At 40.0% G+C, this 144,179-nt stretch overlaps 4 protein-coding genes across 10 annotated transcripts in view; 1 reads left to right on the forward strand and 3 right to left on the reverse strand.

Annotated features, from left to right (window-relative positions):
* Nucleotides 1-6,967: 6,967 nt before the first annotated feature.
* LOC146647661 (rho GTPase-activating protein 12-like) lies at nucleotides 6,968-68,570 on the reverse strand. 7 transcript variants are annotated; one of them, XM_085388281.1, is made up of 19 exons: nucleotides 68,225-68,570; nucleotides 55,910-56,678; nucleotides 21,479-21,745; nucleotides 19,563-19,778; nucleotides 19,108-19,188; nucleotides 18,693-18,821; nucleotides 18,478-18,540; nucleotides 17,978-18,052; nucleotides 17,312-17,373; nucleotides 14,758-14,839; nucleotides 12,587-12,688; nucleotides 11,630-11,728; nucleotides 11,038-11,140; nucleotides 10,568-10,687; nucleotides 10,045-10,143; nucleotides 9,775-9,852; nucleotides 9,082-9,216; nucleotides 8,598-8,703; nucleotides 6,968-8,319 (listed from the first exon to the last, which is right to left on the reverse strand). In XM_085388281.1, exons 2-19 carry the CDS (start codon nucleotides 56,603-56,605, stop codon nucleotides 8,145-8,147), a joined length of 2,688 nt encoding a protein of 895 aa, XP_085244407.1. In that variant the 5' UTR covers nucleotides 56,606-56,678; nucleotides 68,225-68,570; the 3' UTR covers nucleotides 6,968-8,144. The 7 variants fall into 7 exon arrangements, with proteins under 7 accessions (XP_085244407.1, XP_085244408.1, XP_085244409.1 ...); XM_085388282.1 differs by having other exon boundaries at nucleotides 68,235-68,569; XM_085388283.1 differs by lacking the exon at nucleotides 18,478-18,540 and having other exon boundaries at nucleotides 68,225-68,567.
* A 3,153-nt stretch (nucleotides 68,571-71,723) lies between these two features.
* Nucleotides 71,724-94,551, reverse strand: LOC146647662 (kinesin-1 heavy chain). The gene is made up of 26 exons (XM_085387961.1): nucleotides 94,178-94,551; nucleotides 86,339-86,426; nucleotides 86,145-86,218; nucleotides 85,957-86,061; nucleotides 85,368-85,416; nucleotides 83,890-83,945; nucleotides 83,705-83,792; nucleotides 83,488-83,612; nucleotides 83,192-83,296; nucleotides 80,958-81,103; nucleotides 80,523-80,671; nucleotides 80,233-80,420; nucleotides 79,851-79,919; nucleotides 79,430-79,636; nucleotides 77,994-78,137; nucleotides 77,683-77,874; nucleotides 77,475-77,592; nucleotides 76,911-76,966; nucleotides 76,326-76,435; nucleotides 76,008-76,109; nucleotides 75,796-75,856; nucleotides 75,064-75,135; nucleotides 74,766-74,870; nucleotides 74,392-74,608; nucleotides 73,720-73,855; nucleotides 71,724-73,458 (listed from the first exon to the last, which is right to left on the reverse strand). The coding sequence occupies exons 1-26, from the start codon at nucleotides 94,301-94,303 to the stop codon at nucleotides 73,455-73,457; spliced, it is 2,892 nt and encodes a 963-aa protein (XP_085244087.1). The 5' UTR covers nucleotides 94,304-94,551; the 3' UTR covers nucleotides 71,724-73,454.
* A 23,783-nt stretch (nucleotides 94,552-118,334) lies between these two features.
* On the forward strand, nucleotides 118,335-128,710 carry LOC146647663 (sodium- and chloride-dependent GABA transporter 3-like). The gene is made up of 15 exons (XM_085389361.1): nucleotides 118,335-118,488; nucleotides 118,572-118,674; nucleotides 121,371-121,402; nucleotides 121,533-121,670; nucleotides 124,711-124,789; nucleotides 124,959-125,091; nucleotides 125,178-125,312; nucleotides 125,544-125,647; nucleotides 125,765-125,889; nucleotides 126,068-126,180; nucleotides 126,269-126,406; nucleotides 126,494-126,596; nucleotides 127,094-127,194; nucleotides 127,445-127,615; nucleotides 128,564-128,710. The coding sequence occupies exons 1-15, from the start codon at nucleotides 118,335-118,337 to the stop codon at nucleotides 128,696-128,698; spliced, it is 1,764 nt and encodes a 587-aa protein (XP_085245487.1). The 3' UTR covers nucleotides 128,699-128,710.
* A 12,367-nt stretch (nucleotides 128,711-141,077) lies between these two features.
* The window catches only part of pold3 (polymerase (DNA-directed), delta 3, accessory subunit), a 5,621-nt gene continuing 2,519 nt past the window's right edge, over nucleotides 141,078-144,179 (reverse strand). The window contains exons 8-12 of the mRNA XM_085390060.1: nucleotides 143,439-143,586; nucleotides 143,105-143,208; nucleotides 142,717-142,805; nucleotides 142,517-142,598; nucleotides 141,078-141,605 (exon numbers count right to left, since the gene is read on the reverse strand). Coding sequence (XP_085246186.1) covers nucleotides 141,403-141,605; nucleotides 142,517-142,598; nucleotides 142,717-142,805; nucleotides 143,105-143,208; nucleotides 143,439-143,586 — 626 coding nt within the window. The 3' untranslated portion in view covers nucleotides 141,078-141,402. The remainder of the gene's footprint in view (nucleotides 141,606-142,516; nucleotides 142,599-142,716; nucleotides 142,806-143,104; nucleotides 143,209-143,438; nucleotides 143,587-144,179) is intronic.

Raw genomic sequence — 144,179 nt, forward strand, 5'->3', positions numbered from 1 at the left:
GTTTTATCTCTCACAGCCTTCTCCCAGCTCTCTGCTGACGAGACTAGCGCCACATATGGAGTTGTTTATTTTATTTGTTTTGTATTTTCTTATCCTGTTCTCACTGTCTTTCCTATAAAAATTACCAAGCCACTGTGCATGGTGTGAGTTGTTCTTAGCAGCTCACCCGTGTACACGTTTGATAAAGACAGTAACTTTGTCTCATTGTGTCTTTATTTCTCCTGGGTTTTTTACAGAGTTTTCCCTCAACACAGAGAAATCTTCTTACTCTGTAAGGCTGGAGTTAAGAGTATTGATGTTAACTTTCTAATTTTAGCTGATTATAATTGAGAGGACAGACTGCAAGGTCAGTGTTAAAATCCTCAGAGGGGCCACAAAAGTCCAACTGAAGAGCACGAAACTCTCCGCTTCCACATCAGGACAAAGTCAACTACAATAATCCACCAATACTCAAAGAAACCTGTCCTCGATCGTTCAGTCTCAGTCAAATATATGTGGCTTAAATACCTGATGAAGATGTGTTTGCAGTTACAGCCTTTATATTATACTCCAACCAGACTGGGAGTCAGCCTTGTGAGATTATTTTATATCATATTTTTGCCTTAAAAGCAGATCAATTATTTACCGCACACAACCAAAAATCATAAGATTGCTTTAAACTATTTTACTCTCTGTACAAGAGATAAGGAGGAGGAAACTGCTAAATTTGGAAAACCCTGTTGTCACGGTACTGGGTCGTGTGACCCAGTGTTTGAGTTTTATGTATTTTTGTATTCATTTTCAATCTAGTTAATTTCTAGGTTGCTGTTCAGACCTTATTTCTTAGTTATTACTGTCATCTGCCCTTGTCCCCAGTCTCCCTGGTTCCTGCGTCTATGTTTCATGTCTATGTGGTTATGTTAAGTTCATGTCATGTTTTATCTCCATGTCTATGTCTCCGTGTTTCCTGTTTTACTATGTAAGAGTCTGGTGTTCTTTGTTCATTGTAGTTAGTGTTACTCTCCCCTGTATTGTCATTATGTTTCATTTGAGTCAGCTGTGTTCTCATGTGTCTCCACTTCCTCTGATCACCTCATGTGTGTATTTAAGTCCTCTGTTTTCTGAATGTCGTTGTCAGGTCGTCTGTTATCTCCACCATTGTCTTAGTTATTGTCATTGTTATAGTCATAGAACTTCATAGTATTTGTTTCTTAGTGTTTTTTAGTTTGCTTAGGGTTCCATGTTTAACTACTGCTATCATCCAAATAAAGGATCGCTTTCTGTTTAAACCTGCAACTCCTCGTCCACATCTGCTTTCGGGTCCTGTTTCAAAAAACACACCGGCGCACCCCGCCGTGACACCTATATATCTTGACTGTGGTACTTTAAGTTCGACCCTTATTTGACCACAGTGGATGGATCTGCATGTTGATTTGACATATTTTTTACACGGGATGCCCTTCCTGACGCAAACCCTCCAATGTACTGCAAGGCTGCATTAAATACACCAGCTTTGTGACCCCTGAGGTTGATTTTGTGTCTTCTGGTCTCAAACCAGTGGATTTTCACAGCTAAGATGGACATGGGCGATTTTTTTTTTTAAATCTGTGACATAATTTGAGTCAATGTCATCTTTTAAAAAAGCTGTTTTTATTGAATTGGTGAATACAGCTTTAACCTCATCTCATGGGTATGAATGTGTAACTGAAGCAATTTAAAGTAGGACAGTCTTTAGAAAGAGAAAGAATGCAAGCTCAGCTAAACTGTTTTCCTGGAAGAATGAAGGTGTATTAATGTGGGGCTTGAGATAAGAGCAGTTATAGAGAATTCAAAATTCTGAAGAACTATGTGCATACACAAGGGCGTAGATTTGGCATGGACGGAAGGGACATGTCCCCACCAATATCCAACGATTATTGAATTGTCCCCACCAATAATTTGATCTCTTCGAGTAAAGAAAAACAAACCCGATAGAAAGAAAAAAAACGATCTGTCAACGTCTCATTCACCCAGCGGTGCAGAAAGAGTTAAATTACGTTCTCTACTGGAGTCCTACCTCATGTGACCTACCTCTGTTTAGTTTTAGCAGCGGCAAGCCTGCGATGCAAGGACATGCAAGGAGGAGAGGAGGATGGCAGCAACAAGGAAGAACCTGGATATAAGAAAGTATTTTTCAAAGAAACCTGTAAGTCACTTAAAACCAAGTTCACTCATAAAATGTGTCCGTCTTAATAACGTAACAGGCTTTGGCCCACATCAGTCTAAAACTGTATGCAACCATGAATAACGTGTTTTGTAAACTAACTGCACAACATGCAGCACTATTAGTTCTCTCAGTCCCAGAGTAGCATTTCTAATTTTGATTGAAGCTGTCAGAGAAAACGGCAGCCTCGAGCAAGCCAGGATATTAGTTTACAGAGGCTGTTAAAATTATATGTCTAACGTTAAAATGTTGGTGACACAATAATTTCATCCTAATGGCACTGACATATTCATAGGGTTGATTTTTGAGACAAAATATAATGAGGTAGTCATGATTTTGCAAATATCCACCTTGTAGTGCAGTTTGCACAAATTGTTTTAAAAATGCACTCACCCTACAAACATTACTGATGAGTCAAGATCTGCACAAATTGACAGAAACACTGAAGCAGCTGCACATTTTATTCTTATTGTCATGTATGTCCTATTTGTCAGGCGACAGAGGCAGCTCTGCCATGTTGTAGCTCAGAGGTGAGGAGGCAAGGTCACAGGTGACTGGCTGATGATTTGGTGCTATAGATTAACTAGTATTTATCATCATAACAATTGTTAGGCTGCTGGTGTAAATTGATTCATTAGTGTATATTTGACAAAGAATCTGAATTGACATGTCTCACTTTTTATATGGCACGAATCAATGTGTTATTTTATCAGGTAGCAATATGTCCTAGTGCAGTCGGAGGGGAAGAGCCAGGGTCAAAGGTGAGGCACATCAGGCACATAATAATAATTTTAATCTGAGGATAAAATGCATGTACTGAGGCTGAAAGAAGCTTCAGTGTTCTCAGAAGACTAAAAAGATGGGTAAGGTTAACAATGACTCAAATGAGATTAAACAATGCTGCTGTATGTCCACCAGAAGAGCTGGACAGTATAGATGTAAAACAAATGTGCCAGCAGTTTATCTCAGTTAACGAGAGGAGCAGGCATGTGTTTGGCTCCTTCACATAGTGGACATTGAGTTGTTGTGTGGGTCAGCAGTAGTCCGTGTCTGTTGCTGTAACAGTAGTTCATGTTTAGAATAGAAAATCTCAGCTCACTGATTTGATCGGGGCAATAGTGCCTAAAATGTTGCAGAGATCTTTTACTTTGTGGTAATCTTAGACGAGTAGTTTTATGGACAAAAACCACCAGATCATTCAGTGTTCTCTTAGTGCTAATGTATCAGAGATGTTGGTGTAGTATAACTGAAGTAATGTTGTTAAGTCCTTAAAGTCATATTCATGAAGCTATTTTTATTTTTGTATGATACCTGATTTATATGGAATATGGTTGAAGTAAATTAAGCCTAAAATACTTTAGTCAGTCATTTGTTTAATAGTAATTTAACATTATATAATTCACATATAAAACTATGAATTGTAATTTTAAATGGTTTAAAAGCATGCAGAATAGCATATGTAGGCAAGTGTCTGCATCTGTGTGCATGTTGATCATTTTTTAAACACTGATTAGTGCGAACACAAATCATCCAATGTGTGACTACAAAGCAGAGGTGTCAGCCTCGATGACCTTGATATATTTCTAATTAAAACTTCTTATGTTTATTTCCCTGCTGAGTAGCACACAGACTGTACATGACCTACTCCTGGAATCATTTCTCTTGACAGTAAAGTAGCATATCGTTAGCTTCATAGCATAAGTGCCTAAGTCATTGACTTAGTCAAATGACTTAGGCAATTATGCTATGAAGCTAACGATATATAAAAATATCCGCTCACTTTCTGTGGAAAACGTCTTATCAAGCGTTCTGTCTGAGCACTGGAGTTTCTGACATGAAATGCTCTCACAGGTCGTGAGCTGGATGTCTGTACAAGCCTGCACATCATATCGGCAGAGTCACAGTTTCTGAGCTGCATGGATCTGTCTGATCTCCACGTTATTTCACACGTGTCTGCTTCCGTGAGTCCTGCGATGGGAGGTGTGACTACACCTCTGGCTTCTGGTAGATAACTTCCCCTCAGGGTTGCTGTCATTCAGAGGTTTTGAATTATAAAACTAATCAGCATGAAATCCTGAAGCCTGCAGAAGTGCAAAAAAAAAAAAGACAACCTAAACTATTTGAAATAAAAAGGAAAATAAAGCAGGTCTGTGGCTCTTCACTACTCTCCACCAGGTGTGTCTCATTAGCAGGAAATTCACGGGGGGGGATTCATGACCTTAATTAAGGCTTTGTTGCAGTACAGTGCTCCGCTTCTATAACCCCACTGTGCACACTGCCTGCTGGCTCCATGATCAAAAAGCAGCCATTGTTGAACTCATTAGTTACCTATTGTTTTGCTGCAACAGAAAGTCAAAATCTCTCCTGTAAACAGCCCTGCCCTGGCCTATTTATGGGCTCAAATTGTGGTCATAAATATTTTGTACTTGTAAATCAGTTTTGTATTTGTAAATCAGTTTTGTATGTGTAAAAAGAATTTGTCTGTGCGTAAAAAAGATTTGTGTGTGGACTTAGCCAAAAAATATGTGTGAAACTCTGCACTCAAGTTTCAAGTTACAAGTACGGATTTTGACCCTATTTTTCTTCCTTTCATCTGATTGGCCAATGTCATGTCAATCACAAATTTAACAATCCAATCACATACACATTACACATACAAATCTTTTTCATGCACACACAAATTCTTTTTACACATACAAAACTGATTTGGAAGTACAAAATATTTATGACCACAATTTGAGCCCATACCTATTCTGACGTTTTTATACGCAGAAAATGTGAGTTTAAATGTCACATTCTTGACACTGTGGATGAATTAAAATCTATGATAAATAAAATATATGACCTTCTGAGAACAAAACTAATTTCACAGAAAATTAGATTGAATCAAATATAAAGAATAAATACAGACTGTTCATAAAAGATGATCAACTTTCTGGGTCTGAGAACTGACTCTGATGTGGAAGTGTCTTAACCCTGCAGTTTTTCTAATGGCCTGCAGGGGGCAGAGCCAAAAGGCTGATCGGATAGAAGCCTACTGGGAAAACAACCCTTTGACTTCATTGGTCTGAGTGCTCAGGAAACAATTTCCTGATGAGTGTATGGCTTTTATTCAAATTTCTAAGTCTTATTTAATGCAACATGTGATTTATTTTGCAAATTCTAGTCTACATTAGAGTAAAAAAGGACAATAAAGCCGGGTATTTGTGCCTCATGACAGGCTTAACTGGTACAACCCCAATTCCAAAAAGAAAAAAGGATCTTGTGTGAAATGTAAATAAGAGCTGAATGCAATGACTTGTAATGTTTAAACTTTGAACATTTCCAATTTTAAGACTAAAGAAAATGTTAACGCATTTTAAATTCGATTGCAGCAACGTCTCAAAAAAGTTGGAATGGTGTTAACAAAGGTAATCAGAACCAAAAAGGAAACAGCTGGAAGAATATTCACAAGGTTAATTGGCAACAAGTCCCTAACATGATTGGGCTTAAAAAGAGCAAGAAAGTTTCTCAAAAGTACAGATGGGCAGACACCCATCATTCCACCGAAAATGGATCTACAAATTATGGAAAAGCTTCAGAATAATGCTCAACAAAAAAAAGTGGCGAGTTTGAACATCTCATCATCTATACGACATATCATCCAAAGATTCAGAGAATCTGGGGAAATCTCTGTGAGCAAGGAGATGCAAAATGGATCTTTGGGCCCTCGAGCCCCAGTACATAAAAACAAGCATGAGTGTGTCATGGAAATCGGTGCGTTTCAGGAAATCCTCCAGAAACTATGAGGGAAGTGGGAGGACAGGGGTAAAGACAGTTCATTGTGCCACCAAAAAAGAAGTTTCGAGCTTTACCGTGAAGAAAAAGAAGCCATATGTGAATATGATCCCACCGCTATCTTCCGTGGACTGTTCCTCATTTGAAATGGATGTGTGACAAAGTATAAAACTGTTCTGTGGTCAGAAAAACAAAACAAAACCCCCAAACAAGCCAAAATGTCAAATTCTTACAATTCATGGATGCTGCACCTTCTTGAGTGAAGATGAGGGACGAGGGTTCTCAGCTCTTGGTCCAAGAGAGGATGGGGTGCATATATTAGTGTCTATGGAATTGGCAGCTTACACATCTTGCGAGACACAAACACTGCTGTACATTTTACAGAAACATATGCTCTCATCTAGGTGTCTTTTTCAGGGAGAGGCTTTTATACTTCATGAAGTTAATGATAAACCACATACTGCACCTTTATTACAACAGCATGACTTCACATAGAGGAGTCTGGGTATCTGCAGTCCAGACCTTTCATCAGCTGAACAAAATCTGAAACCATCATGAAACCAAATATTTGACGCAGCGACCGAGGACTGTCAGACAAGAATAGGACACCATTCCTCTCCCAAAGGTCAGCTGGTCTCCACAGTTCCCAGATGTTTGCCGATCACTAAAAGAAGCTAGGATGCTACACAGTTATAAACATGTGACCTGTTGTTATTCCCATTTTAAAGAGCATTCCAGCCTTTCTGGATCGGGGTTGTAATCGACAGGTAGATGATTATGAGCATGCACCGTTTTCAGTTTCTCACTCACAGATCCAAACAGCAAAATAGCAATACTGAAAATCCTCAGCTAGAGTATTTAATAACCAGCTGATGATGTCACAATTGCCATGTCCATCTGCTGCTGAGTTTTAAAAAAATGGTCCTACCCAGCCCTCTGTGTTGTGATGCGGTGACTAAAATGCATGAACAAGTGCAAAATCAACAAAGAACGAAGATTTAGAGTATCTCTTATTTGAGGTCTTTAATTCAGTTAGACGCCAACAGTACTGACTCAAAGGTAAACCTCCACATCCCAGTTCATAATTTTATTTCTCAGGTCTGTTGGTTACACAATGATCACACAATAGTGATTTCTCCCTTGCATCATATATATTTTTAACACTCCAGGCGTACTTATATTTACTATTTTTACAATATATTGCTATTTAATTCATTCATTCATGAATCCATCCACCCTCCCCATTCACATGCACACGCACAAACACTGTACAATATCGTTAATTTGTTTTGTCCCCCCCAAGATGATGTTCTGCCCACTGTTAGATGATTTATTCTAAAAACTAAGAAGGTGGCGTGCAGATGCAATACCGGAGGCGATAACCTTTATGTGTTCAGAGGACCTTGGTCCTGTTTCTCAGCAAGAAAATACAGAGAAGCAGATTCAAAGAGAGGGGGAATGATCCACTTAAACTAAATGTAAAAAAAGAAAAACTAAACAAACAAAATAAAAAAAACAACAACAAAAAATATTCTTCCCTCCTCTTCTTGTTACAGCGTCAGCATGTTTCACCTTTTCTGTCCGAGGGTAAAGAGTCCACAGTTTGGTTTCCTTCTGTTGGTTCCTCAGTGTGGTTCATACAGGAGTGACTATACAAGTAATGAGATTTACAGTACAGTACATACAAGCTGCATCCAGCATCATAAACCCCCAATACTGCTGCCTCATCTGTAAATACAGCCTACTGGACCTGCTGCTGCTGCTTTGGCCTCAGTCAGTCTGTGCAGTAGTTCAGGCTTGCTTGGCCTAGTAAGTAATAATAGTTTTAGGAATCCAGTGATAGGACAGAAGGACGCCACCTTTGCAGTAAAGTGGCACAAATACAGCTGCGGGAGAAAACGAGACTGAAAAGTGCAAAGAGTCCAAACTTTTTGGTCGATAGTTATGGATGTTTTCATTGTATATTTTCGGTTGGCTTTGTTGGTCTAAGATTTTGAAGATCGGAGAAGTCAGCAACCAGAGAAGCCAGGTTGGTAAGAGTTCAGGATAAGCTGGCCCAGACCGGGGCAGGGCGAGGCTGGGCCGGGTTGACCCGAGGCCTGCCACACTAGGTTAGGAAGAGCTCTGCACTGGGAGAGGAAAAGAAGAAAAAAAAAAAAAGAGAGAGAAGCTCATCCTGTGGCATCTACCTTCCAAAAATGCTCTCATACTCTAGCAGTATAAGCTCTACAATCTGGTTCTGATACACCATGTGGACCGCCATGTTCAGCGTCTCCGTTTCAGGCCGCAGCAGCGTGGGGCCGAATACGATGGCGACGCTCTGGGTCGTCATACGGTTCTCCTCGCCGTAGTCAATCACTCTGGAAAAAATAGATAAACCCATTGTCAGTTATTTACCGTGCAAGGTAATATGGAAGCCAAAGAGTGCTCAGTACTCATTTGTTAATTAACTGAGCAGTCATCAAGTAGATCAATCTTTTTTATTTTCTTCCATTATTTAACACCTTTGAGTTTGCTCATGTTGAGAATGAAGCCCTCTTATGATTGAATATGATTTTTTTTAATATTTAACTTTTGTTTTCCTAGGAGGGGAAAAATCAATCAGGGAAAAATCAATAACATGGTGTGCTGCTCTTACTTCCTGAGGTGTTTGAAGAGAGCCTGCATGGTGTCGTGGTTGGGTTTGGGCAGCTGTCTGACCAGCTCTTTGATCGACTGAACTCGATGCTTGTGGTCAGATATTTCTGCAGAACAAAAGACAAAATCCATCAAAGTCTGGATCCATCACAAAGTTACACCAGCTCACCAGTACAAAATCCAACATATCTTTACTTTCAGTGAGACAATGATGAGAAAAAGTGCACTTCGTTTCACTGACACTCATTTTTAAAGCGTTTTCAGAGAGAGGTTTGGTGACTGCAGCTGACCCTGCCTGTCTTTACAGACCCTTACAGTAAATACAGATGAGTCCCTGGATAAAAACCCAGGAGCTGTAGTCCTTGACTGAGTTTGGGTCTTTGCTGTTTGGGTGCTGTGAACCAGCTGTTTAAAAAGTTAACAGGATTCCACTTAAGGGATACTACAGTGACACTGCATTTATTTACAGATACAGAGACACATACTGATGGCGCTGACAAAGTCGTGGAAGAGACTGTAGGTGAAGAGGGGCTCCGGCAGCTCTCTGAAGAACATCTTCAGGGCTCCTGTGGTCACGTGGATGTCCTCCCACTTCCCGTCTGACAGATTCACCTTCTCATCTGGTGACAAACACATGTGAACACCACTTAAGTATCTTATTGAGAATAAAAGAAAGGAATTCAAGTCAAAATATCTTGTATAACACTGTATGTAAAATATTATGCTCATCTATGACCTGAATGAAGCAGTTTTAGCTTTCTCTTCCTTTCTGTTTAGCTTTTGTCTGGTTGGTTTGAGCAAAAGGTCAATGGAGCTTCTAGAGAGCTGTGTGCTTAGAACATCAACACCATAAAAATCATAGGGTTGAAAAAAAATGTGAAAATGAGCTCCGTTTGGCTCATAGGGATTACCAGATTACCTGTACTCCTAATGTAGAACTTTGACAATATTTAACATGACTTTAAAGAAATATTTACATTAAAAAGTGAGAATATTTAATGCTTTGTAAAGTGTTGTGCCATAAATAGGTGATGTATCACACATCAAATTGTGTTTTTAAAATCGTGTTAAAAGTACGTTTTGAATATTTTTCGTCTTTACTTTTCATTTTTACTCCATTATTCACTTCAGTGGTATCTCTGCAATTAAAGGCAGAGGCAGTTTCAAAGGGCACTTACCGTGATTGACAGCAAAGCGGAGTTTCTGTATGACTGCCAGGTTCCCGCTAACTCTGTACAGCCCGTCTACCGACAGACCTGCAGGGATCAACACCAGGTTATCAGTATCTGTAAATTAACCTTAAAGTCTGAGTAGCAGAAAAGCACAATCAGCTAAAAGGAGACCACAGTCGCACCTTATTTCAGTAGGCAGCAAACCTCACCTTTCTTTTATGACAGGGAAGAAAACAGAGAGTAGAATGATTTTCTCTTAACAGCAAAGTTACTCACCGTTATTCTCCACATTGTCAATGCACATTTTGACAAAGTTCGGCACCGTGGTGTTCTCCCTTTGACACAAACTGGAAAGAGCACAGCCAAACACCTGATCTGGAGACAGAAAATAAAGAACGGTCATAAAACAGACCAAACACACTAGTTTGCTTTCAGATCTCAACATTAGACCTCTGGTACTTCAGTGCTTTTAGTTTTTATTAGAGTTTAAGGTACAGAAGGCGAAAACGAATCATAAATTCCTGATTTATGTGTGAAAACTGGACTCTGATGTCTTAAGCCAAAAGTCTTAAAAGTAAAATAAATAACAAGAAACACACCAAAGCTCACGTGATGCATCCAAATGTACGGCTCTAACCTTAAACGGCAAGCGGTGGTTAAAAAAAAAAAGCACTGATGTGTGCTTCTTTACTGCTGTCATCACATTTCCAAACCTTTGCTGCTTGTAACATCTTTTCAACTTTCCACAGAAGAAATGAAACCGAAAACATTTCGAGTGTTGCTGTTGTTTCTTTGGCACCTTTAATGTATCCCTTGTCCTTGACGGTCTGAAGGGTGGGACGGCCGGTCAGGAGCTTCTTCAGCTTGTGCCTGGTCTTCTTGTGCTCGGCGGAGTCCATGCTGGTTGAGGGCTTCATGGCTGTGGAGGAGACACGAGACAGGACGGTGTTATCCACCATTCGTCTCAGCACGCTGATCGCCATGATGTTTTGGAGGAGTGAAACTGATAAGCTATTGTTTTATAGGGTAAGGAGGGCAGATGAGGTTGCTGAGGCCTTTGACCAAATAGGCTTGTTGTTGTACTTTGTGCTTTCACTCATGTATCCCTTCTGCTCTTTGTTAGAGGAGTCATGCACGTTAGTCATTTACTGCTACTGTAAATATTTGGCATGTGATGATTTGTGGCTACTTTCAGTCATTTTTAGTCACGTTTTATTTCTCGAATCACACCCTGAATGAATGAATCCCACCATTTAACAGCATGCACACCTTTGGCTTTCTTGGAGTCTCTGCGGTCTTTCTCTTTGTCATGTTTCTCCGCACCAGGCGACTCGGGCATGTCCGCCTCTATGGGGTCATCAGACTCACTGGCCTAATACACACAGGAAAAAAAATACACGCACAAGGAAATAAGATACAACCGCTTGTAAAAGTCTCAAAAGGTGCTCTTTGGCCTCTGGAAAGAAAACAATAAACTCTCTATCTTCTCGGTTTAATTTTCATGCTACTCTGCTTTTATGTAGCTTTGAAGTGTTTATTTCCCTTACAGTTGCTGGTTGTAGGTTTTCCATAAATGTGAAATTGCGTTTCATTCAGACCATAAAGCCTATTGTTGGTTAACGTTTTCCCTCAGTGGGTAAAAATGAGCAGCTGCTGTTTAGTTTGTGCTCAGAGCAAAAAGGTAACTGCGACACAGCAGTCCTCTTTGTTTCTCTTATCAGTCACCCACACAATGTCAAACCCGGACGTATTCCTTCATGCTGAACCACAAATCTTCTCACTGCAGATGATTTAAAATGGACTTTATTCTGTTTGAAACAGATGGAAACTATATTGACAGAGTGAAGGTGTTGCTGCTCACATGGTTGCTGATGGTGTCCTGCAGCGCCTTGAACCAATCGTTGACGACGCTGTCGTTTTCTGACTGGATCAGCAGGTCTGTTCCCTGACGAGTCTTCAGCTGCAGAGAGGCACAAATCGTTTTTCTCATAAACATTTTGAGTTTGTGAGTGCAGCACTGACTACTGATTAAAATCACAAAACATCCGAATCCACCAGAGCGATAGTTTATTCTCTAAACATTTTACAATAACTGCTGGATGTCCTGCATATAAGAAATTGTGAGACCCACCAGAGAAGCTTAAACCAGGAAAAACCTGTTATACTTCATAACTGAGAAATATTAACATCACTCAATGCTTTCTCCACCTGAATATGAAACATTTACTTCAATCAAGCAAGCCGTCATAATCTGCAGTAACATACATGTTACTGTTTCAGTAACTGGCTGTGTTTGTTTTGTCATTTATGTATTTAGATGCTTTAGCAACTCACTGGGGACAGCAGAGGAAAATCATAAAACAAATTATAGCCAAATCTTGCACATTTACATGGCACACCCAAGCACTAATGTTAAACAACATGCACAATCGCTTTTTGATACAATAAACAGAAATAAAAGCTCAGGAGTAAGTGCTGGATTTTTTTGTTTGTGATGGCTTTTTGTTCCTTTCTCATGTTTTCAACGTTTGTTCATAAAGTAAAAAATGTGTTTATTTCATCTGTAAATAACGCTACTAACTTTCTCATGTTTAAAAGAAATTACAATTTCGATTTCAACGCTGTAGCTTTTTCAATAGTTGAAGTTCTTTAAAATGTTTGCACAGATGTATAATATGACAGAGGCGAACAAGAGATTTTGGTCTACAGTTAATAGATTTTATTTTGATTCTGAATAAAAAATGATATGTAAAAACAGTGACGCCTCATAAAAAGCGATAAAAGCAAAAGACTGGATGTTATTTAAGATCTCCCTCACCTCTATAACGTGCTTCTTGCTGGACTTGTCTTTGGAAGCCCAGTCCACTGAGCCGCCCTTCAGATCCACTGTGAACTCTGGTTTCGACTGACCGCCTCCAAACTGGACAGAGACAGAAAAACAATCATATTAACAAACAGAGGGCCTGCTTATATACAGGGGTCTCCTTTTTCTTTGATTGTTGAACCATGCAACAGCTCACATCAAAGAAAATAAAAAGTCAAATGATAACGGTGCGCACGTCAGTCAAGTTTCTGCCCAACTGTAAAATTTTCTTAGCTTTTAAAGTGTGAGGAAGAAAACAGAAGAATAGTTTCAGTCGAGGCCAAACACTTAATGGTGAATATGAATGGAGAGTTGTACTACTTGTATTTTCAGCTTTTTCCTTGCAAGTGTATTAGATGTGGTCGTCCTAGTTGCCTACTCAGTGCTCTGCTGCCTAATTTACTGCTGAAAACAAAGGCTTAAATATGCACTTCCCTTCAAAGGAAGACAAGAAATAACATTTAAAATGTCCAACTGCCTTTACGATAGAGTAAAGTGCCCATCACCACCTAAATCAGTACTAGGGACTCAATGTAATTGCACACACTTTGCTTCAGTATTTCCTTTTCTTGGCACACCAGGTGTCTTCACCCTTCAGCCAATTGGCTGACGAGACTGATGACTTTTTGATAGTAGAGTTTAAAAAAAAAAAAAAAAAAAAAAATCTAAACAATAAGAAAAACAAACAAACAAAAAAAACATGCATTTGATCCAAATTCACATGCATATAAAACGTAACTCCAGTGATTGATCTGTAGTCTTCCTGTGTGCTAAACAAAAACAAAAAAAAATGACAAAATCCACCTGTAGCACTCGTTTCACATCAGGAGCTCATAAACCAAAGGCAGTCCAGAAAAGATTGGTTTGCACAAGTACATCTAAAACTCAAGGTAATCCTGCTTGTGTGAGAAATCAATAATTGTGATGCCCTGCAGATCTCCATCCCAGTTTTCCATTTCTAACCAAACAACTCTATGATTAAATTAAATCTACATCCTGTTTGTCAACCCAGAGATTAGCAAGTAATGACAGCAATATTGTCCCTTTTTTTGAGTCATGCCAGTGAATATTAGTCAGAGCATGACAGACAGCAGGAAGATGGCATGCAGAGAAGTAGGAAGAGTTGGAAGCACGCATAAGGAAGGAGGAAGAACATACAGAGGAGGCTCGGTTGAGTCTTGAGCAGCCAAAGGAGACATCAGGTTGTTTCTTAGCTGACGGCCTCCAGTTACTCAACAGTGACAGGAGCAATTCAGGGAAGTAGCCGCTCTGATAGTATGGCTGAACAGAGGGATGGAGGGAGGAATGAAAGAAAAGGATGATGGGAGGATGAGGCCAAAGGTAAAGAGATGGAGGCATGGAAAGAAAAGGACACATACAGAAGAGAGAATATTCAACTCCCCCTCAGTGACCTAACAAACAGCCTGAAAAATGTTGTGCAAATTTTGAAGAGATGGGGTTTATATAATAACCCCAGATGCAGGGGAATAAGTACAGAATACAGAGGCATGCTTAATTAATTCAGAAGTTTAACCTGTCACCGAGTTTCTTAACCACCAGCTAACTATATCCAACAGGTAAAGGAACAGTTAGCAGCCAGGCTGCCCTTGAGACTGAGATAACAGAAACCAGATAGTCATCCAATTCAAAAGCTTAAATGCACACAGTGTTTCTTAACACTCCTACATCTGCCCTTCAGATCAAAGGAACTGACCTGCACTATAAATAAGCAGAACGACCTTTCCACTGAGACTGACCTTTTTCAGGCCTCACTGAGTTAATGAGACTTCACCAAAAGGAGAGGTTACCTCCAAAATATTCCCTAATGTATGAAGTTATGGACTGTGTTAACAAAGCTGCAATCAAAATTGAACTGTACATAATGAAAAGGATACTGCTGGGCATACATCTAATCATGAAAGTCGGTGTTCGATACAGGCTGTGTCAGAAGCGTAAGAAAGTGAACTCAGATGAAAAAGTCCCTGAAGGAGGTCTTTCAATACAACAGAGCAGCAGAGCCACATTAGTAACTCTTTTCAATGGCCTTTAATGTTCACAAAACAGTGTGTGGCTCTGTTTTGATACGAAACGACAGCTTTTAATGGCAGCAAGTTTCTATCACTCACCCAGCTAGTTCCACCTCCCTGTCCTTTGGCAAACAGGAGCGTTGAACCTTGGAGGACGGTCCAGGAAGAAGTCCAGTTCTTCCTGTAATGGATGTAAATAATAATAATAATAGTAACAAAAAAAACATACTTCATGTACTTAAAACAAGTGCTGAGATTAGAGACAACTACATCATGTACATGCAAGACAGAAAAGAATTGGAGAAACATTCACGGGATCGTTTCTATTGTTAATTTACTGAGAGTACTTAACTGCCTCCTTTTTTGTTTTTCAATCTTTTTGTCCTCCACTCATCCGACAGGGTAAAAGACGGACATAGTCACTTTAACATCACCCACAAGTTTATGAAGTCTAGTTTTAAAGTCTTAAGATAAGCATCGTTGCCATCAGCATCGCCGTCTTGCTTTTGAAGCGAATGTGATGAACAAGGGGTGGGTCTAACTGTGAAGCTCTGGCCAGTGACTTGCCCATCAGAAACCAAATAGTATAACCTGGATACATCCTTTCTGACCCTTAGAATGACCAGCATGTACCAAACAGACTTCAGTATGACCTGAGAGGAGTGACTGAGGACATTAACTCATCTGGAAAATGTTTACTGAGGTGAAATGTATGAGCCGATTTCTCGTATACTTCGATAGGATCTTAAGTCTTTTTGCAGCCTTTTATTAGCTATCCTCCTTGTGGCTAATAAAAAGAATGCAAGTTCAGGTTCTTCTACATTTGCTTCACTTTTCATAGAAAGAAGCTACGTCCATTTAATTTATTTTTTTTTCTAATGGCGTCTATAGCCTGTATTTCAACTGGTGTAACAAAATAATTTCCAAAATATTGGAAAAACAGTATCGTGTGTCATGCTGCATTGTTTGGAATTTATAAAGAAAAAAGTAATGACAGCATGCATCAATCTTTAAGTTTATCATTACAAAGAAACCCTAATGTGGTAAATAAAAGAAAAAAACAAAACATCTGCATGGGCTAAACACATTACATCAGCGTCACATAGCAGGCTGTGATACTCATACTCATATGGGAAGAAGTTCAAAAAAGCTTCTAAGATAGACTACCATGCCCTGGATGACTCAGAACCTACACAGACAGGCTGTGAAATATTTGACAGTAAAGAGATGTCCTAGCAGCAGCATGGTGTCCAGAGACTACAGAACGTCAAACATTCAATAATGATGGGCAAAATACCTCTGCTGAGCAGGTAGGTCCTTTATTCAACTTCCTCTCACAAAAAGTGAGAGCAAAGGATACCGCTGACTGACATTACAGGGTTGGTAAATACTTTCAAGGGTTACCTAGGCAACTGGAGTCTGACCAACCATCAGCCACAAAGTACTACATAAGTTAATTGTTTCCAGTGTGGACCCTCTTTGAGAAAGCAGATTAATTTGGACAAATTGTGGCCTATTTTTTAACAACACAATGATTCCTGGTGCAACTTACAGGGAAATGTGCAAAAAAGCTTTTATTATTATTTTTTAAATCATGAGGGGACTAGCCTAATAAGAGAGACCCTCTGCTGTGCTGATAATAATACTGAGACAGTATTACTCACTGGGGTTGGATTTTCTCTATAGTTCGATTGTCCTATCATCCCCCTGCGGCACTGCTGCCATGGCGGCAGAGAAGGTTAACCTTCACCTAATAAGAGTAGTGATATCCAACCTCCATAATGCACAACGTGTAAGCGACAAACAGGAGCACCGGGTGTTATGAAACATTTACACACTGACAATGTACAATGTTGACTGATTTGGCTGACCACGATTATTTGATGTAGTGGCAGAGATATCAGCTGAAGAGCTAAAATGGTGTTAAGTCACAACATTAGCTGATTCTGTAGTTTAGTTCTACTAAATAATTCAGTTTTTTTCACTGTGTAAAATATTTCACTTGTCTCTCCTACAGTCTTCATTGCACCATTATCACACACAGCAAAGTCGTTCACCAACAAAAATAAAGAAGACGAGTTAAACGAGTACCTCTGCAAATACATTGTCGCCTGAAGCTCCATTTAAAAAGCAAATAAATAAATCCAATAGTCATAAATAGGCATCGGCTTTTTCACACACACTAAAGGACTGAAAAGTCCAGGTACGAACCTGTAAGCCCACCTGAGCTACAGGGGTGGCTGTAGCTCAGGTGGGTCAGATCAGCCACTAACCAGAAGGTCGGTGGTTTGATCCCAGGCTGCTCCTTGCCTGCATGCTAAATATCCTTGGGCAAGATACTAACCCCATGTTGCAATCCATCGGAGTGTGAATGTGTATGAATGTTACTTAGAAAGCACCTAGAAAAATGTGCTGGTGTGAATGCACAAGTTGTGTAAAGCGCTTTGAGTAGAAAAGCACTATACAAGAACCATTTGTGTCACAAATGTTGGTTATATGTGGAGACATGACCTGAAACTATGGCGAGGCAGCTTCAGTTTATTTTTAATCTCATATATTGAAATTCTTTTATGGGTAATGGAGAAATTGACTGGCAAACTCATCAATCCCTTTAACCATAATATTAATCATCATGCTACTTACTACTACTTACCGCACTTTCTTGCCATTTTCAGTGATCTTTGTCACATTCAGAATTCCACATTTTTCAGATGGCTGCAGAGGGGGAAAAAAATTAATACACAGTTTTAACATTGATTAATTTTGATAATTCCCACAAAAAGAGACAGAGAGAGATGCTGTTTAATCTTGGTTGCTACTGCTGTATAAAAACACCACCGCCACCACCAAACATCCCACCACCAGAATAATAACAGCCTTTAGCTTGTAGGCAAAAAATCCAAAAATCTACTATACCACTTTTCTGAAAGGCAGAATTGAATGAATGAAAATGTATTAGAATAAACTAACGTTAAAACTACTTGTGCAACATTCAGACAAACACGGTGATTTTTGGTGAATTAACCAACTCAGGGAAACAATTTCTGACAATATAAAAACTTCTGTGTGCTTAACCAAGGCCAAGAAATGCTTTTATAATCCACAGTGCTGCTTATTAACAGGATTTCCTACACAGGTTTAAGGTATTTGTTCAATTGGACTTTAGTTTTCCTTCAGGATGTTGAGCTTCTTTTATTTAACTGGGACAAAGACCTGTGCAGGAAACCTGCCATACAACATGTGTCACCATCCAACAATCTGAGACCACGTTAAATCCCTGCAGGAGGTGAAGAAGGTGAGGTTAGTGGTGAGTACTAACAGAGGCGGGGGGCTTGGGAGACGAAGGGCAGGAGTCAGAGTCAGGAGAGGGGGGCTTGAGACCCAAAGGAGCGTCCTAGTCAGGAGACAGGGATGAAAAAAAGAAACAATGTCAAATGGGCTAACAAAAGAAGGTTAATGAGAATATGATGCAAGGTTAAGGAGACACGGACAACTGAAAGAGGGTGATGGTAATTAGCAGTGAGATTATAATGTGTGTCTAGTACCTGTGTGTTTTCCAGGAGACACAAAAGGATTATTAATTAAGATGTGGATGCAACTACAGTTTCTATGAGGTTTCATGCAGCTATAACTACTTCATGTTCAGGCTAATCAGTACATTTTAAAGACAATCATCCAACATTGCTGCAAAAGTCCAGTTTGTGATTAATGCAAATTATTTAAATTAAAAATAAAATCAACTGAGAGTTAGAAAGGAGGTTTAATAATCACTCCGGTTGTGCGATTACGGTCATGCAGGCTGAAGGAACAGACACTGACTTGGTGTTTGTATGGATGTGGGCGTGCAGAGCCTGTTCGGAAACGCCTGGTTTTTAACAGCCGCTGCAAAGCAATCAGTCTACAACTGAAAATCTTAACTCAACAAATATCTCGGTCTATTTTTAAATCCAGGTGCAGCAGGAAACCTTAAGGATAAGTAAGGTGCATGAGGCTAATAGTACAATTTGACAATTTGTTGTATAGGGGTGTCAGACCTTGTCAGCTGGGTCCTGGACGTGGGCGCTATGTCTCCACTTGGTCAGGACGATGGGCTCCACATTTCTTCTGTCTAGACTGCGGGTCTTTGGAGCATCCCCAGAGGGTTGGGGAGGGGAGTGGTTGTACTTCATTGAAGAAACAAAGAATTGCATGACTTCAGTATACCCATAAAACCATTTTTTCCTTAACAAAAAAAAAAAAAGCCCTTGCAATAATATATTAAATTATTAGGTGCAGTAGAGATGTCGCAAGTATTCTCTAGTTATCGCTTGTCGCATTGAAGTATGAAGCTTTACCGCCCCATCACATGTGGTCCATCCTGTGCGGTTGTGCAGCACGTACACTGTGCTCACCTGTACGACAGGTCAGTACGCCATTAATTCTCATCGCTCGACTGTTTTAGCGTCTCACCTTCGGCAGCTCCCATTCTGACCTGGAGCCGTCTGCACTGTAGTAATAAGGTCTTCCCTGGTCATCAACGTGCTTTAACCACTGAGCAGACACACCGGAGAAAAATCATTCAGTGGTTTGAATCCTAAAAATGTATTTTATTTATATATTAATTTTCAGCCTTCTTTTATATTGTCTTGATTAAGATTTTATTAATTTATTTTCTGAGTAGATTTGACCTAATTGGGTTTCCTTTTAGTTACACATAAAAGCCATTAAAACAAATTATGACAATAAGAAAATAATAGGTAAAAGTGTGTATAGTTTGGTATCATCATAGTTTCCTTGTTAACAGGAAACATTTGTGCTGTGCCCCCCAAGCAGAACTTTCCAGCAAATCAAATCAAAACCTGCTCCCACGTGCAGTCCCAGAAACCCCCAGCAGTAAAGACAGATTGGAGCGGAGCAGCCGGTACCTTCTCGTTAGTATAGTCACTGACGTACAGCGTGTGACCGTACTCGTCCATCTCCTCCGACCAACCACGTGGCGGTGAGCCATATTGGCTGTCTGACTGGCTAGAGTAGGTAGAGTAGGTACTGAAGCAGGTGTCCTCCGATGACAGAGGCTGCAGTCGACCAATAGAAAGCGAGAGAAAGGGGAGGAAAGACGGCGAGAGCGAGAGAGGGGTGGTCTGCCATTTGTTTAAAAAGAGAAAGAGACAGGAGAGGGCAAATTTCACCACAGCGTTGGAGAGAAAAAAAGACAGTCATGCACCCAGAAACAATAAATCATCAGTAAAACACCCAACACCAGTTTGATTCAGTATAGAGACCCAGAAACGTCAACAGAGTGCTAAAAATGTTCTTGCTTGATTTTGGCCAGTGATGAAGGCAGCTCCCGCACTGTGGCACAGAACAGATGAGGGGACAGTGCCTGCTTTGGGCCTGAAGGTGGCAGTGTGGTGCAGTCATTTAATGAAACAGAGGCTGACTCAGTATTAGAGATGACTCAGGGGTATGTGGTAAGTCACTAGCGCGTGTGTGTATGTGTGTGAGCTGATTATAAAAATAGTCATTCACTGTTGATCAGCTGTAGTCATCTCATTTGAACTGAAATACAGCATTGTGGACTTTTACTCATAGCTTTTTGAGGACAAATCATTCTGTTGTTGCGTCAGAAAGAAAACAAGAACTTTCATTATCTCCGAGATATATTCTGTCTGATAATCCAAATCTCCCAAAACAATCTGGCGGGGCTGAAAGAGCAATTCTGCAGTTGCCTCCGTCTGTCTACGCGTATAGCAATGTGAGTGAGAAGACAGCCACAATATGTGATGAAGTACTGCCACGGCATATTTGTTTTCAGTTTAATATTTGTCTCTGACTCATGCTTTGACGCTGGGTGAGTATATATGAACAACTTCTGTGTACAAGCGGGTTTATGTAACTGTGTGCTTGTGAGAACCAGTTTGACTTTGTCAACATTTTTGCAACATCAGGTGATTAATGGCTCACCTGTTCGAAGGTTTAACAGTAACATTTCCGAGTTCATGTTGTTATAAAAATTGATGCGATAACAATTGGGACTTAATTTAGATTAAAGGATTTAATAAAATATAAACTTTGTCAGAAGAGCTGTATAAAGGCTGGCTGCACCTGCTTTATTTTAATGCTTATTTAAAAGGGACAGTACATATTAATTATGCAGTGATTGATCAGAGGCTGACATGTATGGCAAAAAAAGGAAAAGGACCAGACCCTTTATGATCTCTACTTCTCAGATTCTTACAGCTGCATTTTTACCTGACTTGTAGACTGCTGTCTACTATGTTTCTGCTGATTTTCAAGATAAAAATACCTAAAATGAAAAAAGTATTTGATTTCTGTAATGTTTGTAACAGCTATCTAAAGCATTTTTACAGTACCAATGATGTGATGGGCAGTTTCACGTCACTTTATGTGCTCTTGCTGGGTGTTAAACAATTTGAACTTGCTCCAAACATTTTGATCATCTTACAGGCTTACTCATAGTCCAAGCAGCTGCTTATATTTCTATTTGTTACTGTTTACAAAAATATCTATGGTTACCAAAGTGTCATATATTGCATTTGCAAATCAGACTGGATTCAATGAAACTGCTGCACATTTCACAGCAACACAACTCATTATTAAAATGTATTGTTATCCATCATTTCACATATTAAGCATCTAAAATGATATATCAGTCTAATGTTATGTTTTCATATTTATTCACGAGGCTATGTCACTGCTTGTTAAAACTCAAAGTAATGCATCTTGATACTAGGGCACATGGCTCAGGAAAAGGCAACCCAAAAGTGTTGCCAATGCTCGCGATACTTCACTAACCTCCACTACGGTAAATTGCGTTTACCTCTGAGCTCTCTCCGGTGCTGTGGCTCTCTCCTTGCAAGTTTCTGGTGCTATTGTCCCTGGTTCGAGGTGGCTTCCAGGTCCTCTCCTGGGTGGCGCGATTGTAGTAGAAGTGCCTACCATTCTGGTCCTTATGGGTCTCCCAGTCTCCAACCACATGGAGCGGGGAGGCTGAGGGCAGAGGGGGCTGGGTAGACTGGGTGATCTTCAGTTCCTGGAGGTTGCTGTAGACGGGTGACTCGGGGCGGCCCTGGCCAGAAGACACAGTCTAAGGAAGGGAAAAAAGAAAGAGGGAACTGTGATTCATCTGTGACCGGATGTAAGTCTGTTACATAAAAGTTCCTGGACAGTAAGTGAAGGGGCATGATGTAAAATATTCACAGCTTTCAGGCTGTAAATCACCAGCTGCACGCACAAGCTGGTAGACATTTTCATTTGAAACATTTTAGAACGGCACATACATCAAACAGCTCACCCCCACACTCCATTCCTACAGAGTTTCAAATGAAGTCAATCATTTAATCTTCACAGTAGGTTTGAGGTTTACTCTACTCTCTCAGCTGCACTGGAGCATTGAGTAACTGACTAAAGTCAGAGAGAAATTACAAGCTCTACTTCAAGGCTTTGTGAGCCATGGAGGAGCAGATCATTGAATGAACTTGGAGAAGGACAAGGGAAGGAAGTTGCTGCTGTTATACAACCGGGAGTGGCAATAACCCATGTCAGGTAGAAAAGAGGAAGTTAAACTAGCTCAAGATGCATCCTAAACACTGGGATGAGAGTTTGTCCAACCTCATCTGAACAACTCTGAACACAGAAAAGGACTGTTACTGGTTACTGGCAAACCCTAATGTGTTGATTGACATTTTTACTTAAAAACTAACAGGATAACTGCTAACGATAAGAATTCCTTTTTAACTTGCATTGTCCCCCCGTACACATCATTCAGAAGAAGAACTTTCTGCAGACAGTGAAAAATGATACTGGCTGGACTGAGCCATTCAAGTTCACAAGGAAAATATGAGTTACGTTTCAGATCCTGTTTTAATTTCAACATGCAGCAATCTGGTCTTGATACTTAAACACTTACAAAAATGTTCCTGTATAACAAGCTGGAAAACCTGACCAACCATGACTCAAATGTTTTTAAGTGTGAGTCTGTAACCGTCACTTTAACCAGTGGCAAACATGATTACAACTCTAACCTCCTAAGAACGTAAAATATGGTGATATTCAAGTGCCATGTGAACAAGAGAGCTCCTGTTCAGTCAAAGAAGAACATTTCTATTGCTGTGTAGTACAGCTCTGCTCTAATGACAGAGCATCCTTTAAAACCCAGATGAACCAGTGATCCAGTCAATGGGCTTCTTGTCATGATTATTTCATGTTGGCATTACAAAGAAGGAGCGCGGCTGCAGAGCGACAGGGCAGAGAGAGGCATGAATAATGCCAGTGCCCTGAGGCCTCCCAACATTGGCTCTGTGATGTTTTTATTGCATGGGAATCAATGGGGATGAAATATGCAGGAGCCAAGCAAACAGCTGGAGGTACCAAGGAGAACTTGATATTCCGTAGAAGTGCTAGCTGTTCAATACAGTATCACAGGACCACAATATACATACTGTATCTTATTATATAATTAAAACAGTTTCATCCCTCTATTTGTGAAAACATTTCACAGAAGTCCAAACTTTCTTTAAAAGTTTCTGACCACGCGGGTTATCAAGCAAAGCTCTAGATTTCAAAGTTACAGCCAGCATTCAGTAGAAAGCTTCTGCAATGCTGAGCAAATTTCCACCCATTAATTAAAATGCACGACAAATTACCTCCAGTGGTTGACAAATAGTAAATACGTCATCCTCTTCATGGACTGAAATGGCTCGCGAAAAACGTTTCATCAAACGGATCACTGCCATCGTCCCTGTTTAGTATTTTGAGTGATTTGATTGAAGCTGTCAGTCTGCTTTACTGCATGCAGCGTGCAACACTGGTGACTGTTCTGTGGTCTTCCTGCATAATGCTGCACAAACATGTGATTTAGTGCATGGATCTGTCAAAGGGGAAGTCCTGGTAGTCAATCGACCGTTAAAAAGCCACAGAGGTGGTCGCCCACTTCAGTTTTGGCCACGAAAAACACAGTTTCCTCAAGGCTGCTCGGAAATTTAAGCTTAAGTGGAAAAAAAGACAACTCTGCGAATTCAACAAAGCAGTGTTGTTTTGTTTTTTTCTACTAGCAGTACAGCAACAAGCCACATGCGATCCATGCATGTAATGTAGGTAAAAAAAGGCTATTTTCCTTGATACACAGCAACTATCATGTCTCAGTGCCTTAAGTGCATTTACTTTGTTTCATTTGTTTAATTGAAGCTGGATCAAACGTTAGCTTCACTGCACTTTGGCAGGCCAGAGTCTTCTTTGTTGTTATAAGCTTTTGCAATCGAACGAAGGAGGATATTTAGATGATGGTGATTTTTGTCATTTCTGATTATATGTGATATACATCCACATCCTTTTACTGCTATTACCTTCATGTAAAGACTGCGGCACCCACGGTGTGGGACGGAGAGATTTCGCAGGTCTTTCCTCCCCACTGCTGTCAGACTCCATAATAAAGACTTTAACTGATCAAGCACACACATCCATACATATGCAATAATACTAAGTGCAATAATCCTTTCTGTCATCGTTGTATTTTTACTCAGTTGTATATAGTATTTGTATTTGTATTCTATTTTTATCTTATTGTATATTTATTTTATTTTATTCTACTGTATATAGTATTTTATTTTATTCTATTCTGTACAGTTGTGTACTGTATTTATTCTTATTGTATTCTAATTTTTGCCTCATAACTTTTGCACTGTCCACTTCCTGCTGTGACAAAACAAATTTCCCACGTGTGGGACTAATAAAGGTTATCTTATCTTATCTTATGTAAATGACAATATGCGTGTAACACTCTACATACTCCATCAAATCTGTGCAGGACAAGTAGACACTTTGTGTATTACTGCCAGACCAAAGGGTTGTATTTTTAAAAGAGATGAGAAGTTCTAATGAAACAGAAAACAAGAGTTTGTTTTTGTATCAATTCTGTAAAAACACAAGAATAAAAATCCCCTTCATGCCTGTACCAATCTGAGCATCTCAGGAGTACAGAAAAGAACAACATGCTTATCACCAAAGCTGTATATGCTCTATCAAATAGACCCCTATTATGTAACTAAAGTCTTTACTGCCAGGTTGGCTCATTAAAAATGCACAGGGAGTCTCTTAACTCTGTTAAAGCAGCAGTATATCCCTGAGCAGCTGGTGCTGGACATCTGGTGTTATCAGACTGACCAGCTAATCAATACGGAGCTCTGAAGCCACTGAACATTAAGAGGTTGACCTCTCAGTATGAGGAAGCTGCTCTCTTTGTCAGTACACTGTGTTTTAAGTACAGGTTGCAATGGAGTCAGGTGTCAGCACCTACGCACATTTTCTGCACAGGGATTCCTGCAGTGAAATATCCGAAATAAAGCACTCGCTGTGACATTTTTATGAAGCATAAAATTAGGTATTTATGAGTAACCCTAGTGTTTAAAGTGCCATCTTATAATACAGACAATAAGAGGAGAGCTTGTATAATGCATCCGATGCAGCTCAGTGGGTGAACAGCTGATTAAGTTTGCTTTGCCACAATAAATCTGAGCCACTTGCGAGTCAATGCCAGGAACACAGAAACCCTCTACAGTTTACAAGCTGGTAAAAGTGGAAACAAGTGTGGCCTTTGTAGTTATTGTAGGTGGGCTGTGAGAAGTATTTTAGAACAAATGATAAACATTTTTAATGTTTAATTCTTTAATTCTGTCTGAAATGACCATGAACATTTAGGATTAAATAAATTAAAGTAAAACAAAAATAAGGAATCATGGGAAATCAAGCAGGCAAATTAAATTAAGAAGAAAGAACCCATTTTAGTGTGCAGCACTAAAGTTTGGAAATGCTACACTATCAGAAACATTTAACGATGTTTTATGTTCTTCCTTGTGGAGGAAAATCAAATATTTCCCAAAACAAATATTTCCAAATATGACAGTGGTCATTTTCAGAGACGGCACGAACAGAAATCATTAAGAAACCAAACTGTGAGAAGAAAGAGGGCGATCGTGGCTCAAGAGTTGGGAGTTCGCCTTGTAATCGGAAGGTTGCTGGTTCGAGTCCCGGCTTGGACAGTCTCGGTCGTTGTGTCCACCAGTAGGCAATGGGTAAAGTGCCTACTGGTGGTGGTCAGAGGGCCCGGTGGCGCCAGTGTCCGGCAGCCTCGCCTCTGTCAGTGCGCCCCAGGGTGGCTGTGGCTACAATGTAGCTTGCCATCACCAGTGTGTGAATGTGTGTGTGAATGGGTGAATGACTGGATGTGTAAAGGGACTAGTTGTTAGGGATGTTAGGGACTAGTAAAGCGCTATACAAATACAGGCCATTTACCATTTTACACAGAGCTAATAATTACACAGGCTGACCAAACCACAGTTCCACCAGAAATTAAGTACAACCACAGCACCCGGTGTACAGGCCACAGTCTGAGCCTGAGGGTTCACTACACAGCAGCAGCAGCAGCCAATTAACAGTTCTGATTGCAGCTCAGCATCTTAATTTCCTATTATAGGCCAGAGCACCGCTTAATGGGTGGGGAAACGAAAGGGACTGAGTGATGCTGCCAGTTCTAAATTTACAGTCTTATCAGCACAGCCTGCAGTCTGAATAATAACCACCCGGCCCAGTGTTATTCAGCTCAGAGATAAACCGCATCAGGACCAGGAAAAACAGAAGAACCTAAGACTCCGCTTCAGGCAGTGAATCCATCAGCGCTAACACTGGAGAGAACTGGCTGCAGATGCTGTTTATATTTAGACTCGTCTGCTGAGAGATTCAGAGCAGTGTGTTCATTTTATGCAAAGTTATCCTGGTTCTCGTAAATATGGGGTCAACTGTAAAACTGCTCAGCTGCTTTTCAAAAACAAATGTCTGGTTTCTAGTCAAATCATTTCAGCAACACTCTGAAAACAGATCAATGTGCAACATTGTGATCATGACTACAAACTGATGATTACAGAGATTATATATATATTAGGCCTGCACAATAAATCGAAAATTTATTGTCATCGCGATATCAGCCTGTGCGATGGGCCCATCGCAAAAGACGGCGTAAACTGCGATAATTGGGTACCTTAAAATGTTTACACACGTGCTTTAAAGAATTTACCAATCAAAGAGACAAAGGTTAAGGTCGCACCGTCCTTTAGGTGGCAGCCTGACAACAAAGTTAAACCTAAAGAGACGTAGCAGTATTGCAGGAGGAATAGGAGGCAGAGGTGTGTCTGTCCACGTTTACCTCTTCTATTTGACACAGATGAACCTGCTCTACCACATACCTGCAGGGATATGGGCCATGCAAACACAAACACACACACAGGTACTTTGATGTGAATCAAGTGTGCGCGCTTGACTAGTGTGCACACATACAAGTGTGCACATGCACAATCATGCCCACAAAAACAAAAATAGACAGGCCGGCCCTTTCCCTCTTCTACTTCCTTGTCCATTCAGTTTTTTAGTTTCACTGGAGGGGTTTTTCACTGCAGTGCTTTACATGGTCATGTTCGGTGGTTACAGTTTATTGCATAATGTAGTTGGAAGGGTTTTATAACATTTCTTTTTGCACTAATGTAGCTGACGGAAGCAGAAAAACTCCCCATTTTTCTTCACATGTGGGATACAGGTTTCATGTTACAATGGAAAGTTCATGTTTTAATCATTTTTTTGATCCAAACAAAATTACCCAATTACTTTGGGATCAGTGTAGTTACTGGTATACTGGTAAACTTTAATTCATAGCTACATGTGACAAGTGAAACCAGCTAGGAAGCATGACAACACCTGATCGAAACAGGAAGAAAGGAGGCTATGTTAGAGCTGAGCTGATTACATCACAGATACTGCAACGCAGTGAGAACTTTACAGCACGAGCAGTGAACTAAACTTGACATTTTTTCTTCTGTAGGAAGAACACAGAGGGAAAGGGAAACAATAAAAAACACAGAGGGAAGGAGCTTGCAATCAAAAATAACATTTAATGTGTCTGGAAAAGTTACAAAGACACCCGGACAAACCCCATGATTGTAAAACACATGCTCATTGCAGCTTGATGCCTATTTCAGTGTAGTCTGAGGTAATCTCACCAAATATGACCCAACTGAATAATAAAGAACAGCAAACCATGGACAAACACACAGAAAGGCCTTGAAACACAGGCCCCACCCAAGATAGTTGCGCAACCCAAGAGAAGTGACATTCAACAGGAGAAAAGAGCAGACAATGCAGGGACAAAAAGAGAACAGCCTGAGGTGGGTTCAAGACCTGGGTGAACTCAAAATGCCTTCAGTATGTGGTACAGTTACAATGTTGTTTTTAATCACATGCCAAAAAAACAAAACAAAAAGAAAGTATAAATCTGTACTTTTCCAAGCATGCTACAGGATGTTCATTAATATTATTAAAGTCACTGATTTACAGTTATAACTTCAGATACGTGTTCAGTTCCTACAAATGGTCAATCTTATCCTTTTCAACAATACTATCCTACACCTTATAAATATCACATTTACAAATCCATCTTTAACTTAAAAAGGCTTCTTGGTATTTTATTGCAGATAACTGAGCCGTCATCTATATGTCACATTGGTATAAGCAAGGATTGACAAACTTTTATGTACAGTCTCCAAACTCTTCTACCTAAGCTCAGTCTCCTGTCTTTTTCTCAGTGCCACCATCTCCAAGTACACATCATGGCTGGTCTCACCATCAGCTACATTAATAATGTAGGCTTAAAAAAATTAACAAGTGAAAAATGCTTACTGCAGATTCTTTTATCTTGAGGTAACGTCTCCAAATGACTCATTTCAATTAATTTAACATGATAATAAGAGGGGGGGGGGGGGGGGGGGGGGAAAGCTAATACTCACATTTACATAACTGAAACCAGTGAACCTGTGTAGTTTTAAGCATTTTTCCCCAGTGATGTGATTAATTACTAAAACAATGTCAACATTCTGAATCAATTAATTATTTTAAATTATTTATTTATTTTTAAATATGAGTCCCCACTGGGTTAGGTGCTGGATTTAAAAAAATATTACAGGGAAATAAGTGGAAAAAATACCTTGTATAATTAATCAGTCAATTAAGGAAGGCCAACTACTTAAACACAGTCCAATGGATAAGGCTGAACGTTATCCAAATATTGATGCCAATCTTTTCCATAGGGAACTAGGGAAATCTCTACAAGCTGATAAACCAGAGAAATTGTGAACATGTTATTTATTTATTTTTTTTCCATCCAATGCAGTAAAGTTCTCACACACATTAATGAGATTCATAAACAGAGGAACAAGTGAGCAGAAACAGGCTTGGTGTTACTCAGGGTCATCTATTCACTCCATGGGCTTGCAGCTGTGCCCACATTAACACATGTGTTCTTCTAATAAAGTCTAAAAATACAATGGGTAATATTTGAAGAGGTGCCTTAGGATAAAGGATGTGGATAGTGTTGTTTTTAAGACTCTGCAGATGCCGATTAATCTTCTAATTTCATGTACCTGACTGGTCACAGCTGATGATGCTAATACTCCAGCACAGCGGTTGGCTGAGAGCTGGAGGGGTCCATTAAGGACAGCTGGCATGTATAAATATTATATATAAAGGTGTGTGTGTGTGTGTGTGTGTGTGTGTGTGTGTGTGTGTGTGTGTGTGTGTGTGTTTATGTAAGAGGGTAGCAGGCAAGGGGGCAGGTGTGGTCACTGCTCAGGACACATAATACAAATGGATGTGACTTCCGAAGATGTAGATGTAGCTTTCTCCTCCAATCCGGGCTCCAGCAGAGGATTTAATGTTGTTATCTAACACACAGACATCAAGCCAACCATCCTGTTGCCAGGTAGGAAACATTAGATATTTAAAGAGGGATTTTAAGAACAGCTAAGAGAAGTAGTGTTTGTTTAGCCTGGAAAGTGCATTTGTTATCTTGGTTTTGAAAATGTATCAAAAAAAGAAATCCTTTAGACAAAAAGCATAAAAGGGAAAAACCAGATTGAAAAGATGATGTTTTCACTTTCACCACAGAAAAGCAAGCCGTGGTTGAGATTATCCTATTCTGGGCCGCTTCATTGTATCTTAAATAGATAAATGGAGGACTGCATCATAGCAGGCTATCTAAATCACAACTGACTGATGCTGACATCTTGACGCCTGTTATCTCAATCCAGCTCTGTCAATCCAGCCAACACAGATGAGGAGGATGAAGATATGAAGCAAAGATACACTCTTCCTTATCTGTGCCGTCCTACTGCTCAGCTAATCCCAGTCACAATATCATTCCACAGGCTTAGAGACCAGTTCACTGAATCTGATTCTCAGCCACAATAAACAGAGCACGTTATGAACCTGAGTAGGTTTCCTAAGAACACTAAGCTTGTCCAGAGTCTTTACAAAGTTTTGACTTTTTCCATAAGATTTTGGATTACTGCAAAAAAATAAGGTTTGAGGTAAATAAAACTTTTTGATACATGTGCTGTACTGCAAGATAATCGCACACTGACGCCACTTTTATAACATGATAACATCAGGCTATCACAACTACTAACCGCCTGTGTTTTCTGTAAAGCCAAATATGCCCAACAACATCTTTAGCCTTAGCATTTTTTTTCAAACAATATTTGAAAATCTCTAAAACTTGAATCAACTGCAAATCTTACTCATATTACCACAGTAGGCAAACTAAAAGAGCCCAGATTGAGATGTGGGAACTCAAATCCAGGTGTTCACACTCAGGTCTGCGCCACTCTATTTAAACTACCCATTTAACTTAAGACGCTACAGCACAGTGGACTGGATCTACTTTTATCAATCTGTTTTGCATTTATAAATGAACACACTCTCAGGCCTGAAGCAACAGTTTCCTACTGTTTGGTGCTTTTAAAAAAACTTTATTAGCACAGCTGGGCATTAAATGCTTTGCTTAAAGACTCATTTAAGTGGTGATGCATGGTTCACGAAAGAGAGAGAGTTTCTGGCCTATTTTCAATAATTTTTTTAACCTCATTCTGGTTACAAGACCACTACTATTCCAGCTGGCCTTAAAAAGCTTCAGCCACAGAGTTGCCTTAAAAAGCAAACAAAGCAGTTATTATGAGTCATTTTTTAAGGAAAGATTCTTAATTAATTCAACAAATTTCTGCACTGTTCTCTATTATGTATGATTTACGTGTGAAATTCTGGTGACTTTATCTCAATAAGGTGGTTTCACACAGTGTGTCCCAGTGCCAACCCTTTCCTTCGAATAGCTTGTGTGATGCACAGCAGCAGGCTGCTGCTATGCTGAACAAATCACTCATGCGCCTTTAAATTAACCAAATTTCAACCCTGACAGTGAACTGTGAAAACTGCCCATGCAGACACTCTGAATGAGTCATGTCATCAGCATATATCAGTCAACTATAAATTGCAAATTTGAGCTTGTTTTGGGAATGTGTCCTTCCATGTAGATATGTGAGGTGTGGGTTTTAACTGGTTTTCACATAGCTTGTTGTTGGCAGTCAGTGTGTTTAAATGAACTTTAAACCTGCATTCCTGTTAATTGCTGCCAGGGGCTGACTCCCGTGATTGTGAAAAGACCACAGAAGGTCAATGGGAAAATGGCCCCAGCCCAGACTTCTGTTCCTGATGAACTTATGGGCTTAGTCACTCCTTTAGGGTCATAATGAATAAAACATTTTCCAAACGTATTGTTTAGGTAATTGTTTATGTTAGAAAGGAGGTTAATCAGGGGTATTTTCATTGGCTAATGACCTGTATGACATGACCATGAAACAAAGCAAACAGAGAATGTAACATCACATTTGCAGGGGGGAGATGAAATGAAAATCAAAAGAATCTATAGTATTTTTTTTTAGTTAACATAGATAAAAAAAAACAAAACAAAAAAAACAAAAACATAACATCCCCCTCCCCCCAAAAAGAAACATATACATCTGCTGTATATTCCTCGCTCACCAAATCACAACTATTCATACAAGCACTTTTTTCTACAGTTTTCTCTATCTATAATTTACATTTATTCGTACTCCAATGACCACATGAGCTACAGCCCAGCCATTATTGAGGAAATAGGACATACATATACACATACAAAGGCTACGATCATTACAGTAAGATGATGTAAACACGGCTTAGCTTTACTATGGGTTTCTTACACAAGCTGTACAGAACTATTAAAGATTCTTAGTTAAGCTCATTTGAGAGAAAAGTGCAGTTTTTCCTGCAGAAAATTAAACCCCTGAAAATTCTGCCTTTGTTGGTGCTTTAATGGATCGCAAGTCAAAACCTTTATAATTTATTTCAGTGGTTTTCTGCCAAGATAGACTTTTTGTGGTTAACGTAACAAATGCAGAAATGTCAGGGACAAAGCAAGCGGAGGTGGAGACAGCTACACTGACGAAAACATTTACTCGTCAATGCCAGCAGCAGAAAATGTCAACAGAGCTGCCCATACAGCATGCCAAACATTTCCTGCTGAACTGAAAATAGGAAAATGTGGTTTAAAGGGTTAGGGAGACAGTACAAGAGGACACCTGCAGCTTTGTGCACCTGTCTGATCCTTTCTCTCAGCTTTTTAGGCCTTTTTTGTAGAACCGTTTATCACCTGTGCAATAACTCAATTTATGGACCCCTCAGTCTTTTATCAAGCAAAAACTGACAAGCACATGCAGAATCAAGCTTCACTGTGTGTGTGTGTGTGTGTGTGTGTGTGTGTGTGTGTGTGTGTGTGTGTGTGTGTGTGTGATTTACACCATTATAAATGAGTGTTCCGCAGACGGAGATTATCATTTTCTCGTAGTCAAGATAAACGTCTGACGTGCCATCAGGCTGTTGAAAGCAAACGAAGTCTTTAATTCACTGTCAGATACTGTTTAACCTCAGTGTGGCTGCAGCAGAACTCTGAATTGATTTGTGAGTGATGAGGCAGATGGCTGTGCATGTGTGTGCGCACTGTTGTTGTAGTAATCCCTCGGCGACAGGCAGGACACGTTCGGTTTATTTCCCATTCAGCAGCAGAACATCAGAGAACATTAACGGGACACAGCCTGTTCTTCAACTAGAGTCCACTAAAACAACAATCACAACACATCTATCACAATTTGATCACATAAAACAACCAGTATGTAAACTATATAAACATATAATTCCCTTAAAATGCTCACAGTTAACCATGAATCAGACACGTTTCCAGCCTGGTACACTGTTCTAGTCGACATGGGTAATTCTCTGCTTTATGAAACTATGTGGGGTTAACACAGCCCAAAAGCCCATCCAAGAAATGTGTGCTTAGATCTTCTCAGCAGATTAAATTCTAGCACTATTTTATTTTTATGTTAGCAGTAATCAACAGGTATCTCTGTCCATGTGATATACAAATACCATCTATGGTTGCCTTTCACAAGCCAAGTCACCTAAGCTAGCTTTGTTTATAGCATTCCACCTTCTTATGCCAACACTGTAACATCTGGCTTTGTAAAACAAAGATAGTAAACGCCACACTTTCACTTGAAAGGTAAATATACCATCTGTAAACACAGGTGAAAGGTCAGTCTGAAAAACCTTACATTTTTCATTTCCAACTAACATAAATCACTTTAACTTTTTTTTGAACACCAAAACTTATTACAACCTTAAAAAAAGCTAAAAATAAAGAGACATAAAATTTGATAAACCACTGAATACTGTACAGCCACGCTGTACACATTTTGTCTGATCTTATTATTAGACAGACACAGCTTCACTGTTGTGCACTCTGACCCAGCTGGGCACACTAAAACATTAAAAAACAAATCCAGACAGGACTGGGTATTATTTCTTCAAACACTGACTGGGGTCCTTCAAGCAGTCCAAATGTGTTGGGTGTCCATTCACTGACATTGAATGAAGCTATGCATCCATTAACCCAGACAACAGTGACAGACCACAGCCATGAAGCACTTGATTCAGCAAGAGTGAAGATAAAGAGGCTTGGAGGGGAGCTGCAATTATCTAAGTAGACTTTATTCAGTCAAAGCTAAATGGCTGACAATAAACAGAAAACAGAAACAATACTGAATACTTACAAAGCTAACTGAAATAAAAGAAAAACATGCATGAAACAGTTAAAATGTCAGTTAAATTTACCAACACAGGAAGCCTGAGAACGCATCAATACATACATTTCTTTGAGACTATTATACTGATCCGTCAGTCAGTGGCCTTAAGCGTTGTTTGTCTTGTAATACAGAGTTGGAGTAATTTATTTTATTTATTTATTTTTTTTAAATACGACACTTCCATATAAATATTCACATATCCATCCATACTGTTCATCCATACTAGGCTGCCTTCATTTACCACGCACATCCAGAGACACTTCACTGAATAACTCAGTGATCGAATCCTCTGATTAGTAAATGACCCACTCTACCTCCCGAGTCAAAGTTTTCCCAGAGGGCAGGAAGTCCTTCAACAATCTCACTGGGAATTCCTTGTTTCATGGGTAATGACTGCAATCCCTGTCACACATGGACTTCAATAGTTATCTACAGTTCACCAAATACTCAGTATTACATCATATCTATTATGAACTTCTTAAATTTTGTCCCAATGAATATTAAAAAAAACTGACCGTTAAACAAAAATAACAAATAACAATTAACTTAAAAAAACCCAAAAAAACCCAATATATAATCCACTCACAAATGGGGTCCCCGGTTTTCTTATATTTCACAATGTTAATACAGCCTTATACGGCTTTAGCCTTCTATAACATACGTGTGATGCTAGACACTCTATGAAACCAAAATGTACATTAATAAAACCAGGCCATCTGAGATAGAAACAACACGGAGCTTTAAAATGTATAAGATTTTTAAAAAGAATAAAAGTGAACATTAAATAGTTCTATTTAGCTGATTGCAGGAAAGAGCCAAAAGTATTTGGATCTTTTTTTTTTACTATTGGTTTTATCATCTGATGGCAATCTATAGACTAAATGATACATGAAAACAGTCATCATGAGAATCAGCCACAATTAAAATAGCAGCCTCTCTACTAGAATACAAAGGTTGAATCAGAACAGTTCTCTCATACTAAAAATATAAAAATCCGTCATTGGTCATAAACCTAAAGACTTCCTGGAACAACTGCAGAGGTCAGAAGAGCCTCTAGAATCACAAACACAATGCTAACACTGATATAAAAACCTTGAGGTCATTACAAACAACTGTTTTCTATCTCAGGAGTCATAAAAAACAAAAACTACTTTCTTCCGTTATACATCGACAACGTCTCTAAAGTCAAACATGTGGGTGAGAAATCAATTGGAGATAGGGCTGATTAAAGAGGCGGTGTCCAGACTAAAGCTACATCAAAGACTACCTACATACTGTAAGATGACTCAATATTGCCACTAAAGTACAATATTAAAGTCACATAAAAGGACATCTATGGGCAAACATGAGATGAAAGTAATAACTAACCAGATGCAAACATTTCAGGGCTGAGACAAAAGATAGAGGACAAAATAGTAGGAGGAAGACGATGATTCACAAAGAAAAACAAACATGAAACATTAATATCTTAAATAAACTGGAGATTCAATGCATAAAAAACATTAAAGAAATCTAAAAGAGCTACAGATGTAATGGGCACTAAATGCAGTGGACCTCAATAATGAGTGGGCACCGGAAAAAGAGTGAGTCATGTCTGAGACGTGACAAATGTGGCCTTTTCACTGGCAGCACACCCCCCAGAAAACAACAAGGCAGCACACAGAAGTTTAAGGATTACTGTAAATCAGAGGAAAATACTGCAGAGGTGCGGGGGCTTATGTTATAGCAGCACCATATAATACCATTTGTTCCTTTCCTCTTCCGCACAGACTTTATTTCAGTGACACATTTGCGCAAAACAAATCTGTCATCACCATCTGATTACCAGAACGCCCGTCAGCGTGGACTAAAAATAGGTTCAGAAGCTGATAAAAATTATCTGTGATATTTTTTCAGATGTCCAGACAACAGGCACAGAGGGTAGACATTCGATAGGGCACAGTGCTCCATGACTAAAACATCTGGAACAAAACACACCAAATCAAGTATAAACCAAATCATATCAGGTCAGTTTCATCTTCACTTTCCATTTCTCAGACAGATCTGCAGTGGTTAAATGTAATAAACAGCCTGCATTTAAGAGGTCATTACATCTTTGGCCTGATTAGGTTAACTAGGTTACTGGACTGCCATGTAAATAGGACATTCTTATGGAAAAACCTAAACTGGCTTTATTTAGAAAGCCAAGAGTCACACACATCTCTCTGACTCTAACTTGGACTGAACATATAGAACAGCATCCACTCTTCGTCTACTGTTAATGTAGACACAGTAGTTCGGCGCTAGCTTTTAAGTAGTATTGACCTTTCCAGATTATGTAGCGAATCATCAAATCAATACTTGCTTAAACTTTTATTTTTTTTTGTTATTTTATTTATATATATATATGGTTTAAACGGGTGGGTTTATGTTTTCGAACCTTCAAGTTTAAATGTGCAGTGTAAACAAACTGACCTCAATTTACTTGGAAATGTCTTGAAAACAATCTGTTCTTCATACTCAACACAAAAATAAAATACATGGTCAAGAAAAAATGTCCACTCACAACACAAACATGAGGTCATGATGTCAAAGAGAGAGGATGACTATTATATATTATCATCAGGGTCAAAAAGCTTCAGCTGTTTGAGTATCTAAATCCCAGCCATGTGCTTCTCAAACCTTCGGTTTACGAGATGTAGCCAACCAGAAGAGAGCTGACTTAAAGAAAGTGGAGTGAAAAACAGAGAGAGAAAGAACTAAGGAGCTGAACCAAGGCCATTATAAGGTGAATAGAGTGAACTGTGAACCCTGCAAAGCTACTTTAGCAGAGCCTTAAATAAAACCATGAAGCTAGAAACTATGTTCAGCTTAAACTCACTGTGCTTTTAAAAGCAAATATAAATTAAGTGCATTTCCTGATATACATTTATATACATATTTATACATATACATCATTAGCCATAAATATTATAATATAGGGCAATGACCTTATTATGTTTCTGAGATGGTTTGATAGTTTGTGCCATTTACACAAAATGAAGCTGGAATGACCTGAAGTGAAGTGAAATTAATGATCTATAACTGATAGGAATTCACCATGAGACCACTCCATGCCTTTAGGTCCAGTGAGCCAGTTAAACACTGCATTATAGCTAGCGAAGGGGCCAATAATTGTGTGGCAGAAAAGTTAAGCAGCAGCATCCAACGACAAAATGACAGAGCAATTAGGAAACCTCGGTGTAATTAAGCTCAACAATGCGCCCAAATGCTCCCTCCGAAGTCTTTTTACAAGGTCAACGACAGTGCAGAGTAATTGGTGGAGTGTAATGAGAAAATAAATGTACAACTAGAGCAATCAGTCCAAGGATACAACACATACTCCCCAAATCAGATGCAGAGGCAGAAATAGAAACAACCTGATAACTGCTGGGAAGACACAATGAAACTGCAGTTTAGTTTAAATGCTGTTTTTTTTTTACTGAGATTGAGTCCATATAGGTTGGCCTGCCACAGTTCCTGCTGAAGCCTCACTAATCATCATCGTCATGTATCCCAGATAAGAAACCACTGAACTTTGGTGGCTGTAGCTCAGGTGGCAGAGCAGGTCAGCCACTAATCAGAAGGTCGGTGGTTCGATCCCAGGCTGCATGCCAAATATCCTTGGGCAAGATACTAACCCCGTGTTTGCCTACTGGTGGTGGTCAGAGGGCCCGGTGGCGCCAGTGTCCGGCCGCCTCGCCTCTGTCAGTGCGCCCCAGGGCAGCTGTGGCTACAATGTAGCTTGCCATCACCAGTGTGTGAATGTGTGTGTGAATGGGTGAATGACTGAATGTAGTGTGAAGCGCTTTGGGGTCCTTAGGGACTAGAAAAGCGCTATACAAATGCAGGCCATTTACCATTTACCATTTTTTTCTTTGGAAAACAGGCCAACGTAACAGATTTGCTCTTAAAAAGGAAACTGCAACAGTTTTTAAAAAATGTTCTCTTTTTATGTTTCCTTTACTATTAACGGGAGAAAGCTGTCGTTTTTCAGTAAAGTAATAAATCATTTTCTCATCTGATGAGGTGGTTTCACAAGTTGATGTGGTCAAGGATTTTGAATATCAGCACAAAAACATCTTCTGTTTTGTAATCCTTCCATCACTCTGTGCATTTTTCCTAGCTCATTTTTCACACTCTGTTCACCACAGAGCTGTGTATCGACCTGCTTTTACACACATTCAAGAGGTGTGGTGAAGAGCGAGAAAGGGAAAAAAAAATATATATATACCCTCAGATTCTTCTCCCCTCCTCCAGGCTACAGAGATGAGGCCACGAGTCCCAGTTTCCTCACAGAATCATGCCTCAACAGCACACCTCTTTATGGAGGAGGAGGAGAGTAAAGGCCAGGTATGAAGAAGAAAGAGTCAGGAAGAAAGATCCCTCTGGCTAAGCACAATCCTGTAGTCAGCCCGTAGCATGCCAAAACTCCTTTTAAAAATGACTTTGTGGGAGAAACTTGTGGAGAAAAACTAGACAGAAGGTGATTGTAGTGATTTGCTAAAGTAATTAAAACTTCTATAGAATAGTAATTAAGGTGAAATAGGCCTTCAGAATGTTATAATGTTAAAAAAAACAAAAACAAACAAAGATATCTTTGGTTTCTCTGACCGAACATGATGTAATAACAATGATCATGGAAGTAAATGAGGCTCTATCCTCAATTATCATTTATTGACACCGACTATTATACAATGATCATCTCATTATAAAAGAATACACTTTGCAAGCTTGGGTCCTTTTATGTACGTTGCTGTTAACAACCATCTAAACACTGATGCAAACAAAGCACCCTTGCCTAAAAAAGGCCGCATTAGCGGAGGACCCCACTACAGGTCAATGGCCCAACTAAACAACAGAAACTGCTCAGGAACAACTCAAGGAACATTATAAAGAGACCACACGACTGAGCTCGGCTTCAAAGTCCAGAGATCCAGTCTAAATTAACATTCAACCCATCTTGAAATTCAGAGGACTCAAAGGATCTGCTGGTTCAGGGCTAGGCTGGCTGCATGAGGGGGCCAAACGTAAACATTACTTTTAATGTTGCAGGTGACCAGTGTAGCACACATCTAGAGCATCCCCATAACAATATTTGTGCTGTTAGAAAACTAAAATATCGAGAAATCCTTTTATACATTGACCTCTTTGATTCCTAACAGGTAACTTTTTACTCACCTGTTAAAAACTAGGTTGAGCAAGGTGGCAAAACCCGGCAGTGACAGCTAACAAGCAAATAAGTCCACCAGATGCCATGTTGTGAAACTAGAGTTTGGGAATGCAAAGCAGGCTAAAGAAAAATAATATTTGATATTCAGAAAAGCTGCCCTGCTAGAATAACCGTAGGTATTATAGTGAAGTTGTGGTAGGAAATGACAAAAAAGGAGTGGAAAATTGCATTGCACAGGTGCTGTAAACCACTGTAGCTTGTCTTCAAAATCACTCCTGGCAGTTTTCCATCTACTCCGGGGAAGGAGTGAAGCAACGTGGAGAGAGAGAGGAGCAGCCTGCTGGCTGTGATTATTTCAATGACCATGCAAATTCTGCAAGGTCACTGTGATAGGCAAGCAGGGAGGCAGAGACATAAAAGGAGAGGGGGAAAAACATCTACAATTTTATAAGGAGCTTGTAGAAAACTGCACACTGGTATAAGTCAAACATGTTATAACACAACAAAAGTAAAGACGTGGTAATGAGCTAAGAAAAAAAGATTTTGTAAAGGAAAGCTATAGCAAGCTCCAAATCTATTACAAACTACCAAAGAATACTTTTTCTCCCCATATGAGAGATACTACAAATCTTAACATTTGTGGACAGTTTGTTTTGTTCTTAACATTAACAATGAATGAAATTCTAAGAACACTGCGGTGTAAGTTAGTTTTGTCCATGAACAATAAACGGTGGAATATCAGCTTCCTGCAATTGTGACTTCCTTTTGACAAACTTAAAAACATCTGACTGTGTTCTAGAAATCTGCACAATAAAGCAGTCGAAAGACAAAGTTTAACAACGAACTTCTTAGGTAGATGTTCAGCAGCATTGACCCTAATGTTTTGCAAGTCATGTCAAATTTTGGTCGTTTTGACTACCCCTCATCCTTTATGATTATAATGTAAAGTTACTGATAAGCTTGGGAAATATGCAAAATTTCAACAAAGCCAGATGGGGCAAAGAACATTTACTTGCAGATACTGCGTGTGAAACCTCTATGATAGGCTCTCAGTACAATCGAAAGGTGTTTGTATACAGCTACAGTAAGCAGAAAAGGGTTAGCTAATTTACAGCTGAGAGTTTGCTTACGCTTTGCCACATCAGTAGTTCACAATTCTTTGCTTTAAGAATGCACTGACATTTAAAAGGAGCAGTGGCAACAACGACAAGAACAACAGCTTAACTTTAATGTTTATTTTAGCAATCAGGCCATTTACTTCTTTGATTTCAGCTTGGTGTGAAAGTCTTTGCAGCTTGCAGCTATTGTTCATGGCCTTACTAATTTCCTATTCCCTGCCCTGAACCTCATTGTGAGCTTACCTCCTCACATGTGTGACAGCTATGATGCAGATGAAGATGATGATAACCGAGCTGATGGCAACTTGTTGAATGACACATTTTTTTTCATGCCTGAACACAATTTTTAATCCGTCTGTTTTCTCTCGTGTGTGGTTATTTGTCTTCATGTACAGGAGATGAACAATTTCCACAAGTAGGGATGGGTATCGAAACCCGGTTCTTGTTGAGAACCGGTTCCCACCGTTTCCATTCCTTGGAATTGTTTGCCATTTTGCAAACGATTCCCTTATCGATTCCAGTCGCCCCGAATTTAAAAAGAAGAATCGATAAAGAATCGAATCGTTAAACAGAATCGAAAATGGAATCGGAATCGTGAAAATCTTATCAATTCCCATCCCCAGTCACAAGAAAGTTGGAGGCTGGAGAGGTTGATGGTGAAGAAGTTAATCAGTCTGCCTTTCACACCCAAGACCCAAGTTTGAGTCATATGCATCATACAGTGGGGCAAAAAAAGTATTTAGTCAGCCACCGATTGTGCAAGTTCCCCCACCTAAAATGATGACAGAGGTCAGTAATTTGCACCAGAGGTACACTTCAACTGTGAGAGACAGAATGTGAAAAAAAAAAAAAAAATCCATGAATCCACATGGTAGGATTTGTAAAGAATTGATTCGTAAATCAGGGTGGAAAATAAGTATTTGGTCAATAACAAAAATACAACTCAATACTTTGTAACATAACCTTTGTTGGCAATAACAGAGGTCAAACGTTTACTATAGGTCTTTACCAGGTTTGCACACACAGTAGCTGGTATTTTGGCCCATTCCTCCATGCAGATCTTCTCGAGAGCAGTGATGTTTTGGGGCTGTCGCCGAGCAACACGGACTTTCAACTCCCGCCACAGATTTTCTATGGGGTTGAGGTCTGGAGACTGGCTAGGCCACTCCAGGACTTTCAAATGCTTCTTACGGAGCCACTCCTTTGTTGCCCGGGCGGTGTGTTTTGGATCATTGTCATGTTGGAAGACCCAGCCTCGTTTCATCTTCAAAGTTCTCACTGATGGAAGGAGGTTTTGGCTCAAAATCTCACGATACATGGCCCCATTCATTCTGTCCTTAACACGGATCAGTCGTCCTGTCCCCTTGGCAGAAAAACAGCCCCATAGCATGATGTTTCCACCCCCATGCTTCACAGTAGGTATGGTGTTCTTGGGATGCAACTCAGTATTCTTCTTCCTCCAAACACGACGAGTTGAGTTTATACCAAAAAGTTCTACTTTGGTTTCATCTGACCACATGACATTCTCCCAATCCTCTGCTGTATCATCCATGTGCTCTCTGGCAAACTTCAGACGGGCCTGGACATGCACTGGCTTCAGCAGCGGAACACGTCTGGCACTGCGGGATTTGATTCCCTGCCGTTGTAGTGTGTTACTGATGGTGACCTTTGTTACTTTGGTCCCAGCTCTCTGCAGGTCATTCACCAGGTCCCCCCGTGTGGTTCTGGGATCTTTGCTCACCGTTCTCATGATCATTTTGACCCCACGGGATGAGATCTTGCGTGGAGCCCCAGATCGAGGGAGATTATCAGTGGTCTTGTATGTCTTCCATTTTCTGATAATTGCTCCCACAGTTGATTTTTTCACACCAAGCTGCTTGCCTATTGTAGATTCACTCTTCCCAGTCTGGTGCAGGTCTACAATACTTTTCCTGGTGTCCTTCGAAAGCTCTTTGGTCTTGGCCATGGCGGAGTTTGGAGTCTGACTGTTTGAGGCTGTGGACAGGTGTCTTTTATACAGATGATGAGTTCAAACAGGTGCCATTCATACAGGTAACGAGTGGGGGACAGAAAAGCTTCTTACAGAAGACGTTACAGGTCTGTGAGAGCCAGAGATTTTCCTTGTTTGAGGTGACCAAATACTTATTTTCCACCCTAATTTACGAATAAATTCTTTACAAATCCTACCATGTGGATTCATGGATTTTTTTTTTCACATTCTGTCTCTCACAGTTGAAGTGTACCTCTGGTGCAAATTACTGACCTCTGTCATCATTTTAGGTGGGGGAACTTGCACAATCGGTGGCTGACTAAATACTTTTTTGCCCCACTGTATTTTCACACATAATTTACTTTTAATACATTATCATTCTAAAATATGTTACACAGTTAGTTAGTGCCTAACCCCAATCACAGACCACGTCGGGTTCTTTAAAGCTCAGTTTTCTGGATTACCATGATGAATTGTCTCCACTTTGCAACAACTATCTAGTTGTCAATGTGGTGAGTAAAAACTACCTCATAACTGAATAGCCTTTGCTATTAGCCAGCCTTCAGCTACTGGTGCACTGCTACTGCCAAGTGTCATAGTAAACGTAGAACAACTAACCTGAAATTAACTGTCATGAAATCCTTATCCAGCTTTTTAAGTCAGGATTGGACTAATATCTGATGGAAATATCAGTGCGTCCTCAGTCTGAATCTCTTTCTCACATGTTTTGGGGATTTCTTCTGGGGGGGAAAGAAATATGTCTTTGTTGTGCCCCTCAACTACAAGTCTGGGTAAAAATGAATCATATTTTTAGTAACATTTTTCTGTCTGCACACATTTTATCTCCAACCATGCAGGTAGTCAAAGCTGCAGAGATTTGCACAGTGGAAAGATTTAAGTGTCCCGCTCGACACTTCCCTGATGCACTTACTCTAATACAATGTGAAGTAGAGCTACAAGAATCAGATTAAGCTTGCATTTTAATAACCACCTGAATACAGTGAGCCAAACCGTCGACAAAGACAAGCTTCTGTGAAGTCACAGATAAAAGGTTTGTGTATAGGAAAATCCAGTTGTCCTTGGCGAAAAACTCCTCCTCCTTATTCTACTCAGAATACCAGCACTGGTGCTGAACCTGTATTACAGGTCTTGAATGCAAATGAACAAAACTGTGGATCACGTCTCTGACTTCTCAAACAGTTAACCTGAGCAAGGCACAAAAACCTGCTGGCAAAACCAGTTTGACAAAAACAAAGGGGGTTCACTGGTTTTTCTCTGAGGGACACAACATTATACATACAATGGGTGCTTTGGTGTATTACATCTGCTTTGTACTTATTATTGAAGACAGGAAGAGCAAAAGCAGGAGGGAAGCGCATACAGGTCTCCCAGAATAATCTACTAATCTAATCTGAAATGGAATTACTGCAGGAGCCCAGTATAAACAGGAAGTTAAGGAGCTTTTATCCTGCAGGAGAAGAGCTGACAGTGTGCAGCCAGTTCCCCAGAATGACCCTAGTCATTCTGTGTGTGTTCATTTATGTTTTATTAAGCAAAATTAAACAGGACATCCCACATATAAAGCAAATTTCTTTACAAATTGTTTATTTAGAAATGTGCAAGCCGACATTCATGAAATTCAAGTTCAGAGCATATGTATAAAACTGTATACAACTTGTGTATAAACTGTGACTGCTGGAAGAGTTACCAACACACACCTAGCACAGTCATCTGAGCAGTCAGCCAGTCATGCAGTTGCCCTTCGTAGTTCTAACTTGTTCCTAGCTTCGAAGTGCAAGATAAAATCATTCAGGATTAATTAATCAATCTTTGGACTGCACTTTAATAATGAAACTTGCTGATGACAGCAGATAAGCCTGATTTCAAGAAAAGATCTCTGAATTTCAATTACTAATTCTGCAACTCTCAGACAACTATGCCTACGCTACAAGCTGCTAACTCAGCTACGCCGAGGCATTTCAGCAAATACTTGCCTAAACCTGTCATAGGTACATCAGGTAAATAAGGAGGCCTTGAGCTATGAAGAGTTGTTCGAACCTGTCGAAATTCAAGTACATGATAACCAGGAAGAGGCACAGAGTATTTTTCTTTACCGGCAGTCTGGCTATTATGATGAACTGATAAGCTAAAAGATGTCTGGCTATTATTAAGCTGCTATTCTTTAAACCACCCTTTCTTTGTCAACCTCAAACAGCCAAATTTTTAAATTTCTCCAAAAAACTATTCATCTTTTGGCAGATTTATTTTTATTTTAAGGTTTGAATGATCAGGTTTCATTTTAGTCAGACAGCATTTTTTCCATCAAACCTTCATACTGACGTGGTTAAACAGAGCATCGTCAGGCTGTGTTTCAGTTGACTGCCTAAAAAAGCATTCCCATCCTCAAGAAACATGCAGGCATGCTCTTTTTCCTTTTGCGGGGAAGAAATTATACTAGGTGCATGTCCCAACTTGTTTCATGAATTTGTCAAAGGTTTATATAACTACAAAATACAAAATAAGAACCCGATGCCACCAGCAATTTGCCATTTAAGTTCAAGCCAGGGTGACTGTAAGAAGACGGTTAACAATCAGCAGGGGCTCAACTGTGGAGCTTTGTGTAAGAGTTGAAAAAGAAACTCATTTGCCGAGAATACAGTGTCCCACTGACACATTAGAAACCCACTGTAGACTCTGAAGAGAAAGTACGTCTTTGTTGGTAAAGACTAAAGTCTGACTCCATTATCCGCATCTAAGCTTTAGCTGAAGAAACGCACTGTATATACAGCTACTGTATATGTGTGTTCTGTGAATAAGGAAATCTGGCAAAAAGTTATTATAAAAATTGCAATAAAGACATGAAATCTGGAAAAAAAAGAAGCCACAACTTCAAAAAAAACTGATAAATTGCAGAGGATGAAAAGGCCCTTAAACACATCTTATTGACAACTCCTGCACCTAGAGGCTTTCTTTCAGGGGGGTTTAAAAACAGGACAACGGCAGACGTTACCTAGTTATAGACCTGTGAATCGGCAACTAAATGCGTGTTGTTTAAGATTATAGGCAGGGATGTTGATTCTTTTGCCATTCTGGGCTATGAAATGATGCTGTGGTGAACTACAAACTCGATGTTATTAAAATAAATAAAATCATAAAACTTTATATTTCTGTATCAGTCTAATTGGTTTATCTTTAAAAAAAAAAATTAACATTTCTTACAGTCACTTTATTTCTAGGACTTCTCCTAAATATAGCATGCAAGGGCTACATTTCCTCATAGACCCACGCTATATTAACCAGACTGAAGCTGGATGTATAGAACTATAAAATCATGTTCCCATGCTGCCAAGTTAATCATCTCTGACTCTGAGCTTTGCAGAGGGCAAAGTGCACACACAGGTGGTTCACTCTACTGGAAAGTCAGAAATTAATAGTGCAAGCAGTCCTCAGCCAAACAAGTACACATGGGTAGGGCCAAAAGCAAACCTTTATTTATATTGGACCAAGAGATTACATACCGTAGCGGCTCATTGTGGTTCGGTGGCTGCTCGGGTATACATGGTGGTTAGGAAATGACTGATCATCACATAAAGGAAAGGAAGTTTTAAAAGAACTGTCAAAGGTGTGTTCTGTCTTACTGTACACTTTGCTTTACTGAAGCCTCCCCTCACAGAGATAGAGAATCATTTATGTATAGTTTCAATAAATACTATTATGATGCCAACGTGAGAAGGCACGAAAGTTTAATCATCCTTTTGCTTAGTTGGGTATATCCCTAATTAGGAACTGTGCCATGTTAACATAATAATCTGATGTTGCAGTTGTGGAAGAGGTATACAGTTTCATGTGGCCAGGCAACCAGAACCCACCCACTGGCAAGTCCACTGGATAGATCTGCAGAGTGTGAAAGCTGCAGTGCAAGCTTTTAGTTTCTCATTTATTCTTCATAAAATACACTGCTATTCTAGGTGCAATGATGCCAGCATGACTACACGTGAGTGAAAACGTGAAAGTAGAAAAATAGTGTGGATCACAAATATTACTGCTTGTCAAAACTCTACATGTGAAAATGTGAATGTTAAAGATTTTTTTCTCACCTCAGGCTCTCCATCATCTTTGTTTTTTTTGTTTTTAAATGGATGTTGCATTAAATGTGAAAATTGTAAAATTTTCTGAAAGTCCATCTTTAAACCTAGTAAAGGAGACATTTTAGAGAGGTATTTATTTTCATATAGGTAAATATGTTGTAGTATTTGTGGTCTGAGAATTCATTTAATGCATGTTACAGTTACAAGGGGAAAAAATAAATAAATCTTAGCTGCTGATTGTAGCGTCTTGCATGCATGTTGTATTAAAGGTTTAGGGCAAAAAAACCAAAAACAACCCAAATCACCCACTACTCATGACAATCAATAAATGGCCAAAAATTATTATTTAAAAACATAAGATTAATAACTTTCTTACTAAGCATTGTTTGTTAAACTATCATTCTAAAATACAGCGCATCTATAATTGAATTACATGTCACAGGATACTCTGCCCTGTCTGCCACCCTCCTCCCTGTCCTCTCTGCCATCATCACTGCTGCCCCGAGCTCGTCTCACAAGCCAGCTGTCCAAACAAATGTTACGTAGCTGGCGCTTATGTAATGAAGCATACCAAGTGCTTAGTGCATCCTCTTAGCTATCCTGTCCCATGGCACCATCAGTTCCAACATCTCAGGATAAGACTGAACCTCCCCTGTGTCCCTTCTGGCTACTGAGTTTACTGGATCAGTGGGAGTAAAAAGCAGCTAGATTTTCACTAATCAATGGTATGGATTACTGTGAACACTCACACTGAGAGAATGGATAATAAACACAAATCTGCCCAAAGCTTGTGAGCTAAAGCTGCAAGATCACCTGCTTTGTGAATGGAAAGAAAAACAGAGCTGTGAATGAGAATGTATGATTATGCATATAACTGTAAGAAAATAAATCCTTGCATAAACAAGATAAAACTAAATAAATAACTAAATCACTATATACAGCAGCATGACTGATGACATTCAAAACAGGCAGCACTTCGCTTAAAGACAATTTACTCTTTGCAACAGACTCTGTAAATGCAGCAGTGCCTGCTGGCATGTGTGCTTCCTGCAACCCAAACAGCTTGATGCTTTATCAAGAGTTTCATTGCGCTAGTAATATGTGCGAGCATTAATCACTGCGCAACACATTACTTTGGTACAACAGAGTATAACACACTGCAGGCTATGCTGACTAGGCAAAAAATGTGCATGTAGTTTTACAAAAATTCTCTATTCAAGAGCATCCCCCTGCCAGTGTATGCACACATAAAGCGGCTGTCTTACCCTCTCATTCTCATCTGGGTACATACTGTCCTGTAGCTGAGTTGCCGCTGCAGAAGAATAAGTGTTGTAGCCGGCGTTGCTGATGAGAACAGTGATGGTGCAGAGAAAAGCAGCCGCCCCTGCCTATTCACCAACTCTCTGACTGACATGTCACTGTGGCAAACCAGATAATGTCACTCTGTGAGCACATACACAAACTCCAATTCACTCACACATCCTTACATAAAAAGACAGGGAGGGAGGGACAGAGAGAGAGAGAGAGCACACACACACACACACACAGCTTAGTGATGCTCGCTCTCCCTGCGCTTCCACGACACACGCCGCTTGACCTGCCCTCCCATAATGCCGCTCTGCACAACACAGGACATCGCAGCTGACATAATAACCAAACACACAAAGAAACACATACATATCCAAATGAAGCTCCCAGAGGGATTAAGAAAAGCTCCATGAAGTGCGTGCACACAAACACACACACACACACACACACACACTCTCTCTCTCTCTGTCTTCTGTTTCATCTGTCTCTCTAATCAAAGAAATACAGAGAATAGCAATGGTTTACATTGGATTATCCCTGAAAGTCAGTATCAAGGAGAGTATTTATACTTCGGGAGAGTTGCATTTCTACAGTGTCTAACTTCAGTCATTCATTGCTCATCAGTCTACAGTATGATGTGGCAGAGAGCAGCTCTTGTACTAAGAAAAGCCTGATTTTGCATCAATGTGGAAGCTGCAAATACTCGCATCTTGGCTGTGAAATGTAACACAACTCCTACAATTTTGATCAAATTCTTGTTACACAACTTTCCTAAACTAGACATCTGACTTTGTGAGAACTGTGGATGCACCAGTCTTTAATGCTGAGGTGACATGTCACCAGTATCGACTCCGGCTATGACTCTACACAATCACAGTATCATTTTTCAATGAAAAGGGACTTATGTTATCATCCATAAAACTTTAGAATAGGTGAAGGTTTTTAGTGCATCAGATTGGATACTGATGAGGCTTAAAATTAGGAACACAGCTTCTTTGACTGATAGGGGCTAACACAGGCCAATGCAGCTAACTGCAGCCAAGTCTCTGAATAACTGAGCTGGACCTCTTATGATGCTGGTCCCTTTTGGAGCATTTTAATTAAATTCTATAACAAACACTAGAACACAATGTGCTCCAGGTTTGATGAGTGAAATTCTACTGTACTTAGCACTAATTATTAGTTATCTATGTCCTAATGATGCAACCATCAGAGTTTATGAAGGTTTATGAATGCCTTCTCCTCCAAAAAAACCAGCAAAATTCACCCTCTAAAAGTCTCATAGCCAAGTAGCTCTCTCTGAAATCACTGGCTGTTAAAGACCCTTTGCAAATTATTCTAAATTAATGAGCTTGACAGCTTTATGGCAATATTGGATTTAAGTCACAAAATTTGTGAGTAAAAAAGTAATGATTTTTCAGTCTTCTTCTAATGTGTATAGGGATTTTTATAGAAAGAAGAAAAGAAAAAAACTTATACTGGAAATGCATTTTAAATTACTCAATGGCCTTACTGGAACCCTTTTTATGTTTCAAGTCGCAGGTTAAAGTTATTACTTTTAAATGTTTTAAATGTTAGTGAGAGGTAAGACTGCAGTGTATCAACATAAAAAGGTAAGTGGAAGCGGCCAAATCAGAGCTTTGAAGAGGCCCAGGTGAATCTGACTGAAGGCAAAGGTAACAGGATAGAAGAGTGTTAAAAAAAAAACAGACAGAGACATAAATTAAGTGTGTAAAATCTGGCCTCGCCGTTGCTCTGTTACACAACAACCAAACACACTGCAAAGGGTCAGCTGCCAGACTGCCTGAAACTCTGTGGGTTTGTGTGTGTCCCAGGCTGAGAAGAGTACTATAAAGTCCTCAGGGCTGGTTCATAGCATCGGTGATGAGCATCCAAACTGACATCACAGCTATCTGCAGACTTAACCTTCTTTTTCTTCAGATGATCTGCTGTTTACTGGCTGAGAGTTTCCTGAAAGGCCACATCTGTGAAGTCATATTGAGGTTTGACTCCCATTAGAAATTAGTATCCTCAAGAAACACAGGGCAATAATTGCACCAAAGACACCTTTTTCATTAAATCATGCAAGCTAGGACTAGGACTAGTAATTTGGTGGGGAAAATGAGGTATAAGTTTCCTCTGTATGTATTTTTATGCATGCTGTATACTAAAAGCCCCTTTTTAGCTAAAAGCATGCAAGTGGCAGAGGTAGGTTTAGCCTCTCTAAACTGTGACAGGCAATGGACGATTCAATAAAACCCTCAGTTAATTGTTAATAAAAGAAGTATTATTGGTTGAAGCCATACTAAACAACCTGTCATTGAGCTACCAGTCATGTGGATGGCTGCATGGTGACCTAGATGTATGAGAAGTATGTTTCTGACAGAAGGTCAACTGTAATCCACTAACAATTTGGTAGGAAACATGATGGAGTATGATAAGGTTAAAAAAAAGAAAGGAACATACAGCAGAGGTCAGGGGAAAAACGGTGGAAAGTAGGTAAAAATAGCAAGCTCTTTTTTTTCAGGGAACCTCTCTCTCAACTTTAGTTCAGTAAAGGTAAGCAGATGCTGTAATTCAAGAGCTGTAAATCAGCAGTGAAAGTTTTTTAAAAAAAATATAATTTATTATAAAAAAATTATTATTTTATTTATTATTTTAATCTGTTAATAGAAAAATATATTCTCCAGCAACTAATTCATGCTTTATTTAAAATCCTTACAAAGTAGAGCCCATTTTTTATTATGTTTCCATCTGGGGTCCTAACCCTGAAAACATTTGGGAACTGAAAGACTTTGGATCCTCCTGCCAACATTTGATATAATAAGCTTTTTTAATAAGGCAGAGAAAGAGATTTAACAGTAGTGCAGATGGCCTGGCTCCTATTAACAGATCTCTCAGACACTGTGTGTGTGTGTACAAATTTGTCTGTTTGAATGTGTCTTTGCATAACTGAACAGAAACAGGAGTCCATGCTAATGAGAGTGCATAGACTGTGTGTGTGTGTTTCTGCTTGCGTAAGTGTGCGGAGAATGACTAAAATACTTGTTTCATGTGCTAAAGATGCACATCAATGTTCAACCACGTCATGTAGAAACAAGGTGTGACGGTGTAAAGACACACACTTGCCATCTCAACTTCCTGCCACACTAAGTAATCAAAGAAATGAGGAAGTCCTCCAATCAATCATCCTGCTGAGAGTCATTACAGGTTTTTAGTTGATTACAGCTGCCATTTAAGAACGATGGGAGTCTGCAGGGTTGAGTGGGTGTAATTGACTGTGACAATCAGAGGAGGGGGTACTGAAAGCTGGTAACTCTTAAATGTTACTTTTAAAAAGTGAGACAGCAAAAGAACAGCTGATTTACATAATTTTAAGACCTTCAGCAGAGTTTCTAGATTAAAGACACCATAAAAAGTTGCTGAAAAGTATATATATATATTTTAAAAGAGGTTCTAGTTTACATTAAGAGAAACACAAATGTTAAGAAGCACTAATGGAAACAAAACCCAGAGTTATAAATTAACTCCAAGACAATTGAACTAATTATTTGCATTTTATTAATGTTAACTGCTGGTCTTCAGATGTTACGCAGTCACCCAACCAACAGCCAGGCCTGCAGCAACACCCCTCTCTATTCTTCTGATAGAAAGTTGTAAACAAGCGAGATGGTAAGACAGACAGACGACAGCAACGCTAACCATTGTGGTTTTTCCGCTTTGATCAAGAAAATAACTGGCTGCATGTTATTGTGTAAGAATAAACTGGCAAATAATCCCTTAATTCAGACATTTCCAAAAAAATCTAACATTGACTGCTATACAAATGCCACAGATAACAGCAGCATTTAAAAATAATTCATTATCAAAGAATGTGATCAAATAACTAAAAGCTAATAACACAATAGCTAATAATAACACAGGCAATAACTGAGCTGCAATGTTTAACCACAATGTGTCAATGCGTCACAGTCTATACCACACACACTTGATGTCCACTGACACAAAACAACATTTTGACTTTCAGCACATCCCTTTTCCTGCATTACAAAACTGCTTCATTGGTGGTGTGCGATTAACTTAATTTTATTATCAGTTACAATTTTGGATTTCACTGATCGTTGAAATAATATTATCGAGATGAAACTACGATTCGATGGCATTCTATTTTGCCTTCGTTTGTTTTACTTCACTCTTAGTGCTGTACACATTTATTTAATTTGAGTTTGAAGCATTATAAATTCCTGGAAACCCATTCAGTAAATTTAAAAAAAGGTTTTCAAACTCTGCAATCATATTAAATAATCATTACTTCAATATTCAGCAAAATAACTGGAAAAATGAGTTCTGCCATAATCAAGGAGCTCTAGTAGTCACTCTTATCTACTTGAGCTGCTACAAATACAGGATACAAATTAACACCCCTCACTGTCTTTTCACTAGAGAAGATGTCAGGGTGACCAGGCTGGACTAAAAAATGCTTTTAATATAGTAGACATATAGTATGTGCTTCAGTTTTTCCCCCACATGCTGACCGACGATCAAGATCCCGACGGAAGGTGGATGATGAAAGGCAACGGATGAGAGTGCAGTAAAGCAGCAAATTAAAAACACAGCAAGATCTGACAGCCATTATATTCAGTGGCAGGAGGGAAGCATCTCCTTCAGCGAATACAATGACCAATCCAGTGTTGCTAGAGGTTTTAACTGTATGCATGGAAGTACCGAGTGATATCTCAGCTGGAAACTGCGAGAAGGAATGGAATACTAATGCAGTGACAGGTCAGCGATGTTTTGCAAACATACCTGCATTGTTTCTCTTACTGCTCTAATAGTATTGCAGTACGTCACCTTTCAACTATGAGTTTCCGCTTTGGATGCAGTTGCTAGTGTAATATAAGGCAGTATGAGAATAGTTCTTTACCCTTGATTCTCTGAGATTAACTGAAAAAAGTTATTTTTTAACCAAACTAACAGTCAACCTTCTAGCCTCTGCTAACAAATGACATAAAGTGTAGGAAATGTTTATCTTGCAGTAATCAAACTGTGGCTTTGGAAAATGTTAGACACATAAAAGGCATATATGTAACTTCATCTCTCCCCCAACAAAGCATGCCTTTACTGTAAAGCACTTTAGAGAGATGTTTAATTAAAATTGGATGGTGCAACACAGCTAATAAGCTATTACAACAAAGGTCTGCACAGCCAAGGCAAATTGCTTTTGCACAACGTCACACATTTATGTCATAGAAAATTTGCCTGGATTTCTTTCTCACTACTGAATTTCTCAAGCTTGCAAAATGTCGTTGTGATTCACTAGTCTTGGAGCAAACGCTCAAGTGACAGCTAGAGGAGTAAACTCTTCTTCTTGCAGATGAATGCATCTCTGAATACATCTGTACTATTTTGGACAGACAACATTCCCAAACTTCATTAAAAAAAACGTCCCTGCTGTCTGAGATAATGATGAACAGATGAAGTAATGATGAAATACTGCCAGTAGTTTAAAGGAGGACATGTGACAAAAGTAGTGACAAAGTGGGCCTTGGTGTCAGGTCGAGTACAGCAGATAAGTGTTTGGCACACTAACTACAACCTACTCAAGTAGCTTGTCAAAAGCTGGATGAACTGGGAATAAGAAACAGGACCTGGCAGCAGGACACAAACACACAGCTCTCCTTCCTGCATTCAGACTGCGGCTTTGGCTTTATATCCATTACTTCTTTCTTTATACTTTAAATTAAAGGCTGCAGGGAAGCAAAAAGGCGAATGGGCCCAGTACACTCTTCATCAATGAGTGAACGACACTACACGCCTGCAGGCGCAAGCCATACTTTGGTGTCATTGCGGTCAGTCATGCACCTCTTGATTTTTGTAACCTTACTTTTATGCTGCCGCGGCACTGCCAGGTTCAAGATACGAGTATGTGATCGTGTTGGGTTTTACTGTAACTGTAATGGTATATCAGTGCAGAAGATCAGAGAGTCAAATTATACAGAGAAAGATAACAGTTCTGAAAACCTCCTTACCTCCTGGAAAATGACTTTAATTCAGGTTTTGACTTCTTCTCTTCCTCCTATACCTGCTGATTTAGGCCAGTTTTGATTATGGCAATGCCACTGTTTACAAGCAACAACATGAGGGCTCTGCTTGTTTTAGGAAGTCCTAACTCAACCCAGAGTTTGTGTCACCAGCACCCTGCTGCCAGGACTGAGGAAAAAACAAACAAAACAAACCCACTAACACTGGATGAGTTTCACATCACCGGATTTATGTAGGAAGCGTCCACCTTCTGGCTTTCATGAGCTTTGCAGGCCTGAAGAATAGTCAATCACTGAATCATTACTATGTTATGGGTTGATAGATCACATTCATGACACTGGTTCTTTTCCCTTATGAAAAGCCTACAATCACAGGAAGACACTACACCACAGAGCGAATCCAGATTTTCAGAGATAACACATCCTTATCAAGCAGCGGCAGTAAGTGAAGAACACCAGATCACATCTTTTCCTTCCAGTAGCGGGACGCCTCAGGCCACTTCTCTTGCCCTACATATTTTGGAAATATCGCTTTTGCATGTGCATGTGTCTTCAGAGCTTAACAGGGGAGCACATGATGAGTTAGGGGGGTCTGATCGCTACCACAGTGGTGGAAAGTTCTCAGGAGACATTCATCATGTCGTCACCTATAAAGCTGCCACTGCTGTTATGGTCACAACATACACGATACAATTTCCTCCTCGAGTGTCAGTTTCTGTTGTGCAAAGGTCTGTTCTCATAAGGAAGATATTTCAGGAATGATGCTGATGCAGTTTGCACAACAGTGGATACACTTTTTAATCTTGATTCTCACAACGAGCAAAAAGCCACCCTGAGCCTGCTTCTACTGGGAATGTTTTTCTATGAAAAGGAAGTTCTTTCTCCCTGCCAACACCAACTGCTATGAGACTGTCAATTGCAGCATAAAGTACATAGCAAGACGGCCAATGTTGTGAAAATCACTGAGACTGAGTTGTTGTATTTGCCCTAAGAAAGAGAAAATCACAGAGTTTACTGGCACACAAAGCCAGACTGGTTGTATACATAACCAAAATCAAGCTTGACTGCTTTGACCTTTGTCCTTCCATTTAAATACACACAGACACAATAACCAAGGAAGGAGATCTATTGAGAACTGGGCTGCATTCAGAAAATACATGGACTTGTAAAAAAGGACTTTCCTTCAGATAACCTTTTTACGCACAACATACTGAAACAATGCTTACGTCAGTGCGTGATGCATCATACTGAGATCCAAACCTATGAAACTACAGTTGACAGATTAACTAGATGACCTGTTGTAAAACAAATAAGTCATTTAGAAGACGTGACGTGTCAATGACAAAAAATCCTACAATTGTCATTTTATTATCACAGGGAAGGTAAAGACAGTGTCTTTATTACTCAATACACGATCAAATGTGTTGCTCACGGGTTCAAGCCGAAACATGTCAGTTTCTTTCAGTGTTTTTATTGTACTTCTAATGATGGTGCTAATGAAGGAGCTGACTTTTGTGTATGTATAGTGCAAATAATAACTTAGAAATGGAAAATAAGAACAGGAAGAGAAGTTCAGCTGAACTCTGTTCATGGAACAGGAGATGTGTGTCTTTTAACTGGATATACCTGCAGTGCACGTTCAGCATAAAGGTGTGCGTACGGCAAAAAAAAATAAAAAATACTATGAGTTTCCGCTTTGGATGCAGTGGCTAGTGTAATATAAGGCAGTATGAGAATAGTTCTTTACCCTTGATTCTCTGAGATTAACTGAAAAAAGTTATTTTTTAACCAAACTAACAGTCAACCTTCTAGCCTCTGCTAACAAATGACATAAAGTGTAGGAAATGTTTATCTTGTAGTAATCAAACTGTGGCTTTGGAAAATGTTAGACACATAAAAGGCAAAAAAAAAAAAAAAGAGGGCAAAATTTTCTTTTGGGACTTGGTTTTGTCTTTAACAGGATATGCCTACTTAGCCATTATGTCGCCAGCTGCCCGTGTCTATGTCCACAACAGAGTATAAACGAGGGCTCAGATACTGCTCTGTAGCAGGGTGTGGCAGGTTCAGGTTCCCTTTTCAAGTTCTTCATAACACTTTATGAAGAAAGTAGGATAATTGATATACTAGCAAACCTAATAGCATCTGCTCAGAAATAGTCTGCATATATTAAACACTTGATGTGAAAAGTTTCACAAACACCTAAAATAACAAAAATAGTTGCTACATTCGTTCTAAGGCCGTAATCAAGGAACAAGAAACAAAAGTTGCTCTGGATCTGATATATCCAATATGTGAGTATTGGCTATAATTTAATAAAAGTGAAACAAAAGTCCTATTCCACAATGTCCCCCCCCCCCCAAAATTCTTGTATACATCACCGCCAACATTAACAGTAACACACACACACACACACACACACACACACGCACACACGCACACACGCACAAAAAGCTTTGATGTTACCTGGAGATGTTCAGTGGAAGAGCTGCTCAGTTCGTCTCCAGACTCAGAGTCATTTGTACGTCTATCTTCACCCGCAGAGTCACAGTACTGGGTGGTGTCCACGTCCAGTGGCGCTCTGACCAGTTCTGGGGATCTGGCTCGACTGCGGGGCAGGGTGCTGGACCCACCTTTGTAAGGGGGTGGTGGGACACCACCATGGAGAGCTTCAGCGAGAGCTTTGTCATGGTCAGTGGGAAAGGTGGGGGCATGATGGTGGTTATTGTCCCTGCGCTGAATCGGGGGAGTGAATTTAGCCTTGTTTCCAGTTTGTGCTGAAGGGGAGCGCTGATAGTTGGACTCATTTCTGTGAAGGTTCTCAGCGGGATGATTGTTGAGTCCCAGATCCAGATTGTTTGGTTTTACCCAGCGTGCACCTGCACTTTGTGAAGATGGATTACCAGTAGCACTCGGAAGATGGAGGATTGGTTTAGGGGGTGGCATGAGGGCTTTGCGGACTTCTCGGACATATTGAGCAGGTACATAAAAAGCTTTAGACGCCTCCTCTTTTTTCACCTGCCACCAATCCTCATTACTTTTCTTGACTAGCATGTAGCATTCCCCCTGCTGGATCTTAATGAGCCGGTCTTTAAACTTATACTCATAGTCGTATTCTACCTCGATGTAGATCTGGCCCGGGGCAATAGGCAGATCTGCCATGATGCCTCTTACTATCCACCAGGCTGTTCACCCCAAAAGAAAAATATTTATTACCATGTCTTCATCAGTAGACCTTTGAAAAAACAAAGAGAATATATTAAATATACATTTAATTTCAGTGTGAATAACTCTGCTATTGTACTTATTATATATACACCTCGGGTGCCACAATGTTCTAATGTTCCAGTATGTATAACATCTAACTAAGTTATCACCTGTGAAGTTTTTCCATTTTTCCCCAAAGATTGAAATTAATTATTAAATAACAATGTCAATAAGGAGCATCTCTGCAAAATACTTTATAACCTTTAAATGGAGTAATATAATCATAATCTCAGTTGTCTCATTAGTGAGTTTTTTTTCCTGAAAATGTACTCTGTCCACTCTCTTGGACTGCAGCTTAACAAAGTCTATGTGGCAGCAACTAGCAGCTATAGTCCAAGGTGGTGGAGTTAGACTTAAGTCTTTCTGGAGAGGCAGCCAAACAATTTCTGGGACCACCATTACAGGGACCTGCCCGCAGAGGTGGTAGACTTTCTCACCAAATATAATGTGGCATACCTAAATATTCCTGATTGTGCCACCTAATTAAAGTGTATGTATAGAGAAACGCTCTTCTTATTACTTACTTTTTCTGTATTAGTAACCTTTGAAACAATAAAATGAATAAAAACTTTGAATGGCTTTCTAACTAAAGGTATCGTATGCATTTCTTTTTAAATTGTCATTAAAACAACATGTTTTCAACTAACAATTTTAAGGAAAAATGAAAAGTTGTGTTTTTATGTATGAGAGAAAATAACTTGAAGAAATAAGCTTAAATCAAAACTAACAATGAACATTAAAACCATAAAAAAAAAATCTTGAGGTATAGTTAAGTCAGAAAATACTTATTCCCTTCTCCTCTCATTTAATCAAAATAAAGACAAAAATAAAAATGCCATTGAAAGCCTGACACTCACATGCTAACCCAATCAGAACAAACAAATAAGATATAAACTGAGAAGATTTAATCCTCCTCAAGGGTGAATGTACCGTCCAGCTCAGAGCTTCAAAGCCGCACGTAAGATAAGACGGAAGAAGTGGAGACAGTAACATGAGTCACGCTGCTTTCTCCCACTTACTGTGTTTTTATGTCTTACTCTATTTCTTCCTCCTTACTAAGGACAGCTTGTCCAGCAGCTATTAGGGCATCTTGGATTAGCTAAGTCACACACATAGTTTCCTGTTGAAGTCACACGCATGTGCGCACACTCTCTTACACAATGATGTGATGCTGTACGCCAATATGATTTATTTAATGGAGTCAAGGCTTATATTAAAAGAAACATCTTATCAATAGTGAACTTCGTGGCCAACCTTGAGTTAAACAATAATACACCAAAACTATTAGATTAAATAAAATTAGTGTTTCCTGGTTGGACTTTACTGCTTCAGGGTATGACTGAGCATGGCCTATTTTGATAGAAAGAGGTACCTCAGCTGTTTAGATTTTCAAATTAACAGGAAAATAAATATATTATGATCAAATAAGTTTAATAGTTCAAAGAAACTACAATCTTAGGCTACCCTCAAGTCAACTCTCACTACAAAAAGAGATTTAGTCTCAGCTCTCTCTTTCTGCCTCCGGTACATGACAAAAATGACTTCTAAAGTTCTGACTAGTCACTTTAGGAGACAAGTGTCAGCTGAATGCCTCATATGTACAATGTAAAAATGCAATAACTACAATGACAAATTGTTGCAGACTGCACAAATTTACTAGGTCACAAATATTCAACTGGGTATAATGTTTCTCAAATGTTGGCAAACTTGATAAAGCAAAGAGACATTTAGAGACCTATAAACTTTAAGCTATCCCAGCTGCCACGGGACAACGACCGGGGTACGCCCTGGGCAGGTCGCCAATCTATCACTGAAAGACAGACAACCATTCACCATCAATTAGACTAACACGCAGTTCTTTTATGAGAAGAAAGACGATCTATTCTTTTTGTAATTTTCTTTATATTTTAAGCAAAAATGCCAGTCACTTACACAAAACTAACACTTGAAAGAAAAGGAATATAGATTTTATTTTTAAAACTCCAACTTTTTTTTTTTTGCTTTTGAAACTTTAGATCTGCACATAAACTAAGCCTGAGCTTGGTAACTGATGAAAAGAAACAAGATACCAATCAGTTGTATCTCTGGTAATAATTAAAATACTAAAGCCACTGGGACCTCAGTGTTTATAAGATAAGATAAGATAAGATAACTCTTTATTGTCATTGCACAGTCATACATAGTACAGTAGTACAATGAAATTGGAAAAACTGTCCTACGTCGGCACTACATATAACACAACACGACACGATATGACACATCACAACGTAACAAACAACACAACACAGTATATTAACTTAGTATAAAAAAGAAGAATAAGTGTATGTGTATTGCACACTGTTATTATTGCACATTAATTATTATTGCACCTTGTTATAAATATAAATATTATTGTTATCGTTTTAAACATTGTTACCTCCCCCTAAAAAGTCCAGGGAGGTATCCAGTCAGGTCAGCTATTTACATTGATCAGGGCTATTGCCCTGTTGTAAAAGCTGTCCTTGAGTCTATTTGTTCGGGACCTCAGCAGCCTGAACCTCCTGCCAGACGGCAGCAGCTTAAACACCCGGTGTCCTGGGTGTGTGCAGTCCCGTAGGATGCTGCGTGCCCTCTTGAGACAGCGAGTGCTGTACAGGTCCTTCAGGGAGGGAAGAGGATGTCCAATGATTTTTTGGGCCATGTTGATGACCCTCTGGAGTGCCTTTCTGTGTGCTGTGGTGCAGCTGGAGAACCACACACCGATGCAATATGTCAGCACACTTTCAATGGAGCAGCGGTAGAAGACGGTCAGCAGCTCCTTCTTCAGGTCCATTTTTCTGAGGATTCTCAGAAAGTGGAGACGCTGTTGGGCCTTCTTTAAGACCGCAGAGGTGTTAGAGCTCCATTGGAGGTCTGTGTCTATGTGCACACCCAGAAACTTGAAACTGGAGACCCTTTCCACGCACTCCCCGTTGATGCTGACAGGCTGCAGCTCGGACTTCCTCCTTCTGAAGTCAACTACCAGTTCTTTTGTTTTGGTGGTATTGAGGTCCAGGTTGTTGTCTGCACACCAATCTGACAGCCTCTGAACTTCAGCTCTGTATGCAGTCTCATCTCCCCCTGAGATGAGCCCCACCACAGTGGTATCATCTGCAAACTTGATGACTGTGTTGTCTGGGTGGGAACTAACACAGTCATGTGTGTACAGAGTGTACAGTAGGGGACTCAGTACACAGCCTTGTGGAGAGCCGGTGTTGAGGCTGAGGGCTGAGGAAAGATGAGGCCCCACTCTAACTCTCTGTACACGGTCTGAGAGGAAGTCTCTGATCCAGCGGCAGGTGGTGGAAGGAAGTCCAATTTCCAGCAGTTTATCTATTAGTCTGTCCGGGAGTATCGTATTGAAAGCAGAGCTAAAGTCAACAAAGAGCAGCCTGGCGTAACGGCCCTGCACTTCCAGGTGAGAGATGGTGGTGTGGAGCGTTGTAGCAATGGCATCTTCAGTTGATCTGTTAGCTCTGTATGCAAACTGGAGCAGGTCGAGTGTGGGTGGCAGGCAGGACATGATGTGACGTCGGACCAGTTTCTCAAAGCACTTCATTATAACAGGTGTTAGAGCAACTGGTCGGTAGTCGTTGAGGCTGCTAATGTTAGTACGCTTTGGCAGTGGGACAATTGTGGCTGACTTTAGGCACGGCGGGATGCAGGACTGGGACAGTGAAGTGTTGAATATTTGCAGTATTAAATAAAGTATGAAAAAAAAATCATCGCAACTCATTCCTTCCTGTTTAATGAAATAGTCCAAATCAAATTAGTCTACTGTCCCAAGGCATCCAAAACCACGAGGTGGTTAAAGGACCTGTAATGTCAACCGTGAAACAATTTCAAACAAAGTGCGATAGTCAAGCAGACTCACTTGACGACGATACAGGCTACTGCAGAATGAGCAGCAGGATATTACAATGACAGTCATAACTGCAATCCTACAAAATTATCAGTGAGTTACATCATTATCAAACCAAGAATATGCCTCCAAAGACAAAGAGTGCATTGTTGCTATTTTTTAACCCAGCAGCACTAATTTCTCTTCAGTATCAAAGTCCTATGGTCCCTGTAAGCCACTGGGGCAGTTAAGGAAATGTCGTTAAACTAACGACACCCTCCACAAACACACGCGCGCGTGCACACACACACACACACTCACAAAAGAAAAACAAAAAGCACACATACATACCAAGAAAAAAGAAGGTGGGGAGAAATTTGCATCTCTACAATAGTAACCAACACACTTCTGTGTGTTTCCTCTCGTCTTGAGTTCATGATGAATGATGAGCATCGCTGCACAACACATGCAGATTCACTTAAGAGACACCCATGATCCATGAAACTATAGCGAGGCCACCATCTGCAGCTGGTGATATAACCCCACGAATTCTGTGAAAACATTGGAATGGGCACCAGACAAAGCGCACAACAAATAGTGGTCACTGTGAAGACTGTTGTGGTTGTACGAGTGTCCTGAGAATGCTTAATGAGCATATCCCCACACACATTAACCAGCATGAGCTACGCTATTTTAAAACCACTTGATTAATCAAAAAGTAGTTTCCACTGGGTGTCACCATTAAAGCTGCAGCTGAACATTAAATGCGCGGTTGGCAGCTATTACCTAATAATAGCATTGCGCTTCTGTTTACCTTCAGTCGTGCATTAGCTTAATAAATATCTGTGATTAGGCGAGCAGTGCTGGGATTACTGCTGATGCAGTGACTGGTGGGATAATATCGCCACAGATTAACTCGAGGGTTCAGGCTAACAAGTACTGAGGGAAATCTCACCGAATCTATCAGCTGAACAGAAAGTCCATTAGCCAAATGAAAATAAAACATTGCATCTGGTGCTAATTCACAGCTATTCACTGAATAACAGCAGAGTAGCGAGGAATAAGACTGTGTGATGGTTATAGCATGAGTAGTAGTGGCAGCTTTCCTTGTTAACATCCTCAACCCTCATGCTGAAGGCATGGAGTCGATCACTATATCACTATTTTATTTTTTATTTTTTAAATGAGAAACAGTGCTTGTAGTCAAGGAAAAATATGATGAAACCAAATGTGGTAGAACACTAATAAAAAGATAGTTTTAAAAGTATTTAATTTAAACCTATTTCTTTAATAAAGAAATCAAAAGGCAGGAAGCTTAACAGTGCTTTTGTCCATTAGTTTTTGAGAGCTTTTCCCAGCTCAAAATGGGCCTTAGTAGGTTTACAAAGTGTCTTTGTTAACATACTTATCATAAATCTATGCATTTTCCTGTAATTTGGGTCCAAAAATATGGATTTTAATAATAAAAACCCACTTAAATTAACTGCTAACAAAATATTTTTATTACAATGCTGAAGATTTTTCCTTGGGGGAAGGTCAAAAACTCTTTGGGGGAAAGTCAAGATTTGCTGGAAAAACCCAGAGTATATATAGTGTAGCTAAGAATTCCTTAATGGGCAAGACTTTGGTGATAGTGGTGAAGGGAAAAAAAAAAACAAACTCAGGGTGGGCAGTCAACCTGGCACAACCAGTTATGGCTGGAGAGAGTGGAGAGGAAGAAAAAAAAAAAAAAGAACAATAAACAGTCAACACTAAACAGGAGTCAGATAAAAAAAACAAAAAAACTCTGTAGTCTGCACAGAGTTCAGATGCACGACCGCCTTTCTGGGAATAACTGAGCAAATGGCGTGCCTAACCTGCTAATATTAAGGGGCTCTACAAGCATCGTTTGCCCAGTGAAATAATCACAGTGGCTGGAAGGTTTGGGGACTCAAGACAGTGAGATGAGATTTAATTTCCTGCCATCCCTCCACCCCTTGCAGGGTTTTGGTCTTCCCTCAAAGAAAAACCACATGGGTCATAAAAATCTAATCTCAACCAGTTTGTTTTTCCAATGTGAGGTTTAATTTACTCAAGCATGAAACACATTTTTGCTCATAATCAGCCAGAAATAACAGGAACAAATTTAGACAACAGACTCTTTGTCTTATATATGTGAACCAGTCAAATGCCTGTTTTCCACTAGTACCTACTCAGATTTTACTCTACTCGACTTGGTTTTGGTCTTATTCCATTACAACTGAGTACCACCTTAATGTGCTTGGGGTCATTGTAGCAATGTGACCAAAAGTCCCATGACGTCGTGGCAGTGGTATACCTGCTGCGCTTTCTGTGGCTTTTTGTCAGACTCAGAGACCACGGTGTTGGTTTTTGTGCAGCCATTTCCCTCGTTGCTAGGTTTTGAAAATGGCAGTTTGAGTTTTGAGAAGAAGTCGTTCTCATGACTCGGCTCACTTGGAACCTCAGCCAAGGTACCAAAAAAGTACCTCTTGCGTAGAAGACGCTATTTTGTCCGCAAAGCTTGTCAACTACTCAACAAGCAGTAGTGAAACTTGTAAAAGTGCAACACAAACCAGAAATGGAGACCATTCACCTTCAGAGTAAAAGTTTTGCCTTTTGAAACACCCTTGATGCAGCTTTAGGACACAAATTTGACTCTGAAGGCAAACCTTCTCCATTTCCAGTTTGCATCACACTTTTTCAAGTTTCACTACTGCTAGGTGGGTAGTTGAAGAGTCGCCATCTTCTGTGGAAACTAAAGATGACCTCAGCAATTCTGTAGAAACCAGAGATTGCAACAGGTTCATTAATCAGTCTCTATGCCTGTGGCACTGAGGCCTTATATGCCAAGTGACCCTTGAAAGAACAATTTTGATTCAGAAAAAACATACCTTTGAATGTTTCCTTCTCACTGTTTTTAAATTTAAGACTGATTTTAAACTAGAGTACAGCTTTTAATTACTAAGTTAGGTAAACCTCAAGTCATACAATGCTAAACATGTAAAAACCAACAAATCATTTAAAGTTTGTGGGTTCCTTTTTAACATGTAGCTTTAAAAAAAGTGATGATTAATTATGAAAAAGGTGTCAAAAATGCAATCCCTCTATGAGAGAGTCTGGCATGTTGGTTCTGAAAATACCCTTTGAATTAAAATGAGGAAGACTACAAACAAAACAGACAATCAACTTAATGCTCCAATTCGTCATATGGAAAGGTCTTTGGAAGATTAAGTACCTGGGGGTTGTTGTCTCTTTCACTTATCCCCCACTAAGATTAAGCTACAGCTTCAGTGCTGCTATTTAGCAAACAAATCTTCTCAGAGTCCAATCAGCAAAATCAGAAGACGACCCTTAATTCAGAGTGATGGTAATAAGATTTGCAGTGGGAGACAGAGTGGATGGGTGGGTCCCATGAAAGCAGGACCTCGGCTGAAGTGTGTGGAAGTGTTGGAACTGATATGTATGTTTAAAAATCCGCTGCTGTCAGCACATGCAGGAAACACACCCTCACAGTTTCTCTTGCCTCAGCAAAACAGAAATCAGCACACTGCAAATACTCTCTCATTGTGAGCACATTAAATATTGCAACTGAAACAGGGACGAGTGAAGCACCAGCAGCAGCAGCAGCGGCGAAATTCCTCTGCATCGAGTCTCACATGACTCTTGTTAGCCAAGTTCAGACTGTTGATTCAGAGCCGGGCCACTGGTGATGGTCTAAACTTGATAATGTTTCTGCTTCCATGCCTTTAAATATGATTAGGGTGACTGTGCACCCCCCCCCCCGTTCCCCTGATCTTTTATATTTAAACAAAAGCCAACACATTTACTTTCAATATGTTTTCTTTGGTCTTTTAGAGATGAAATCTTGCTATAAATGACTTGCCATTTAGACTATGCTGTATATATATAAAAAAAAAAAAGGTAGGTGTAATAAGCCAGAGCTTCAACCCACATCTTAAGTAATGTGTGTTCAATTCAATTTAAGTCTTTGCTGTTGGACATTTATTTTTATAGCTTTGGTCGTTTGCTTTTCTCTTATTAATGAACAAAGAAATATCATTATCCCGTCAGCCTGACAAGCATCGTGTGGCTCAAAAAGATGTGGTAATAACGGGTGTATTCTACACTATGAAAATGAACAACTTTAAGAGTTTTAACAGTCACTGGAGGAGGAAAAATGGACATGAATGAGGCCATGAAAACAAATCAGAGCTTCCATTTATCCTTAATAAATGTACTTACTGCAAGGGGAAATGTGAGAAATATACATTAAAATAAAAAAATACTGATTATAACAAACCATCTTGTTTGTGGTTTTTAAGTTGGATATATAATATGGAGAGAAATATGTCTCATAAGGGTTACAAATGCATATGACATTATCCACCAGCGTACACTAAGATTAACAAATGTGTGCAGTGATTTGTGTGTAATGTTTGAGGACTCACAAGCACGTGCTTCGATGAATCAAATAAGCTGCTGCTGCATCCTGAAATGTTTTTCTGCTGGGGAAAGTCAGTGAGTGCTCAGCTGCAGATGTGGAAACACTGTGGTTGTGTTGATGTTAATTTTACCATTGTACAATAACAGCAGGCTAACATTAAGGAAGGAATACGGAGGAAGCCCAGATGATGGACACAGCTTACATTTGTGGATCTGCAAAGCTGGCAGCATGAAATTTGTCTCACAACCCCCACACGGGGGTCATTTACACTTGTATGTATCGAAAGGGTTACAAATGCGTACGAATCATCCACATTTCTGCATGATATAAAAACTGCCAATGAACTCTCAGCATCAGTTACTTGTCTCATGCAAGCATACTCTTTGCTCCACATTTAGTTTGCTGGGATGTGATCTGCCTCATCTTAATCTGTATTTTTATTACAACTGGTGGCCCCACAGTACGGAAGGTGTGAACAGCAGGTGGGTGGGATGTCAGATCACAGATATCTGCTCTCACTGACATCATTCAGAGCCAAGGAGAGAAAAAAAAACTTCAGTTTTTAGAGCCGTCTGAAATGCGAGCTTTTGGCTCTTAGGTAGTACAAGCTGACCTCATTATTAGAAACTTTGGTCACATCTATTAGAACTATCCAACTTTGTAACACAAAGCGCAAATCACTCTGGCCTGTGGGCGCCGATCAGATGTAACAGAACATTAGCATGAGTCTCGAAAAGCACTAATTATTTTCCACTGGGTCATTCACTGTTCAGATGTCAAGAGCACATGTGTGTATTTGCTCTTGCTGCCAACAACAGCTAGCAAAAGAGGCTGTGATGATGGAAATAATGGGTGGACATGGAGGAAGTTGCTCAAGGTTGGATGGTCAGTCTCTTTGGCAAGACCAAGGCTAAGGGCAGTGACCGCATATCTGTGACACTGCAACCTTATAGACGTCCTGATTGCCTGTTTACAGGCACAGTTTGTTAAAATGGGGTATGGGTATTTACATTTATGTCCAGACCCACTTCACCACTAGAAGAGACACATAGCTAATACTCTTAAAAACATGGTGATAATCAGGGATGCACCACATATCAGATATTTGGATCCAATATCAGTCTGATCCCATCTCACAAAGTTAGACTGGTAACAATGAGCTTATTTAAGGAATCCATCTATTGAATTAAATTCTGTGTTGTTAGCTGCAGAACGATGGTTGCAAAATGGAGAGGTAAGTTAGCAAAGAAGAAGCTAAAAGCAACGCTTTAGCAGTTTGGATATTTTAGAGGGATTTGGGTTCAGTTTGACCCTTGGTAAATCTTTACTGCGACCATGTTTTTTTTTTAATCATCTAAATTATCATCTAAATGATGTATGTGGTTCCTCTTAGTTGTCAAGCTCTTTGTTTAGCTTTCTGGCTCTTAAATGTCCCATTTCAAGCCACTGCAAACAGCTTAAAAAAAACAACCCTAAAACAGCAAAAAAACAAAAAAAAAAACAACCACAAAACACAAAAAGAAAAACAAACTCACAGACACACAAAGCAACCCAGTGGAACAAAAAGTAGTAAAAATGTTATTCGCTACAGAGCCAAACATTTCCCTCAGGAGTCGGTAGGAACCAAAAATATTGGCTTTACATTCACCAGAGGACCACAAACCCTCAGGAGTCGGTAGGAACCAAAAATATTGGCTTTACATTCACCAGAGGACCACAAACACATCTCCAAATGAACCATAATTCTATCAAATAAGCAATTGTTTGTGTCCAGATTTATGTGTCAATGTTATGTTTATACTGCCCATATCTATATTTTGCTTTTCACTTGTTTGGAGCAGAAAAAACACAGTTACCAGCAAACAGCTCACAAACAAAAGTCAGAATAGTTTCAGAGTGGGGGAAAAGTGAGGACATAAAATAGACCCTTTAATGTGTAAAACTAATTCTCGATGTATCTATTTGTAACAAGCAGAAGCAGTGCACTGTGCCCCGTGCACAAAGAAGCCACCAAATATAGGCCCAAGCTGCCTCAAACAGCCTGGATCCAGCACTGGCTGTCCTACTTTGACACTGGCTCTCACCATAATTTTCTTCTAGAGAAATCAAAATCAGCTCCCCACGGCAACCCCCACCCTATCACTGTTAAAGCCACAGCCTGAACCACTTCGACCAACTACGGCCAGCTGCAGCTCCCTCAATCGAGAAAGAAAGAAATCAGAGTACACATTTTAAGCAAAACACAAATAAAGAACATGTTAAAGGCATGCTGGCCACAATAAGACCAAGAGGTTTTATAGAAAATCTCTCTTCTGTTCACCACGTGAAGCTCTGTCACCAGCAAGGTTTTCTCAAGCCCATCATTACAAAAATAAAGTAAATAAAAACAGTAAAACTGCTTTAACAGTCTCTTTAAATTGGTTGCTTTTTCACTTCATAAACAAATATTGCTTTATTTTCATAAATGGCAGATTTGGGGGAGAGTATCCAAACTCTCAAATAACTAACTACTTGCTCAACTGACACTCACTTATGCCCTTTAAAAAGTACAGGTTTAGTTTTAAGGTCAGAAAGACTTTCATTAATGGCATAGACACATCTGCTTCTAAATCACCTCAAAACTTAAGAGAATGAACATTTTTGAAACAATTAAAGGTTCTTCATTATAATTCATGATAGGACTGTGTCGTTGAGGTGATGATTATAGGCTCTACTGTGATTTAAACGGCAGCTTTCAAACCACGAGGATCAGATCAACTTTAAAAAGCCATTTATCACTATTTCATATATTTAAAAAAGTGTGAGCGGGAGGATTTCTGCTCTATGGCAGATCCATTTCACTGCTCTCAGGTAATAAGGTTAACCCTGCCAGTCAAAAAGTACTATAACACATCTGTTTAAGACACTCCTTAGAAAAGTAAACACTGATTTCTGCGCTTTCTTAACGCTAATTTAGAAGGTATTCCCAAAAGGATTCAAGTTTCTCTGATTTTTTTTAAATATATATTAGGTCTGAAAGTAGCTTTGGGCTCTTTTGTGGGTTCAGAGCTTTAACCTTCACCTTAACGTCACGTTTTGTGGTCTTAACTCTCAGTTTCAGCTCGCAGGTCTCCTCGGTCTTGCTTTAATCTGCCCTCTAACGTTAGCTAGCTAATTAGCTTTCAGGGCTACAGCATTCCTCAGTGTCCCGCACTGAGGCACAGATACGCACCTTCACCTACCTCCTCCGCTGGCTCCCAGGGGGGAACACACCGACACGACGGTGCTCCCGGGTGTAGTTAAACTCCCAGTAAACTTCCCCGTCGACCGGCCACCGTGTGAAACTATTTCCCTACTTGTCAGGTTTGTCGGAGAGCGGCGTTCCAGTCCGTCCTGCTCTTCCCTAGCCGGTGTGTAATCTACAGCAGTGCTCGCTCCCGTGGAGTCGCTTGCCCCGAGAACTTCGCAACTACCTTCAAGCAAAGATCGTCTATGCAGACAAGACGTGCTATTCTATATATTTTCCGGAAAACACAAAAATAAAACTTTCCGGTTTAACTAATTGTAAGTTACCATAGTCACCGGTCTTGTACATGCACATTTAACAAAATAATTAAACTTAGCACTATTTTATCAGGCAATGCTGTAGTTGTAAGTGGCTAATGACTAATCACTAGCTATCGTAGTGAGACCTCTTCTCTTGTTTGTGAGTTATACACATGGTTCGAACTTTCAGGTGTTCCGGACACAAAAGGGGATTTAGCGCAACCTGGCGGTGATGACCGCGAACTGCAAATACATTGTGCGTAATTGTGTCTGCTTTTAAAACGAAAAAAATTTTTTTAGTTCATGGCACACATACAATGTGCTAATCAGCCCAATGTGCTGTCAAGTGAGTGACCAGCAAATGAACAATCAATCAACTATCATTTTACGGTTTACAAAATGCCCATTCCTTTCCCTGTGTGTTACAATTCACAGACCATCTACAAATGGGACCAAAAGCTGCACTGTTCTACATCAAAAGTTTTACACTACTTTTAACTTTGTCTTATTTTTATAAACACTATAAAGACAAACTCATCCAGTTGGCCAGTTTGAACCCTTTAGTGGGCCATTTTGGACCCCAGGCTGCATGTTTGACACCCATGGCTTGAGGCAACAACAGAAATCAAAGTCATTGATGTTTATGAGGCATATTTGGCCAAGATTTTACTTCAAATGAGCCTTTAATGAACCATCTATTTAAAAAGAAAAAAGCATCAGTATTCCCTCAGGAGTTATTACAGGTTTGTTAGTATGCATGGATCACAGCGGCTCTACAAAAGCACAAAAACTGCAAAGGTTTTGTAAAGATACAGTATCGCAGAAAGTTGATTCTGCTGATCTGGACATTGTGTTTTCAGTGGGAGAAAGGTTTCATTACTCATCAAAGTGACTTCTTCAGTCTCAGCCGACTGCAGGTTTCCCCAACTTTATAAACAGTACATTTGCATAAAGACCAAACCTAGCACCACTGATTAACAATGGGGTCATGAGGTCAGTTTCATGATCATTAACATGCAGACTGTCATGACCACTGATCAATGGCCAAGAAACAATAGAATTTTACTATTTACAACTTTAACATCCTGAGTCTGGGGGAATCAGGTGTCCCACTGTGGCTGGGACATCCCCGGCATACTGAGAAAATGTCCTATATTTTCACTTGTTTTAGTTGTTGTGCTGGGCGACACACTGCACACAGGTTTGAATCCACCAGCCGACTGGCACTTTTCTGTGTTTGCAAACTTTTCAAAGATGGGTTCAGTCATCAGGACAGCAAGTATATCCCCTGTCAGTTCTTAAATATAATGGGCAGCAAGTTGCTTCTCTAAGACCACTGCTGGTCCCTCTCCTCCTTGGCCTTGTGTTTACACACACCTAAATGCTTCAGACCAGCAAACTGCCAAGACCTTTGCTTTAGTCAAGGCGCTCACACTTGCAAATGATCACATGCTACTTGTCCTCTTAATTCACGATGAAGCAGTAAGGTGTACTGCTTCTGCACTTTGGCTTCATCTTCATGCAATACGTCATGTATTTCATTCATCTGAGGTCGTATTCACCAAATTTTACGCCCTTCTTTAATTATATGTAAAACCTGAACTGACAGAGGGTGTACTTTCTTTTTGCCATGACTGTAAATTGGATTTATTGGTGATTCTAAAATGGCTGTAGGTGTGAGTTGCTGTCTTTCTGTGTTAGCTAACTGCAGCTTTCCTCACAGCAATTTTCACACTTTGTAAAACCATCTAGTGGGCTGATGCCACTCAGTGGCAAATCCCTCCACTTAAGACTGGGGAAATATTTTATATGTACCTGGATTTGCTTGAAGTGACTGTGTTAAAGCATGAAAGAAGACCCCATCTCTAATTCCAGGAGAGTTCTCAGAACAAAGCCACAAACCAAAAAAAAAAAAAAAAAAAAAAAAAAGTAGTCGACCAGTGTATGTACGTAAAAGAGAAACAGGCACGTGAAACCCATCTCCACATTCACAAGAGTCAAATGACAGAACACAGAGGGGGCAGTTTTTTTTCCTCATAATTATTTAATCACACATACATTTACATCATGCAGTCAATCCAAAACTGATCTCATTAACGTCCCGTCTCCGTCCGTATCAGAGCCCAGCCATTTGTGCCCCAGTTCTCCAGGAATGATCCAGTACCTTGTCCACTGATGGAGCCCCAAAACTGTCCTTTTAAAAACTGACCAACTATTACACAGTAATAAAAAAAAAGTGGCTACACTTTTAATTTAGAATTAATGCAAAATTTAATTTAGGTAAACACACGTATTTATCTTTTTGCTGTATTTATTCCCCATTTCGTGTCCAGTTTTGGTGGGAGGTCAAAGGATGAACATCTTGAGGTCCACGCGGCAATGTCTCAGCTAAATCTAGAAGGTTACACAGATGGTATAAACCGTCTCCAAAAGACACCAAACACTGTCCTGTCATAGATGCAGGGAGCTACTCCTCCCTGCATCTTGCAGAGCGTAATTATTACAACTGAATACACTTCAGCGACAACAAGCAGTTGTCAAAACTTTTCTTCCCCTCCTCCACTCAAAAACAGCCACATGTGTGTGGAGTGTTTTTTATCTGAGTGCAGCTAAAGAAGTGCTGTTTTACACCCAGCTTTCCTGTATGGAGATAACAGGTTTTAGCCAAAATCATTTCCCCTCCTTTTGTTTTCCAGCTACATTCGTTCCACCAGTCTCAAAACGTATCCTTTTTCAGTAGAAGTTTCTTTGACCAATCTTCCTAAAAAGCTTCAAACTCAAAACTTTGGGTCATATGTGATTTTTTATACAATCTGTGCACTTTTGTTAACTTTCCATTACAGCAGCTGCAGTAGATTTGATATAGAATATGAGGTTTATATAAAACAACAAAACAAAAGATCTGCAACATGTCTCAGCTTTTCAGAAAGAGTGATCAAAGAAAGAGAGCACACACCGAGGACTTGACACCAGTGAAAGTAAACGCAACACAAAAAGGAGGATTGGGCAGGTACTACCACTGCAACCACACCCTGATCACACCTGCCGGCCGACTGATATACAGTGTATTTTACAGTATATTGCACTTGCACAAGATGTTAGTGTTCTCATGCTGGGATTACAATCACAACAAGCTCTTTGCCAAATGCAGTGGGGCTTCACAGGGTTAAAATAAAGATGTGATGGGAAATTAATAACAATTTAAAAAAACCCACTAAAAAAAAAAACAACAAAAAACAAAAACACAAAAAAATCTACACCCCTGGTTAGATTTAGTTAAATAGACCCTTCCTCCAGATGATAACAGAAGATCATTGTGCAATTATAGACCCCGCTCTCCCTGACTGGCTGATCAGCGGCGAAGGTTTAACCCATCAACTGAACGATCCCACTCCACCCGCCCATCATTACCCCCCACTTTGAAATAGAAATCTACACCATCTATGGAACAAAGAAAGAGATACAGTACATAAAACCCAGCATGACACTCTGCTAATTTATAACCGAAAGGGGGCGCATACAGTTACGGGTCTTTTAATCTATAAGGTGTGGGGAGGGAAGACGGAAGAAGCGAGGCACCCTTGAAAAAGAAAACATGACACTGTAGGGATTCAACAGTCAAACTAGTAACAAGAACCAAAAAAAAGAAGAGGTCCTGAATACACGAGTGAAAGGAGACGAGTTACCGACAGGGACCCAGCGAGGACAGGACGAGCTTCGTGTGCTATTTCCATCTATACACTTGCAATCTATGTGCTCCAATGTGCAGAGAGATATTAAACAGCTTCCATTAACACGTCATTATTAACCACTGAGAGAAGTAAAAACAGTACATTTAGCTACGTAGCATAGGCTATGCTAAAAGGTGGAAGTCTGTTGTGTTAACCGGATCCTCCTCCTCTCTTTTCCCTTCATTCTACATTCTTTGCATCCTTCTCATGAAGCCACCATTAACGAGTATAGTTTTTTTTTTAACTTAATATTAAAAACAGTTGGCCTCCACAGGTATTTAGGTAAATACACCTACGGTACACTGTTGCACGTCTTCTTGGCTTTAGTTTAATCCTTGTGTTTAGCCTCGTCTCTCCAGGGAAACGTGTGCAGTAGTGCCAATTTTACAACTGTACAACAAGATCAGACAGAACAGTAGTGCTCGACGCCATCTAGTCAATTCAAAACATTTTTTTGTACTTTTTTGTTTTTCCCTTAAAGAAGCATGTAAAATCTACCCAGAGAAAAGTGTGGTTAACAGCCAATGATAATAATAATAATTATAATAATAATAACAATGAACTGTACAGAGGTTAGCTTTATAGGGTCAAGCTGTTTCTCACTGTAGGGTCTCCTCTTCGTTTTTTTTTGGTCTTTTTTAGTATTAGGTGTTTATTTCTATGAATTTTTTGGATCTTTCGACCGTTACATTCAGCTTGGCACAGTGCAGAACTACTCGCACGACGACAGATGACGACAGACTGTGCAAAACGAAAAAGAAAAAAACTAAATAAAATCAACAAACCCGAAGCTACACATTCGAGTCGCGCTGCGGTTTCGCTCGCCGAGGCTTCGCTCAAGACTGCGTTTGGTTGCCTGAATAAGAATATTATCTTGGCTTTTTGTAAATTAAAACTGTTGTCTTCTTTCTTTTATTATATCCAGTAAGAGAAAAAGAGATAAGTCATGATTAGAACGTCGGGGAGAGGGGGGTGGGTAGGTGGAGGTGTGATGGTGGGGGGGCTGGAGCTGTACAAGCTGGGAATATTTATATATATATATATATATATTTATATTTCAGAAACTCCGTGGTTCCAAAGCAGCGACGAGGAGTCTGTTCGCTGTAATGGAATGACAGGCTGTCGGGGTGGGCGGGGGGTGATATTGGCTTCTTCTGTGGTGTCGTCCTTCTGTTCTGTTGCTCTTCAGCTACATAATAAAAATATATATATTAAAAAAAAAAAAATTAGTGAAGTGCATTAGTGAAGACTACTTTCATTTAACTTAAGAAGTTTTCAGTTGTACAATAAATAAAAATGATTTTTAACAGGATATCTTCAGTACTCCTGGATATTAATGAAAGTCTACCATGCCTGGCTTTTGATGCGTTATTGTGTACTTTTAAGAATTGCTGTGTGAGAAAAAACAAAACAAAACAAAAAAAAAACCTAACAACTACAAACTACTTACTTCTTGTCAGGCTTGCTGCTGCCCCCTCCTCTGATGGACACCGTCTGGCTGTTCTGGTAGAAGCCTCCTCCACTGCGGTTAATGTTGGGGTGGGTGGGGGATGCCACTGGCTGCTGCCCAGGCCTGATGGGTTTGGCTGAGCAGAAGAGGAAGACAAGTTACCTTTAGAAGACGACCGTTTGCTTTATGACAGGCAGCCAATCAGACAAAAGCTACAGTGGAGCCAAAACAGCAGGAATGCACCGAGGCCTGGTATAAGATGAATGTGGATTATTTTGAACTGTCAATCATACAAAGCTAATCTTAGAGAACTTCAGGGGGAAAAAGCAGAGACATAAGCCTAACAGGTTCCCATTAAAGTACCTTTCAACACATATAATCTAAAGAGATAGAAAAAGAAATACTCATATTTGGTATCAAATAATTGAGAAATCCAGTAGATATAAAAAAATAAAATAAAATACACCAACACAAAGCTGGTGTATTTTTTTTTTCAAAGTAAATTCAGCTTTCTATTTAAATGATATTCATATACAGGTTAGCAAAATCTTCTGCAAAACAGCAACACGATGTTCTCCTTTGATCCACCATAAAATTAAAATGATGACTTTCTGTCGTAATTAAAAGGAAGAATGGTGAGGGGTGTTCCTCGCCCTGTTCATTCCTACTAACCAATCTGGGCTGAATGTCCCCTCCTGGCCATGTTCTTGGCTCTGACGGCCTCTTTGATGCGGTCCACTTCCTGCTGGTAGCGCTTGCGATCGCGGGCGGCGTTCTCCTTGGCTTCCTTCAAAGCAGACTCCAAGGCCTTGACCCGCTCAGCCGTAGCTCGAAGACGCTTTTCCAGTTTAGGAAGCTCACAGCGCAGGTCTGCATTATCACGCACCAGCTGTGGGACAATTTGCGTGAAAACGTGGAAATCATTTAGTCATTTTAGCTTCATACATAAGTGCCAACAAGGGAAGATGAGTTGCGCTACAACAGGCAAACAAAAATATGGCATGAACAAAAAACAAAAACAAAAGGTGTGCACGTCTGTCTCGTACCTGTTTGTGAACCTTGGTGAGCTGTTCAAGATTGTTCTCAAGAAAGGAAATTTTCTGTTTCTGAGCTGCACTCCCACCTGTGTCATCTGAGTCCATCTCAGCGCTCTGCACAAAATAAAAAACATACAGATGTGACTCATGAACAGAGATTAATATACACGCCTCCCATCTGTCACCACATCCTTGTTTATTGCTGCATGTGATTTTTGGTGTGCTCTCTCTCTTTTTAAACTCAAAGTTCTTCTCTACAGACATAAATATTTCTTGGTAAGCTGCCTGTCATCCTGTGAATGCTCACCTTCTTTACTCGGGTGGCCAGGTCCTGGACAAAGAGTTTCCTCAGGTTGTGCAGAGTCTGCAGCTCTTTAGCCTGAAATAAAAACAGAAAAGTGTATTCTAAACTCATTTGCAGGAATAATGAAACAAACACAGTGTGTTTCCTACAAAGGTGAATCCCATTTTTAATGGTAGTGTGTATGTATGCAAAAGTAAGACACAAGCATGCCAAATAATGCTGTTCATAACATGCTCCTCTCAAAATATTTTAACAGCAGAGCATTTTGTGATAAATTAATCATGCAGCAATAGAATCGGCTGCCCAATGTTTCTTCTGCACCACAAGTCATCTTCAACTCCACAGTACTGGACTGCAGGCTTCTGCTCCTCAGCCTCAGAGAGACCTCAGCAAAGCACAGCTCTCCATCTGTTGTATGTTATGATTAGAGTGGCGCACTAGCTTTCAGAGGACTTCCAGAGCTGAACAAAGACTACAGAGTGCTGCAGTCCAACACTGTGAGTTGGACTTTGGTAAAACAGAATAACAATGACGACCACTACAGCGAGCCAGCGGAAGAGGAAACGGGGACTAGACTGCTAAAGTTTCAAAATAAGATCAAGGGAGTTAAATATAAAAGCAGATGGCATCCTTCTCCTGGGATTAAAAAGAATACTAAGCTGAGTAGTCAAAGACACCTGGTCAGACTGTTCAAACCCATGTACTTTATTTATCAGACAATTTCAATGAACTCACCACTGTCTCTTCCAGACCCTTCAGGTCCTGTCTGGCCTGCTCCCTCCTGTCCTGCATCACCCTGAAGAAGAACAAAAGAACAATAATACATCACATATGAAATTCTAAAAAACTATAACAAAACTGCGCGTTGACAGAGTTGTTTTTTGTTGCATCTTGAAAGTGAAGAGAAAAACAAACAGAAAATGGCGGCCAGTGGACAGTAAACATACGTGAGCTCGTGCAGCTTGCGGCTCTTCTCCTGATCGGTGGATTTGAGCTTCTCATGCTCCACTCTGAGTCTCTCCTGCTCCAGCATGATCTTCTGATTCAGACTAGAAGAAACAAAATAAAATCATAGTAAGTATGTCTCAGTCAACATATCCAAGTCCTGAGTGCACTTTTTCTACTCTTCTCATGAACCTCCATGCAGTTTCAATTAAACTTTGCATAAATATTTGTTCGACTGTGGGTTTCCATGTCCCACTACTGCATCTATGTGCACAGACAAAGACTGACGACAAAGGCAGCCGGACATTGTAAAGCCTTACTCCTGCAGCTCGGTGATGAGCTTCTCCTTGTTGTCCAGCTCGTCTCTCAGGCTGCTGATCTGTTTCTGATGAGCTTCACGATGGGAGTGGATCTGCTTCTCCACTGCTTCCTGAACACAGACATAAACAGATAATCAGATTCAAAGGAAATTTTCACTGACTAATAAACAAGCAAAATGATAATGGGATACAAAAAATTACCAGGATGACATTTAGCATTAGCATGGGAGTGACATATTTTAGTAACAATAGTCAGCCAAAGGCCGCCACTGAGAACATTTTATGTGGCATTTTATGCACCCACAATTGATCTCACACTATTATATGGCAGGACAAAATGAGACTCAAAGGACCACTTGTTCTTAATGTCTCTTCTGGCCGTCATCAGCTGATGTGAAACAGCCAGCCCAATAAAGGTAAAAACACACACCAACACAGAAATAAGACAATAAAATTAAGAAACAGAAATTAAAAATAAAATACGTGAGTGTGTAATTTTCCTGTCAATAATAAAATACTTCCCTAAAATCAAACTGATGTTTGTTTGTTTTTTAACATCCTGTTTATTGGGAATGAGGAACACACCTTGACTTCATTGGCAGTCTGGATCTCGTTCTCTTTCTCCATAGCATGGACTTTCTCTGCATAACAGAAAACAATTCCCCATTATTCACTGACATCAAAAGGACAAAGTGCTGAATGCATTGTACAAAAGATCCTCAAAGTGAACTCATTATTTTCTGTAGGAAACCACACTGAGTTTAACCAGCCGTGAAAGCTTGTTTATTTCTGCTAGACTGCACGTCGTCTTAACCTCCTAGGACCTGGCGTCCACATATGTGGACATCACATTTTATTTAGACCAAAATACTGAATTTTGCTCTACAAGGGCCTGGTATCCACTTACAAGGACATTATACTGTCCTCATACTTGGCTCTTATTTTTCTTAAAAACAAAAATAAGGTAAAAAAAAATAAATAAATCTGGTAATTCTTTGTTTTTACATTCATCGGGCCCCAATATGACCAAATATCAAAGAGAAATTAAAAATCCATGCCGTGGAAGAGTTCAGGTCTTAGGAGGTTAAAGCGGACTTTGAGTGAGTGCCAGTGCTTTAATTCCTGCCCTTCCCTCATAGAGTGACGTACCTTGAGCATTGAGCTTGACAAGTTCCTCATTGAGAGCATCCACATTTTCCTCCAACTGCCTCTTCTTCTGCTCCACATTTTGCAGGTACTCAGTCAAGGACTTGATTTTAGCCTCGTGCTTTGGACAGAGGAAAGAGGCACATGTAAATACATAGGTGCCAGTGAAAGCCGTGATTCACTGTGCCGTTTTCGGTTCGTTTCCACATACCTGGGAGATGCGCAGCTGGCAGGCAGCCAGTTCCTTCTCGTTCTCATCCATCTTCTTGTTGCTTTCTGCCTGGGTTCCCTCTAGCTGCTTGCAGCGTTTCACCATCGTCTTCACTTCTGACTTCATCTTGCTGATGTACAGACGGGCCACTGTAAACTCCTCATCAATCAGACCACTGCCACCGTCATGTTGCTGAAATGAAAAACCGACGTTAAGACCACATAGTGGGAAAAGAAATGAGAAAAAGAGGAACAAAAACTGGAAAAGATGGATAGAAGCTGAACCAGAAAGTGCAGAAATCAGCTCAGTACCTTAATGTCATTGCTGCCTACAGCGATGCCAATCTCAGTTAGGTCTTTAAGCAGTGATGACATCATCTCAGTCACCCTCTTCTTCTGGTGGTTGGACATCTCCTTCAGCTTCTGAAGCTCAGAGTCCAGAGATGACAGGATGGACTGCAAGAAAAGAGAAAGTATTAATACAAAGTTAACTGCTATTGAACGATTCAGCACTAACGTTGTCACTGCTCCTCCTTTTCTTCTCTTGGCTGATCCCTTTTAGGGGTCACTGCAGATAAACGACTTCCATCTCATCCTATCCCAACCCAACACCAACCATCTGCACTTCCTCCTTCACTACATCCATACATTCTGTGGTCTTCCTCTTTTCCTCCTTCCTATCTGCTCCATCTTCAATATTCCTTTGTCCAATATATTCACAACTGTCTCCAAGCTCTTCAGCCTGAGCTGTCCCTCTTGCTTCTTAACCAATATTTGAATTTAATTCAGTGCTATTCTCTATAATACAACAATACAACCGGTGTACTGGTGCATGCGTGTTCATCTTTCCCTGTCAGGCATCTCTCTATCACTGTGTTCAAGTATAGCACATGCTGGGAATATTTTATTGCACTTGCAAGTAAAACTTGTGCAATTAATATTATTTCAGCTGTATGTGAGCAGGTGAACCTATAATTAATAACAGCAACTAGTGACCTACTCACTCTCACACTGAGCTAAAATGAGAGAAGCATGTTATTTATGTTTATGTTATGATGTTATTTATTCTATGCATTTTGATCTAATTAGCATACTGATAGATATAAATTCCATAATCTTATGTTATTTTTTATATGTGTCTGTTAGATTAAAAAAAAAAAAAAAAAGTCAGGGAAGCAATATCCAGACGGATTCTGCTGTACAGACACAAGAATGATTTCCAGTCTGCAAGTGGAAAAAACTGGATCAGTGCATGCCAATTAAAGTTTCCTCCACATTCTCTGACCCTGCACACGACAACTTATGTGGCCAAAAGGCTACTACTACTACAGGCATTGCTCCCTCACTCCTCTGCTGCTTTTTCAATACGTTCTTGTAAACAGGCATTGAGACTTATTTGAGGGTGTAATTACCTTTGTAAAATCATAAATTAATGTTTTTGCCTTGAGGCACGTAATAAGAATGAAGGCATTTAGTCAATCTGCCAAGTACTTCTCCACTTTATGGAACATGGTTCAGTTACTTACAGAAACAAAGGTTCTGCAGCACCAATTAATATGCACATGTTTGCCGGGTGAATGTGTCAGTTCTAGTTTTTAATCCCCGCAGGTTTTAAAGGCTTTAATTATAGCGCTGTGTCTGTGTGTTGCATATTAACATGGCCACTATAAAGGACACGTAAAAGGCACCTGAATGAAATTAAAGTATCACTGAGTCTATGAGCATGCTGATATCTGTTCCGGGCTCACCGATTTCTGGCTGAGCTCCTCGCTGATGGTCTCAAACTCCTTGGTTTTATCCTCCACCTCTTGGCTCTTCTGGTCATAATTGACAGCCAGCTCTTCCAGAGCCTGCAGCACCTCCTTCACCTCCTCCTTTGAGGCTTCGTTTTCCGCCTGGAGGCGGTTCAGCTCTGTCTGGAGGTTCTCATGATCACGGCGGGAAGAGGCTAGAAGCTGGATGAAGGAAAAGCAGCTTAACTTTGTTTTATTCTTTTAAACGTGTCATTGCAACAATAAGGAAAGCTGACTGCATTTTAAGTCCAATAAAAACATTTTTCATAGTGATGTGACAGCTTCACGTTTTTCCTCGCTCCTGTGAAGCTACAAAGATCACGAGTTCACTCTGCATCTGTGCCTCCACGCCACCTGTTAGACCTCCAGTACTCACCTCCTCCTGGTCCAGCATCTGTTGCTTCAGCTTCTCAGCCAGCTGGCTCTGCTGGTTGATTTCCTCATCCTGTAAAGGGTAAAGACAGACGGCAACATCAGCATTTACGCCAGGCCAAACACCACAAGTAGACAATTACAAGGTGAAAGACCACTGGTTAAACAAAGAATGGTCTGGATGATTAAAGGAACATTTTTCTCATTTAATAACTGAAGATTTTCAAAAGAAGACTCAGACTTCTACTTCCCAATGAAAAGGAAGCAGAATAAAGTCTGACGGGAATCAATCTTTAGTTACTGGTATAACTTAACTGTTGTCGCATTTTCACATTTACTAAGTAGTAATTGTTTAAAACCTGTCACACACAGGTTGACAAACGCACCTTATCATCCAGCTGTTTATAGAGTTTGGCCAGCTCTGCTTCACACTTGTCCTTCTCCACGTCAGTGAGCCGAACGCCGGGCACGTTGGGCGTGGAGGCCGCCTTTTCGTTTATAACATTATCCAGGGCCAGCACCTCGGCGTTGGCTTTCTCCTTATCAAACTGCTCCTCCACTGGCACGCTCTCACCTGAGGAGCAGCAGGAAAACGTGTGTTCAGTAGATGGAAGAAGAGTTGTTTCTTTCATGCGCACATAAACGGCACTGAGAAAGGATTAGACGACAGCCTCACCATTTCTCCAGCGGTTCAGCTCATTCTCCAGCCACGTGATGGTGTTCCTCAGGGTCTTGTTCTTCTCCTTCTCTCTCTCATACTTCTGCTTCCACTGCTCTGCTGTCAGCTCAATGTTCACTGTCACTGTGTTCTTGATGGTCTTTGCTCTGGATTATGAAGAAATACATTTTTGTTTTCCACCAGAGAAAAACCTCATGCATCATTATTCATTACAAGGAAAATAGCACATAAATGCACCATCTGAAACTTAACAAGTATTTTTTTTATAACTTTATATTCTGCTTTGTTGTAAATCTGATATTTATAATTACATTTTCTAATGTAGTTGCTTAATTTATATGAAAACATTTTCTGTAATGTCAAAGTGGGACGTGAAGCGGATTTGTTTTGACAAAACCAACACAGTTGAAAATTTTCCATCAGCCTACTGACCTCTGCCCGAACATTAGGGTGGTTTTGGTTTCAGCCTCATTAAAGGAGGAAGGTGAGCAGCAGATGACAATGGTGGTTCGACAGTTACCGCCCAGCGAGTCCTGCAGGATACGGGTCATCTTGCTGTCTCGGTAAGGGATGTAAGCCTTGAAATGGGCAACAAAAAACATAAAATTCAATGACAGAAAAGCACACTTGTATTCAAACACAAGTAAAACATCAGCTCTGCAATTAGTCCCATAAATATGAAATTAGGATTACTAATAACTAAATGTTTTATAGTCATCACATATAGCTCAATTCCCTGAAATAAAATTAATAAATAAAAGCTTTAGAGAAAAAGAAAAGCTTTTTTTTTTTTTTAAACCACAGCACATGTGTAGTCACTGACATTAGTGACTAATATCAGTGACAGGATAAGATATGCATCAGGTTCTCAGAGAAGGTGGCATTGTCAACAGAGATACTCAACCTTTTCGACAGAGGACACTTTTGAAGGACAGGCGCAGTCAATTAATATATTTACCAGAAATTAAACAACCAATAAAAAGTGAAGAAACATTAAAAGGCCTGGAAGTCAGCTTTTTTCAATATGATTTGCCTACAAATTTACAGCATATATTAACAATACTAACTAGGTAAAATTTCTTATTCTTTCGGCCCCTCTCTTATTAGGTATGGCCACAGTAGATCACCTACTTACTCAGCCTATCCTTAACACTCTCGTCTGTCACACCAAACCTCTCAGGTCTTCCTCTTTTCTTCCTGCCTGATCTCATCACACACAAAGATAGCTACCAATCCTACAAGTTTCTGGGCTCAGTCACTCAGTTTGAGTCATATTGAATAAAACATCAACCCTTTAATGTTCTGCTCAACCATTTGGTAGGGCATTTTGAGTCCTTATATTGTTCTGAAACAGCACTGACATTAACTTGACCTGCCTGAGCAACTTCTACCACTTGGTTTTGATAGGTTATTTTTAAAAGAATCAACTGGATGTCAATATGTCTTTTAATGGTTAGCAATGACAAAGCTAACCACTAAAAGACATATTGAATGCTTGAAATGTGGACAAGTTGGGTACATTTTTTTGGTCATGAGGCATGGTTTAGGTTAGAGGCATCGCTGTTGACGACAATACCCCATCAGCCTTTTACAGCTGAGGGTTAAAAACCTTTATCCGCCTATATTACAGGTCTCACAAGTTTAGAAAAAAAAACAGACATTTAAATAATAACTTGATATATGATTCACATTTATCCAAATGGCTAAGCTGAAACGGCCTCCTATACATCACACTCCTACACACAGTAACGGTAAGCAAGACATCTGTGGACAATAGCTCATTTGTTTTACACCATTGCCCGCCTCAGGTTGTTTACAAAGCCAAGAGTCTCTACATCAGACCAATCGTTGATCAAAATGAAAAGGGTGAAATCAGAATGAAAATTGCTGGGAGAAATGTTTTTGCTTTTTTTTTCTTTTTTTTTTTAAATCTGCGTAAGTGTTACTGCAGCACAAAGAACCTGTAGAAGGCTGAAAATGTTACTTTCACATCAAGACCACAGAAAAGGACTGTGGTTTTTCAACAAGCACACCAAGCCTGGGGTTGTGCAGCTGGTCGGTACCGACTTTGCTTCTGTTTACTACAATAACAGTAATGCCTGTCTGCTTCAAAATGCAACAGAAGCATGAGGCAAAAGAGCATAGCCTGAGGTTATAACAGATTTAATGCTTATTATGCTGAATACACCACATTATGCTGTGAAAACCAAATTATTTTTCATAATGTTTTGAACCAAAGACAGACTTCAGATATAAAACACCTTTAGCAAATGGATAATTATTCATCCAAAATAAATAATAAAAATCCTAGACACGATCAAAAAATACTCATAAACAGACCTCTTAAAAAGGAGAAATTGGCACACATTTGAAGCATTCTTAAAAGCGGGGCTTTTCATAGCATTTAGGGAGCCGGTATATGATTGAGGGCCATAAGGGAACTTTTAGTAAATGCCTCAAATGCTTTGTTTTTTGGGTAGTTTTTGCAGGTTTGTAGTTCTTCAGTAATTTGTGAGGTGACTACTACATTCTTTGACATCAGCTGCATTTGCACGTGTTAGGATGGTGGGACGTTCAAGTTTAAATGGAAGAAAAAAAAATACTCCTTTGTTTTACACTGCTGAATCACAGTAAGAGTCTAAAATCTATAACAAAGTAGTACTGACCGTTCCTTCAGCCAATGCAGAGATGACATTTCCCAGGGATGACAGGGACTTGTTGATGTTCTTGGCTTCATCTAGCACTGCTCCCTCAGCACCTGTTTTACTGACCTGAGAATCACAGAATAAATAAAGTTCAATAGTCAACAAAAAGAATGGATTGTAGCCCGAATTATTTGCCACTACATGAAAAAAAACAAAAAACAAAGGAACAATTTATATTACAATAATTTATCACTAAGTTACTGCTAGAGCAGAATGAATACCACTGAGGCCAATATGTAACAAATGTTCCAGATTACCTTTTCACTACCAGCCAGATCTACCAGGTACAGCTTTCCACTGAGCTTCTGCTCTGTTTGAGTATTCTCCTGTTTAACGTTGATCAGGAAGATACTGTGACTCCTGGAGCTGTGCTCGTTCATGTCTGAGGGAGAGGCGACATTGGGTCAGACATCATCAGCCTATAAAATACAAAATCTACAGTAAATAGATTCATGACAGAGGGTGGTATCTTACTTGTAACTGCTACATGTCTGTTAGCTTTTCCTTCATCAATTGTATCCATGACCTCCTCTGGGCTGCAGACAAATCTCTCAGTGCAGCCCTTTACAAAAGGAAAACATGAGGTTAGACTCTTGGTCTTCTCTTTCCAGCAGGTTTTACCAGTTTGTTGAAATCTGATATATATGAGTAGGTCTCACCTTGACATAAGGTACTCTGTTTTTGTCTTCGTGCACTGACAAATTGGTCTTTGACACTGGAAGTAAATTGGAATAAATCAGCCTTACAAACTAATTTTGAACTAAAAACATTTAATTAAAAGGCATTATAAAAGACAAAGCCATGACATTAGAAAGAATCCTGAAATGAAATCTATAGACGCAACAGAAATGGCAGGGAAAAAGCCTTTAAAACCATAAAACAGCAAACAAGTGCTTTTTGTTTTGTCAATATTTGACTGGTTTCTCTGTATAAGTACATTCCAGTGACCAGTCAAATTAAATTAAATTTAGATAACATTTCAAAATTACTGTCTAAATTAGTGCCCTGTGGCATTTCACAATGCTGCCAAGTGGCGAGACTTGTAGATGTATTGAAACTTATGGACCCATTATACTCGCTGTTCCTGCATTGGCCATATAAAGGCCCTTTATCCGACCAGAAAGTTTTATTATTCATATCTTCATGTGTGTTCAGTCTTCTGCCATTTCTACATCTTCACTGTCTTGGACTTCTAAACCATTTCCTTTTAGATCGTTTACAACAAACAAAGCCAGAAAAACCCAATCAGCAAGAAATATGACGACCTGTAACTTTTTTACAATTAATAATAAAACACGTAGTTTATTAAAAAATGACGACAAAACCTTATTATGCAATGTAGGGCAATATAAGAACTGGTACTGTGAGATTTAAGGCACAGCACAACTGACACAACAAAACACTGAGGATCAGCTTCTGCAGCTCATTTTGATATGAATATATAGTGTGTACTTGTACTGTTAGCATAACACGCATGCTACGCACTTGTGTAGTAGTGATTTTTGATAATACAGTGCATCTTGAATTAAAGATGGCAAGTTTCTTTCTTTACCTTTACCTGCAATTTTCACTGAGACAGTGAAGATGGCAATTCAAGATACGTAAAACAAGGCCACAAACTCACATGTTAACAAGCTTGCTAGACCTCAGTAAGCATCAGTAAAATCACTTGTCCTGACTCTGCATCCTCATGCAACCAACTAAAAACTGCCCCTCCCTTTGGTCATCTTTCTATTTCTGCTATCTTGAGTCAAGATGCCAGCGACTTGGTAAAGAAAGTATACATCATCCCACTATTCATAGAGCACTTTATAAAGTTGTACTTGATAGTGTAAACATATATGACTCAAAATGTGTAAGCATGGAAATACGTGATTAAGATCAAATAAAATACAAATAAACAAAAGAAATATTTCTCTTGAAACAGCCTGCTCCTATGCTTAGTTTTTAGATGTTTTTATACATTGTTGCACTTACAAAATTACCTACATTTGCAATTCTGTACATATACAGCTAACAACTGCCACACCGTGCTTCTAACTGCTGCTCATTAATTTCCATTTCACAGACTTCTCCTTTGACATGTGTTACCAAAGTTTGGTACAATTAGAGGAGATGAGAAATGTTTGACACTTACCGTCCAAAAGGTCCCGGATCTTGTCTAAGTAGATTTCAAAATATGAAACCTGTAAACAGATAAACAATCTCATTATGCAGGGCCAAACTGAAGGAACAAACTAAACAATCCAGATGCACACTCATCGATCTGCCTTACTCTAAGAGAAAGATGTGCGAAGGTCTGAAGAGTGTAGTTTGTAATTGTTTCTTGGATCTTTTTGATTAAATGATTCAATTCATTTCTTCACACATACTTCAAATACAGCAGCAGCAGACAGTTAAAATCTGGTACTTAGTACAGTTTCACAGTAAGGGCTTTAACATAAGAGCAGAGCTCAAAGGAGGTGGGTCAAACAGGAAATATGACATTGCAGTTCAAAGCATATCACCCTTCTCCGTCTCTTATATTGTCTCAGGCATAAGAAACACAGAATAACCGCAGGCTACAAAAAAAGAAGGAACTAAGCAGCTTGTCTCTTGCACTCATAGTCTCAGATCTTAGCTATATATCTGAAAATGTAACTTCAGTTTTAAGGAGTAAAAACTGCACTTTTTATAAAAAACTTTTTATCTGTTGGATCACTGTATTGTGCATCCCGTCTTCTTACTTTGATATGAAACTCTAGGTTTTCGTCCATGGAATAGATGTAGTTGAAGATGTCTTGCACTATCCTGGGGATAATTCCCATTGAATCTGTGTCATGGAGATTCCCCTGGGAACACAGAACAAATTACTGTAATGTCTCAAAGTCAAATGAAAATTTTATTGAAGACAAGACTTGGAGGCCATCCTTACCTCCATGGTGTGTGTTTTACCAGATGATGTCTGCCCATATGCAAAAATTGTCCCATTATAACCCTCGAGAACATCTACAAGAAAACCCAAAACAACTCAGAACTTAGTAAAGCAAAGATTCAACTGATCTGCTGTGTAAATGCCTGTAAACAAAGAAATATAAAATGATTACAAAAATAAAAGCGACCCCTCACCTTTTACAATCTTTTGGGCGCAGGCGTTGTACACTTGTTCTTGTGTTGTATTTGACTGAAACACTCTGTCAAACATGTAAGGTTTACCCTGCAGGGGGAAAAAAATAAGAAAAAAAAGGAGGAGGAGTATTAATGACAGTAAAAAAAAGAAAAAAGAAAAAAAAGAAAGCCAATAATCTGCAATCTCTGAAAAATAAACCGACTTGCGTTTTGTAAACAGATGTGTGTACAATAGTTTCTTTCACTAACAGACACAATAGGAATTCACTACGGACCATGTTCCCACCCAGAATCGGATAGGTGTTTCCTGATGGAAGCTGACCAGCAGGCTGTAAGTTATACAAACTTAAAAAAATGTCCAGCAGCAGCAGCAGCATAGATTCATCTACAGTAACTCAAAGATAGACATGGGGACCCACTACACAATATTATTTACTTGGATTACTAAATAATACTTTGTTACAATAAATAACAGATGAGTAATCAGCTGCTTATGCAAACAGTTTCTTGCTACAGATGTTCTGCACTTGGTGACAGTAGTTCTTCTTCTGCAGTCTTTCACAGCACAGTGGAGCAGCCCACTAACTGCCTCTCCACCTGCTGCAAAAGTTCTGTTTTTTGTGGCCTTCTAGCATACAACATAAGGCCTACTAGGGCTGGGCGATATGGCCTAAAATCAATATCACGATAAATTGAGCAGTTAACCTCGATAACGATAAATGGACGATAACCACCCCAAGTGCCAAAAAAAACAAACGTTTTTTTTTTTTTTCATTTGATGGAGCTGTGGCAGGCAGCATAGTTCCTCCAGTTATTTTGATAATATTATTCCCCCTAGACCTATTCATTGCAATTATATTATTACCACTTTAAAGGACTGTAAAATGTCACTGAAAATAAATGAAGACATTCAGGGCCACCGTAAGTAAGTACTTTTAGTGGTTAAGATTTATTAACTGAACAAAATAAAAAGTGTAGGATACAATATGTAACCATGCTCTCTAAAAAATGTGTATCCCTTGTAAACAAAATAGTTTAATAATAAATATGTTTCACATTGGCTATTCACAAAATAAACAATGATTGTGCAAATGTAATGCCATCATGGACAAAGGCCTATCTCTGCTAAGGCCTTGAGGTACTATAACTTGTAAACAAATAATGTCACAAACACAAATGTCAATTGAACACAGAAAAAACTATAATAAATACTAAGCACTGCCATGTGACTAGTGAAAACTATAAACTCTTAAACAAAAACTTGTGCTGCAGGTGGTGGAAGAGGTTGGTTGTGTTACCTTGACTTGACGCAACAGTCTTTTTGCAGAGTTTACATTTAACAATTTTTTGATCAATATCATCCTTGTTGAATCCAAAATGTTGCCAAACGATTGATGATGCATTTTTTTTTTTGTTAACAAGCGTCTCCTCTTCCTCCTCCACCAGCTCTACCTCCGTCGCTGCTGCTTCAACATTTAAATTGTCCTCCATTTGTTCACCCGTGTCTCGTCTTGTTATTCTGGGTTTATGCTGGGCTTACACTGTGCGATTTTTGGCCCATTTTGAGCCGATTTTTGAGTCGTGCGACCGTTTTGGCGATCGGCCCGATTTTGGCCTTCATCGTGCGTCATGCATCGTATAGTATACGTGGGGTAACGAGAAGCGATTGACACCTCACGACGAGCTCCCGATCATCAATCGCTTGGTCGTCGCGACCGTCGTGAGGGTGTCACCGCAGTTTGTCACACTGCGCACGCGCAAACACAAATGTCAGCGAAAAAGACTGCGCGGCACGGCAGTGCAGCGTGTGATCTGGACACAAGCGATGGACGCACAACTTGTAGAACTTTGGAAAGCTTATCCGAGCCTTTTCGATGTGGCCTCACAAAATGATCACGACCACAACAACCGTGAAAATAGTTGGATCTACACTGCTGCTCCATCACAGCTGCCTGATCAATGTTTTTCATTAGCAATTTAGCAAAGTTGATGGTGGTGGTGTGCGTGTCTGTGTGAGTGAAAGACCGAGAGGGAGAGCGAGCGACAGAATTTCTGTTATAACCTTCATTTTATGTACGCACAGTGTGAGCACTCAGGTCGCATCAGAGCATCGGGCCGTATAGTGTGAGACCCTGCATCGTGACCTATGAACTTCTAACCCCTGCGAGTCAATCGTACAGTTTGAGCAGGAGCTGACTCGCGCGACTGAAAAAAAATCGCACAGTGTCTGCTCAACAGGTAGTAGAGTCATGTGACTCCACCCCGTCAAGTCTGTAACGTAGCACAGCGTCTTAAAGGGACATGAACATCGCCAACCTGCACATGCCTTTTCTTTTTTTTTTTTAAATACCGAATTTACCGACATGGGCAAAATGACGTCGATGAGAGTCATAAATTTCGGTAACGATAAATTTTTGATATATCGCCCAGCCCTACCATCATAATGGTAGATGGTGATGTCAGGGTGGATCCCTGATCGTGACACAAGAGACTCGCCAGAACATGGTTCTAATCAGCCTGCCAATGGCAGAACATGACACCAGAAGGACTAGCTGGTAAGCAGTAACTGAACCTTAAAAATAAAGAGTGGCAGCATTGTTCACCAGCAAAATCATTAATGGTTGTAAAGTCTACGTGTGGGGAAACACTGTTAATTGTACTTTAGGTGTGTTTCATCAGTTGTTAAGTGTTTAAAAGCATTTTTTCCCCAAACACATTTTCCTTTTTTTTTTCTTTTTTTTTTTAAGAGACAAAACTGAAAGATACCAGGAAATGTATTTTAATAGGAGGGATGTCATCTGATGTTGGACAAAATAAATAAATAAACCTAAACTAAAACCTTGGCGGCTTTTATACTGTTGTATTTCTTTACTCTCCACCCAATTCAGCCTTTGTCAGCTGCACTCTAGTTAACCTCTAAATGCTTGCATTTCCCATCTAATATAGCTTTTCTCATCCCACATCTCTCTCCCAGCATTTGAAATAAACTAAAGTATACCCTGAGCTTTTAGTGCTAATTTAAGAGCCATCCTGCTTCAAAAAAGCCAAGTGTATCTCACTCTGACCCACAGGCTAGTCAAAACTTCAAAGTAGACTTTCAATCAGATAGCAATCAATAGCTGGCAAGATGACGAAGTGCAAGATGAGGAAGAAGATGATGAACTGCAGGGCGATAAAACTAATGCTACAAGCAAATCTGAAGTTCAGCTGGGATGGCATGCTATCTCTGAAGGTTTGGATCTCTCATCTTGTTTTCAGCCGTACAGGCAAGGACGTAGCTGTGATGTGTTAACAGTCTGAGCACAAGAGAGCCTCATTAGTGATAGCCCAGGTTAAAAACAGACATGGCAGCAGGTAAGTTACTGTCAGATTCAGCGTTAACACCTGTTTAGGAAGATGAAAATGACGACAAGCAACTGCTGTCACCTTGAAGGCTCCACTTACTAGCTTACTAGTTTGAGGCCAGGAATAAAAGCAAACACATTCACTACTCAAGGTGAAGTCACAGATACTTCATAGCCTGGCAGCAAACGCAACAGCCTATTTACCGGTGTTGGAATCATTCAGACGACTGCAGCTGTGCTTAGATGTCCTCAATTTGCACACCGGCTCATAATCCCCTCCTGACAGACGGTCGCATCTAAAGCACAGCTCTGTGCAATACCTACCGGCAGCATCTTAAGACATTTGTAATTCATTCCAGTTAGCCACATCCCGGAAACTGACCCAAAACAAGAGTGCTGAGCCACTATCAGGACTGCCAGACGCTGTCAGCAAACAACAGAGCTTGACTTTAAAGTCCTCATTGTTACCTGCACTTATGTCTAATGGGATTACTGTGTGTAATTGTAACTGCAGTGAAATGTATTGTTAGAGTATTTATGAGTGCTCTGTCACACCCCTTGCTTCCTGATGGTTTTCTATCAGGCGTATTAAGTTATATCTTAGACAATAGAGCTACAATTAGATTATTCTACCAACACCCAATGCATCTTAATATTCGAAGCATGATACAGCCATGGGGTTTTTTCCCCAAATCTGGATTTTTCTTACATATGGCAGAAAAAAATAAAAGGTGTTGACTGCTTTCACTCTTCTCTGTCATCTGTTTAAGTGCTGCTGTCACAAGGACAGAAAATCTTCAAACCATTTCATATCATTTCTGTTTCAATTTGCTCCTTTTGCATATTTTTTTAACCTGATTTCGCCATTTTGTCCAGTTTTATTTTACTTAGCTTTTTTATGTTATTTAGATTTTTTTGTTGTTATGGTTAATGTTTTGGCTGCTGGAACACAGTAAGTTCCCATGGTTTGGGATAAATACAGTATATCTGATTTATCTCATCTTATATGTTGCATAAGCACTTTTTTTATCCTGTGTTTCTCCATACTAGGGTTTTCACAATTAAATACATAAATATCAATACTCCTGTATTAAGTGATACTAAAAATTTATATCGAATTAAAATACACCTTTGCAACAGTATCGATACCAACAGTGGCCTCCTCCAGCCGATTCACAACTTCACACAACACTGCTGCAGATAGACGATGAACGTTAACTATGTGTTTATTCTTAACTTTTTCATACTGTTCTTCTTCTAAAATAATTCAATTATTTAGAGAGTAAGTATTACCGGTATTGGTGTTTGTGACCTAGGTATCAGTGCCTAGGTTCTGAAACATATTTTACCTTCATGATCTGTGATAAAATGATCCAAATACTCTGTAAAAACTTCTAAATACTTATTTTATTAACTCTAACTTCAAATTGGGAAAGAAAAAATTAAAATTAACAGGTTAAATTAACAAGTTTTCGAGAGATGACTTTGCCATCACTTCGGTTTTTGCAGGGTGGGGTCAAAATCTTCCCCTTTGTGAAAACAATATGGTATCAAATATTTCCCGAGGTATCAGTACCGAGTTTCAAATTCTAGTATTGTGACAACCCTACCAAACACATCAATCTTACTTGGGCAGACCATCCAACAATACTAGCGACTCATTTTAGCGTTTACATGTGTAATCAAAAAGTTCTCGTTTTAAGAGTTTAGTTGCTGCTAACCACCTAGCCGTCTAGGAGTCCTAGGACGTAGGACCTACTTCAGTGCTGCCACCTTACTCTACAGCTTGCGTCTGTCCTTGGAAATTCTATGTGAGCTGGAAGGTTCCTCTAACAGCAGGTGAAGGACCAGGTGTGGTCATGTCATGGCCACATTTCCAGAGCAGAACTATCCACCAACTGCCACCAGCAGCTCACTTGAGAAGCATCTTATTATAATGTTTAGTTATTTCCCACTGGGAAAAACAAACAATTCCAAGAGGAGAAACTAGTGTGTAGCTCTTTATCCACCACACATGCACTCATATACATACAGTACATACAGTACATATAATTTTTTATACAACATTTCCTTTTATATCCTCTTTTGAATAATTTTCCTCCCATTTATCTTTCACGCTTTTGCAGTACTACACTTTGTAAAAGTACCTCAAAGCTGTTCTTGAGGGACATCTGAGGCTAATGTATGAAAATAGCAAACGTAAAAGCAAAGGAAGGGGGTGACGACCTGATCTTTCTGTGTACCACTGACGGAGAACGAAAGAAAGCATGAATAATTCACCTGCTGCACACTCACACTAGGATGGCAAAGCTTTCTTGGCAAATCAAGCTAGTTACGACACCCATACCACCTCATCTGGAAACTTCATCTACCTCTCGCTTTCAAGCCAAAAGACTGGGAGTACCTAAAAGTGAGCTACAGGGGAACTCTGATGTATTGCGTGAATTCCTCCGAAAAGACAAAGTGTGTTGGTAATCAGCTAATATCAAAGCTAAAAAGGAGCATTAAGCACTATCAAAATGGTCTGTACTGGTCTAGCTGCTTCTCTTTACAGCTGGAAGTGTGGGCACTGATGCTGAGGTATCAGTCCCAGCTCAGAGTCCATGCCCTGAATTGTTTCAAAAAGGACAAAGTATGAGCTAAGAGCATCTGCAAAACAAAATACATCACCATAATAATTACCCTCCCCACCCGCAGTGGTTGCCCAGCGCCCACTTGCTCTGATTGGTCCAACAGCTGGTAACCAGGAGAGAAAAACACCAGGGGATTACACAGGATCCCTGAGCTGCTGCCGGTCCTGTACTTCTCGAAGCAGATTTAGCAACAGAGACGATTCGCTTCTGGCTCGCAACACTTGCGTCTCTCATAATCTGCACTGGTATTTTGCCACTATGACTGGCACTCTGAACTGGGCAGGGCTGCATCATGCCTTAGCTGCACAGACAGTGTGCCTGCTATTAGCTGGAGGCCTGAAGTCATTGTCAGCAAAACTATTCAAGAACTCAGCACACAGCTCTAACGGTCATCTCTGTTTTTGCTTGACAGGAAATGAATGGCTGTGTTGTACTCTACAATCACCACCTAAATTAGTAGTTTTACTCGAGAAGACGTGACTCAAATTCACGACAAGTTTCTATTGCCTTGTAATCTCTCTTAAAGCTGTATTTCCATTGGTGATCATATCATATAAAGATAGCAAAGTCCACAAAGAGTGAGGCAGTTTGCCGTCAAGAAAAACTAATATTTAACCACGTTTTCTTCAAATAATATGCCACTCCCTTTCACCTGTTGAGCATACACTGTAAAATTTATATGTCAGTTCAGGTTTAGGGCTGTTTGCTTCTTAATTACAAGTAACTGTGAAATACATAAAGATCGGGTAACTTCCTTTTGTGTAGAGGCATGCAATGGCAGGGCATCAAGTTGTGTGAACAGCTCCTGCTCTAGACATGCTTTACAGGCCTGCGATGACAAAGCATCAAGTGCACATTATTTGCAAATGGTTCTCAAGTCAAGTTCTTTGTTGGTTTAGTAAAATGGAGGTAACGTGGTACTGCAAGGCATTTCCTTCTTTTGTTGTGATGGTAACTGTTCCAAAGCCTTTTATCCTTATCAAGTGCAAGGGGGGTAATTAAACTAAAGACAAAAAACTCTAGTTTAAACATCCTGAAAAGGGAACACATGGATTTTATAAGATAGCACTGCAATGTGTCCAGTCACTTTAGTCCAACAGACTACAACTGGCCTGCATGATAATGGACATTTCCACTCCCAGTTATTGTGTGTCCACGTTTCCTCTTCCTCATTCCCACCCTCATATCCAATACTCTGATAAACGTGCATGGTCTGCAGAAGGGTTGGTTCAACAGCCAGCTAGTCGGCTATCTGATGTTAGCTCTGATTAAGCTACAGTATTAATACTAGCCAGCTAGCCGAGGCCAGCTAATCTGTCAACTACCAGCTGGCCTAGCCTGCTAGCCACTACCAAATCAAAGCTGGCTTACGCTTTATGCTGACGCAAACTGTTCATAATAGAGTTATCGTTACAGATGCACACTCTATGAATAATTTATATCGTTATAATATTGTAGTTTGTAAGGGATGGGACTGGCAGGCAAGCGCGCGGCCGCCGACGACATTTTAACCTGTCGCTGTGTTTGTGGCTTTGTTGAATGACAGCTCGCTAGCAATGACAGGGCAACCGCGAGTGGTGACATTTTTATGACAACAACTACTGGGCTTTGTTTCCGAAACGTGGAATTAAATCCTGCCGGAGTCTGTATATAAAATTAAAGCTGAAGACTTAGCACGTTATATGTGAGCCACTGAATCGAGGCGCCAGCCGAGGGCCAGCGAAACAACGCAACCGTGAGCAGGTTAGCGCCGCTAGCTACCAGGCTAAGGTGCTAACTGCCGTCAACGAAAGACAAAAATGGCGTACGGCTGCCAGTGCCGGAGGGCTCTGTCAAACAGGTAGCAACACAAATCAACTCACCCCGATAATGACGGTATCTTCCCCTTGAAACTTGGGAATGTACTTGTCGCCCCTGGTCACCTCGGAGCTGTTCAGGGGCCTAAAACGGCACATCACTTTGATGGTGCACTCCGCCGGGTCGGCCATCTTCCACGGTTCAAGAATGGAAATTCACGAGAAGAATTAAAGTATATACTGGATCTCAGGGGCGGCCGTGAGAGGCGAAAAGGGAGGCCGAGCCCCTCTGTCCCAATCTCAGGTTCTAGAAAGGGCGATGATCAGTTGGACATTAGACAAAAATCCTTGTTTTTCCACTCAGTCACTTCCCCCCGTCCTGTTAGGAAGCCATGATACCGGTGGATCAGCGGCTGGCCACCTCACCCCTCCTGCTACCGTGGATGTGGATCACAATGACGTCACCCCGGCAGGCGCTCCCCTCCTTACTGTTTTTCTGTAGTGAAATCTTCATTAATCAGCAAATACACACAAAAGCTCACAGCAGCTGCCCAAAGTATTTAAAGTATTTGTACCTTGCGGCCACTTTTCACTTGTACTTAATTTCAGATCATTTCTTGTAGTCATCACTCAATACTTTGTATTTTAAGTTAAAAACATGGCACACCTGTAATTATTTTCAATAGATGAGAAATTAGAACAATGCAGAAAGCAATCAGCATTAAAATTATGTATGAATAAAACTGGTGACACAGCGGATGCAGTAGTTAGCTCCGTCTCCTCGCAGAAAGAGGATGTTGTCAAATCCACCTGTTGGCTGAGTTCCTTTTGTGTGGTGTTTGCGTGTCCTCCCTCAACTTGCGTGTGCATCCGTTCTCTCCAGGTTATACTAGCTTTCTCACACAGTCCAAAGATATACTTGTTATTTGGGGAATGTGCACAATCATTCAACCAAACATTCAACCATTAACCTCCTTGAGCCACAGTTGCACACAACCACAATAATGTTGTGTATATATTATGATTTTACTATAAAAGACATGTCATAAATTAGTTTTGGTCCTAAGCTCAATAAATACTTACCCCTGTGTTGCCATAAAAATGGCATTTTCATACACTTATAAGATTGCCTAAAATTTACTTTATGCCTCAGAAGGGAAAAAAAATGGATGCAGAAAATGTATTTATATATCATCCATTGTGCTTTTAAACCTCTGTAAACCATGTACATAGACTATAAATGTGTCAAATTTAGCATCATAACATTAGACTTATTCTTCATTCTTAGATTTGAATGTTTCACTGAATATTTATGAGTTTCAATAAAACAGACAAAATGTATTTATGTTCCACAGTGTGGGAGTCTTGTTTATCTAATCTGCCAGGGAAATATTAGGAACAGTAGTGCTATTGTTACTTCCGAGAGAGGACAGAACTACGGCATGCTGTGAAGGTTGCAGCTGTGAGACCTCCTCATAACTAAAAATTCATCATGCCTGACCTCACTCAGCAGATGCCATATAATGGAGCAAAAGCCATGGCAAACCGCTAGCGGCTGGACACATTTTCAGGCCACTCCCTGAAACACTGAGTGATATCCTTTTTCATGTTAGAGTGCTTAGCTAATCCGAATACCAGTTCTACTGGCCCACTTGTGTATTCACAGAGGGATGAAAGGGTGTGGCGCTGCTGTGTGAGCTAACAGGGTAGTCTGGCTATAACTGAGCAACAAGTCCCCACAGACCACATTGTCGACTATGTCTACTATACTGGTAATAACAACAGGAAGGGCTATTCAGTCATATGAGCTCTTATTATGTCCCTCTTTATTCAGCTAAATCTGGGATGAGTCTGGCCTTTCATGGTATTTAAAAATGAATGCCTTTACGCCTAAATTTGATTGAAACATGAAAAGTCAACACTTGTCTTTTGATGCTGTTAAAAACTCTTAAATTCATCCTCATTTCAAAATGTTTACCCACTGAATATCCTTGTGTTGACTGGAGGTATGAATGGTAAAAAATCATGAAAGTTTAGTAGCTATTTCTATCACAACTAGTCACTGATTCAAAAATCTTTCTTTTATAGAATTTGATCATTTTGATTTCACATAGCATAATGGTGTGGTGGGACTGTTGCCTCACAGGAAGAAGGTTCTGAGTTTGATATACCATCTGGCCTCTCTGTGTGGCCTCTCTTTCCATGTCTGTGTGGGTTCTCTCTAGGAACTCTGACTTTCTCCCACAGTCCAAACACATCCAGATAGTTAAGTGGTCATTCCAAATAGCCTACAGGTGTGAATGTGAGTGCAACTGGTTGCTTGTCTCTCTGGGTGTTAGCCCTGCAGCAGACTGGCAACCTGTGCAAGGTATACCCCACCTCTCGCCCTATGACAGTTTGGATAGGCTCCAGCCTTGGAAGAAAATTGATTAATGGAATTTGATTGCCATTTATTCTTATCTGTCTTATCAGGCAGATCCCAACTTTAACTCCAGGTACACAGACTACTATTACTAGATGTCATTTGATAATATATAGGTAAACGCATAAAAAAAAGTTTATTCCAGCCATGTGCATCTACATATACATAAATATCATGGTGAGTTGCAGTGTGAGTTTACTGTATTAGCCTCTTTCCAGTGAAATAACTTGTTTTCACCGAGTTTTTAAGTGTTGTTTGAGACGTTTCCAGAAGTGTCCATGAGGAAGAGATGTCCTTTCACATTTCAAAATATATTTAGAATCATTTTTCAATGACCTGATGACCTTTCACATGTCACATTATCTAACCAGGAAGTGAAGCTCATGAAATCAGTCTCTTTTGTGGGTGTATCCTGAGCTTACAAAAGCCTATAGGAATTTTTTTCCCCAAAAGTGGGAGAAACCCGATCTCCTGGACACAACCCACGCAAGCATGGAGAGAACATGCACACTCCACACAGAACAGCCCTGCCTGGGTTTAAACTCAAGATCCTCCTTCATGTTGCCAAAGGTTTTTCAGAGATTTTGCTCGGTGGCACTGTAATACACATTTATTTGAGCCCCCTGCCTCTCAAATCATATGTGTACTGAAGAGCTCAGCATCCAGCTAAGCCTATTAGTTGACAGCTGTGTCTTATTTATTGTAGTTGTAACCTGGACGTGTGTCCCTCTATCTATAAAGAGATGATCTATACTGCTCGCCCAAGTGCAATGTCTACAATATCCGAATCTAGGTTTGGGAAGGAGATTGGCGGTAGCAACTCTGTAAGAGCAATGAGACTTCCAACCCACATAACACGCACGACCACAGGTTTATGAAACAAAGTTTGCTTTATATATTTCCTTTTGGATCAGTTCCCTTTGCTCATCCTCAATGTAGGGATACCTTCAAATGCAGTAACCATCTCAAATGCATCACAAAATAATTGAAACAATCAAAATAGATGTAAGACAAGAAACACAATATTTCAACACCCCAAAGAAAAGGAAAAAGAAAAGAAAATAGCATGTGAGTGTCCAGTTCCTTATGGTGTCAGTTTATTCAGTTACCCACTGTCCTGGGTTAAGAACTGAAAACGACCTGAATCTCAGGCGGAGAAAAAGTAGCAAAGAAAATGATAAGGTATCTCTCAGGTGGGCTTCCTTTTGTTTTTTCCCTACCGCCCTCCTGGTACGGCAGGCATCAACGTGTCGGCGTCCTGACACAGAGAAGGCCTCCACAGCAGCAACAGTGTCTTAGACCCACGATACCAGCTCCTCACTTGGCACCCATGGAACTGTACCTCAAAAAAAAACCAGTCTGCACACAAATACGCAGAATGTTAGATGTCCACATTCCTTAAATGTCCTTGTTCCTAATGTCCTTGGTTCTTTTGAAATATTAAAATAAATCTGCATCTTGTGACACATTAAAAGTAAATACACCGTATTACTGTGCATCACCCGCAGTTACAGTAACAGCACAGCTATTGCACGTGAACTGCGCATAACCACTTAGCTGGCCGCGGCTGAACTAGCAGGCCCAAGAAAGTAAAAACATTAGACACTCATAATAAACAAAACTGTCACAACATTGCAATACTATGAAAACACATCTTAAACATCATTAAACACATTTACTACTATTCTGACTGGTTAGTTATTTTTTCCAGTGCATTGAACTGCAATAGCGGTGCTAAGTGAGCTAGGCTAACTCACCAGAATAGTTCAAAAAAGTTCAAAGAAATACTCCGGCTCCTTTCAGGTAGGTACCCGTCTGTGGTTCACCGCTAACGACAGCTCTCTCACAAATGTTAATTAAACCTCTTTCCTCTCTTTCAACTGGAAAAAACCGTGCTCCGCGGCAGCATGGAGTTTTTCCTTGCCGTCCTTTTTCCTCTACACCACACCTTCACGCGCACGGAGCTGCAGATGGTGCCTTCAGGGCAAGCCCGGAAATTAAACTATCAGACAAGGACTACGATGCATTCAAAGAACCCTGTACTTCTGATTGCTGTAAATCTTACCAGGGTTACATTCTCCCCCTCTAGACTGCATGAGTCCCAGCATGCATACCTGCCCCTACCGGTACAGACACATGTGAAATAGCAGCCCCTAAAGCCTGAAAGAATGAACTAATGGCCAAGGTTAAAGGCTCCCCCAGCTCATCGTAGGTGAGTTTCCGAGGCGGACGTCTCTCCCTAGTAGAACGCCGGACACTTGCGTTCTCGGACTCTTGACTCTCAGATACTACATTGTCAGTGTCTGCAACTACAGGGTCTGTGGTGATGAGATCTGTGTTCTCTTCATCAGGTGAGATTTGTGTCACATCAGGTTCAGGAATATCAATGACAATATGGTCCGGAGTCCTACAGTGTGAAGTAGGATGTGTAACTGAACCACTATTCTCAGAGCTAACATAAGGAGTTCCTGGTTGAAGCTCGTGAGTAGGTCTTTCAGGTAAGTGTGCGGAACTTTGGGGCACAAAAGAAGGGGTGTCTGGGTTTAATACCCTGGAAACTGGCTGAGGCTCATTGAAGCCTCCTTCCCTCTGCAGGAAAGGACCCTTCGTGATGATTTCTGGCATCCATGTATTAGGATACAGTTCATCTTCATCACTGTACGACTCGTCCTCCTGACAATCAGTGTCCCCTTGCACGCCTTTTGTTGTTTTGCCCCTCAGTCTCATTTTCCTCGATGCGTCAGTGGAAGAACTTTGCTCTCTGATCTCAGTTACAGGTAGGAACCCGCACGGCAAAAGAAGGTCTCTATGCAACGTACGGTGTGGCCCCTCCCCTGTCTCAGGTTTGACTACATAAACAGGACTGTCGCTAATCCGTCTGACAACAACATGGATTTTCTGTTCCCACCGATCTGCCAGTTTGTGTTTCCCCCTGATATTCACGTTTCTCACTAAGACCCTATCCCCTTCTAAGAGTTCAGCTGCCCTGACCTCCCTGTCAAACCTAGCCTTGTTCTTCTCTCCCATCTTCTTGGCATTTTTAGCAGCTAATGAGTAGCTCTCCTGTAGGCGTTGACGAAGGCCCTTGACATACTCTGAGTGGGTCTTGTGACTTGCCATATCAGGTTGGATTCCCAGGACAAGATCAATCGGCAGTCTGGGCTGCCTACCAAACATTAGTTCGTAAGGCGAATAGCCTGTTGTACTGTTTCTCGTGCAATTGTATGCGTGGACCAGAGGTTTGACAAAATCTCTCCAATGATATTTGTCTCTTTCTTCCAGGGTCCCTAGCATACCAAGGAGGGTCCGGTTAAATCGCTCCACTGGGTTTCCCCGGGGATGGTACGGGGTGGTACGAACTTTGTCTGCTCCAATCAGTGTGCAGAGTTCTCTGATCGTCTTAGACTCAAAGTCCCTGCCCTGGTCGCTGAGCAGACGACTGGGGAACCCGTAGTGAACAATAAAGTTCTCCCATAAAGCCTTCGCAACAGTTCTGGCTTTCTGATCCCTAGTCGGCACCGCCACAGCAAATTTTGTAAAGTGGTCGGTGATGACTAAAATGTTTCTCGTGTCTCTATCATCCGGCTCAAGGGATAGATAATCCATACAAAGAAGTTCAAGTGGATAAGTAGCAGAAATGTTTTCCAAAGGCGCGGCCCTCTGAGGCACAGCCTTCCGCCTGAAACAGCGTTCGCACTTTTTGCACTTCTCGATGTCTCTGGCCATTCTCGGCCAGTAGAACCTGGCACGAGCAAGCTGAAGTGCACGCTCAGAACCGAGATGGCCAACATCATCATGCACTCCTTGCAGTGCCCTCTCTCTGAACTGTTCGGGTAAGACCAACTGATACACCAGTTCGCCTCGCTCAGACCACTTCCTGTACAGGACACCATCCCTGAGTTCAAGTTTTTTCCACTCCCTAAAAAGAAGTTTGACATCGGGATGTTCAAGGTTTGTCTCTCTGAAACTGGGTTTTACAGCTCTCCTCACAAAGGTGATGACACGTGAGAGAGACGGATCATTATTTTGAGCATTACACCAGTCAGAGTTAGCCATGGATGGTAAAGTGCCCTCATCGAAAACATCAGGCACTACAGAAGGGTCGACAACAAGAGACTCCGCAATGACAGGCTGCTCTGAATGAGGGTGACGTTCATCTTTAACCATCACAAGATGACGTTGACATAATGCAGAGAACACCTCATGATCCATGTCATCTCCTGCTTCCATGAACCGTTTTTTCATGTCCTCTATTCTCTCTCTTTCTTTAGTGAAAGCTTCATCCTCAAGAGGCGGACCTTGAGGCCGCCGGGATAACCCATCTGCATCGCGGTTGGCCTGCCCTGCTCTGTACTTGATGGTAAACTGGTAAGTAGAAAGAGCGGCTAACCAGCGATGACCAGCAGCATCTAACTTCGCAGATGTCAAGACGTATGTGAGGGGGTTGTTGTCGGTAAGCACAGTGAAACTTGACCCATAAAGGAAATCACTGAACTTTTCACAAACGGCCCACTTTAAGGCCAAGAATTCGAGTTTGTGCGTAGGGTAGTTTCTCTCGCTCTTGGAAAGACCTCGACTGGCATACGCGACAACTCTGAGCTTCCCCTCCTGCTCTTGATAGAGCGCTGCCCCTAATCCATCGCGACAAGCGTCAGTATGTACAACATATGGTAGTTGTGGATTCGCAAAAGCAAGGATGGGCGCAGACGTCAGTTTCTTGATCAGGGTTCTGAATGCACTCTCACACTCCGAAGTCCACTCCTCACCGAGCGGTGCATTAGGGCTCACAAGAGTTGTGAAGCGTTCCCTCTTGTACACTTTGCCCCTTTTCTTTGGTGGATAGTAGCCTGCTGTCAGGCTATTAAGAGGTTTGGCTATCTGGGAATATCCTTCGACAAACCGCCGATAATACCCAGCGAAGCCTAAGAAACATTTAAGCTCTTTCCTATTTGAAGGACGAGGCCAGTCTCTCAAGGCGGATATCTTATCAGGGTCAGTATGAACTCCTCGTGCATCCACGACATGACCAAGATACTTTACTGACGTCTTAAAGAAGTGACATTTCTCCGGAGAAAGCTTTAGACCGAAATCTTTAAGACGGTTCAGCACCTTCATGAGTCGTGCTTCATGTTCTTCCAATGTGTCTGAAAAGACAATCAAGTCGTCCAGAAACACCAATACCTCATTGAGATGCAAGTCACCGACACACCTTTCCATAAGGCGCTGAAAAGTGCTTGGTGCGTTCGTGACACCCTGAGGCATGCGATTGAATTCAAAGAAGCCGAGGGGACACGTGAAAGCGGTTTTAGGCTTGTCTTCTTCGGCCATCTCAACCTGGTAATAACCAGATTTAAGGTCCATGACGGAGAACCATTTAGCACCGCTAAGGGCAGCAAAGGTCTCCTCAATGTTCGGAAGAGCGTATGCATCTCTGATGGTTCGAGCATTTAGCTTCCTGTAGTCGATGCATAACCTGATAGAACCATTCTTTTTCCGGACCAAGACCACTGGGGATGCAAAAGGGCTCTGTGACTCTTTAATGATTCCTGCATCAAGCAGTTCTTTAAGATGCTCCTTGACTGCCTCCCTGTCACTGGGATGAATAGGCCTTGGCCTCTCCTTAAAAGGAGTCTCGTCATGTAGCCTGATGTGATGTTTCACTGCAGTGGTGTGACCATATGACAGGTCATCCACAGCAAAGACTTCTGGAATAGATCTAAGCTTGGTGATGATACGATCTTTCCATTGTTCAGATATTGGTGAATCATCAAGATTGAACTCGAGGTTGTCACTGTCAGGCTTATTGTGATGAGAGTCACCTTTCACTGGTCCAAGTGATGTGACCTGCTGAGCTGCACATATTTGAGCAATGATGCATTTTGGCTGCAGCGTAACATCATGGTCACTAAGATTGCGCAGGACGACCGGGACCTTGCAGCTAGACTTAAATGGAATGTCCATCAGAGCAGCCTCAAGGAACACGCCACCTGGCAACCTGTGATGTTCATTGGGTTCAAGCACAAATGTGGTCTGACTGTTCCTTTTCAACCTGACATCACCTGTGATGCAGCACTTTTGTTTTGCAGGGATGGTGATGGGGTTTCCACCATGTAACCTGACAGGATGAGCATGGTTGTTGAGGTCATGGATCTGGGCAATATGCTGGAAGATCACTGCAAAATCTCTAGAGAAGAGTCTGCAAACAACCTCTGGACCATCCTGTTCAAGTACTTGTTCATAAAGTCGTAATAACACATTGGTACCAATCAACAGGGGGGTCCTGCTGTTGAACTGACACTCTGGCACCACAAGTGCTAACACGACTAGCTCCTCTTTCCTGCCAGGAACAGACAGCGGGAAAGTGACACGCGCTTCTATGTAACCAAGATAGGGGACCTGCTGTCCACCTGCTCCTTCGATTTCAAGAAGGGCATGAATTGGATGTATAGGTAAGTGAGACAGATGGTTCTTATGGAAACACTCGGACACTGTTGTAACTTGTGAGCCGGTGTCCATTATGGACTCACACTGTACACCCTCAAGAAAGACAGAAGCCGCACAACGAGGACCTACAAGCCCTGCAGGTATAGATCGCTCTGTGCAACGGTAGGTTTCAGTCATTGTGTGGGTTATGACTTTCTTCTGTGTTCCAGCACCATCAACTGATCTGTTGGGACAGGGGTTATCATCAACTGCAGCTCCTGGACGTCCCACAACAGGAGCTGCTACTAGTTTAAAGTGACTGGGGAAGCAGCCTGCTGAGCTAAAAACTTATCCTGCCTCTCCCGGAGTTCTGCATTTTTCTTGCGAACCAGTGCGGGGTTGGGTTCATTGGAGCAGTGAGCAGCAATGTGGTTGTCTTCCCCACACTTAAAACAAAACCACGGCCTCGGCATTCCAGGCACCTTAAGGCCCCTCTTCATGTTACTACTACTGATTGCAAAGCAGTCGGTCTTTTCAGTACTCTCTCTCTGATTTTGTGCTAGTTTTTCAACTTGCTTTGTCAGTTCAGCTATCTTGTTCTCAATATCAGAGGTTTCATCTCGCTTTGCTTTTAACACTAGGGGAGGATTACTATCATGAGTGAGGCTCGGTGGCTTTTTGTTTAGCTTTTCCAACTGTTTAGTTAGCTCATTTACTTTCTTTTCAAGCTTTGATGTCTCATTCGGCTTTGAGTTAGGCAGTGGGACAGGCTCACAGTCATAAGAGGGCATATCAAAAACATGGTGGGCATACATGTTAGCTTTCGAAGCACCTAAATGCTTTTTCATCCTATCTAGCTTTGTGGAACGGCGGTCTTCCTCAGTCCTCAGCATGAGGAGGAATTCAGGAAATGTTGGTGGATTTCCCTTTTTGCACTCTAACTGTAAGCCGATGATGATGCTCTGATCCCAACAGCCCCTACAAAACTGTCTGAGCAAATGATCATTGGAATTTCCAGCTGAGGCTCCCCCTCTAGAAATTGCTCTTGTGAGGAGGCTATGGAGCCTGTTCAAGTATGTTGATGGCTTCTCTCCACTATCTTGGTTAGAGCCGAGAAATGCCGCAAACAACTCCTCTCCATCCTCCACAACACCAAAAGCAGAATCAAGTTGAGTGATGTAGACACTTGGTGGTGAAGAGATGCCAAGAGGCTTCACAACATCAGCTGCTGGACTCAGCAAGCTCTCAAGAATCCTTCTCACCTTGTGAGCATCATTCAAGGAAGGATCGTTAAGGAGAAGATCAACTTGGGTGTGCCATGTTTCGTAGTCCACCTCACCGTTTGGCCTTGGCATCCGCCCAGAGAAGGTGCGCAACCTTATTTGTGGGGATGGTGAAGTGGTGGACTCACTTCGGATGACATGCTCCACAATCACTCTCTGGATCTGGGGGGGGTTAAAAACATCCTCACTGATGTGGACTGGGCTCGTTGGTAAACTAGCAGATGCACTATAAACATGTGTGGGCTCTGCAGGCTCATTTTGATCATTATTAGGTGTGTTAGCATTTTGAGCTGCATAGGGCTGTGTAGCATTACTGTGTACGTCATGTGATGTGCCCTGGTTCCCATGCAGTTCCTCCTGAAGCACATTCAAGAAACCTTTCCTGCCACTGCCTGCGACAGACTTTAGTTCGTCCAGGTATCTGCAAGCTATCTCCCTCCCCACCACTTCCTGACAAACATCTCTAATGGTCCTCGCAAACCACATCACAGCTGGGTCCTTTGGACTTGGTACGGTACCCAAAGTAATGGGGTCGATTCTAGAGATAGACCTGTCAGATGCATACTGGACCAGGGCTCTACCCTCTGGTTGTCCTGATTCGTCAGGGATCCTCACTAATTTAGAAATATCTCCATTAACTTTGAACACAGCAGTTATTTCCTCATCTGTGTATTCTGGTCCTATACCTGTTACATACAGGGAGTTTTGACCATTAACCTCAAAACGATTGCAAATATCCATACCTGACTCAGTGGAACAAATCTCAAAAATCTCAAACGTGCGTAGTGTGGGGTGGAAGATCAGAAAGCTACTATTAACCAATCTCCTGGCTGGCTCGCCACTTTTTATGTAACCTGGACGTGTGTCCCTCTATCTATAAAGAGATGATCTATACTGCTCGCCCAAGTGCAATGTCTACAATATCCGAATCTAGGTCTGGGAAGGAGATTGGCGGTAGCAACTCTGTAAGAGCAATGAGACTTCCAACCCACATAACACGCACGACCACAGGCTTGTGAAACAAAGTTTGCTTTATATATTTCCTTTTGGATCAGTTCCCTTTGCTCATCCTCAATGTAGGGATACCTTCAAATGCAGTAACCATCTCAAGTGCATCACAAAATAATTGAAACAATCAAAATAGATGTAAGACAAGAAACACAATATTTCAACACCCCAAAGAAAAGGAAAAAGAAAAGAAAATAGCATGTGAGTGTCCAGTTCCTTATGGTGTCAGTTTATTCAGTTACCCACTGTCTTGGGTTAAGAACTGAAAATGACCTGAATCTCAGGCGGAGAAAAAGTAGCAAAGAAAATGATAAGGTATCTCTCAGGTGGGCTTCCTTTTGTTTTTTTCCCTACCGCCCTCCTGGTACGGCAGGCATCAACGTGTCGGCGTCCTGACACAGAGAAGGCCTCCACAGCAGCAACAGTGTCTTAGACCCACGATACCAGCTCCTCACTTGGCACCCATGGAACTGTACCTCAAAAAAAAACCAGTCTGCACACAAATATGCAGAATGTTAGATGTCCACATTCCTTAAATGTCCTTGTTCCTAATGTCCTTGGTTCTTTTGAAATATTAAAATAAATCTGCATCTTGTGACACATTAAAAGTAAACACACCGGTATTACTGTGCATCACCCGCAGTTACAGTAACAGCACAGCTATTGCACGTGAACTGCGCATAACCACTTAGCTGGCCGCGGCTGAACTAGCAGGCCCAAGAAAGTAAAACACTAGACACTCATAATAAACAAAACTGTCACAACATTGCAATACTATGAAAACACATCTTAAACATCATTAAACACATTTACTACTATTCTGACTGGTTAGTTATTTTTTCCAGTGCATTGAACTGCAATAGCGGTGCTAAGTGAGCTAGGCTAACTCACCAGAATAGTTCAAAAAGTTCAAAGAAATACTCCGGCTCCTTTCAGGTAGGTACCCGTCTGTGGTTCACCGCTAACGACAGCTCTCTCACAAATGTTAATTAAACCTCTTTCCTCTCTTTCAACTGGAAAAAACCGTGCTCCGCGGCAGCATGGAGTTTTTCCTTGCCGTCCTTTTTCCTCTACACCACACCTTCACGCGCACGGAGCTGCAGATGGTGCCTTCAGGGCAAGCCCGGAAATTAAACTATCAGACAAGGACTACGATGCATTCAAAGAACCCTGTACTTCTGATTGCTGTAAATCTTACCAGGGTTACATAGTCATGTAGCGTGTAGGTTTAGTTTCACTGTAAATGCCTTAGGCTTTAGGCAAGAATGTGCTGATGAGTGTTTGCACAGGGGAAAACAATGACACTGTCATTCACGCAGTTACATCCAGTCATTTTATGGGAAAGACATAAATTAAAAATGGGTGATATAAAGTCTGTCATACAACTGCCTCATCATCATGTGGTGAAACTGAAAACTAGAGCAACAGTGTTTTTTCAGATCTTTAAAAAGACACTTTTACATCTAAACACATTAAACATTTTACTTAAATATATCATAATTAGTATCAAAATATATCCAGAGAAGCAAAAATAAAATACTCATTATAGGCAATGTCAAATTTCAAAATAATAGGTACTATTTCATCAGTTAATGTGGCATCTGAGTCTAATTTTGGTTAGTCTAATTTTGGTTATACTTTCTACCATGAAGTACAAAGTATAAGGTGCAAATCCCAAAAAGCTGATTCTTTTCATTTGGATGTAGCGCTTTTAGTGGGAGAAACCTTTCATCACTTATCCAAGTGACTTCACCAGACTGAAGAAGTCATACTTATCTAATCTGACCATCTTCCAGTAGCTGTTACCATAAAAATCATAAACTCATGAATTTTCTGCTGTGTTAACACTTGTTCCACCCTACAAATGAGAAAAGGACAGACAAATGCGAAAAGGTCGAACTTGACTAAGATTGTCTAAACATGTTAAAAAATCTGTACCACACAAGAAGAACACAAGGTTTTCTCAGTAAATGATTAAACATTTCATCGTAAGCCCAACCTAACTGAAAGTACCGGCTGTCAAACACATCTGTCCAGCTGCCAGCAGTGGTACCATGAACGCTGTGGATGACAGAGGTTCATAATCCATCATGGGGTGTACACCCAGTTGTGATAAATGTACCAGTCATTTATCTAGAGGTGTCTGTAATTGACAGGATGTAGGACATCTTTGAAAGTTTGCAAAACTTGAGAAATAAACCAAAACTAATAAATTAAAACGGTTCATAGCAATTAGATGAAAATGAACTGGTTAAATAAGTTGAGAGGGCAAAATGTTAAAGGTTTCTTTGTGATAGAATGTGTGACATCCTTTTGTAAAAAGTTCATTATTTTGTACAATAAATATTTTTCATACTGTAACTGGTTCCCTTGTGCAAACACTGCACACATTTCCAATACTATGCAGCCTATACCCGGTTGTACTGATCTATAAAGCCAGATGACACACATCAGTTAAACTACAGGCAAGACTTAAATGCACAATGGTCTAAATGATCCGTAACTTTCTGTTACTGCATTTAGCCCCAAAGAGGCTAGAAACACTGTCTAACCACTGTGACCATAAACTAGGATTACAATACAAAGACTTTTGAGACAACTGTTGCTGTGAACTAGCACTTTAAAAATAATGGTAAGCTTAATTAAACTATATATTTTGTAACTGTCAAGCTGATAACAAACTTACTAGTGACAGAACACTCATAGATTCAGTAATGTTACTAAATGATGGTCAGCACCGGTTGAAGGTTTAGATTTGCTATTGTTCAGTTTTTTTTGCATTACAGATATTTGATTTGGTTGTACAAAGTATAATTGAATTAAAATCAAATTAATTTCATTTATATAGACCAAAATCACAACAACTGTTGATTAAAGGCACTTACAGTTGCACCTTAAGGCAATTGTTACAAGTAAAATTCAGGCATACAAAACTATAAATTTAAATAGTATTCAAATGTGATAAAATATGAACGCTAACTTTGTTTGCCACAAATCAACTCTGTAAAGTTTTCTCTTTTCTTGGGCATTCCTCTGCCAGCTTCCTTTGCACTGGAAAACTAAAGTGTGTGATCACAGGTGAAGTGAAGGATATTTTTTCCAGTGCAGGGTTTAGAGAATAATCTCTAAGGATCCAACTGTTGAAGAAAGATTATTTCTGTTTACTGTTAGGCTAAAAAGCTTCATACAGACATAACAATTTCTAGTCTAAGCTAGGAAAGAGCTTGGAAAGAAAAGCGTGTGGACATCTTTAAGTTTCTTGAAGACTTTTCACCTCTCATTCAAGAAGCTTCTTCAGTTCCAAGAGGGTGGAGAGTCCTAGATTTCTAAGCCCTATTAGGAGTGTCCCTAAGAGAGTTGTGGACCCCCTATTGAACCTTTGCCTAATCACACGAGCCAAGGTGTGAAAACGGGTATACATCTGCTGTACAAAGTATGGAATTTCGGAGTTGTCTTTCTTTTCCTTTAGTCTTGGGCCTGCCCGAAACATCTTCCCGAAACTTAAAGAAGTCCAGAAGCTTTTCTTTCTAAGCAACTTAGACTACTCTGACCCGTATGACTGAGAAGCTTCACGGACAAAACTATTTCTAATATGTCAGCAGCATCCCATAAGCATCCCACAAGGCATATAACACCCCTACGCACCAGCACTGTGCTTATATCATACTTTATTAATCACATTATATTTATATTTTCATCACATTAGCTCAATAGTGTCACAAAAATAAGCCAGGTGCTTTAAATGATAAAGCACCTGGCTTACATAAAGCATAACATAAATCACGTTTTCAACAAAGGTTAGAGTGAAGACAAGAGCGAAAATTTGTCTGTCTACAAATGTTAATCAAACATTCTTATGTCCTACAACATGGACATAATGATAAATGGGCTGAGGTGAAAATTACCTTTCAATAATCTTACAACTGTAGTCCGTTAACTGGGAATTTAGTTCATGCTGGTCAGCTAGCTAACAGTCTTTACTTTAGCAACCCAAATCAGAGGCTAGCATTAGCGGGCTGAGGCTAAAACTGGGATTAGTGGAACTCTGTCTGAAACCCTTCAAAGTCTGCAGTAGAGGCAACTGTAAAGCAAAAGTATCATTATATAACTCATTAGAGTCTTAAAATTATTTCTTCCTGCTTATACATTAGTAGAAACATGAAGTTTTCACTTTTCCCAGTTATTTATATCACTGACTTTAGCTCATTAGCTAGCAGTCACAGCTGTGTAAAACCCAGAGAGAAGCAGACAGCTAACTATAGTATTTATGAATACTGGTCTTCATCCTGCCACTGGAGGCCAAAACTTATAGTGTCATAGCAAAAAAATAACCTTTGTATTCTCTAAAATCGAAAGCTTAAATAATATTAAACCCAAATCCCGATTATTTTTTAAAATAAGTCAAGAAAATATTCCTGACTTTTCTGGTTACAGCAGACAGCAGTTAACAAACAAATTTAACCACTCTTTCTAAATAAAAACATATATTCTTTTTAAATACATTATTTTAAAAGCTTTAATATTCACCACATAAACGTGAAGGCAATTTCTGCAGCTCCAGAGTACAAAATCTAGTGTAATGGCTGGCCTCGCTCTTACTTTTCCCTCCTTTTGGGGTTCTTGATCCCACAATGCATTGTAGTAGTTAAGAAATACAGGAGGATCACCTGTAGGTAACTTATATGGTAAGTTCCTTCTCATTTATACAGTACATTGTACTGTTTTCTGTGCTCGGCAACTGGGAGTTACCAGAGAAACCTTACTAACTTTAAGTTAAAAAAGAAACAGCAATTAGACAAAGGCATCTGGTCGAAAAAAGGAGAACAACAACAATTACATCAATTTATATTGTTTTATCTTTTCAAGAACAGGGCCCTGTGCTTCGTACGTCGCTTACTACATCCAAGACCAAACCATCGCGCTAACCGTGAGCTCGCTAATCCGGTTCCCCGAACACACCTGCTGTTGACGATTAGTACAGCTGGACGCAGTAATGTGACATCACTGGGTGTCGTAAAAGGGGCTACGCATCGATAGTAGAAACATTGATCGGCAACCCTCTGATTGGTCGGCGAAAATGTCGACGGAGCGCGCTCGGCTCGGTATTTTTCGGCAGCAGAGCAAGAACTCTTGAGTGAGGGATTTCAGGAGTTTCAGAGTTTAATCAGAACGCAAGGGAACACTGCAAAGGCTGCAAAAGCAAGGAGCGAGGGCTGGCAGGAAGTTGCTGACAAATTAAACTCGTAAGTAATTTAATAATAACAATAATAATGGAGTGGATTGATATAGCGCTTTTCAAGGCACCCAAAGCGCTTTACAATGCCACTATTCAGTCACTCTCACATTCACACACTGGTGGAGGCAGCTACAGTTGTAGCCACAGCTGCCCTGGGGCAGACTGACAGAAGCCAGGCTGCCATATCGCGCCATCGGCCCCTCTGGCCAACACCAGTAGGCGGTAGGGTAGATTTATTATATTACACTATATTATCCAATATTATATTACATTATATTATAATATGTTATATTTTATCCTCTTTCACATTAGAGCCACGACAGGACCCACTAGAACATGGGAACAGGTAAAAGTGAAATATAAAAATATTCTACAGAATGGTAATATTTATCACTTATATTGCTTTTAGTCTCTTGGAAAGAGACCCTGGAATAATCTGTTTGTTTGTTTATAACAGCAACCAAGAAAAGGGCAGAGGAAAAAAAGACAGGTGGTGGTCCTGCACCCCCTCGTCAACAAGTTGGTTAAGTAAATAATACCCTCACGGGAAAATCGATATCTCTCTATGAGCACACTGTCGCGCTGAGCTAAAGGATCCTGTCTGTCCCGCAATATACGCTGAATTCTGAGGACTCTCCTTATCAATCTTGCACCTTCCGCAATGGGTGGCTCGCGTATACGGACAGGACATGGCTGCGACAGACTTCCCAAATCCACCTTCGCTTTTATAGCCGTGGTCTCTCATCTTGATTACACGAAGTAATTTACAATTGCTACTCTGAAATATGAATTAAATCTGTAATAATCACATACATGTAATAGAATGTTAATAGTACATTTCCCTTTTTTAGGAAATGACCTGTGTGAAATCAATAAATGGATCAGGTGCTGCATTGTCTTTAGTTACATTGATGTTATTTATTTATGGTGAAACAGTGGTGGAATATCGCTGTTGCTTTCGTATGAATGACGCGGGCATACCTGCGTGGCCGCGATCTAATCTTGTTTACATAAAGTAAACCTGCTCCCCAGCAGGTTTACGCTTACGGCTCTGTTGCTATGACAGCAAGTCCCGGATGGGCTTCGGGGAACCGAACGATCCAGGATCACGCGAAATCGTCAACAATCTCATCCAGCTAACTCACTTAGCGCGGTACGAAGAACGGGCCCCAGGTCACAGTGTTCATGTAAATAATCGCACTGCCAGAGGAGGGAGACAAAAGCTTTTGCCACAGTTATGAGGCAATTCAAATCTGGTTACAACTGGAAGGAAATCCCTTCCCAAGCTAGATTTAAGCACCTGATGAGCAGTATCATGTAGGGAAAGGTGGCTGTGAAATATGCAACTTTCAAAGGAAAACATTAAGACAATATTTTAGTTTCATGTTCATTAGTCTAATCACTGCTGTGTACCACAGCTCTATTTTTTATGGATCTGGAACCTTTCCAGAGGACCTGATGCTTTTTCATAAAATGAAGCAGACATAGCCAGTACAGGTTTTATCAGGATAAATTTGTCATTAACTTTATGTAAAAATCGAAAGAGACGTGGCATTATAATGTAAATGCTATGAATTAAACTATTTTTTTAGATTTTACTATAAAGCTAATTTATTATTGTTGTTTTAAATAAACTTCATGTTTATTGATTAATGTTAAAGTACATGTGGAAGTACTCCCAGAACTCAGTAACAGCAGAGGTGGTGTTGGTGATGGTGGTTTGACAGAAATCAGAAAAGCTGTACAGCTGGCCGATTTGGAGAAGAATTTAAATAGATTTGAGAAAGACTGATAAAACTATACACTTGAGGAATTACAATTTTAGACAATAAGGAAGAGTTGTTAGCTCCACAGTCAGTGTCCCAGAAATTATAGCTTGCCCTACCATGGAGTTTCATTAGACTGCTGGTAATGGATAAACCATGACAACTTCTGGCTTTGTGCAGCTGTTCATTACCGGCAACTGTAGCCAGATCCAAAAATGTGTGCCCTTATTGCTATGCTTCTTTTACTTTACTTTGGCTATGCGTTATTTTTTTTTACACAATAAAACTGTGTACTATTAATTTGAAAACATAACTTTCTTGTACAAAGACTGAGTGTGTGAAGATGGTAAAATAACTAACTATAAGCTTAGTTTACCATCTTAGAGAGTTATTCATTTAAACTAGTAAACCTTTCTGGCATTTGTGGTTGACATGTTGCTCTCCTATGAGTCAGTAAACACTTTCCGACTAAGAGTATAGGCTCAGTCACTAGTTTTCAGAATACAACATTGTTTATGTCATACATTATAGCACTTATTCATGTATAGATGGACATTAAAGCAGAGTTTGTTTCAGAGAAGGCTTTGTCACCCTATGTCAAGGGTCATAGCCAATGATTACATTTTGGAAAATGAAGAAGGAAGAATTATATATATTAAATATTACCATGCACACACCAACCAGGACCCAAGCCCCCGAGGCCCACCAGGAGCCCCTGCCTGGAGGAGAAGCACCCCTGCATCCCCAAGCCCCCAAGCCTGTCCCAGACCCAACCAGTGGCCAACAGGCTACCTGGCCAGTAACCCACGTCCACCAGCACAGACCCTTCCCAAGCTCTGCTGCCCGCAGCCACCAGGAAAACGCCACCCAAAAGCCACCCAAGCCCCCATCCAGGTCATGAATAAACCTGAGCCCTCAGCTCAGTTTAAAACCTTTGTTTTCAAAATATGATTGTTTCTATAGGTCAAACTTTCTAATGAAAGTGCATGAAAGTGTCAGCAACCTGATCCACAAAGAGGTTGGTCATTCCTAGTGTCCTGTGTGGTTTGAATAAGTTACTCTGAAAAAGATGTGACCTTAAGTTTAATGTTCACACTAAAATCATCAAAGGCCTGAGAGTGATGTGTTCAGAACAGAGTGTATTTTTTTTCAATCATTTAAGACTACTTAGGAATTCAAATGTTTGTCTTCCAGTATAAACAGGGCATTGCACACTTTTAAAAAGAGTGCACTTCAGTCACCAACAGTAGAGGCTTGGAGAATTTCAACTTCATAACAAGCAGGTAAGAACAATGGGTATTACAAACTTCAAGAGAATACTTTATGTGCCTGTAAAACTGTTGCAACTTACAAGACTCTCAACTTTATTTTTGAATCATTTGAACACACAAATTTAGTTTGTGTGGTTGTCTAATGTTACTTAAGTTGCCTGACTGTGTGTGATTGATTTTTTACTTCGGTGTAGTTAGAAAATGGGCAAACTGAGACACTAAAGTCAGCGGAACTATCAGGTCAATCTGATAATACAAACCACATGAATGTCAATTTTCTTTAGGCGAGCCCTACTTATTATATAAGTCGATCACACATCATATTTTTTTATAACAATTTGCCAAATTATCGTGACCCAAAGAATTCTCTGAAGTCTAAATATGCAATACCTACTGCTGCTGTCTAAACACTTGGCAGAAAAACGCTTGTTGAAACATAATTCTTTTTTAAAAATTTAATTTAAGAAAATCATATTTAAAATAGGAGTGTAGAAACAAAGAGAGAGAATCTATAACCATAACTATAAAAAAGCTATGCGTGAGTATTTGGAGTATGTCTCAGTGTGTGGTGAAGACTGCAGATAGACACAGAGCACACAGAGAAATAACAGACGTGTGGATCCTACGTGGATTGTTACCTGTTTACTCGTCAATTTGACTCTTCTCCCCCCTTTCCAAAACATCTGAAAGACACCCCCCCCCCCCCCCCCCCCCATGAATTTACATTGTTGATAATGTAAGAAGATAAAGTCAAACCACTTAAAGCTCTCAACAGCACACTATCTACAGATGAAGCCCTTAATCTTGAGATGAACAAAGGAAGAGGAAAAGGAAGTGAGAACATTGTTGGAGGAGACAGGACGGTGGGCCAGCAAAACAGAAAATCAGGTCGTTGCAGGAAATGTGGTGGATCTTGGCAACATGTGGAGATTTCATTATCTCTGCTACAAGAATGGTGGAGGTGAATTAAAAGGATCATTGACTTAAGTAGCATACAAATAAAAATAAATCACATATTTGATACTACATGAAAAAGTGGTCATTTAAATATATAATATAATTTTTAATGTCATGTGTCATGGTTTGAATATTCTCAGGTGATTAAACATAATATTTAGATTTAATATTTAACATTTAGATTTAACATTTAAAATTGTGTTTTAAATATGAAAAGTTGCAAATATTTTACTAAATGTTGTAAAAAATGACTCGAGAAAACATGTTTTTGTAAGGTTTTGAGCTAAATGTGGAGAAATGTTGCCGTTAATTTCAGCATGTTTCACTTTACAAACAGCGCCGCATACCAAAACCCATGAATCACAATAATCAAAGAATATAACTAAAACACACAAAAACACTGGGTCACAGACCCAGTATAGATCCTGGGATATGTGCTTTTGTTGTTTGGATTTGATCAAAATTCTGAAGCACTTTGTGATTCTGTTTGTTTTAAAAAGTGCTATACAATCAAATTATTATTACTGTCTAAAATGGTCAGAATTCTTCATTTAAACATCATTGCCACTACTGTTGTTTAATAAGGGAATTGCAGATTTATAAATTTAAGCTTTCCATAAATGGTTCAAATTCAAAAAAGGTTCCATACTATAACTTTACATAAACCTTTGAACTTCCAACAGGTGCTGAATGCTTCTCCAACATGATTCAGGACATGGTAGGACAGAAACCATCTGCCTTCTTTAATCTATGCTGGAAATGCATCATTTCTCTGCTGACACTTGTGAGCCCAAAAAATTTAGATTTACTGACATAACCAGCTTTTCCTCATGTTTCTCAACAAGTGCAGGAAGAAATTGAGATTCTTGTCTGTGAAGGTACTCAGCTTGGAAATAAAAGCGTCTGTGCTTCTTTAGTCCAGATGTTTTTCGTTCTAAGCTCCTTAAATTGAGATTCTTATTAATCCAATTCTCAAGAGAGTGCAGTAGCAGGAATAATATTATGGTTTGATCCAGGATTTGAAGCTGCATCATGACTGCTGCGGTACATATTTCAGGATGTCAGCTCGTTTTGGCAGAGTTGGGACCACATCTGTGAAGGCAAAGAAATAATTCCAAACAGCGTGATTGACCCAGAGCAGCTTCTAGCTGTGTGTAAAATAGTAATGGTTTACTATTTCGCTACATGCCTACTTCTTGCCAGATCTAGAGGTCTGATTGGTGAGATCTCTTTATTGACATGCAAAAATAAGAAAAATCTGACTCTGAAAAAGTAAACGCCATAAATTCGTCCTGCAAAATTGCACAGTCAGTGTTAAAAATGAGTTCAAAAATTTTTTAACTCATTTTTGAACGCACAAAATATTTGAGTGAATTTTAAGTGTCCAGCGTCTAAAGGCTTTAAGTGACCGTGATATTACTCACTAGGCTAAGACTTGTTATTGTCTTTTAGAGACGTCTTGATTACTTCACTGAATGACGTACTATAATCATGTCATATTACCAGGTAACAACCACATATAAAGAATTTTGTTTTGTAGTGTTCCTTCATCTTGTACCTCCTGATTACCAACACCTCTAGATGAATGACTTCTACGTTTACCCTGACTGGGGGTACACACTAGGATGGACCATGATTCTGTCTTCTGTTCTCTTGGTACCACTATTCGCAGCTGTACAGATGTATTTAACACCAGGCACTTCCAAACAGGTCAGTGCTGAGTCAAGATACTCGTGCTATTTTGCTTAAAACACACTGCACTGATTTATCTGTGTTATTATAATTTAAAAACTTATTCACGAATCGCTAGTCCTTTCCTGTGTTCTAGCGTTTGCACGTACTTTGTTGTCCAACTGAAGAACCAGTGACGTGCATAGAAATATAAGCAGTCAAACAAAATGTTGACATTTGTAAAGCTGAAGACCTTTTTTTTCTCCAAGTTTTTGTGAATTCATTTTATGATTTAATGAATCATTTTTTTGTGAACTCATATTTCTGTACCTCTTTGAATGTGGTAAGATAAGATGCAAACATAAAATAGTCTCAGCATATTCTCTTGTCATAGCAAACTTGCTTTATACTTCATGCACAGTTTTGTTTCGTTTCCAGTGTGTGATTGTGCAAGTATAATCTAAGTGCTTATCAAAATATGCAACAGGCAGTAACAGTTTCTCCTTAACATGTCTTAAGAAGAACACTTACTGAGTTTACTGTCATTGCATGCTCATTAAAATGTACAGATCACAGCTGAAAGGTGTAAAAGTTTATGTGTTGATGCAAGTTCAATCATCCAGGTAAGGAATTCCCAAAACGTCCAGATGAACAGAATCAACTTTTTGGGGTGTAAAGGTTTAGTTTTTGTCTCTAAAACTAAATACTTCAGATTGATTAAACACTTTTTCTTACTAGGAGATTTGTTTGTATAATAATTTATTTCAGATCTCTCACCGTCTAAGCTCAACGTGGTCCGTTCCTCTCGCTTCACTCCAGCCGTGTCTGTCCTTTATTACCCTGCTGAACATCTGTGGTATGATGACAGAAAATATGATGACTTCCCCCTCCCGTCTTTAATGTTACCTGTAAAGTCACATTAGCTATATCTTTCAATCAATAAACCATTAGATTATTCAGCCAAACGCTGAAAAGAATCCATCTTATGTGCGTATTTTTCTTTTTTCCTTGCTTTGCGCTTTTATTGTATGCTGCCAGATCGGATTCTTTTTTAAGCTTTCTTCCATGCCTTCATTATGTGTCTTTAAATGCTCTGTCAGAACTAATAAAAACTTTCAACACGAGAACACAGCGGCCCAGCTCTCAACTCCTCCAGAGCAAATGATCAGGACTACTGAGGACTTAACCAAGACAGAACCAGAATCAGAACTAGATGATAGTAGCACTAAAAATCATCATATACCTGCACTACACTTGTTTTTTTAATTCTACCAAAGTCCACTATTTAGATTGAGAAAAGTTTATATAATTATTTAGCCTTGTTGTGCAAACAAGCCTGCATAACTTAATAAATGTAGAATTTGAAAAATAGCAAACCTAAAATGAAACACTAGGTACGAGATGCATGAGTACCTATGATACGGTGATACTTTTGGTAAACAACCATTTGACTAACATGTGTGTCTCACCTGCTCTTGTTCCATCTCTGTTCTGTCCTCATTCTCCATCTCCCTCTCTGTTCCTCTCTCTCCCTCTTTTGTGCTGACAATCATCAAATATGATGATTGTCAGCACAAACACCTGACCGGGGTCGGGTTTTTTGTCCTAGCCTGGGACAAAAAACCCGACCGGGGTGTTCTGGTAATCCGTCCTGACAAACCATCCTACCCGTTGTTTCTGCGCAACTTTATTTTAAAACCCGATTTTAAAATAAAGTTAAGTCGCAAACCGTCCTACCTTTATGAATATGAGCTAGAAGCATACGCTGATGGGTAAAGTTAAGTGGCAAACCGTCCTAACTATTTAAATTTATGCTGGAATTGTGTGACAGCAGGAATGTGCATCAAGTACATATGGTAGGACGTTTTGCCAACGCAGGAACACATATCTGGTAACTCCGATTATGCAAAACACAGGACTGTTAATATTCCAATATTAACCCTTTCATCACACTTGGCCAAATTACTGTGACCCAAATGACTTACTAAAATCTTGTTTTTGAGATAACTACACAGATTTCGGTCATCGCGCGTAATTGGAGTGCACGCTGCGGAGACTGTTACCGGTCAACTGCCACGTGCATTCCCAAAGCCTTATAATAATTTATATTGTTCATAACTTAATGAAACTACACCAAAACACTTAAAGCTCTCTACTGCACAACAGGCGAAATCCTTCGCCTTGAGATGAACAAAGGAAGAGTAAAGCGAAGTCAGAACACTGCTGGAGACAGAGGACGGTGGGCCAACAAAACAGAATATCTTCTGGTCGTTGCAGGAAATGTGGTGGGTCTGGGCAACGTGTGGAGATTTCCTTATCTCTGCTACAAGAATGGTGGAGGTGAGTTAAAAGGATCATTGCCGAGTAGCATAAAAAAGATCACATTCGATGCTACATAATCATCTTGGTTTGAATATTCTCAGGTGCCTTTCTGGTGCCATATTGTCTCTTAGCTGTGGTGTGTGGGATACCATTGTTCCTAATGGAGACTTCATTAGGTCAGTACACTCAAGAAGGATTTATTACATTGATTACATTAGTCTTGACACAGCCTCTGCCACCACATTAGATCAATTGCTCTGGGCCCCTTTTATCAGCTCCATCACCTAGTGGGGGTGGGGGGTCATAGTTTGGTCCCGCCTTCACTGTTGTGATTGGTGAGGGGGTAGGGACAGACTTAGGGCGTCGGGGGGTTCCCCGGAGGCATCTTCCTTGGGGGGCTCAACCCGGGGTAGCGGTCACGTCCGGTTGGGGGCTCTGTTGGCTCTCAGGTGACTGTTTCCTCGCGGCTGCGTGCAGCGGGGCTAGGGGAGGGTCTGTGCTGACGGACGTGGGTTACTGACCTGGCAACCTGGCTGCCCCTGGGTGGGTCCGGGATGGGCGTGAGGTTCTGGGGGCGCTCCGTCTCTGGGCTGGGGCCCGGGCCGGGCCTCGGGGGCTTGGGTCCTGGTTGGTGTGTTGCCGGGGTTGTGGGCGGGTGGGTGCATGGGGGCCCGGCCCTGGAGCAGGGTGCCGCCGGTGCGTCGAGCCGCCTGGGGGGCTCTTCAACTGGTGGGGGGGATGGTCACATCTTGCAGGAGCTTTCTTCTCTTCAGGAACTCTCTGCAGGAGGGGGAGATACAGGAGAGGTGGAGGAAGATCTCAGCCTGGGCGTTTACCGTCTTATGTAGTCTGGAAGATGTGTGGATGGTGGGGTGGGTGTAGTTTTCTCTGTGGTGGGGTTGGGTGGACTGTCCAGGGCTCTGTGGAGCCGGGGGGCGCTACTGCACTGGGCCCCGGTCTGATGGGCCTGGGCCCCCCTTCCCTGGCGGGTCGCGGAGGGTGGGAGTGCCTACTGGGGTCAGCGGGGGAGCTGGCCCCAGGGAGGGGTTACCTGCCCCTCCCTTCCTTCCCTCCCCATCTCCAGCTGCCTCCCTCTTCCCGCTCCTCCACAACCACCCACACATGCAGGGCCTTGGAGTGGGGGTATGTCACCAGGGTGCAGAGGAGGCTACCCCCCCCGTCCCCTTCTGGCTGCCTCTGCCTCAATTTTATCCCACAACTTAGACATTCACATTATTCACACTCTCATTACACATACATATAGGATCTTGGGGGTGGGCACAATCACGGAGTCCAAATTACCATCAGGGTGTATACCTCACCCCTGACGTCGTTGCCCACCTCTCAATTTTAAATACACTTAGTCATTGAGGGCTAGCAGGAGGGACTATGCGCTTACCTGCTGCTCCTTGGCAGGTAGCTCCATGCCCTCCTGGGTTTTAATTGCACCTTAGAACACATATGCATCAACACTACAATGAGCGGGTGGAGGGAGGTTTGGAGTCTTCTCCCACCCCCATTCTCTGCGGCCTGCTGGAGCGGGAGGGCTAGTAGGAGGAGTTGGCCGTCCGACTGCGGTCTGGGGTGTGGGGCCTCCCTGCTGCTGCGGAGTCGGGGTGGTCTGCCTCTCCCCACCGCAGAGAAAAGGGTAACACCACCTGGGTCTGGGTGCAATTCCCCCCTCCAGGGGCAAGGGTACCTAGACCCGGTTTGTAGAGTACGCTTGGGGAGTGTGATTGTGTGTACAGCGTCTCTTTATGTCTGTCTCCACGTTGGTTGAGTGTGGAGTGAGTGCATATGAGAGCATGAGGGTGGGAATGGATGTTTGTGTCTGTGTGTGCCTGTATGTCTGTGTCTATATGTCAGGTTGGGTATCAGACGCCACCTCTCTGGGGACATCTCAGGCCCTCCAAGGTTTGGAGGCCTATCTCCACCCACCACCACTTCCCCTGCCGGTGGCGGACTCCCTCAGGTGTCGGTGTGTTGGTGGTTCTTTGTGTCTGGGGGTGGGCGTCCGGGTACACACCGGCTCACTCCTTGGCGGCCGCTTGTCGGGGCCTGGGGCCTGGGGCTCGCTCGGGCCCCTTTGGAGGTGGGGTGCCCCCGGCCTCTCGGCCTGGGGCTCGGTCACTCAGGCACAGCTGGGGGCCGGCGGAGCTCACGGGCGCGTCACTGCAACTCCCCCTGACTTCTGCTCCGCGGCTGCTGGGCGAGCCCTCATCTGGGACTCTCCTCAGCTCTTACTGGAACAGTGGCGCGGCTGCCCCTCTGTTGGTCTTCCATGGTCTCTTGTGTTCTGGGGGCCTCTGGATGTCTGGAGTTTTGATCTCCTCCATACCCGCTTCACACCCTGGAGGACGGGGCTGTGGCCCCCCCACACTCCCTAGCAGATCATTACATGGAGAAACCTTTGGAATGCAAGCATGCTGATCCACACAGGTATGCACACATGGGTATTCACAGACGCGGACTAAAGCTTTCTTGGCTGCTGCCTCAAAGCACACTGTGCGCTGTCTATCTTGCGTGCTGCACAATATCGTTTATTATTTAGTAAATATTGATATCTATGACTAGCTAGTTTATTGTGATGGTGCTTTGTTTTCTCTATTATTATGTTGCTCTTTGTTGTTTGCTGTCTCCTCTGTTTGGAGAGGAGTTCTTTTTTTTCTCTCTCTTCCCCCCCCTTCTCACCGTCTCTTCTCCCCTTTGGTTTTCTTTCTTTCTCTCCCCCTCTTTCTCTCATTCATTCCCCCTGTCCTATTTATTAAAAAAAAAAAAAAAAAAAAAGACAAAGGATGAACTGAAGCTCTGCCATCACGTAATGTCGCATACTGCTGTTTCTGATGTCATTTAGAAAAAAAAAAAGAAAAAAAAAAAAAAAGAAAAGAAGGATTTATCACCTGCTGGAGGAAACTGTGTCCACTGGCACAAGGTATATTTGCTCAGTTAAAATATTAAATCAGCAGGGAAAATAAGAAATTATATTTGAAGTTTTAAATGCTCATGTTGTATTAGCTCCACAGATTACAATATTTTAACCATCATTTTTATTTCCATCATAGGAATTGGATATGGAGCTTTCATAATGAAACTTTATGACTTTAGCTACATTTTAATACAAGTCTGGGCTCTCTTCTACCTCGTGTTTTCATTCAGCTCCCAGCTGCCATGGGTCAGCTGTGAGAACACCTGGAATACAGGTAAGGCAACATTCAATCAGCAAAAAAGGCATGATATTAGCAACAGTTTTAGATTTGTAAATATATAAAAGTAAGTCGCAAGAAATGACTGTAATCACAACATAATCCCCCCCGAAATAGATGTGAACACTCATAAGAAAACAGTATAAACACAAAATCAGTCTTTCCATTTTCAGCTTTGTATATTTTTATCTATCATCTTCTTTTATCTATCAGGCTTTACTGTAGTATAGCATAGTATATTACTGTAGTATAGTACATATAGTAGTATATAGCAGTATATAACAGTTTACCTCACATTAATGGTTAAATTGATTGTTTTCCTGTTCCACCTGGAGCATCTCTTCAGGGAAACTAAACTTATTATTCATACAGACATGTATTTTAGTCATAAACAAATTATATATAGATAGAAATAGATATATATATGTTCAGTTTATTCAGTTTAGTTTAGTTAGTTACTGTTGTTACTCTCTTGGAACAACTGTGGCCACATCTGCTTACTACACTACTATTATTCAGTCTGCTGAAGGAAATATATGTAGTTTGTTTTCCACATTCAGACAGCTTTAACACATTCTGGTGCACTCTGTAATAAATATATGGACTTTTTTTTATACCAAATTATGAATATTCATCAACAATTGCCTTCTTCCTGCAATGCAGGGACGTGTTCTGCTTGCACCTTTTCACCTACCCGACTGTCATTTTCTTTATCCAGTTTTGAGCTTACTTCAGTATTTCAAATATCTTCCATTATTAGTAAGGTAAAGTCAATGACATGTCAACTTGATCCACTGCCTTCCAATCTTGTTAAACTTTCCTTCCCCTCTCTTGGCCCACTTATTACTAATGTTGTACACTCCGTCCTTATCTCTGGTTCTGTTCCAGCACTTTTAAAAACTGAAATACTTACTCCAGTGCTGAAAAAATGGTTCAGACACAAACAATTTAAAAATTTAGAATCTGCCTTTCCTTTCCAAAATTATTGAACAGTTGGTTTATTGGTTCATAAACGCCTTACTGGAAATAATTTAAATGAAGAGTTTCAATCTGGTTTATGTTAATTTCCAGTGTAGAAACAGCTCTTGTGAAAGTTACAAATGATCTTTTACCTGTAGGTGATTCCAGACTCATCACTATTCTCATTCTCCTTGATCTTAATGCAGCTTTCGATACAATCTCCCATCATATCCTACTCTATAGATCAGCCTCTATTGGCATCAACAATATGGCACTTGCTTGGTTTCCCTGATACCTCTCCAGTTGTTCACAGTTTGTGCAACTGCATACACAGATCACAATCCAGTTGATTAATTCAGTTTATCTCTGCCTTTCTGCAATAATTTCATTTAATTTCACTGTTATGCAGATGACACCCACCTCTATTTGTATTCCAAACCCACTGCCACTCCCCCACCCACATCTGTTTTTGAATGTTTGTTTGAAATTAATGGTAATAAATCTGAATGTTTTCTTATTGTTACAACATCTACTCTGTCTAAACCTAACAGTTTTTCATTATCTACCGATAATTCCCTTTGCATACCTTCCTGAGTCTGGATTTCATCATTGATAGTACTATCTCCTCCACAGCACCAGTGTTGGGAAGGTTACTTTTGAAATGTATTCCACTACAGATTACAGAATACATGCCCCAAAATGTATTTTGTAACGTATTCCGTTATGTTACTCAATGAGAGTAACGTATTCTGAATACTTTGGATTACTTAATATATTATCATGCTTTTTACAACTAATGAATGTCCTGTTCCTGTGTGATTCATTACTATTACTGAAGGCTACTCGCAGGCTACTCAATAGCAACTAGATTTTTAAATCTTAATATAAAATGAGTAACAGTAGGGTGGACATTAGGTAAGGCTGCACTTTTTGCAGCGATCTCGTATAGAAAACTATTCCGCGCTTATATAAAACAGATCCACGGCTCCGAACTGTAGTAAAGGGACCTCTGGTTAACACGTCGGTTTCCGTGTCGGGCTCATAGCCGAAAACTAGCTTTACTTTGTTGTCTTGGTCAACTTTGCTGGCGAGAGACAGAGAGAAGCGTTGAAAGGCTGCTCCAGCGGAACTTGTTGTTTCGGAGGAAAACAGGAACACGGTGTACACTCGAGTCTTAATAGCTTACTTACAACTGGGCTCGTCAGGCACTCTTTTTTGGCTGCAGTGGTTATTATTATATTTACATGCTTCCAGCTCCCGTTTCTGCTCGATGACAACTCATACTTTTCCACTCACCTTTTTTTCCCTCCCTCGCTCATAGATACATAACGTGTACGGCAGTCCATTCTCCCTGCAGCACGGACTACACTGCCCATGAGGCTACATTCTTTAGGGCTATGTCTGTAACACTCTGCTATTGCCTTCATATTAAATCATTTTAAAAAAATATTTCTTCACGTCATTATGAGACTCGAGATTGAGACACGGGCATTTGAGCCTCTTAATGTGTGTTTTGTTTGGGTTTCCACCTGTGTGGAATTACAAAAAATAGAGAGGGCATAGCCTAACATATGAAACAGGAAAAGACTGCCGTGTAATCCCTTTATTTCAACAAAGTAACGGTATTCTAAATACCACCCTTTTAAACGGTAACTGTAACGGAATACAGTTACTCATATTTTGTATTTTAAATACGTAACAGCGGTACATGTATTCCGTTACTCCCCAACACTGCACAGCACATATAAACAATATCACCCAGTCGGCCTACCTTCATCTTCGCAATATTAACTGCTTTCATTTCTCACTTACTCAAACAATACTGCCATACTTGTCAATGCTCTTGTCATATCTCGGCTTGATTACTGTAAATCTCTTCTCTGTGGTTAGAATTCTAGAATTTTTTTATGCTTTTGTTTTGGGGTTTTAGTTGTGTATTTTATTCCCATTTAGTGGTGTGTGTGTTTTTAAATTTCTGTACTAATGTAAGGTGACCTTGAGGCTTTTGAAAGGTGCCTATAAATAAAATGTATTACTATTATTGTTGTTATAAGTTACTTATCTCACCCCAATCCAGCTAACTGTCTTGGTCTTTACTCATCTAACGGGACTGCAAATCTAACCAACACCACCTCTGCTGCAGTCGAGTTCTGGGAGTGAGTTCAATTCACTTATAATTTAAAGAGCTCTCATGAGTAAAATTTGAATTCTGATGCAATCGCTGCAAGTTTCTGTATAAATCCACTAATTACTTTAATTGAACATAACAAATTATAAATTAATTAAAAACATGATTTTTGTTTTTCCTAATTTTCCCTCTCTGAGGCGTCGGATGCTGGGTATGTCTGCAGGTATCGAGGAAATGGGCGGTGTGAGGTGGGAGCTGGCTCTTTGTTTACTGGGCAGCTGGGTGTTCTGTTACTTCAGCATTTGGAAAGGTGTCAGATCTTCTGGAAAGGTCACTGGAAGTATTTTGATAACTTTAAGCTGAACTCTTTTTTTGTATCACAAGATTTTAAATAAACTTAGTTTTTTTCTTTTCAGGTAGCCTATTTCACAGCCCCATTTCCCTATGTGATACTCCTAATACTGCTCATTAGAGGGCTCACTTTACCAGGAGCATGGGAAGGAATTTACTTCTACCTGTATCCAGATGTGAACCAGCTGGCTAACCTTGAGGTATATTGCTTACTTAATTTCATGTACACCATCGTGGTTGCCAGCATGACAAACTTGAATAAATACCATTAATTTAAAAATACTGATTTCTACTGTTTTCTTTTTTTGGACTCTGCTGTAGGACCTTTAATTGAGCTAACCAACATATAAATATTCCCATAAAAACCAATTTCAAATAGAATACAGCCTTTTCTGGTACATGCATCTGATATATATATTTTTCTGTTACAGGTCTGGATTGAGGCAGGCTCTCAAATATTCTTCTCCTACAGCCTGACGATGGGGACTCTAAATGTTCTGGGCAGCTACAATGATTACAACAATAACTGTTATAAGTAGGTACAAGTTACATGAATTGTCACCTTTATTGGATTTAAAAATAGGTTTAACTATTATATATCCAATTATATGAAAAAATACAGACTTTATGATTGCTTTACTTTGCCCCCCAGAGACTGCTTTTGGCTGTGTCTGCTGAACAGCGGAACCAGTTTTGTTGCTGGGTTTGTCGTCTTCTCTGTACTGGGATTCATGGCAGAGAAACAGGGTGTAACTGTGGATGCTGTGGCTGAGTCAGGTATAACTTCTTGTGCATATAAAGATTCAGAGTGAAGTCAAGGTTTTAGGCTCTTTCAGCTCTGTTGATGTATTTTGAAGCAAAAGAGTTCTGAAAGCAAGTATTAATTCGAACAAGGTTTTGTATTAATGTTTTATGGTGAGTATAGACTTCGTTCTTGTTTAACTGTGATTCACAGGTCCAGGTCTGGCCTTCATTGCTTACCCTCAGGCTACAGCGATGATGCCTTTGCCACAGTTCTGGACCGTCTGCTTTTTCCTGATGCTCATTCTGCTCAGTGTCGACACACATGTAGGAATGTTGTACTGACTGTTTATTAACTAACAACTGTTCAGTTGAATATAAACCTGAAAACAGTCACTCATAATCCTGTCTCCAGTTTGTGACAGTAGAGAGTGTCATCACCTCCATCAGTGACTTGTTTCCGACGTTGTTTCGTGCTCCAGTGAGGCATGAGATCTTTGTCTTTATCTTCTGTTCAGCCTTCTTTCTCATCCATCTGACCATGGTCACCGAGGTAAAAAATAACCAAATAAATGCTTAAAATGCTGGTTGTTTTTCTAAGCTTTGTTAATTATTAAAACACTTCCTCATTCTCCGCCAGGGAGGAATTTACATATTCCAGCTTATTGATTACTACGGTTGCACCAGAGCTTGTCAGGATTGTATGGCTGTTTGTCAGTGTGTGGCTATAGCCTGGATTTTTGGTGAGTATTTGACTACATATAGAAGACATTACCGTAATGAGCAGATGGTCACAGATGGTCAAATGCTGAGTGAGTAGCCAAGTAGAAAAATAGACGTAAAACCCAAATGCAGCACATAATTTATTTGATTTTCAGACAAAATGAGTAAAAGCCACACTGAGCAAAGTAGGATGACATTTTTACTCAGTGTCTTTCTTACTGTTGAATTATAAATACTGAGCTTAACTGAGACGTGTGGCTCCTGTAGAGGTTGCTCTAGGCTTTTTTGTGACCTTCCATGAGTCACCAGTGTGCTCCTGGGGTACTTTTGGTAGGCTGTCCACTCCTGGGAAGGTCCACCACTCTTTCAAGTTTTCTCCATTTCTAAAATTGTCTGCCCCCATGGTTGACTGGAAACCCAAAGCTTTTAAAATGGTGTTAACTGCTTTCCATAAATGGCGCAAAATAAGAAAAGGGTTTATACCATATCTTTACATGAACCTCTGAACTTCCAACAGGTGCTGATCGTTTTTCCAACATTATTCAGGACATGGCAGGACAGAAACCATCTGCCTTCTTTAATCTGTGCTGGAGATACATCATTCCTCTGCTGACACTTGTGAGTCCAAAACATTGATAACGGATGGATAGGTGGTGATACATTTTAACAAGTTGATCACAATTTATGTTTGTTACAGTTTCGAAATTTAACTGCATCAAAGTGAGATGGCAATTATTCACTAGTCTAATCCTCATTACTGATTTTAACGTTGCCATCATCTCTTTCAGTAATTATTGTAATTATGGGATATAACCATGTAAGAACTATGTATCTAAATTTTATTTTGTGATTCACCCAACCTTTCCAGTCTTCCTTCATCTTGTACCTCGTTGATTATCAACACCTCAAGATTAACAACTCGTACGTTTACCCAGACTGGGCGTACACACTAGGATGGGCCATGACTCTGTCGTCTGTTCTCATGGTACCACTGTTCGCAGCTGTACAGATGTATTTAACACCAGGCACCTTCAGACAGGTCAGTGCTCAGTGAAGATACTCCTGCTATTTTGCCACACACTGTTAACACCGACCTTTTTCTTCTTCGTTTAGTAGAATCAATACATAACATTTAAAAGAATAAAGCCAGCCAGCTATGGTAATTCACAGGTGTGAGACTGCGTGGCTTAGTTCAAAGGCAAGTTCAACAAAACTTGTTAACCCATTAATATTGTTTAATTTTACAAAGCTGACAAATAGGCTCGTCTTTCAGTGATGGTCTTTTGTCCTATTTTTCATGGCTTGAGAATTAGAAAAATGTAAATATTTATCTTCATTATTTCATGTTATGATGGTTCGACCCTCCTCTATCACAAATTAGCACAGGTATGCACTGGGAGTTTATAAAACTGCAATGTTTTGTAGAGGTAAAGATGCAGGCTTGATCTTAAAAAAGCATGGCTCTGAAAATCTGGTAACTTTTAGTTGTATGTACAGCTGTACACTATGATTATATGCTAGCAGTTTATTATAGACTTTTAGACAGTTAACTTTATTACTGTTGAATTGAATTGAATTCAGTTTTATTTATATAGTGCCAAATCACAACAACAGTCGCCTCAAGGTGCTTTATATTGTAAGGTAGACCGTACAATAATTCATACAGAGAAAAAACCCAACAATCATATGACCCCCTATGAGCAAGCACTGTGGCGACAGTGGGAAGGAAAAACTCCCTTTTAACAGGAAGAAACCTCTGGCAGAACCAGGCTCAGGGAGGGGCGGAGCCATCTGCTGCAACTGGTTCGGGTGAGAGAAGGAAGACAGGATGAAAGACATGCTGTGGAAGAGAGCCAGAAACTCATGACTCACACCTTACATAATCAATCACATAAACCTACCGCAGTCATGGCTGAATGGCTTAATATATAATCACAGCCAAGTTTTCAATGTATTAACTAATCAGTCGTCCTTTTCTGTGTTCCAGCGTTTGCCCATCCTTTGTCGTCCTGCTGAGGAGACAGTGAAGCAGACAGAAAATGAGGGAATGAAACTAAGTCGCGACAACTGTAAAGCTGAAGCCCTTTGCGGGGACCGTGTTTCCAGTTCACTTAAAACTTAAGGTTAAAAACCTTTTCAGCTCTCATGACTTTGTAGTAATCAGCAATGATTTATTAATAAATTCACAATTAAATGAAAACAAACTTTAATGGTTGTTCATTTTGGACATGTCTCAAGTCTTTTGTTTTAGCACACTGTCTATACAAAGAACCAGTTACATACTCATGTTGTTAGCATTTTATAAACTTTGTAAATTAGAAAATTACATTTAAAAGACAGTAAAAATATTGACGATAAGCAAACAGGGTTTCAGTATTGTCTGAAATAACAGCAAATGTTGATGATACCAAAAGTGTAATTAAAGTGAACTAATTAGATTTTCGACAGCAGAGTTAAAGTAGCCTTTGAGCCTCCCATTCGCCAAAGATTTACATGGGAGGCATTTAGATATCTACAGATGTCAGCTAACTAAATGGTTTTAGTTAATTAAAATAACATTGAATGAGTGCACACACAGTTGATTATATTATTAAATGGATGTTTTCAATATACTCTGCACTGTATACTGTAAATATATATGAGAATCATAGTTTTTCACATCTTTATGCAGAGTTTTTTTTTAGTTCTCACTGAGGTTCTGTTGTATGTGATACTGTTAGACAAAGTATTTAGTCAGCAGGTCAGCGATCAAAGTGCTTATCAAACAATGCAGCAGCTATGCCCGTTACTGCCTGGTGTGAGTCTGATCGTGTCACACATCCCCCAGTGTGATTTGATTGGTAAATGAATGAGCTTGCATAGCCAGCCCCTTATTGTACCAGGTGAAGTCTTTGACATCAAGATGAACAGTGGAAGAAGAACAAGGAATCAAAACAAAAGACAGAGGATGGCGGACCAGCAGAAACATATTTAATTTTTGCACAAAATGTTTGTTCTGTTGATGGGAAACAGCTTATTTTTGTACCACGTGTCTCTTTTTCACTAAAGGTGCCGTATGATCTGTTACAGTTACTATAGTTTTGTATTTTCTAATTATTATAATTTTTTATTCTTATTTTGTCTTTATTTTTAATTCGGTTTAATTTCAGTTAGTTTCCAGAGTTTTCTTGTTTAGTTTCTTGATTAAAACTGTTTATTTTTAGTTTATTTTTAGTCGTTTCAGCGATAGTTTTCATCTTTTTAATTATAAACGTGAAGGAGGGCATATGTCAGAGGCGAGATTTAGAAAAACAAAACAACAAACAGTACAGCTACAATAAAAACACAGATTGTTAAAGCAGTTGACTCACAGTCTTGTAGACATCCAGAGTCTCAATAAACCACCGATCCCTCAGGCAAATTGTATTTTTAACCAAACTAACAGAAAAATAAGGATATTTGGCAATATTATATTGTTTTGTTATTTTTATTTTAGTTAACTAAAATGTTGTTTTCACGTTTCACAGTTTCAGTTTAGTTGGCCAGTACACCAAGAAGGATTAGTTACACAATACAAGAAACTGTGTCAACTTTAAAGGTTAGTCTTACGTGACTGAAATGGAACCAAAGCTGATCATTACAATTTGGAGAAAAGATTGAAGGACCTAAACTTTGAAGTGAGGTGTTATGATAACTACAAGCTGGAGGCAGTCCTAGATGTTGTCAAATTGTCAGTAAGAGCCAAATATGGCTCACCCAGCTACTGTTCCCAAAAATCTTTAACCAACCTCCACAGACAAAGTAAGCATTTATTTTGATAATCAGGCATGCAAATCATTAAACTTCATGACTTCAGCTATAGTATAATCCAAGTCTGGGCTCTCGTCTACCTGCTGTTCTCATTCAGCTCTCAGCTGCTCTGGGCCAGCTCTGAGAACACGTGAAACATGGGTAAAATTAGATAATGGAGTTTAATTTGGGGAATAATACTGTTTCATATTAACTTCTTTCTAGGTACCTTCACCCGTTGCCTTCACAAATAACACTGTTTATTCCCCAAACCATCTGTCTGGGGCTCAGATTTACCATCATTCCTCAGCAAATTAGCAAAAACTACTGTAACACACAGAGACTCTAGGTCTGACCAGCCATTGCAGCCGTTGGCAAAAGATGACAACCAATACAATTCTAAAAGATAATTTATTAGTACAATGACCAAAAATATGAAGGGACAAAACAGTCCAGTGTCCCAAGTCAGCTTCATTTTACATGTCAACCACTTAAACAGGGATCAGTGGTTGTCCTCCAAGACCCACCACCCTGTAAGTAGAAGGCCAGTAATCACTCCGGCTTCAGCAACCCAAACTTGCCTTTAGGCTTTGCTATATAGTAGGCCCTGACAGAGAGAGAAAATATCACCCCATCTCCATGATACAATTCACAGAGCAGAAAACTGTTCACCATAAATATATTTAAATCAAGTCATCTTAGATCTGGCCATATGACACACCTGCGCAGAGAGACAAAATATCACAGCAGTGTTTGTAGTGTGGGATATAAGTAGAGTATTCGAATACAGCTGCACTAGATTAATCCACCCCCATCACAGCCATTTGCTCACAACAAATATGACATACAAAATTGTCGAACCCCTCTACAGCCACTTATCCCTCGCTTTACCGAGCTCACTGGCTCATTTTAGCTTACATTGTCTAAACTCAGAGTCTAACTTATGACCTTGTTATGGATTTTATTGAGCACATGACCAATTATTTTCTTCAAACTTTTTCAGAAGTACATCCTTCCTGTTCTGGCACTGGTGAGTCAAAACAAGGAGCCTTTAGATCTTAAAAAATTGAAGCCAATCTAAAGTGCCCTGAATTCTATCTAATGACCAGTGAGGGTCATCTCCTCTGTGGAAAAAAGATGTATGATTGTGTCAAACTCATTTTAGTTCAAAAAAACCACAGACAGCCTAATTTATTCTCTAGTGAGTTGGACGAGTAGAGCCCAACCATCCATCCATTTGTTTTTAACTATTTATCCATTTCAGGGTCACAGGGGGGTGGAGCCTTTACCAGTAAAACTATATGTAACAGCTGGCAACTTGCCTAACTCAATATTTTTACCTTTTTTAACTTCTTTTCAATGCTTTTTCAATCCTTTGGTGTAATGCTGGCTTTGCATCACCACACCCGGAATATTTATGCAGTATATTAACAATACAATTATGTCACTTTGCAATGTTATCCAGCAGGACGAACAAGACCGAGGGCAGTTAAAAAGGGTTCTTATTTATGTTCTTATTTAGCACTTTTCTACTCTTCCCGAGCTCTCAAAGCACTTTATGCAACTTGCAACACAGAAGCATCTTTTTCTATTCTGTTTCTATGTAAGTGCTTTCTATCTAACACTCACACACATTCACACTCTGATGGATGCAACTCTTGTCCAAGGATATTTGTCATGCAGACTGGAGCAGCCAGGGATCAAACCACCAACCTGTTAATTAGTAGATGACCTGCTCTTCAGCCCCAAGTCTTCATGTTTGACACTCATGTTATAGAAGACATAATGAGCCTTGTCCTTATTTCATCTGCAGCTTCATTAAACATTTTCCTGATGGAGCTTCAGTATTTGGCTGGTTTTCAGCAATAATTCATTCCAGTGCTGAATAACTGTGGGTAACACAACCTCCTCACCTTTTCATCTTCCCTCCATCCTCTCTGTGTTGATTAGCAGCACCTCAAGATTAATGACTTGTACATTTACCCTGAGTGGGTGTAAGCACTATGATGGATCAGGACTTTGTGCTCTGTTTTCTTGCTGCCAATGTTGGTATTTGAACAGATGCGTTTGACAGCTGGTACCTTCAGACAGGTTAGTGTTATACCGATGCTTTTCTGCTGTATCTTCCAAATAGATCAACACACTTATTTTATTCCATGATCACCCCCCAGTCGGTGATCTGCAAGATCATGATAACTTTAAGTTACTTATACTTCACCTGGGTGCCAAAATATCTAGCTAGTCATTCCAGAGTTTGTCTTTTCTTCGTCACCCCACTGAACATCTGCCCTGGCAGAGGAGACCAATGGGACAGGAGGGAACAGCTGCTGAAATGATGACTTAACCAGTGACAGCTTAATGTAACCTGTAAAATCACATTACCAATTAATCAACTGATTATTCAGCCAAATGCTACAAGGGCAGATGGCCAAGTAAAATAGATCTTGTATGCATATTTTTTCTTTTTTCTGGGTTTACAATTTTAGTCTAGATTTTATTTATTTTTATGCTTTGTTGCATATCTTCAAGAGCCTCAAAAACATTAAACTCTTCAGTTTGCACCTACTAGCATCAGCTAGCACTCCTAAACCATCACAGATATGTTTTTACTTTATTTTATTTTATATCAAATGCTTCTTTGTCTCGTATGAATTTTGTATGAATCTGATTCTATTAAATGTTCTGTCACTGGTCCTCACTAAGCTGCCACCTTTTGATCTCGATCTTCAGTTTTGTGATCATCAGATTTAATAGCAAACATGAAACAGTCCAATAGCTGACAATTTCTAACTAGTTCTAAGGACTCCACTATTTTCATTTAATATTAGTCAAGTCTAAGATGCTTGTGATTTTTGTGGAATCTACTCAGATTATTTTCTTACTGCTGTTTCAGTTTCGTCATTGTTTCCATATTTTCTATATAACTTATGTGCACTGCTTGTGATCACAAAAGTGTAACACAGAGTCAGACAGACCAACTTCAGGGAAAACAGTCTTTCTAATTAGGAAACATAAAACACTGCAGCACAAAGCAAAGTGCAGAAAAATGAATCAGGAGGGATTAAACATTTCCTTCTTTTTGAGGGCTGTCTTGTTGCCTGCTGCCAGTTTCATTATTGTAATTATGGGATATAACCATGTAAGAACTATGTATCTAAATTTTATTTTGTGATTCACCCAACCTTTCCAGTCTTCCTTCATCTTGTACCTCGTTGATTATCAACACCTCAAGATTAACAACTCGTACGTTTACCCAGACTGGGCGTACACACTAGGATGGGCCATGACTCTGTCGTCTGTTCTCATGGTACCACTGTTCGCAGCTGTACAGATGTATTTAACACCAGGCACCTTCAGACAGGTCAGTGCTCAGTGAAGATACTCCTGCTATTTTGCCACACACTGTTAACACCGACCTTTTTCTTCTTCGTTTAGTAGAATCAATACATAACATTTAAAAGAATAAAGCCAGCCAGCTATGGTAATTCACAGGTGTGAGACTGCGTGGCTTAGTTCAAAGGCAAGTTCAACAAAACTTGTTAACCCATTAATATTGTTTAATTTTACAAAGCTGACAAATAGGCTCGTCTTTCAGTGATGGTCTTTTGTCCTATTTTTCATGGCTTGAGAATTAGAAAAATGTAAATATTTATCTTCATTATTTCATGTTATGATGGTTCGACCCTCCTCTATCACAAATTAGCACAGGTATGCACTGGGAGTTTATAAAACTGCAATATTTTGTAGAGGTAAAGATGCAGGCTTGATCTTAAAAAAGCATGGCTCTGAAAATCTGGTAACTTTTAGTTGTATGTACAGCTGTACACTATGATTATATGCTAGCAGTTTATTATAGACTTTTAGACAGTTAACTTTATTACTGTTGAATTGAATTGAATTCAGTTTTATTTATATAGTGCCAAATCACAACAACAGTCGCCTCAAGGTGCTTTATATTGTAAGGTAGACCGTACAATAATTCATACAGAGAAAAAACCCAACAATCATATGACCCCCTATGAGCAAGCACTGTGGCGACAGTGGGAAGGAAAAACTCCCTTTTAACAGGAAGAAACCTCTGGCAGAACCAGGCTCAGGGAGGGGCGGAGCCATCTGCTGCAACTGGTTCGGGTGAGAGAAGGAAGACAGGATGAAAGACATGCTGTGGAAGAGAGCCAGAAACTCATGACTCACACCTTACATAATCAATCACATAAACCTACCGCAGTCATGGCTGAATGGCTTAATATATAATCACAGCCAAGTTTTCAATGTATTAACTAATCAGTCGTCCTTTTCTGTGTTCCAGCGTTTGCCCATCCTTTGTCGTCCTGCTGAGGAGACAGTGAAGCAGACAGAAAATGAGGGAATGAAACTAAGTCGCGACAACTGTAAAGCTGAAGCCCTTTGCGGGGACCGTGTTTCCAGTTCACTTAAAACTTAAGGTTAAAAACCTTTTCAGCTCTCATGACTTTGTAGTAATCAGCAATGATTTATTAATAAATTCACAATTAAATGAAAACAAACTTTAATGGTTGTTCATTTTGGACATGTCTCAAGTCTTTTGTTTTAGCACACTGTCTATACAAAGAACCAGTTACATACTCATGTTGTTAGCATTTTATAAACTTTGTAAATTAGAAAATTACATTTAAAAGACAGTAAAAATATTGACGATAAGCAAACAGGGTTTCAGTATTGTCTGAAATAACAGCAAATGTTGATGATACCAAAAGTGTAATTAAAGTGAACTAATTAGATTTTCGACAGCAGAGTTAAAGTAGCCTTTGAGCCTCCCATTCGCCAAAGATTTACATGGGAGGCATTTAGATATCTACAGATGTCAGCTAACTAAATGGTTTTAGTTAATTAAAATAACATTGAATGAGTGCACACACAGTTGATTATATTATTAAATGGATGTTTTCAATATACTCTGCACTGTATACTGTAAATATATATGAGAATCATAGTTTTTCACATCTTTATGCAGAGTTTTTTTTTAGTTCTCACTGAGGTTCTGTTGTATGTGATACTGTTAGACAAAGTATTTAGTCAGCAGGTCAGCGATCAAAGTGCTTATCAAACAATGCAGCAGCTATGCCCGTTACTGCCTGGTGTGAGTCTGATCGTGTCACACATCCCCCAGTGTGATTTGATTGGTAAATGAATGAGCTTGCATAGCCAGCCCCTTATTGTACCAGGTGAAGTCTTTGACATCAAGATGAACAGTGGAAGAAGAACAAGGAATCAAAACAAAAGACAGAGGATGGCGGACCAGCAGAAACATATTTAATTTTTGCACAAAATGTTTGTTCTGTTGATGGGAAACAGCTTATTTTTGTACCACGTGTCTCTTTTTCACTAAAGGTGCCGTATGATCTGTTACAGTTACTATAGTTTTGTATTTTCTAATTATTATAATTTTTTATTCTTATTTTGTCTTTATTTTTAATTCGGTTTAATTTCAGTTAGTTTCCAGAGTTTTCTTGTTTAGTTTCTTGATTAAAACTGTTTATTTTTAGTTTATTTTTAGTCGTTTCAGCGATAGTTTTCATCTTTTTAATTATAAACGTGAAGGAGGGCATATGTCAGAGGCGAGATTTAGAAAAACAAAACAACAAACAGTACAGCTACAATAAAAACACAGATTGTTAAAGCAGTTGACTCACAGTCTTGTAGACATCCAGAGTCTCAATAAACCACCGATCCCTCAGGCAAATTGTATTTTTAACCAAACTAACAGAAAAATAAGGATATTTGGCAATATTATATTGTTTTGTTATTTTTATTTTAGTTAACTAAAATGTTGTTTTCACGTTTCACAGTTTCAGTTTAGTTGGCCAGTACACCAAGAAGGATTAGTTACACAATACAAGAAACTGTGTCAACTTTAAAGGTTAGTCTTACGTGACTGAAATGGAACCAAAGCTGATCATTACAATTTGGAGAAAAGATTGAAGGACCTAAACTTTGAAGTGAGGTGTTATGATAACTACAAGCTGGAGGCAGTCCTAGATGTTGTCAAATTGTCAGTAAGAGCCAAATATGGCTCACCCAGCTACTGTTCCCAAAAATCTTTAACCAACCTCCACAGACAAAGTAAGCATTTATTTTGATAATCAGGCATGCAAATCATTAAACTTCATGACTTCAGCTATAGTATAATCCAAGTCTGGGCTCTCGTCTACCTGCTGTTCTCATTCAGCTCTCAGCTGCTCTGGGCCAGCTCTGAGAACACGTGAAACATGGGTAAAATTAGATAATGGAGTTTAATTTGGGGAATAATACTGTTTCATATTAACTTCTTTCTAGGTACCTTCACCCGTTGCCTTCACAAATAACACTGTTTATTCCCCAAACCATCTGTCTGGGGCTCAGATTTACCATCATTCCTCAGCAAATTAGCAAAAACTACTGTAACACACAGAGACTCTAGGTCTGACCAGCCATTGCAGCCGTTGGCAAAAGATGACAACCAATACAATTCTAAAAGATAATTTATTAGTACAATGACCAAAAATATGAAGGGACAAAACAGTCCAGTGTCCCAAGTCAGCTTCATTTTACATGTCAACCACTTAAACAGGGATCAGTGGTTGTCCTCCAAGACCCACCACCCTGTAAGTAGAAGGCCAGTAATCACTCCGGCTTCAGCAACCCACACTTGCCTTTAGGCTTTGCTATATAGTAGGCCCTGACAGAGAGAGAAAATATCACCCCATCTCCATGATACAATTCACAGAGCAGAAAACTGTTCACCATAAATATATTTAAATCAAGTCATCTTAGATCTGGCCATATGACACACCTGCGCAGAGAGACAAAATATCACAGCAGTGTTTGTAGTGTGGGATATAAGTAGAGTATTCGAATACAGCTGCACTAGATTAATCCACCCCCATCACAGCCATTTGCTCACAACAAATATGACATACAAAATTGTCGAACCCCTCTACAGCCACTTATCCCTCGCTTTACCGAGCTCACTGGCTCATTTTAGCTTACATTGTCTAAACTCAGAGTCTAACTTATGACCTTGTTATGGATTTTATTGAGCACATGACCAATTATTTTCTTCAAACTTTTTCAGAAGTACATCCTTCCTGTTCTGGCACTGGTGAGTCAAAACAAGGAGCCTTTAGATCTTAAAAAATTGAAGCCAATCTAAAGTGCCCTGAATTCTATCTAATGACCAGTGAGGGTCATCTCCTCTGTGGAAAAAAGACGTATGATTGTGTCAAACTCATTTTAGTTCAAAAAAACCACAGACAGCCTAATTTATTCTCTAGTGAGTTGGACGAGTAGAGCCCAACCATCCATCCATTTGTTTTTAACTATTTATCCATTTCAGGGTCACAGGGGGGTGGAGCCTTTACCAGTAAAACTATATGTAACAGCTGGCAACTTGCCTAACTCAATATTTTTACCTTTTTTAACTTCTTTTCAATGCTTTTTCAATCCTTTGGTGTAATGCTGGCTTTGCATCACCACACCCGGAATATTTATGCAGTATATTAACAATACAATTATGTCACTTTGCAATGTTATCCAGCAGGACGAACAAGACCGAGGGCAGTTAAAAAGGGTTCTTATTTATGTTCTTATTTAGCACTTTTCTACTCTTCCCGAGCTCTCAAAGCACTTTATGCAACTTGCAACACAGAAGCATCTTTTTCTATTCTGTTTCTATGTAAGTGCTTTCTATCTAACACTCACACACATTCACACTCTGATGGATGCAATTCTTGTCCAAGGATATTTGTCATGCAGACTGGAGCAGCCAGGGATCAAACCACCAACCTGTTAATTAGTAGATGACCTGCTCTTCAGCCCCAAGTCTTCATGTTTGACACTCGTGTTATAGAAGACATAATGAGCCTTGTCCTTATTTCATCTGCAGCTTCATTAAACATTTTCCTGATGGAGCTTCAGTATTTGGCTGGTTTTCAGCAATAATTCATTCCAGTGCTGAATAACTGTGGGTAACACAACCTCCTCACCTTTTCATCTTCCCTCCATCCTCTCTGTGTTGATTAGCAGCACCTCAAGATTAATGACTTGTACATTTACCCTGAGTGGGTGTAAGCACTATGATGGATCAGGACTTTGTGCTCTGTTTTCTTGCTGCCAATGTTGGTATTTGAACAGATGCGTTTGACAGCTGGTACCTTCAGACAGGTTAGTGTTATACCGATGCTTTTCTGCTGTATCTTCCAAATAGATCAACACACTTATTTTATTCCATGATCACCCCCCAGTCGGTGATCTGCAAGATCATGATAACTTTAAGTTACTTATACTTCACCTGGGTGCCAAAATATCTAGCTAGTCATTCCAGAGTTTGTCTTTTCTTCGTCACCCCACTGAACATCTGCCCTGGCAGAGGAGACCAATGGGACAGGAGGGAACAGCTGCTGAAATGATGACTTAACCAGTGACAGCTTAATGTAACCTGTAAAATCACATTACCAATTAATCAACTGATTATTCAGCCAAATGCTACAAGGGCAGATGGCCAAGTAAAATAGATCTTGTATGCATATTTTTTCTTTTTTCTGGGTTTACAATTTTAGTCTAGATTTTATTTATTTTTATGCTTTGTTGCATATCTTCAAGAGCCTCAAAAACATTAAACTCTTCAGTTTGCACCTACTAGCATCAGCTAGCACTCCTAAACCATCACAGATATGTTTTTACTTTATTTTATTTTATATCAAATGCTTCTTTGTCTCGTATGAATTTTGTATGAATCTGATTCCTTTAAATGTTCTGTCACTGGTCCTCACTAAGCTGCCACCTTTTGATCTCGATCTTCAGTTTTGTGATCATCAGATTTAATAGCAAACATGAAACAGTCCAATAGCTGACAATTTCTAACTAGTTCTAAGGACTCCACTATTTTCATTTAATATTAGTCAAGTCTAAGATGCTTGTGATTTTTGTGGAATCTACTCAGATTATTTTCTTACTGCTGTTTCAGTTTCGTCATTGTTTCCATATTTTCTATATAACTTATGTGCACTGCTTGTGATCACAAAAGTGTAACACAGAGTCAGACAGACCAACTTCAGGGAAAACAGTCTTTCTAATTAGGAAGCATAAAACACTGCAGCACAAAGCAAAGTGCAGAAAAATGAGTCAGGAGGGATTAAACATTTCCTTCTTTTTGAGGGCTGTCTTGTTGCCTGCTGCCAGTTTCATTTGCACCAAAGCAGGTGACTGAATTTGTAACTGGACAGATTCATGTGTCTAATCTTTACTGACATTTATTTTTGGAGGTGAGGTATTTATTTAAATCTTTTATCATTTTATCCCAGGGATCCATACATTTCCTTTTTCATTGAGACAATTTTTGTATTTTTACTGTCATTTTTATGTTTGGCTTTTCATTTTTTTGGGAACCCGTTGAGGAAAATGTTAATATATTTTCTTAATGGAAACTAAAAGTGACTCCACATGCTGAATATTACATAAAATTCAAATGCAAAAACAAGACAGACCATTGTTGTTGTTGTATTTTCAAACTTTTTAATAATCATTTTTTAATAGAAGAATATAACCCATCTAGGTTATTTTCATTGAGTCTCTGAGTCAAGAGGACAGGGGAAGCTTGCTTAAAGAGATCAAGGATGTGCAGGTGTGTAGAAGTGCTTTTACATTCAAGGGATAACAGAGGTGTGGCACAGCTGGACTAAAGAAACCAAAATTACCTTTTCAGTTTTGACTCATGTTACAGCTATTTAGAATAATCAACCTTTCTGTTTTTCATTGTTTGCACTAACTCTTGTCACACTTGTTGCACCTTAATTAGTAAGTTTTATTAAAAGTAGTGGTTTTAATAGTTTAGGATCAGTTGTGTCAAATGTCATATTAACTGACATCGGTTTAAAATGAGCCTGAAAGGTGCTCATTTTAAACAAATCAGTGATTTGACAAAATTACTGAAGCATCCATTAGGAGAGGAGCTGAGGAGTAGAATCGAGGACGTACAATGAGGGAAATAAAAAAGGTCAGTAAACTAGATCTAAGGTTCTTAACTTAAAAACGATGACAAATAATTTACTCAACTTTCCAAAAATCTTTTGGATACACATAGAAAATGCAGACAAATCAGGGAAAACTTGAAATAAAGATCAGTAAAGTAATATATTCTAGCTGCTAAAGACCCCCCCCCCCCCCCCCATTTCAATGTGCCTATAGCACTGTGGAAAAGTAATGAGCTGTCCCTCATTTCTTTTTATATTATTAGGAAAATGCAAAATAGGTGCAGTTATTAGGTGCACTTGTTACCAGCTGGCAAGTCTGTAGTTCATATGACCACCTTTATTCTGGAACTCTACTTTTCAATGTTTAAATTTCATCAGCTCATCAAGATTCCTCACACCATGGGCTGAACCATGACAGAGCCTCCACCCTGTTTTATAGATGGCTGTAGACACTCACTGTCGTACCGCTCTCCTGAGCTCCACTCACTAGAAACAAAAATCTCAAATTTGGAAGAATTACTCCATAAGACCTGTAGCCACTGATTTTCAGTCCAGGTCTTGTGTAATTTGCCATACATAAGCCTTTTCTTCAGATTTCTGTAAGAATGACATCCTGACAGCCACCCTTTGTTTGAGATCATTTCTGATGAGGTTTTGGTAGCTCCCTGGTTTGGTCACATGATATATTAAAAGGGAGGCATAATAATAACAACTCAATTTGCTACTGCAGCAATAGGTGAAGTCTTTGACATGAACAGAGGAAGAAAAAAACGACAGGATTGGTCCATTAAAATGTGGTGGTTTGGTTAATGTGTTCAGATTTTCAGGCTTGTGATGATTCTACATTTCTGAAAGTGAAAACACATATTTAATTTTTTAATGTTTATTGAGTTGGACATGTATTCATAAAACAGAGAAACTAAAATGTAATTTTTAATGTCCATGTGTTGAAGTCCATTTGTCAAGTGTTCTGACTTGTTTCAGCTGATTTCAGATACGCCACAGTCTCATTACAGGAAGTCTACAGCAGTGCTCATTTGTCCTTAGTGAATGCATCCATCACCATCTGTTATTTCTTCTGGAAAAATCCCATTATGGAAGCTTGTTTAGCTCCTTTATTTGAGTTTGCTGATGCTTTCTTTTGAGTTTTCTTCTCATCCTCTTTGCTACTTGATGGTTTTGCTTTAATGGAATCTCTTGAAGCTTGTTTGGAGGGTTTAAAATCATCTTCGGATTCAGAGTAAGATTCACTCACGTAGCCTTTTTCTGTCACTGTGGATGAGAAACAACCCGGAGTTACAAATTCATACAAAACAACCAAACTAATCAATCTACTGTGGACAAGAGGACACTGCCAGATTCAGCCTAGATTGCTGCGTTTCTCTTGGTAAGACTGATGGAACAGCAGCAGCGAACATGATGCTGTCAAAGAGCAAAGACACGTTGCCGTTAAAAAGAGTTCAGGTGGAGTGAAGGACAAAAAGTGATCCTTGCGCTTGCTCTGATCTACCACCTTCAACAAAATAAAACACAGCTCTCTGTATGCAGAAATGATACTAAACTATGATCTTAGTTATCTATGATTTTAAATTGCACAGCTTGCTGCAGGTTGACAACCGTCATCTCAGTGTTGAACTGAAGCCTGCTGCATGCATTGATGAGTTAATGTAATGGATGGGGTGCACTCAAATAGATTTACCTAAAAGATTTAGTAACTTAGCTTGTAGATTTAGATTAATATTAAATATAATTAAATCATATTAAATATAATAGTTAGATTAGATTTTATTATAATAATAAAAGTCAGACCTGTAAAAATATAAAAGCAGCTATTAAATCTCTCAGAGAAAAAACATTAAGTTGAGCATTGTACACATTTCTCACAGAATATTACTGCTCTTCCCTGGATGTATAGATTCCTCATAAACAAGTATAAACAAGTGAAGCGACTGTGCGCCTGAGTATAAGCATATAAGGAATATCCTTTATATGCAGACAGGACTAACAACAGCAGCGGAAATCTCCCAGCCCTGAGCTTTTGTCTCATATCGATTACTTGTACAGACCCTGACCTCTTTATTTAAAAACAGTCACATATACTGTAGCACTATATATAAATACATTAAAAGTGTTTGATTATTATCTGCACTGGTTGGATTTTCACTGTTGTATGTTTTTCATACCCATGCATCCATCATCGTCCAGAAAGGTATGAGACTTCATGACTCGTCTTCTCTTCCTTATTTTCATTTCAGAACTGCTCGGCTGTGGAATAACAAGACGCATGCTCCGAGTTAAATACATAAAAAAAAATACATTAAAAAATGAATGAAAGACTACCAAAGTTTCCAGTTATATCAAAACTAGAGTATCAAACACTTACATGGGAATGTCTATCGGGTTCAACCTCCTTTTTAGGACTTGGTGATGATGGTTCTCTTGTCACGGCTGGCTGTGGAGAGTCTGGAATAACTGGAAGGGGGAAAACAGATTATCTTATCAATTTTGAAATGTCTACTTTTATAAGTTCTTCTTTTCCCAAAGACTGAAATGAACTGAAATAAAAGTTTTGTCCTCACAAGCCGTTTGCCAATCCAATTAATTACAATGTTTGGAATTGCTTTTAGTGTGCCTACAGCAGCAAAACTAATACAAAATATACATTTATATCTTTAATCCAATTATATCACTGTTTGTTCACTTTTAAAATAAATAGGTTTTCAAAATAGAAAACATCAGAATAAGAGAATAATATAAAATAAAAGTATAACCGTCTTCATCACTGCTGTCTGGCTCCGGTTTCTTAATCCTCCTCCTCTTTTTCTTCTCCATCTTCTCCTCTTCACCCTCAGAATCTTCTAGCCGCTTAGTTTTGCTATCAAAAAAAAAAAAAGGGAATTAAAGAATTTAAATTAGATTAAAGCCAGAAATAAACACCCTTTATAACTTTTGAAATTACATTTCTAAGTAACAATTAGAGACAGGGAAGTGGGACTTGATTGAGGAAAGCGGATTCTTTTCATGATTAGAAAACTATTTCCTCATGTACTGAAAGGAATATTTAATTCAATTTGTCACATTTCCCACATGAATACCAGCACACACCTTCTGGAGTCTTTCTTTGTGTCTATTTGTGGCTCCACTGGAGCAACGGTTTCTTGCTTTTCCTCTGGTTTTGACCTTTCATGCTGCTGCGCTGCTCTGGAAGATGACTGAGGTGCTTCCTCCTCCTTCACAGGTTTCTCTGGCTTCTCTGAAGTAGTGAAAAAGAACAATTATTCAGTAAACATATTCAAATCAAATAATTACTGCTCATCTTTCTGGGTTACTTTTGTATGTCGCAAAACAGCATGCACATCGATAAACGTGGAAACTTGATTTAAAATACAAACTCAATTACTCACAACAAAACACTGAAAACATCAGATCACTGCAGCAAAAAAAGTTGTGACGTGGCATCCATGTTTTCCAAGTAAAACTTACCGGTAACATTTTTATTTTTAACCAGAAAGGTTTCCACTTTGCCTCAGACCATTTTAAATGAGCTTTGGCGGAGAAGATGGCAGGGTTTCTGGATCGTGTTCACAAGTGGCTTCTGCTTTACAGCCTCTACATTCAAAACCTTACACTCTATGCAAGACAAAACCGTTTTTGCTGATTACAACCTGCAGCACTTTGGTACTTTTTTAAAAACTTGTTGGCTCACTCGCTGATTATTTTTCACCATGGTGAGGAACACATTCAATTATGATGCTTTTACTAGGTTTATGTGAAATAAGAACATGACAAAGACAACATTCATTTATATAATGATGTGATTTGTACAACTGCTCTGAAAGGCAGATC

This window comes from Rhamphochromis longiceps, linkage group LG18 (assembly GCF_057381845.1).
Source record: "Rhamphochromis longiceps isolate RC_006_pf linkage group LG18, R_longiceps_female_GT1.1, whole genome shotgun sequence".
NCBI lineage: Eukaryota > Metazoa > Chordata > Actinopteri > Cichliformes > Cichlidae > Rhamphochromis > Rhamphochromis longiceps.

What these genes read in the sequence shown, in the direction of transcription:
- LOC146647661 (XM_085388281.1), bottom strand. Translation starts at nt 56,605, where the DNA reads ATGGCAGATCTGCCTATTGCCCCGGGCCAGATCTACATCGAGGTAGAA. An exon ending in AGGACACCATCAGCAACCAT is followed by an intron (nt 11,141 to 11,629) that starts GTGAGCAGCAAC and finishes TGTGTGTATTAG; the next exon opens with GCCAGTGAGTCTGATGACCC. An exon ending in AGACTCCAAGAAAGCCAAAG is followed by an intron (nt 10,688 to 11,037) that starts GTGTGCATGCTG and finishes TCTCCTCCACAG; the next exon opens with CCATGAAGCCCTCAACCAGC.
- LOC146647662 (XM_085387961.1), bottom strand. Translation starts at nt 94,303, where the DNA reads ATGGCCGACCCGGCGGAGTGCACCATCAAAGTGATGTGCCGTTTTAGG. An exon ending in AAGATACCGTCATTATCGGG is followed by an intron (nt 86,427 to 94,177) that starts GTGAGTTGATTT and finishes TTCCCCCTGCAG; the next exon opens with GGTAAACCTTACATGTTTGA. An exon ending in TAGGCAGCAATGACATTAAG is followed by an intron (nt 77,875 to 77,993) that starts GTACTGAGCTGA and finishes TTTTCATTTCAG; the next exon opens with CAACATGACGGTGGCAGTGG.
- LOC146647663 (XM_085389361.1), top strand. Translation starts at nt 118,335, where the DNA reads ATGAACAAAGGAAGAGTAAAGCGAAGTCAGAACACTGCTGGAGACAGA. An exon ending in ACTCAAGAAGGATTTATTAC is followed by an intron (nt 118,675 to 121,370) that starts ATTGATTACATT and finishes AGGATTTATCAC; the next exon opens with CTGCTGGAGGAAACTGTGTC. An exon ending in TGAGAACACCTGGAATACAG is followed by an intron (nt 121,671 to 124,710) that starts GTAAGGCAACAT and finishes ACCCCAATCCAG; the next exon opens with CTAACTGTCTTGGTCTTTAC.